Source organism: Tachyglossus aculeatus, chromosome X4, assembly GCF_015852505.1.
Source record: "Tachyglossus aculeatus isolate mTacAcu1 chromosome X4, mTacAcu1.pri, whole genome shotgun sequence".
In the NCBI taxonomy this organism is placed as follows: domain Eukaryota; kingdom Metazoa; phylum Chordata; class Mammalia; order Monotremata; family Tachyglossidae; genus Tachyglossus; species Tachyglossus aculeatus.
This window is the reverse complement of record NC_052098.1, coordinates 5,120,105-5,264,283: the sequence shown is the minus strand read 5'-3', so window position 1 is coordinate 5,264,283 and position 144,179 is coordinate 5,120,105. Positions and strand designations below refer to the sequence as shown.

The window sequence follows — 144,179 nt, the reverse complement described above, 5'->3', positions numbered from 1 at the left end:
ATGTCCAATCAGTGGGTGTGAATAATAATAATAATGATAATTAAAAAAGACACTTTGGGCATGCTAAATAATAGTAACAATAATCCTTTTTCCACCTAACGACCTTCATAGTGCCTTGGGGATTCATTTTAGTTAGCGTCACCAAAGCCCTTCGACGATCGAAAACATTCAGTAAATTGTGAGCTCTGCCATGGCGATGAGTTACGGCCACTTTCTATTTCCCGGCTCGAATGCATCAAAATTCACCACCATAACTCTGCATTAGCAGAGTTTTCGGCATTGACTATTTAAGTGAATGATAAGGGAAACTCAGTCACGGATTTCATTACAACCCAAGAGAAAGAGGAATTCATTTGGACTAATGACTCTTAATTTCTTCGAGTGTTTATTTGCAGGTCTAGCCAATTAAAACCATTTGGTATCTAGGGGTTCAGTGTGTGGAATGAAACACCCTGGCTGGTAACCCCAATATGAGGCAAGGACTCCGAGAAACATGACTGTGTTGTTAACTTTAGACTGTTATTTTACTAATCCTTAGGATCCAAATGACGTTTCCTTCATGTTCCATTGCACGGCAGGTGGGAGAGTGGATTTGTTAAGCTGGGTGGGTTTATCCTTCTTTTATGTGTTCATTCAATTTTATGTTCATTTACTTAGTGTAGACATATGGTGTTAGAAGCTGCTAAAGCAATAAGGCACAGAAGCAGATGTAAGAGTTCTGAGCTTTTCCTGCTTTTAAGTTTTATGATTAAAGACACATTCACTTGCTTTAAAATGAGGAGACCAATGGCACTCAGTCATTTCCAAAGAGGTCAGGAGATTTGGTTGCTCTGAGAAGGAATGAGGTCGGGAGAACTCAATGTATGCATTAAAAAATATATATATCCCTGTATCATCAGACCCATCGGGGCTTTAAAAAGATGCAATCAGGTTTCAAAATGATATGGGTGAAGAAAATCCCCATCAGAGAAGCAATGCATCATGGTTTTTGGTAGTGTGCGGATTGATTACATTGAAAAAGCGTCCACTGTACCTTGATCAGAATGGATTAAAGAAAAAGTGATTATGTTGGCTCACCTAAAATTATTAATCAAAAGAAGGCCAGGAGGGGAAGAAAAAAACACCCAGCAAAACCCATCACGTCTCGTAGTATTCTGATCACACTTGAGGGGAGAGGCTGACTTTTGTTTTCGGTCACCAAACCCTATCATGAACTACACATCATGAATAATTAAGGAAATAAATGGCATAACCACCCAGGGAAGGGGAAGTGTATGCTGCATTAGGGAAAGTATTTTAAGATTTTATTATTGCCGCTGACAAAAACTTCCCCTGGTACAGTATAAGGAGGGGAGGACATGGGAAAACTGTTTCGATCGAGATTGAGAAAAAAGTTTTAATTTCAGCCTCCTTGATACATTAGACCTTTAGAAAGGCTTCTGTTTCTTCCTCCTACAGGTCATTTGTTTCAATAGCATTGTCTACATTCCTCACAAAAATGCAGACATTTGTCCTTGCTCTAAATGCTGACATCCTGTGATAAGGAGAGAACTAAAAAGAAGCAAGATTGAAGGTCAGTATGTTTATTTTATTCCCGAGATACTTCGGAGGGGGTGGGAGGAAAAAATACTTTTCAGTGACTGCCTATTCATGACAATACTAAGTTTAGAGCTGCTGAGATGCATTACCATTCGTTTGGAATGGAAAGGAAACCTCATTGGCAAAGGCTTGTAGCTAAACATAGGGCAAGAATCAAAGGCTGTATTCTCTTCCTTCCCTTGTTCAAATTAATTGAAAATCTCAGTTCAATACAGAAAATCAACCCAACTGCCAATCACCTTCCATAGGTACAAATCAGCCACCAGTAAGGAAATGAAACATGCATCACATCACAACCGAAATGATCACATGCATTTGGGTTTGCTCTGCAATTAGAAACCAGAAGCAACCTCAATTTTTGCCCGAGAACTCAGAGGCATCTGGATGGAGCTGGCACCAAGTAGGTCCTGTCGGATCATTTGGTTCATTTGGCTTGTGTATTTAAAAAAAAAAAACATATATAGTGTCACAGGCTAGGACACAGACTGAGGACAAGTGACCAACTTTCTTCTCAGGCATCTTCACTTTGCACGTTCGGAATATCTGTCTTGTACCTTGTTTGGAGGAGGAGTTTCACAATCAGAGAAGAAGACCCTTGAGAGAATTAGACCCACTGTAAGGATGTAGTGGAATATTTGAGTGTCACCTGTGTGCTGAGTGAACCCTGAACTAGGTGTTGTAATGAATGTTAATGTCTGCCTCCCCAGGTAGACTGTAAGGTCCCTGAGGGCAAGGATAGTGACTGCTAATTTATTGGACTCTTTCAAGCCCTCAATACAGTGCTACTCTGCTCTCAATAAACTGTAAGCTCCTTGAGGGCAGAGATCACATCTACTATTGTACTCTCCCAAGTGCTCAGCACAGTGCTCTGCATAAGGTACTCTGTCAGCTCCTTGAGGGTAAAGATTGTGTCTACTAGCTCTATTGCCCTCTTCCAAGCACTTAGTTCAGTTCCCCGCACAGAGTCAATAATTAATCGATCAATCAATGGCATTTCATTCATTCAATTCATTCTTTCATTCATTTATTGAGCACTTTACTGTGTGGAGATCACTGGACTGAGTGCTTGGGAGAGGACAGTACAACAGAGTTGGTAGACATGTTCCCTGCTCACAAGGAGTGAATGACTGATTGACTGATCTATTGACTGAACAAAAGAAGTAAATACCTCTTCTTCTCCTCAATGTGTTTATTGTCTAATGGGAAAAAGAAGCAGACAAATAATAATAATAATAATAATGGTATTTGTTAAGCATTTACTATGCGCCAAGCACTGTTCTAAGCACTGGGGCTATACAAGGTGATCAGTTTGTCCCACGTGGGGCTCACAGTCTTAATCCCCATTTTACAGATGAGGGAACTGAGGCACAGAGAAGTTAAGTGATTTGCCCAAAGTCACACAGCAGACAATCCCAGCTCCATCAGCTGTGTGACTTTGGGCAAGTCACTTAACTTCTCTGTGCCTCAGTTACTTCATTTGTAAAATGGGGATTAAGACTGTGAGCCCCCCGTGGGACAACCTGATCACCTTGTAACCTCCCCAGTGCTTAGAACAGAGCTTTGCACAAAGTAAGTGCTTAATAAATGGCATTATTATTATTATTATAATTGGTGAAGCTGGGATTTGAACCCATGACCTCTGACTCCAAAGCCCATACTCTTTCCACTGAGCCATGCAATATGATTGCAGACTCTTTTAGGGGAGGGACTGTAACATTTCCTTCTCTTGAATGTTCCCGAACACCTAGTATGACTTTTTTAAGGTATTAAGTGCTTACTATGTGCCAGGCACTGTACTAAGTGCTGAGGTAGATACAAGATATTCAGATTGTACACAGTCCATGTTCCTCTTGAGGCTTACAGGCTTAATCCTCATTTGTCAGATGAAGTAACTGAGGCACAGAGAAATTTAGTGACTTGTCCAAGGTCACACAGAAGACATGTGGCTGAGCTGGATATAGAACCCAGGTCCTTGTGATTCCCAGGCCTGTGCTCTATCAATCAATCAATCAATCAATCTTATTTATTGAGCGCTTACTGTGTGCAGAGCACTGTACTAAGCACTTGGGAAGTACAAGTTGGCAACATATAGAGACAGTCCCTACCCAACAGTGGGCTCACAGTCTAAAAGGGGGAGACAGAGAACAAAACCAAACATACTAACAAAATAAAATAAATAGAATAGATATGTACAAGTAAAATAGAGTAATAAATATGTACAAACATATATACATATATACAGGTGCTGTAGGGAAGGGAAGGAGGTAAGATGGGGGGGATGGAGAGGGAGACGAGGGGGAGAGGAAGGAAGGGGCTCAGTCTGAGAAGGCCTCCTGGAGGAGGTGAGCTCTCAGTAGGGCCTTGAAGGGAGGAAGAGACCTAGCTTGGCCGATGGGCAGAGGGAGGGCATTCCAGGCCCGGGGGATGACGTGGGCCGGGGGTCGATGGCGGGACAGGCGAGAACGAGGCACGGTGAGGAGATTAGCAGCAGAGGAGCAGAGGGTGTGGGGTGGGCTGTAGAAGGAGAGAAGGGAGGTGAGGTAGAAGGGGGAGAGGTGATGGAGAGCCTTGAAGCCCAGGGTGAGGAGTTTCTGCCTGATGCGCAGATTGATTGGTAGCCACTGGAGATTTTTGAGGAGGGGAGTAACATGCCCAGAGCGTTTCTGGACAAAGACAATCTGGGCAGCAGCATGAAGTATGGATTGAAGTGGGGAGAGACACGAGGTTGGGAGATCAGAGAGAAGGCTGATGCAGTAGTCCAGACGGGATAGGATGAGAGCTTGAACGAGCAGGGTAGCGGTATGGATGGAGAGGAAAGGGCGGATCTTGGCAATGTTGCGGAGCTGAGACCAGCAGGTTTTGGTGACGGCTTGGATGTGGGGGGTGAATGAGAGAGTGGAGTCGAGGATGACACCAAGTTTGCGGGCTTGTGAGACGGGAAGGATGGTAGTGCCGTCAACAGAGATGGGAAAATCAGGGAGAGGGCAGGGTTTGGGAGGGAAGACAAGGAGTTCAGTCTTGGACATGTTGAGTTTTAGGTGGCGGGCAGACATCCAGATGGAGATGTCCGGAAGGCAGGAGGAGATGTGAGCCTGGAGAGAGGGGGAGAAAGCAGGGGCAGAGATGTAGATCTGGGTGTTATCAGCGTAGAGATGATAGTTGAAGCTGTGGGAGCGAATGAGGTCACCATGGGAGTGCATGTAGATCGAGAACAGAAGGGGACCAAGCACTGAACCTTGGGGAACCCCCACAGTGAGGGGATGGGAGGGGGAGGAGGAGCCTGCAAAAGAGACTGAGAATGAACGACCGGAGAGATAAGAGGAGAACCAGGAGAGGACGGAGTCTGTGAAGCCAAGGTCGGATAGCGTGTTGAGGAGAATGGGGTGGTCCACAGTGTCGAAGGCAGCTGAGAGGTCGAGGAGGATTAGGATAGAGTATGAGCCGTTGGATTTGGCAAGCAGGAGGTCATTGGTGACCTTTGAGAGGGCAGTTTCCGTGGAATGTAGGGGACGGAAGCCAGACTGGAGGGGTTCGAGGAGAGAGTTGGTGTTGAGGAATTCTAGGCAGCGCGTGTAGACAACTCGTTCAAGGAGTTTGGAAAAGAATGGTAGGAGGGATATGGGGCGATAACTAGAAGGTGAGGTGGGGTCAATCCATTAGGATGCCCTGCTTCTCTACAGTGTGGTAGAGAACAAATACAATGTTGTACACACAGGAGGACCTCAGTAAGTCCTGATAATACATGATGTTGATGATGATGATGATGACAAAGAAGTTGAGTGTACCATAATTAGAAGATTAAAAGAGTAGATACAATGAATAAAACAGGTGGGTGAATCCATTAACAGAATATACCAAGAAAAGAATGCATTAAATGTGATTGAGAATGTTGGGCGTGTTTAATACATGAGTGGTCAATAAATACCACTGACTGGTCAATTGAGTGGCCAAATTGGAGTAGCGCCCTCGAGCTGCTTACACTGAAGCATTGCAAAATGTTCCCAAAGACATTTTTTCATTGTGTGTTGACCTTGTCAGATTTCTCAAAATCTCAATAATGGTTTGATTCAGAGTCAATTTTCTGGTTCATTAGTGGAAGCTCAGCTCTGTTTGACTTTTCTTTGAATCTATTTGACTCTTCCTAGGCAAGCCCTATTCCTTTTCTAAACATTGACATAACATGGATGGTAACAAGTACAAGTAGTAGTTGTAACAGTATTTACTGAATGCCTACGGGGTTCCAAGCACTGTCCTCAGCAATGGGGAAGTACAAAGTACTAAACCTGTTTCAATATTTAGTGTGTTAGCTCCTGGTGGGCAGGAAACCTGCCTCTTCTTGATTTTATATCTCAAATCTCAATAGTTGGTCATCATTTTATTCTTCTGATGAGCTATATTGCTTTGTCAATACAATACCCCTTTTTTGGAAGTGGAGCTAGAAGATTGAAGAGTAGAGGAATTTTGAGTAGTAAATCCTTCCAAAGGAGACTCCATTTCCTACAAGGGAAATGACTTTTCTTGTACCTACACTGTGGTAAATACCTTGTCCTAAGCCCTGGGGTAGATACAGGATGATTGGGTTGATTACTGTCTCATATGAGGCTGACAGTCTAAGCTACTTCAATCAATCAATTGTATTTATTGAGCACTTACTGTGTGCAGAGCACTGTACTAAGCACTTGGGAAGTACAAGTTGGCAACACATAGAGATGGTCCCTACCCAACAGTGGGCTCACAGTCTAGAAAGGGGAGACAGAGAACAAAACAAAACATATTAACAAAATAAAATAGAATAGATATGTACAAGTAAAATAAAGTAATAGAGTAATAAATAAATAGAGTAATAAATAAATAGAGTAATAAATAAATGGAGTAATACTTCAGTACTTCAAAGCTATGGAGCCCAGAAACAGGAGCCATGGCAGAGGGAGACCAGCCTCTGCTTCCAGGTTCCACAGCTTGGAAGTAGCTTAGGCTATGAGCCTCATGTGAGACAGGAATCAAGTCCAACCTATCTTGTATCTACCTCAGGGCTTAGGACAGGGTATTTACCACAGTGCTTGATGCATAATAAGTACTTAACAAATACCACAGTTATTATTGTGAAGAAAAGGAGTAGAGAAGATGTCCTTTTGATTGAAGTCATGATCAATAATAATAACAATAATGGTATTTGTTAAGTGCTTACTATGTGCAAAGCACTGTTCTAAGCGCTGGGGTAGATACAAGGTGATCAGGTTGTCTGACGTGGGGCTCACAGTCTTCATCCCCATTTTACAGATGGGTAACTGAGGCCCATCAAGGCACAACTAGTGGTCATTGGGTCTCTTGCTTGGGTGTTAATGATGCCTATGCTGAGTGCATTAATGGCTTAAATGGGAATTGGTGGAAACTGCTTCCTTGTGGTTGAGATCAAACTCAACACTGTGTTTCTTTTAGAAACAAAGTACCTTGGGTTAATCAATCAGTCAATCAATCAAATTTACTGAGTGCTTACTGTGTGCAGGATACTGTACTATCAGGGAAACAGGAAGGGCCTAAGGATGTAGATTTCCACAGAGGGAAAGGGTAGGCTGAAGGACAAAAGGAGAAGTGATATTTTTAGAACTGTCACTTTGAAATCCACCTGCTCTTGCTTCAGTGCTGCTGTGTCACAGTACTGGTGGAGTGGAACCCTTTCCAAGCAGGCACAGCCATATTTTAAAATAAAAGGATTACGGAAAGCAACTTTAATCATGCTCTCCTTTGACTCAAGTGTGCGGAGGAGAACATGGGAAACAAAATGTGACCAGCAGAGATTGTTCACTGAATGTGTTTTCCAAAACTTTTCTAACTGGGAGAACTTGACCATCAGTGCACTTTTCCTGGAGGAGTATAGGCCGGAGAAAGCTCTGACACCAGAAGCAAGATTATCCTTGACCCAGTGGATTCAGTTCTGGAGGGGATAATCTAGGTTGTGGCTTGTGGTCTTGAGGCATCAGTATTAGAAGGTGTTTCAAATAATCAACTAGTAGTATTTATTGAGTGCCTACTGATTGAGAACCACTGTGCGAAGCACTTGGGAGAGGACAAGAGAAGCAAAGCACATATTGTTCCTTGTTCTCAAGGAGGTCACAATATAATGGGGGAAATACGGACAAAAATTATTCAGAGTGTGACTAGGAGGTATACCAGGAAATAGTTATTATTATTAATAATACTATTATTGTTATTATATTTGTTAAGCACTTTGCATCAAGCACTAGTCTAAGTGCTGAGATAAATACAAATTAATCAGGTGGGTCAGAGTCCCTGTCCACCATGGGGCTCACAGTCTAAATAGGATGGAGAATAGGCAAATTGAATCCCCATTTGACAAATGAGAAAACTGAGGCACAGAGAAGTGATCACAAAGCAGGCAACTAGCAAACCTGGGATTAGAAGCCAGGTCCTCTGACTCCCAAGCCCGAGCTCCTTTCATTAGGCCGTGCTGCTTCTCCATAATTCAACTATATAAGCATATCATTGGAGATTCCCCTCTTATTCTTATTCTTCTTATTCCCCTCTTATTAACTTCTCTGTGCCTCAGTTCCTTCATCTGTAAAATGGGGATGAAGACTGTGAGCCCCACGTGGGACAACCTGATCACCTGGTAACCTCCCCAGCACTTAGAACAGTGCTTTGGACATAGTAAGCGCTTAACAGATACCATCATTATCATTATTATTATTATATGTGAGAGATATATGAATCACCATCATCATAATACTTGTAAAGTGCTTACTAAGCTCACTGTGGGTCGGGAACGTGTCTACCAGTGCACTGTAGACACTCAGAAAATATGATTGACTAGTATGGGCCAAGCACTGTTCTAAGTGCTGAGATAGATACAAGACAATCAGGTTGCACACAGTCCCTGTCCCACATGGGGATCACAAGAGGGATCAAGTACTAATAATAATGATGTTATTTCTTAAGCGCTTACTATATGCAAAGCACTGTTCTAAGCACTGGGGGGATACAAGGTGATTAGGTTGTCCCACCTGGGGCTCACAATATCAATCCCCATTATACAGATGAGGTAACTGAGGCTTAGAGAAGTTAAGTGACTTAATAATAATAATAATGGCATTTGTTAAGCGCTTACTATGTGCAAAGCACTGTTCTAAGTGCTGGGGGGGATACAATGTGATCAGGTTGTCCCAAGTGGGGCGCACAGTCTCAATCCCCATTATACAGATGAGGTAACTGAGGCTTACAGAAGTTAAGTGACTTGCCCAAAGTCACACAGCCGGTAAATGGCGGAGCTGGGATTAGAATCCAGAAATGGTATATCCAGAGCAAGACTGAGAGAATTTCCATTTAAAAGGGTTTGGTCCTTGAAGTAGAAGAACATTTTTCCAGGGACCTCATTTGTTCAGGGAGGGTGGTGTGGTGGAGACAGACCATCACGGGATGTTTTTTAAAAATCACAGTTGCTGACAATAGCACCACACACCTTGCTACTGTTGTGATTTTTTTTATGGTATTTGTTAAGCGCTTACTTTGTGCCAGCACTGTATTAAGCACAGGGATAGACACAAGACAATCAGGTTGGACACCGTCCGTGTCCCATGTGGGGCTCACAGTCTTTATCCCCATTTTACAGATGAGGTAATTGAGGCCCAGAGAAGTTAAGTGGCTTGCCCAAGGTCACACAGCAGATAAGTGGCAGAGCTGGGATTAGAACCCAGAACCTCGGACTCCCAGTCCCATGTCCTTTCCACTAGGCCATGCTGCTTCTAGTGATTTCACCGTTTCCCTAGACTGTAAGCTCTTTGTGGACAGGAAATGTATCTACCAGCTCTGTTACATTGTCCTCTCCCAAGCACTTACTACAGGGCTCTGCCAATAATAAGTGCTCAGTAAATACCATTGATTGGTTGATTTTTTTTTTGACGGCATTTATTAAGCGCTTACTATGTGCAAAACACATTGAATTCCCTTTAGGCTGTGAGCTCCTTGTGGTCAGGGAAAATGTCTACCGACTCTCCCAAGCGCTTGGTCCAGTGGCCTGCACTCAGAAAGCATTCCATAAATACCATTATTCATTCATTCCGTCGTATTTATCAGGCGCTTACTGTGTGCAGAGCACTGTACTAAGCACTTGGGAAGTACAAATTGGCAACATATAGAGACTCTCTCTACCCAACAACAGGCTCACAGTCTAGAAGAATGATGGCATTTGTTAAGCGCTTACTATGTGCCAAGCACTGTTCTAAGCACTGGGGGGATACAAGGTAATCAGGTTGTCCCACATGGGGCTCACAGTCTTAATCCCCATTTTCCAGATGAGGGAACTGAGGCCCAGAGAAGTTAAAGGATTTGCCCAAAGTCACACAGCTGACAAGTGGCAGAGCCGGGATTAGAACCCACGACGTCTGACTCCCAAGCCCATGATCTTTCTTCTGAGTCATGCAGCTTGACTGATTGGTTAATTTGTATGGCAAAATAATACTAAAAACTTAAATGTAGAAAGCTGTGGCTGTAAACAAGTTCTTGACACTTTTCTTTGACAAGGATTAAACAGATATTTCTGGATGTACTAAATTTATTTCAAGTGGACTCTTTGGTCAAGCAGGAATTAGATCTGACAACAGCAACTGCTTTACAGGATAAAGGGACTTAATCTGTGGTGCTAGATTGGCTACTTCTCAAAAATCCTCGAGACGTGGAAAATGACACGGGAATCAATGGTTTTTTCATACATTGGCTAATCGGCTGCACCTTGCCTTGTTTAATTTGCAAAAAACACTTACTTTTTTATGAACAGCAATTGTTTTCCAGGAAATCAAAGGAATCACTCTCTGGAGAGTAGTTCACTTCTGTCGAAAAACGTATTTAAAAATGGTATTCCCCAGCAACCCAGGGTGTTAGCCGTGGAATTGCTCCTGGGTTGTTTATTCAAGTGCCTGATGATAGTTATAATGCTGATGACAGTAATAAACTAATAATAATTGTGGTATTTGTTAAGAGCAATTTATGTGCTAAGCACTGTACTACGTGTCTGGGTAGATACCAGATATTCACATCAGACACAGTCCCTGTCCCATATAGGGCTCACAGTCTAAGGTGGAGGGTGAACAGGTATTAAATCAATCAATCAATCAATCAATTGTATTTATTGAGCGCTTACTGTGTGCAGAGCACTGTACTAAGCGCTTGGGAAGTACAAGTTGGCAACATATAGAGACAGTCCCTACCCAACAGTGGGCTCACAGTCTAGAAGGGGGAGACAGAGAACAAAACAAAACATATTAACAAAATAAAATAAATAGAATAGATATGTACAAGTAACATAGAGTAATAAATATGTACAAACATATATATATATATATATATATATATATATATATATATATATACAGGTGCTGTGGGGAAGGGAAGGAGGTAAGACGGGGGGATGGAGAGGGGGACGAAGGGGAGAGGAAGGAGGGGGCTCAGTTTGGGAAGGCCTCCTGGAGGAGGTGAGCTCTCAGTAGGGCCTTGAAGGGAGGAAGAGAGCTAGCTTGGCGGATGGGCAGAGGGAGGGCATTCCAGGCCCGGGGGATGACGTGGGCCGGGGGTCGATGGCGGGACAGGCAAGAACGAGGCACGGTGTGGAGATTAGTGGCAGAGGAGTGGAGGGTGCGGGCTGGGCTGTAGAAGGAGAGAAGGGAGGTGAGGTAGAAGGGGGCGAGGTGATGGAGAGCCTTGAAGCCAAGGGTGAGGAGTTTCTGCCTGATGCGCAGATTGGTAGCCACTGGAAACTGAATCACAGAGGAGGGAAGTGACTTGGCCAAGGTCACACTGTAAGCCAGTGGCAGAGCAGGGATTGCCAGGGGGATAGATCCTTGGTAGGGTGGATACTGGGGTGGATAACAGCATTTGGAGGGGTCCCTGGCGTGATTTGTCTCTGATCTGACTTCAGTGTTACTCTGGAAGATAAGGAGAAGTAAGAAAGAAATACAAGAATCTCAAATACCTATTGGGAGACAGGGACCGTGTCTGTTTATTGTTGTGTTGTATTCTCCCAAGAGCTTAGTACAGTGCTCTGCACATAGTAACTGCTCAATGGATACGATTGACTGACTGAGTAGTCTGAGCCAGAATGAGAGAAAAAGAGAACCACATGATAGACAGTTGGCATCAAATTTCAGTAGATTTCAGATTTGCACGTGCTTCATTTTTTCAGAGTAAAATTGGTACAGCTATATGGATATCTGTAGTAGTGGTAAGAGGGGAAACTGTCAACAGAATATTTTTTTTGGGGGGGGGAGGTGATGATATATCTAGAAATAATTTTGAATTCTAAGTACTCTGGGACAGTTTTTCCTTCATTGGTTTGAAATAAATCCAGCTTGTTCAAATCTGCTTTGCAAGCAAGGGAAGCAGTGTGGCCTAATGGAAAGAACATGAGCCTGAAAATCAGAGAACCTAGGTTTCTGACCACTTGCTTGCTATGTGACTTTGGACAAGTCGCTTAACTTCTCTCTGCCTCAGTTTCCTCAAGTGTAAAATGGGGTTCTTTACCTGTTCTCCCTCCTACATAGACAGAGACTGTGTCTGATCTGATGGGTTTGTATCTACCCCATCATTTAGAACAGTGAGTGACACATAGTAAGCATTTAACAAATATCATAAAAAAGTACAAGCTTTAAGGAAGAATAAATTGAAATAATAATAATAATGGCACTTATTCAGCACTTACTATGTGCAAAGCACTGTTCTAAGTGCTGGGGAGGGTACAATGTGATCAGGTCATCCCACGTGGGGCTCACAGTCTTAATCCCCATTTTACAGATGAGGTAACTGATGCCCAAAGTCACACAGCTGACAAGTAGCGGAGCTGGGATTCCAACCCATGACCTCTGACTCCAAAGCCCATGCTCTTTCTACTGAGCCACGCTGCTTCTCTAATGGTATCTAATCATCTGAAAATCTTTAGTTGGTTGAAAAATGAGTTTGCATCTCTTTTGTCCATAGTCTACTGTCAAAATCTAGAGGGAATTAATATATTTATCTGTTTAGTCAGTCTTTTCTCTTTCCTCTTTATCTCTCTCTTTCTCTCTCTGTGAACCAGGTGAGTTTCAGAGTTGAGCTATCTATCGATCAATCGATCAGTAGTACTTTTTGAGTGTAAGAAGCAGCGTGGCTCAGTGGAAAGAGCATGGCAGAGTCAGAGGTCATGAGTTCAAACCCCAGCTCCACCTATTGTCAGCTGTGTGACTTTGGGCAAGTCACTTAACTTCTCTGTGCATCAGTTATCTCATCTGTAAAATGGGGATTAAGACTGTGAGCCCCCCGAGGGACAACATGATCACCTTGTAACCTCCCCAGTGCTTTGCACATAGTAAGTGCTTAATAAATGCCATTATTATTATTATTACTTACAGTAGCTCAATAAATATGAGTGCAAGCTGTTATGGGTAGGGAATGTGTCTACCAAATCCTTTGTATTGTACTCTCCCAAGTGCTTAGTACAGTGTTCTGCACACAGTAAGCATTCACTAACTGACTGATTCTGCCCCCTTCACTTCATAGAAACAGTCCACTCTAATGTAACAAATGACCTTCTTCTCGTCAAATTTGATGTCCCCTACTCCATTCTAATCCTCCTAGACCTCTCAGCTGCCTTTGACACTGTAGACCACCACTGGAGACACTGTGTACAGGGTTTAGCACTCAGTAGGCAAGATTAATAATAATTGTGATATTTGTTAAGTACTTTTTGTCAAGCACTGTGTTAATTAGCACTGATACCAGATAATCAGATTGGACACAGTCCCTGTCCCACATAGGGCTCAGAGTCTAAGGCAGAGGAAGAACAGGCATTGAATCCCCTTTTTACAGATGAGGGACCTGAGGCCCAGACAGGTAAATTGCCTTTCCCGAGGTCACACAGCAGGCAAGCGGCAAAGCCGGAGTTAGAACACAGGCCCTCTAACCCAGGCCCGTGCTCTTTCCACTAGGCAATGCTGCTCAATCAATACCATTAATTGATCGATTGATTGATTGCTTGATTTAAAGGGGTCTTGGGAGCACCCCAAAGGGTCAATTCTTCACAGTTTATGTAGTGCACAGTTAGTCGCCTGGCCTCTCACGAGAACCTAATTTTCAACCAAAATTTGGTAAGAGGCACCTTTTGACCAAAGACCCCAAGTTCACCCCATCACTCACCACACTAGCAGTGTTCAATGTTTGTCACCTGCCTGCTCACATAGGGAGAGACCCTGCCTTGCTTTCCAAAGGGTCAGAAAGAGGCCAGGACTCCACAGATCAAGAAATTTTATGGATTAGAATGTGAAACACAGATGTCTCCCATGCAGCATGCAAACAGCTGACTTCTCTGCTTTTATAAGGGATTTCTGCCATCAAACAATCAAAATGGGAAATCTTTTCTCACCTTGTAAAAGTCAAAGGCAGTTTCCGCATTTTCATTATTTTGTTGAAATCCAAATATTATTCTTCCATTCTCTAACTCTTTCTCATCACACCGTGATCAACTATTGCCAGAGAAGGAAAGGTTAGATTTATCAATCAAAGTTTGCTACCAGCACTCTAAATAATTGAACCCTCAGGAGAAACAAGCCTTATGTATTCTTTTTTTGTTGTTTCAATATCTTCATAAAAAGTCATTTCAATATGTGGCAGGTGGTTTTTATGAAGTGTTTTTCCTCCACATGGTTCCAGACAGCAGAGCTGAGATTTTTTTTGTGTGTGTGTGTGTGTGTGTGTGCGCACGCGTGCTCACATGCACACAGAAGGGGCTTTTTAACCATGGCTATGCCTGGAAAATGTTTTGTGAGGTAATTTCCAAGTTCTTGTCCAACAACCCACCTTTAAGATCAATATAGGAGGCAGTAGGTTTCAAGAGAGTTCTCTTCTAAATATACTGTGAGGTTCTGAATGAATGAATGAATAGGAGCTTTGGCTTAAAATGGAGGGAGATGGACAGTCATTAGAGATGGCCTAATGAAAAGAGCATGGGCCTGAGAGTCAGAGGATCAGGATTCTAGTCAGTTGCCTGCTGTGTGACCTTGGGCAAGTCTCTTAACTTCTCTGTGCCTCAGTTTCCTCATCTGTAAAACTAGAGATTCAATGCCTGTTCTCCTTCCTATTTAGACTCTGAGGCCCATTCATTCAATCATTATTTATTGAGCACTTACTCTGTGCAGAGCAATCAAGCAATCAATGAATGGTATTTTATTGAGCGCTATGTGCAGAGCACTGCAGTTAGTGCTCAGAAGGGTAAAATATAGCAATAAACAGGCACATTCCCCCCATGAGGGACATGGACTGTGCTCGACTTGATCAACCTGTATCTACCCCAGGGCTTAATACAGTGCTTGACACACAGTAAGCACTTAACAAACACCATAATTGTTATTATCATAGTCCCCCACGGTTGGCGTGGCTGTCAGTGCTCTTTCTTGCAAAAGGATTCACAGATTTGCCTTAAGGAAAGGGGGTGTTTTTGTGGGCCAAGTGTGAACTCAAAAAGGGTGATCTGCGTGCCCAGCCCTAAGTTATCTGGATAGTTTGGATAAAACGAAAAGCCGACCTGGATTATTCAGCCCACCAAATCCACTTTAATCAAATCCACTGGATAAATTCAGGACACTGTGTCGAACCTGGTTGATTTGTATCCTTCCCAGAGCTTAGAACAGTGTTTGACACATAGCAAGTGCTTAACAAATGCCACAAAAAATGCCTAGTCTCCATTTCCCCAAACTGGCTAGTCTTATTGACCAAATTTGTTTAATTTAGAGAACCGGAAGCATTTTAAATTTATTTAGGGTTTCCCTGAATGTTTCTCAATTGCATCTCCAAGATCAAAGATGCCTGGGGCTGGGTTTGGGTTTGAACTGTATAATTATATTCCCTGGATAACATACTGAAAGCCAACCAAATGGATGCCCCTTCAGCCCTGTCACCCCTGTCATGCTTTATATAAATGAAGGAACCGAGGAAGTGGGAGAGACATCTAGGTGACTGTGGGAAGCAAGAAGTGATTGAGGGAGGGATATAACAAAACCAAATTACCAAAAATATGAAGACACATTTGAAATCCTTTTGTTGCTTTGAGGAGAGAGGGACTGTGTCTGAAAAGCGGTGATAACAATGCCGACAGCCTTCTCTGAGATACTGCATGGAATAACCAACAAAAATAATCAGAAAGCACTTTGAAAATATTAACTGGTTTCAATTTTTCAGGGCCTGATTATCCAGTTTGGAGGCCAAAGTTTAGGGAATAGGGCAGGGAGAGTGCAGGACAACATGAGGTTTCATTTATCCACACTAAACTTACTCCCATTAGATGATGGCTGTGGAAAGTATTCTGTAAGTGATAAAGATTGATGAATCTGAGGTTGGAAACCAGTTTATCATTATTATTGCTATTATTATTATTATTATTATGGCATTTAAGCACTTACTATTTGTCAGTCATTGTTCTAAGCGCTGGGGTAGGTACAAGATAGTCAGGGCTTCCAGTCTTACTCCCCATTTTACAGATGAGGTAACTGAGGCCCAGAGAGGTGAAGTGATTTATCCCAAGTCACACAGCAGACAAGTGGCGGAACTCTATAGGCAAGGAAAAGACTCTTCACCAATGACCATAGATGACCTACTTTTTCATATCTGGCCATGCTAACTTCTTTTTTTTTATATTTACAATTATCCTCCTTTTGTCTGGCTCATCCTTAAACAAGTGAAGAAATGGAAAAACCATCAGTTTCAGTGATCTCATTGTAAGGATGAATATTTCTGCACTACACAAGTAATGTAGTCTCACTTTCAAACTATCCAGTCTAAAGAAACCCCAATGTTAAATCAGGCTTCACCAGACACATTGAACGACATCATTAGAAAACCTTATCGCTGACTTGAGTTGTGTAGTCTGTTAGTTACCTATAATTTTTAGAAACAAGTAGATTCATCCCAAAGCAGGGGATGGTGGTCCAGTTTGGTTGGGTGGAGGGCCAGATGCCTACTGTGTGAAAGAAGCAATCAATCAATCAAATAATCATACTTATTGAGTGCTTACAATGTACAGAGCACTGTACTAAGTGCTTGAAAGAGTACCATCCAACAGAATTAGCAGATGTGTTCCCTGTCCATAATGAGCTTACAGTCTAGAGGGGGAGACAGACATTAATATGAATAAATCCTTAATACTTCAATCATTCATTCATTCATTCAATCGTATTTATTGAGCACTTATGGTGTGCAGAGCACTGTCAGTAGTCAATCGCTCTACTAGGCTCTATAGGGAAGTCTGAAGGAAAGTGAAGGTCTCTGCAGAAGAATAGTAATAATAATAATAATAATCATAATTGTGGTATTTGTTATGCACTTAATAGAGAAGCAGAATGGTGTAGTGTATAGAGCACAGGCCTGAGAGTCAGAAAGTCATGGGTTAATAATGATGATAATAATTATGGTATTTTTTAAGCACTTACTATGTGCCAAGCACTGTTCTAAGCGCTGGGGTAGGTACAAGTTAGGTTGTCCCACGTGGGGCTCACAGTCTTAATCCTCATTTTATAGATGAGGTAACTGAAGGACAGAGAAGTTAAGTGTCTTGCCCAAAGTCACACAGCAAACAAGTGGCAGAGCTGGGATTGGAACCCACGTCCTCTGACTCCCAAACACGTGCTCTGTCCACTAAGCCATGCTGCTTCTCTAATCTGGCTCTGCTACTTGTCTGCTTGTGACCTTAGGTAAGTCACTTCACTTCTCTGTGCCTCAGTTACCTCATCTGTAAAAGGTTATTGAGACTGTGAGTCCCACGTGGGACAAGAGACCGTGTCCATCCTAATTTGCTTGTATCCACCCCAACACTTAGTACAGACCCTGGCACATAATAAGTGCTTAACAAATACTATTACTGTTATTATTATATTATTGTGTGCCTGGCACTGTACTAAGTGATGGGGTGATTACAAGCAAATTGGGTTGGGCACAGTCTCTGTCCCACGTGAGGCTCACATTCTCAATCCCCATTTTGCAGATGAGCTGACTGAGGCAGAGAAGTAAAGTGACTTGCCAAAGGTCACACAGCAGGCAAGTGGCGGAGGATTGTACAATTCTCCACTTAATTTGTTCCAGGCAGGTGGTCTGAGCGCTTAGAACAGTGCTTTGCACATAGTAAGTGCTTAACAAATACCATTATTTATTTTTTATGATCCACATTTTAGGACCTAGACATTCTGACTAGATTATCTACTGGGAGGAAATCAATTCTTTTCTTCATTTGAGCCGATTCAAGCTCATCTGAACTGTGTAAACATAATTACGGTCCCAGGACAGATGCAAATACGAAAGGAATCTTGACATACAAGATTCAGAAACACACAGACATACCCACAGATGGCATGAACATGCCATGGCTTCAGTTATGAAGCCCTACATAAATCCTGAAGGGTTTCTGGAGATGCCAGAGTAAGCAGAACCAGGTGGGGTAAATGAGGGAAACCTTCATTGAAGAGGTACGTTTAAAGGAAAGAAGAGCGATGCTATGGGGAGGTCAATTTCCGGGGCAGCAATTGAGGACAATTGAGATTGCTCAGTTCTCCTTAAACAGAAATCAGAACAGAAGAAATCCAATTCCCTTGTAATAATAATAACAATCATTGTGGCATTTGTCAAGTACTTTATTATGTACCAAGCACTGTTCTAAGTGCTCTGGTAGATACAAGGTATTCAGGTCTCACATGGAGCTCACAGACTATGTAGGAGAGACCACAGGTTTTGAATCCCCATTTGGCAAATGAGAGAACTGAGGTACTGAGAAGGTAAGTGACTTGCTCAAAGCCACACAGCAAGTAAGTGGTGGAGCCGAGAAGAGATCCTAAGTCGTCTGACTCCCAGCCCTGTTCCTTTTCCACTAGGCCGCGATGCTTCTCTTGACTGAAACTCCTTGTGAGCGGGGAACGTGTCTACCAACTCGAAGTGTACATTCCCAAGTGCTTAGTACAGCGCTCTGTACACAGTAAGTCCTCAATAAATGCCACCGATTGATTGATTGAAATAAAGAGGGGAGAATATGGAAGCGAAACAAACATAATAATGAGCCCAAGTCTTTGGTACTTTGCCTCTTCTTCCCCCAACTTATAGGCAGAATTTCTGAGTACATCATGTGTACTGAAGTTTGTTTGACTCATCCAGAATGAGAAAATAGTTTAATGCTTTTCTCTTGGAAGTGAAAAACACGCTACAACGAAGTAACACATCCTTGTATTTTTTTACCTCAGTGTTCTGCAGACTCACATCCCCAAACCTTCAACATGGGGAAATTGTTTCCATCTTTTGAGCTTCTTTCTATTGCTTTAATAATAAAAAGTCAGTCCTCTCTTTAATATCTAATGGAAAATGGAAAGAAAAAAAATTGGGTAAAAAGGCCTCCAGAGATGGAATTAAGGGAAGATGAGTCAGGCCTGTTATGAAAAAGAAATGGTTCAAAAGGTGTACTGGAAGCACAGTTAAGGAGCAGGTCTTAAGAACATTCATATTGTTTGAATAATAATACAGTATTAACACTTACTACTGGTATAGAGCTTTCAACTGCCTGATTATTACCTTACTTCAAAATTGTCTCCAAGTGAGTCTGTTTTGAAAAATGCCCTATCTGTGTTTTGAAAAATGCCCTGTGTTTTGAAAAATGCCTTATCTCTATTTTGAAAAATGCTTTGAAGAGTTTGCAGAATGGATCAGAATAAAATTGCTCTAAACCTTCACCCCCAAACCATAAACTGCATCAGAATCAAGTTTTGTTTTTTCTGCATAAAAACGTTTAATGACTATTTCATCTGTGAAGTTTAATATTTGGCCTATGTATTTTGCTATCGAACCATCCATTTCTCAGTAATTGTAAGTAGCAATATGGAAAGAGTGCACAAAACTAGCCATAGTCAGTCAATCATATTTATGGAGCGCTTACTGTGTGCAGAGCATTATACAAAGCGATTGGGAGACTACAATATAACAGATACGTTTCCTGTGTATGAGTTTACAGTCGAGAGGGCGACAGACATTAATATAAATAAAATTACAGATATATGTTCCTAACTATTGTGGGGCTGGAAGGGGGATGAATAAAGGGAGTAAATCAGGGTGACACAGAAGGGAGTGGGAGATGAGGAAATGAGAGCTTAGTCAGGGAAGGTCTTTTGGAGAAGATGTGTCTTCAGTAAGGCTTTGAAGCTTGAAAGAGTAGTAGTTTGTTGATTTGAGAAGGGAAGGCGTTTCAGGCCAGAGGGAGAATGTGGGCGAGAGGTCAGCAGCGAGATAGAAGTAAGGTAGACAAGATAGAGGTAAGATAGACGGAGGTAGCCTCAGGGGTAAGTTTCCCATAGTACTTATGTACACAACAGTGTACTCTATTGCTCACTCATATCAGTAATGTATTTTCCCTGCTGGATCGTAAGATCCTCCAGGTCAGAGATCGTGTCTACCAACTCTGTAGAACAGTGCTCTACACACAGTAGTTTGTAGGCTCCTTGAGGGCAGGGATCCTGTCTACTAAGCTATTGTACTCTCCCAGGTACAGTGCTCTGCACCCAAATTGCTCTAAACCTTCACCCCAAACCATAAACTACATCAGAATCAAGTTTTGTTTTTTCTGCATAAAAACGTTTAATGACTATTTCATCTGTAAAGTTTAATATTTGGCCTATGTATTTTGCTATCGAACGATCCATTTCTCAGTAATTCTAAGTAGCAATATGGAAAGAGTGCACAAAAGTAGCCACAGTCAGTCAATCATATTTATGGAGCGCTTACCGTGTGCAGAGCATTATATGAAGTGATTGGGAGACTACAATGTAACAGATACATTTACAATATACAGATACAGCTCCATAAATACTATTGTTTGATAGATTATAAATCCCATGAGGGCAGGGATCATGTCTACTATCATATTCTTCCAAATGCACAGTCCAGTGCTTGGCACCCAGTAGGAACTCAATAAATACTATTGGTAAATCGATAGACTGTAAGCTCCTCGAGGCCGGGGATCATGTCTACTAACTCTCTGGTACTCTCCCAAATGCTTAGTCCAGTGCTATGTATGCAGGAGATGCTCAAGAAATACCACTGGATTGATTGATCGACAGGGCTGGGTTGGGGCCCTCTGGGGTATTGGGTAATGATGGTTAAAGTGGAGCAGCTTTGGCTTACAGCCAGGTAGGAAAGTGGCAGTGCCGTGACCAACCGAGACTCTGGAGATGTCGAGCCCAGACAGGTGGCTGACATCTGGCCCTGGGCAGCCAAACATAACCAGGTGGTGACTCGAAAAAACACCATTCATTCAATCGTATTTATTGAGTGCTTACTGTGTGCAGAGCACTGTACTAAACGCTTACCACCTATCACACCTTTCTCCAACCTTACCTGGAAACTCTACTACTGTTCTCCATGCTGCTTTTGTTTTCTTTCCTTTTTAAGGTAGAGCTGCCAAAGGGAGAGAGATTCAGGGAACACGAGGCTTGAAGTTTCTGCCAAGATGTGCCTCTCCGCAGAGAGAGAGAGAGAGTATTCCAGTTATAGACATCCATTTCTTCCTTCTCCATGGACTCATAAACTGCTTAGATGTCCTCCAATTTCCATTTAGGACATTAGAGTGCCCCAGTGTGTTGTCGGCATTTGTGATTATCCATCATCCCCAAGGGGCTGGCAGTTTCAAACACCCACTCGGATTCTCTCTGCTGCATCAGAAGCACACCGCAATCAGCATTAAATTGATAGGTCAATGAGTTGCCAATTGGTGGTTTTTAAGTTTCTGGGTTTTAAATATGTTTCTCACAAATTGGAAAAAAAGGAAAGTAGTTTTGGAGAAAAAATGAACCCTGGTGCATTCATTCATTTAGCAGAGCAGATTTATTTTTAGTTTCTGAATTGAAGTAACCCTGGCTCTGTTGTCCTCTCTATTCCAGAGAAGCAAACAATGAAACACTAAAATGCATACCAAGGAGCCGAGAGGGAGACGCTAAGTATTACCCTTCTGGGTGAGAAAATGTGGCTCATCTGGGAGCTAACAGTTACAGAATTTGGTAGCTAATTTCCAATCTGCAGAGAGGAGTTTGAAGTCTGTGTACCGTTGGCTGAGGTGAGGAACTTAAATTTGATGCACTAAATCTTCTAGACGAGCATTTTAAAGGGTAAAGATGTGCTACCGTGGCCAAATTATCTCAAATAAAAAGAATGAATGCTTTTTATTATCTGACTCATAAACTTTCAGGTGAGTTTTCAGCTCCACAGGACATAGAGAACCCAAATAGCATAGACAAGAACCATTTTCTGGGCATTCTATGGGAGCTAATTTCAATTTTACAAAACTCATCAGAGATGAGCATAGTTGTTGTATCATCTGTTATTTCCTTGACAGAAGGAGCTAGTGGTTTGTCATAAGTAGCAATGCCATAAAGAGATGAATGAAATATTATTATAATATTTCTGATACCATTTTCTCAGAAAATGTCTTATTAAAAAGACAAGACAAACGCCAACAACTTTGGAGGCAAAATTGTCCTTTACCTCTCTCTCTTTCTCTCTTTTATGGTACTTGTTAAATGTTTACTAAATATCAAGCACTGTCCTAAACGCTGGGGTAGATACAGGATAGTCAGGCTAGACACAGTCCCTGTAACCCATGGGGCTCACAGTCCAAGTAGGAGGGAGACAAGATATTGAATCCCCATTTTGCAGTTGAAGAAACTGAGATACAGAGAAGTTAAGTGATTTGTCCAAGGTCACACGGCAGGTAAGTGGTCGAGCCAGGATTAGAACCGAGGTCCTTTGGTTGTCAGGCCTGTGCTTTATGCATTAGGCCATGCTGCTTCTCACATGGTGCTTGGCACAGAAGAAGCGCTTAACAAATGTCATCATCGTTATTATTATTTTACAGACGAGGTAACTGAGACACAGAGAAAGTAATCTTCAGTAAACCCTGTCTTTTAAATATTTCACCTACTTAGTGAAATATGCTATGTTTACACAACAAAAGGATCCACATTCCCTGCCACGCCCCCACCCCTGCCTCAAAAACAAATGAATTCTGGTTTACCACAGAGAGACAGTACCAAAATTCAGGCTTTGAAGAGTTCAGTTATGAGATATTCATCTGGAAGCTCTCTGGAGCCTAAAGAGCATGTGAATTAACAATGCTGATGATATTTCCCAATGTCCCTGGTTTAGCTTTCAAAGTATGATAAAAAAACGGAAGAAGAAGCCAAAAAGAAGCAGTGTTGCCTAGTGGAAAAAGCACTGTCCTGGGAGTCAGAGGACCTGACTAATCCCAGCTCCACCAGCTGTCTGCTGTATGACCTTCAGCAACTCACTTAACTTCTCTGTGTCTGAGTTGCCTCATCGGCAAATGGGAATTAAGACTGTGAGCCCCATGTGGGACATGAACTGTGTCTAACCTGATTAGCTTGTATCTACCCCAGCGCTTAGGACAGTGCCTGGCACATAGTAAGTGCTTAACAAATACCACTATAAAAACAAAGAAGGAGAAGAAAAAAACCTCAGAACCACCAAACTTCTCCATGTTCAAATGATGACTTGTCCAATGGATAGGATGAGCGCCCAGCAGGGTTTGCTGCTGAGCGGACCCTCAGAGATAGCTTGTGAAGACTCCAGTGTTTGCTCAGTACATGCGAGTGTTTCATTCAAGAAACAATTCTTCCCTTTGTATCCCTTGTTTGGGGCTCCAGCAAGTCGACTAGAGAGGGTAATTCTGAGTTCTCGCTGGGAGCCATACACAAAGGAGCTAATTGAAATCATCTCTTCTCCTAAGCAAGGGGTCCAACTTTGACTCAAGCTCTTAATCACGCTACAGACCACTTCATCTTTCTTTGGAAAGATTTCTTTTTAATTCTTTGCCTAAGTATCCTCGTATTTAGGTATTTTGATTACGTTCCCAAGCCTGTTTGTTTGATTGTGCTTTAACCTTGCAATTATTTTTCTTTCAGTGCTCTGCATGCAATAGCATCAAGAAAAGACTTTCTGAGTGTCAAGTGTTCCAGAAATATTTGGAGGTCAATGGCTCTCTAAAATCCAGCATGTGTAACGTTAATTGGCAGAAACGATGTGCTTTTGAAAAAAAAAAAATACCTTCGGTAGCAACAGCTTTTCAACTGAAAATAAGGATAAGAAAATCAGCTGCTCCTTCAAGCCCCTATGGTTGTTCCTCCATGCATAATAATAATAATAATAATAATGGCATTTATTAAGCACTTACTATGTGCCATGCACTGTTCTAAGCGCTGGGGAGGTTACAAGGTGATCAGGTTGTCCCACGGGGACTCACAGTCTTAATCCCCATTTTACAGATGAAGTAACTGAGGCACAGAGAAGTTAAGTGACTTGCCCAAAGTCACACAGCTGCCAAGTGGCAGAGCCGGGATTAGAACCCATGACCTCTGACTCCAAAGCCCGTGCTCTTTTCCACTGAGCTATGCTGCTTCTCCATCCTATGGAACTATCACTGGTGCCTTCTGCTCTCCTTTCTGGGTCTTGAGCTCCACGGCATCTCTATGTGTATGATTTCCAAATCTACATCTCGAACCCTGATCTCTGATAATAATAATAATAATAATAATGACAGCATTTATTAAGCACTTACTATGTGCAAAGCACTGTTCTAAGCGCTGGGGAGGTTACAAGGTGATCAGGTTGTCCCACGGGGGGCTCACAGTCTTAATCCCCATTTTACGGATGAGGGAACTGAGGCACAGAGAAGTTAAGTGGCTTTCCCAAAGTCACACAGCTGACAATTGGCAGAGCTGGGATTTGAACCCATGACCCCTGACTCCAAAGCCTGTGCTCTTTCCACTGAGCCATGCTGCTTCCCCAAGCACTTGTACTTCCCAAGTGCTTAGTACAGTGCTCTGCACACAGTAAGCGCTCAATAAATACAGTTGAATGAATGAATGAATGACATTAAGGTGCACAATCAGGTCTCCCTCTCCCACCTTACGACGCTCATCTCCCAATCCAACCCAGCCCTCACACTTTGCTCTTGTAATATCAACCTATTAACTGTACCTCAATATTTTCTCCCCTGCCCATCAGCCTCTTGCTCACATCCTCCCTCCTGTCTGAAACTCCCTCCAGCTTCATATCTAACATGTCTGTAATTTATTATATTGCCCGTCTCCCCCACTAGACTGTAAACTCCTTTAGGGCAGGGATCTTGAGCCCCATGTGGAACAGGGATTATGTCTAATCTGATTACCTTGTAACTACCCCAACAGTTAGAACAGTGCTCAGTGCCTAGTAAGCTCTTAACAGATACTATAATTATTACCAATTCTATTATAGTGTATTCTCCCAAGTGCTTAGTACAGTGCTCTACACACACTAAGCACTCAATAAATCCCACTGATTGATTGATTCCAGTGCTCTACACACAGTACACTGCAAGCTCTTTTTTGCACAGGTCCCAGGTCTATTGCATTGCACTCTCCCAAGGGCTTATCTCAGTGCTCTGTACACAGTAAGTGCTCAATAAATTGATTGATTAAATGATGTATTTTACTTCTGTTGTCCTCACCCAACCTACCCAGCATTACTATTATTATGGTACTTGTTAAGCACTTACTATACACCAAGCACTGTTCTTAGCAATCAATCAATCATATTTATTGAGCACTTACTGTGTGCAGACCACTGTACTAAGCGCTTGGGAAGTACAAGTTGGCAACATATAGAGACGGTCCCTAGCCAACAGTGGGCTCACAGTCTAGAAGGGGGAGACAGAGAACAAAACAAAACGTATTAACAAAATAAAACAAATAGAATATGTGCCAATAAAATCAATAGAGTAATAAATACGTACAAACATATATACAGGTGCTGTGGGGAGGGGAAGGAGCTAGGGCGGGGGGATGAGGGGGAGAAGAGGACAAAGGGGGCTCATTCTGGGAAGGCCTCTTGGAGGAAGTGAGCTCTGTCGAGGTGGGGGGCGGGTCTGGGAGGTCGGGGGCCTTCCTCCTCCTCACCGGGCCCCGGCGGCCGGGAACATCCCCCGGAGGGGGCCAAGAGGCCGGGCCGGGGACAAGCCGCCGGGAGGAGCCGCCACCGCCTCCCCCCGGGGCGTGAGCTTGAACCCGGACCGTCCTTCTGTCGGTCCGTCCGCCGCCTCCGGGAGGCCCGCGCGCAGCAGTAGCAGCAGCAGTAGCGGCAGCAGCAGGGGCGGCAGCGGCAGCGGGCGCTGGGGATCCGCCGCCGCACTTTCAATCAATCAATCAATCAAATCAATCGTATTTATTGAGCACTTACTGTGTGCAGAGCACTGTACTAAGCGCTTGGGAAGTACAAGTTGGCAACATATAGAGACGGTCCCCACCCAACAGTGGGCTCACAGTCTAGAAGGGGGAGACAGAGAACAAAACATATTAACAAAATAAAATAGAATAGCTATGTACAAGTAAAATAAATATTGTAGTAAATACGTACATACATATATACATATATACAGGTGCTGTGGGGAAGGGAAGGAGGTAAGGCCGGGGTGGGGGGACGGAGGAGGGGGAGAGGAAGGAGAGGGCTCAGTCTGGGAAGGCCTCCTGGAGGAGGTGAGCTCTCAGTAGGGCCTTGAAGGGAGGAAGAGAGCTAGCTTGGAGGATGTGGGGAGGGAGGGCATTCCAGGCCAGGGGGATGACGTGGGCCGGGGGTCGACCGCGGGACAGGTGAGAACGCGGCACGGTGAGGAGATTAGCGGCAGAGAAGCAGAGGGTGCGGGCTGGGCTGGGCTGTAGAAGGAGATAAGGGAGGTGAGGTAGGAGGTGGCGAGGTGATGGAAAGCCTTGAAGCCCAGGGTGAGGAGTTTCTGCCTGATGCGTAGGTTGATTGGTAGCCACTGGAGATTTTTGAGGAGGGGAGTAACATGCCCAGAGTGTTTCTGAGCAAAGACAATCCGGGCAGCTGCGTGAAGTATGGATTGAAGTGGGGAGAGACAAGAGGATGAGAGATTGGAAAGGAGGCTGATACAGTAGTCCAGACGGGATAGGATGAGAGCTTGAACGAGCAGGGTAGCGGTTTGGATGGAGAGGAAAGGGCGGATCTTGGCAATGTTGCGGAGCTGAGACCGGCAGGTTTTGGTGACAGCTTGGATGTGAGGGGTGAATGAGAGAGCGGAGTCGAGGATGACACCAAGGTTGCGGGCCTGTGAGACGGGAAGGACGGTAGCGCCGTCAACAGTGATGGGAAAGTCAGGGAGAGGGCAGGGTTTGGGAGGGAAGACAAGGAGTTCAGTCTTGGACATGTTGAGTTTTAGGTGGCGGGCAGACATCCAGATGGAGATGTCCTGAAGGCAGGAGAAGATGCGAGCCTGGAGGGAGGGGGAGAGAGCAGGGGCAGAGATGTAGATTTGGGTGTCATCAGCGTAGAGATGATAGTTGAAGCCATGGGAGCAAATGAGGTCACCAAGGGAGTGAGTGTAGATCGAGAACAGAAGGGGACCAAGAACTGAACCTTGAGGAATCCCCACAGTAAGGGGATGGGAGGGGAAGGAGGAGCCTGTAAAAGAGACTGAGAACGAACAGCAGGAGAGATAAGAGGAGAACTAGGAGAGGACGGAGTCAGTGAAGCCAAGGTTGGATAACACTGGAGTAGATTCAAGTTACGCAGGTTGGACACAGTTGCTGTCCCACATGGGGCGCACACTCTTCATCCCCAATTTACAGATGAGGTAACGGAGGCCCAGAGAAGTGAAGTGACTTGCCCAAGGTCACACAGCAGACATGTGCCTAGAGAAGCGGCATGGCTTAGTGAAAAGAGCGTGGGGTTGGAAGTCAGAGGTCATGAGTTCTAATCCCAGCTCCGCCACTTATCATTTGCGTGACTTTGGGCAAGTCACTTCATTTCTCTGGGTCTCAGTTACCTTATTTGTAAAATGGGGATTAAGACTGTGAGCCCCACGTGGGACAAACTGATTACCTTGTATCTATCCCAGTGCTTAGTACAGTGCTCTGCACACAGTAAGCGCTCAATAAATATGATTGAATGAATGAATAATTAGAACAGTGCTTGGCACACAGTAAGTGCTTAACAAATACCATTATTTATTATTATTGTTATTATTTGGCAGATCCGGATTAGAACCCAGCTCCTTTTAACTCCCAGGCTTTAACCACTAAGGCAGGCTGATTCTCATGATTTCAATTAATTTCAACCTCGCCCCTCTACGTGCTCTCGGCAGACTGAACTGCCTGCCCCCTTTGTGTTCTGTATAAAATCTGCTGTTGAGCCTCCTAGGCCCCTCTTCACTGCAGCCGAATGGACCATCCAGCAATCACAGCTTCATCTCCCTGCCCGCTCTTAGCCCTCTCACTGTGGCTGAGCTCTCCCTGTCTGTGGCCAGCATGCCCCTTGGTCTCCAGGCCAGGTAGCAAAGCCACAGCTGAGCCTCTTCGGCCCATCCCCACCTCTGAAGAGGAACGAAATTCTTCCCTGTAGGCCTGCGGCCCCTTTCCACCCAGAGCCATGTCAATTACCTTCCCTCCCCACTGTGCAAAGCTCCTGCCCCCCGGCCTGCTCTGTGCCCTAGCCACACCGCCTTCCTGAGAACCGCCTCCAGGGAGAGGAGATCCCACTGCGGCCCATCCTGCTTTCCACCGCCCTGGCAGGAAAGAGAACAGCACATGCAGCACGAGGCCTCATTCAACCTCAGGAAGGTTAGTGGGCAAGGTAGCCATTGCTATGGCTGTGACTACACTGTGGACTCTGACTCATGAAGAGCTTGAAATTCTGCTTCTCCAGCAGCTTTGGTTTGTGCTTTGTATAATGTGCACTTGTCCTTGTCTCTTAAGCCATTTTCCTGGCTTTAGCATTTTATTTTAGCCCCAGATGTGCTTGTCTCCAGTCCTCTCACCCACCTAGAGTCATGGAGTGTGAACTTCTTGAGGGACAGCGTCCATATCTTATTCCTATTTGTATAAGCTTTTCCAGCACTTAACAGAGTTCTGCACCCAGTAAGCATATACGAAATACTATTACTACTACAGTCAGTCAATCTTATTTATTATTGAGCGCTTAGTGTATGCAGAGCACTATACTAAGTGCTTGCGAGAGTATAATATAAGATACATTTCCTGCCCACAACGAGTTTACAGTCTAAATGGGGAGACATTAATATAAATGAATACAATTACAGATATGTACATAAGTGCTGTGGGGCTTGTGGGGGGAAGAATAAAGGGAGCAAGTCAGTGACACAGAAGTGAGTGGGAGAAGAGGAAAGGAGGAGATGTACCGTTAATAAGGCTTTGAAGGTGGGGAGAGTAATTGTCTGTCGGATGTTGAAGAGGGAGGGCGTTCCAGGCCAGAGGGAGGGTGTGGTCGAAAGGTTGGCCATGATTTGGGTACAGTGAGAGTAGGTGTTCAGTAAATGTCCTTGATTGATACTCTAGATTGGAAGCTCATTGTCGGCAGGGAATATGTCTCTTACACTGTTATATTGTACTCTCCCAAGTGCTTAGTGCAGCGCTCTGCACACAGTAAGTGCTCAATAAATATGATTGATTGATTGATTGGCAGAAACTCCTCACCCTGGGCTTCAAGGCTCTCCATCACCTCGCCCCCTCCTACCTCACCTCCCTTCTCTCCTTCTACAGCCCACCCCGCACCCTCCGCTCCTCTGCTGCTAATCTCCTCACCGTGCCTCGTTCTCGCCTGTCCCGCCATCGACCCCTGGCCCACGTCATCCCCCGGGCCTGGAATGCCCTCCCTCTGCCCATCCGCCAAGCTAGCTCTCTTCCTCCCTTCAAGGCCCGAGAGCTCACCTACTCCAGGAGGCCTTCCCAGACTGAGCCCCTTCCTTCCTCTCCCCCTCGTCCCCCTCTCCATCCCCCCATCTTACCTCCTTCCCTTCCCCACTGCACCTGTATATATGTATATATGTTTGTACATATTTGTTACTCTATTTATTTTACTTGTACATATCTATTCTATTTATTTTATTTTGTTAGTATGTTTGGTTTTGTTCTCTGTCTCCCCCTTTTAGACTATGAGCCCACTGTTGGGTAGGGACCGTCTCTATATGTTGCCAACTTGTACTTCCCAAGCGCTTAGTACAGTGCTCTGCACACAGTAAGCGCTCAATAAATACGATTGATGATGATGATTGATTATTTGATTGGTGCATCAGGGGTTGGTATGAAGACTTATACTAATGGTGATGGGCTTTGTAAGGAACAATAATAACCAGAAACTGGCTTTTGTTCTGCGGCCAAAGGATGTAACTAATAATGGCTGTGGTATTTCTTAAGTGCATATTATGTACTGTGCAGTCTTCTAAGCACTGCGGTAGATACCAGCTCATTAGGTCCCATAATAATAATGATAATGGCATTTGTTAAGTGCTTACTATGTGCAAAGCACTGTTTGATTAGGTTGTCCCATGTGGGGCTCACAGTCTTCATCCCCATTTTACAGATGAGGTAACTGAGGCACAAAGAAGTTAAGTGACTTGCCCAAGGTCACACAGCTGACAGTTGGCGGGGCCGGGATTTGAACCCATGACCTCTGACTCCCAAGCCCGCGCTCTTTCCATTGAGCCACGCTGCTTCTCACAAGGGGCTCACAGTCCAAGTATTTGGGAGAACAGGTACTGAATCCCCATTTTGCAGATGAGGGAACTGGGGCACAGAAAAGTAAAGTGACTTACCCAAGGTCACATAGGAGGTATGTCGTGGAGCTAGGATTAGGACCCAGGTCCTCTGATGCCCAGGCTCTTTCCACTAGGCAACTCTATTTCTCATGGCCTAGAGGAAAGAGTTAACTACCTAACACTTGTTGGACCTCTTGGAGATGCAGAGTAAATAATAATAATAATTCTGGTACTTGTTAAGCACTTACTATGTGCCAAGCACTGCTATTATTATTATTTTTATTATGGTATTTGTTAAGCACTTACTATGTGCTGAGCACTGTTCTAAGCACTGGGGTACTTACAAGGTAATTAGGTTGTCCCACATGGGGCTCACAGTCTTAATCCCCATTTTGCAGATGAGGTAACTGAGGCACAGAGAAGTGAAGTGGCTTGCCCAAGGTCACACAGCAAAGTGGCGGAGCTGTGATTAGAACCCACAACCTGTGACTCCCAAGCTCGTGATCTTGCCACTTAGCTGTTCTAAGTGCTAGGGTAGGTACAAAGTTAATCAGGTTGGACACAGTCCCTGTCCCATATGGGGCTCATGGTCTCAATCCCCATTTTACAGATGAGAGAACTGAGGCCAGAGAAGTGAAGTGACTTGCCTAAGGTCACCCAGCAGACATGTGGCAGAGCCAGGATTGGAACCCAGGTCTTCTGACTCCCAGGCCTGTGGTCTATCCACTAAACTATGCTGCTTCTCAGAATCAATTTGTGGCTCCATGCCCAGGGAAAGAAATCAGCCCTGGGAGTCTGAGGATGTGGGTTCTAATTCAGGCTCTGCCAATTGTCTGCTATGCGACCTGGGGTAAGTCACTTAATGTCTCTTTGCCTCAGTTTCTTCAACTCAAGCAGCATGACGTAGTGGATAGAGTAGGGGCCTGGGAGTCAGAAGGTTATGGGTTCTAATTCCGACTCTGACATGTGTCTGCTGTATGACCTTGAGCAAGTCACTTTACTTCTCCGGGCCTCAGTTCCCTCATCTGTAAAATGGGGCTTGAGAATGTGAGCCCCATATGGGACAGGGACTGTGTCCAACCCCATTTGATTGTATCTACCCCAGCACTTAGTACAATGCCTGGCACATAGTAAGCGCTTAACAAAAGCCATAATAATTATTATTATTCATTCACTCATTCAATCGTATTTATTGAGCGTTTACTGTGTGCAGAACACTGTACTAAGCACTTGGGAAGTACAAGTTGGCAACATATAGAGACAGTCCCTACCCAACAGCGGGCTCACAGTCTAGAAGGGGGAGATAGACAACAAAACATATTAACAAAATAAAATAAATAGAATAAATATGCACAAATAAATAGAGTAATAAATACATACAAACATATATACAGGAACATATATACATATACATAAGTATATGTATATACATATATACATAATATAATATATTATCAAAATGGAGTTCTCTTTCCCCCTAGATTGTGAGCCCCACGAGGGACAGGGTCATGTCTAATTCCCACTTGTACATTCTTTCCTAGTCCTTAGCCCAGGGTTTTGTACGTAGTAAGTGCTTAATTCATACCTCTACCACCATCAATACTACTACTACTACTACTACTATTATTATTACTTCTATTACTGTTTAAGGGCAGCCCAGTACTGCCCATTAAGTATCCCCTCAAGTCAGTGTTGTTCCTTTATTTGCAAATTCCCACAAACTTTCAAAGTAAAGGGATTTTTCTGCTCTGGGTGAACCATGGAGAAAACAGAAAACCGTCTTTTGCTGCCTTTTCAGAAGCAGCGTGGCTCAGTGGAAAGAGCATGGGCTTTGGAGTCAGAGGTCATGGGTTCAAATCCTGGCTCTGCCAACGGTCAGCTGTGTAACTTTGGGCAAGTCACTTAACTTCTCTGTGCCTCAGTTCCCTCATCTGTAAAATGGGGATTACCTCCTGTTCTCCCTCCTACTTCTGTGAGCCCCATGTTGGACGGGGACTGTACCTAACCTAATTAACCTATAATAAATAATCATAATAATGATGGCATTTGTTAAGTGCTTACTATGTGCAAAGCACTGAGACACAACATAATCAGGTTGTCCCACATAGGGCTCATAGTCTTAATAACCATTTTACAGATGAGGTAACTGAGGCACAGAGAAGTGAAGTGACTTGCCCAAAGTCACATAGCTGACAAGTGGCGGAGCCGGGATTAGAATCCATGACCTGTGACTCCCAAGCTCGGGCTCTTTCCATTGAGCCACGCTGCTTCTTGTACCTACCCCAGCGCTTAGAACAGTGTTTGACAAATAGTAAGCACTTATCAAAATACCATAAAAAAACCCTTCTGGAGGCAGAAGTGAGTCCCAGAAACCTGAACAGTAAAACGAATAACCTCTTTGGCTGGCATATAAAGTCAAGAGCAATCCAACTATTAAATATCAGTGAAAAGAGTAGTCTTAAAATGTTCCTCCTCTTCATTTTTGTAGAACACCATTCCACAGAACACATTCTAAAGAAAGATACTTGTGTATATTTAGCTTAATCAAACAGTTCATCAAATATCATCCAGTTTTTACTTCTGCTTCTACAATTTTCAGTAAAATCTGGCAGAGTAGCAGTTTAAAAAAAACCTCCGTTGATGTTTCAGAAATTGAGCACTACTGTCTTATACCTCAATTGAGCACCCAGTTGTTGTAGCCAAGCTCCAAAGGAAGGAAAAAATGAAGGACGTAAGACAGAATAGAATAAACTACTCAGTGCACATTCAGGCTAGAAAAGAAAATTGCCTTTTTTTTTTATTTCCACATGTTTCTGTTTCACCTCCCCATCACTTATTTTTAATCAGAAGGACCGCACCAACATTTGAATAATGCAGGTGGGAGGACTGGGGGAGGGGTAACAGTGCTTTGCACATAGTAAGTGCTTAACAAATGCCATTATTATTATTATTTAATTAAAAGGTGCAAGACAGAGTCTAAAATTTACCCTTTGTAGAAAAGTCTGTTTGACAGACCTGACTGATGAGCTCAGTTAATACAAATGAGCTTCACACAAAACTCTTACCAGTCTTGGTTCTTCTCTGCTCTAAGTTTCTTTTTCAGGTCTGAAGGTTCTTGGGTAAGCCAAAAATTGGGGTTTCGCAAATGCATGATTGCAGAATACAACTCTTTCTGCCTAGGTTTTTTTTCTTGCTTTAAGCTATTCTTCATCCTGCACTGTTGCTTTTGCTGCAGAAAAATGCTAAAGTGAATGTGTTAGTGGCAGACTTCTGGTGCTTGGTGAAGCTTGAGAGTCAGAGGTCATGGGTTCTAGTCCCGCCTTTGCCACTTGTCAGCTGTACGACTTTGGGCAAGTCATTTATCTTCTCTGTGCCTCAGTTCCCTCATCTGCAAAATGGGGATGAAGCCTGTGAGACCCACGTGGGACAACCTGATTACCTTGTATCTACCACAGTGCTCAGAACAGTGCTTGGCACAAAGTAAGCGCTTAACAAAATACCATCATTATTATTCCCTCTTGATTTTTGGCTTATCATTGCCACAGTCATCACTAGTCACATCATCATCAACATAATCATCACCACCACCATCCTCTGTCATTCCTAATTTATCCCCCAGTATTTGTACATATATGAGGTAATAATAATAATAATAGTGATGGTATTTGTTAAGCACTTAATATGTACAAAGCACTGTTCTAAGCGCTGGGGAGGTTACAAGGTGATTAGGTTGTCCCATGGGCGGTTCACAGTTTTAATCCCCATTTTACAGATCAGGGAACTGAGGCACAGAGAAGTTAAGTGACTTACCCAAAGTTACACAGCTGACCGTTGGCGGAGCCAGGATTTGAACCCATGACCTCTGACTCCAAAGCCCATGCTCTTTCCACTGAGCCACGCTGCTTCTGAAAAGGCAGCAAAAGACGGTTTTCTGTTTTCTCCATGGTTCACCCAGAGCAGAAAAATCCCTTTACTTTGAAAGTTTATGGGAATTTGCAAATAAAGGAACAACATTGACTTGAGGGGATACTTAATGGGCAGTACTGGGCTGCCCTTAAACAGTAATAGAAGAAGTAGTAGTAGTAGTAGTAGTAGTAGTAGCAGCAGCAGCAGTAGCAGCAGCAGCAGCAGCAGCAGCAGCAGCAGCAGTAGTATTGATGGTGGTAGAGGTATGAATTAAGCACTTACTACATGCAAAACCCTGGGTTAAGGACTAGGAAAGAATGTACAAGTGGGAATTAGACACGACCCTGTCCCTCGTGGGGCTCACAATCTAGGGGGAAAGAGGACTTGAGACAGACACATTGTGAGCAATGTAACAACAGAACAATAAAACAGCAAAAGAGACAAGGATAGGTACACAATACACTTAATAAAAGCAAAAGTCAGGAAGAGCCTGTGGCTGGAGCAGCAGAATTTCAGGCTCCACGTGATTCAGAGTTCAAAGCATTTCCCTAAGCCACAGCAATGGCTACCATGGCCACTAACCTTCCTGGGGTTGATTGAGGCCTCACTCTACAGGTGTTTTTCTCTTTCTCACTGGGGAGGTGGAAAGCTGATCAGTTTGGGGTCTCCCAGATGGTGCAGGGAGGAGCCTAGGTCTTGGGGAGGCAGTTTAGTGGTAGTAAACTACTACTAGTGGTAGTGGTATGAGAAGCAGCGTGGCTCAGTGGAAAGAGCCCGGGCTTTGGAGTCAGGGGTCATGGGTTCGAATCCTGGCTCTGCCAATTGTCAGCTGTGTGACTTTGGGCACGTCACTTCACTTCTCTGTGCCTCAGTTCCCTCATCTGTAAAATGGGGATTAATACTGTGAACCCCCTGTGGGACAACCTGATATCCTTGTAACCTCCCCAGTGCTTAGAACAGTGCTTTGCATGTAGTAAGCGCTTAATAAATGCCATCATTATTATTATTAGTAGTAGTAGTAGAGATCAGGCTGGGGGCAGGCAGAGCATTCCTTAGCCATGGTGGATGGGGGTTTAAGACAGCACATCTTGACCCAGAGGCCTTTCCTGATTAATTCCTCCCCCCCCGCCCACCCCACCAATCAATCAGTGGTATTTGTTGAGCCCTCCCTTACTCTGTGCAGAGAAGGTAGACATGTTCCCTGCCCACAAAGAGCTTACAGTCTATACACTTCAGCACATCTACATTATCTAGGCACTTGAGCATTCACCCCCCAACCTCTCCCCCTGACACTTATGTACATCCCTTTAAACTCTGTTGCTTCCGCTACCTGTAAGAGCATGGGCTTGGGAGTCAGAGGTCATGCATTTTAATCCCAGCTCCGCCACTTATCAGCTGTATGATTTTCGGGCAAGTCACTTCACTTCTCTGGGTCTCAGTTACCTCATCTGTAAAATGGGGATTAAGACTGTGAGATCCACATGGGACAACCTGATCTCCCCCAGGTTGTTTCTCCCCCAATGCTTAGAACAGGGCTTTGCACATAGTAAGTGCTCTACCAATATGATTATTACCATTATTATTATTAATAATTCATTTTAATGTCTGTCTCCCCCACTAAACTGTAAGGCTCCTCGAGGGCAGGGATCATGTCTCCTAGGTCTATTGTACTCTCATAAGTGCTCAGAACAATTCATTCATTCAATCGTATTTATTGAGCTCTTACTGTATGCAGAGCACTGTACTGAGCACTTGGAAAGTACAATTCAGCAACAGAAACAATCCCTATGGAACAACGGGCTCACAGTCTAGAAGACGGGCTCACGTTCTGCATGCAATCAGTCCTCCATAAATACGATTTTAACATATTTCTTTGTGTAAATATGGGAATTTAGTCTGGTAAGCAGATGGCTGTCATATGACCTCAGTGACAATAGATGGCAATTATTGACCATCCTTCCCCTAAATAATAATAAACCAGTGTCATCTCCATCACCAATACCTGCCGGTCTCACCTCCGCAACATTGCCAAGTTCCGCCCTTTCCTGTCCATCCAAACCACTACCTTGCTGGTTCAATCTCTCATCCTATCCCGACTGGATAACTGCATCAGCCTCCTTTCCGATCTCCAATCCTTCTGTCTCTTCCAGCTTCAGTCTATACTTCACTCTGCTGCCCGGATTATCTTTGTACAGAGACGCTCTGGACATGTCACTCCCCTCCTCAAAAATCTCCAGTGGTTGCCAGTCAACCTTCGAATCAAGCAAAAACTCCTCACTCTTGGCTTCAAAGCTCTCCATCACCACGCCCCCTCCTACCTCACCTCCCTTCTCTTCTTCTACAGCCCAGCCCTCACACTCTGCTCCTCTGCCTCTAACCTCCTCAATGTGCCTCGTTCTCGCCTGTCCCATGTCCTCCATCTGGCCTAGAATGCCCTCCCTCCATACATCCACCAAGCTAGCTCTCTTCTTCCCTTCAAAGCTCTACTGAGAGCTCACCTCCCCCAGGAGTCCTTCCCAGACTAAGCCCCCCTCCTTTTTCCTCTCCTCCTCCTCCTCGCCCCCCCCCACCCTACTCCTTTCCTCTCACCACAGCAGTTGTGTATATTTGTTCATATTTATTACTCCATTTTGTTAATGGTGTGCATATAGCTATAATTCTATTTATTCTGATGGTATTAACACCTGTTTACTTGTTTTGTTTTGTTGTCTGTCTCCCCCTTCTAGACTGTGCCTCTGTTGTTGGGTAGGGACCGTCTCTATATGTTGCCGATTTGTACTTCTCAAGCGCTTAGTACAGTGCTCTGCACACAGTAAGCACTCAATAAATATGATTGAATGAATGAATGAATGAAAACAAAATTATTAAGACATCTTTCAGCCTTTTATGCCTCAAGCTAAAGTATCCCAACTCCAGTTACTTTACTACACTATACATCCTGTGGTCCAACCTGTAAATCTGTAATGCTCTCAGTGAGAGAACTGAGGCATGGAGAAATTAAGTGACTTACCCGAGGTCACACAGCAGACAAAGCGCAGTATATTTCAGATGCTGCTTTTATTATGAGGCAACTCAAGAGAGTGGTGATAACTGCAGTAATCTAGGAGATTTCAGAATGCAAAGTGAGGGCAGGCCAGTACATGAAATGCTTTTTTGGATGACAAACATTTTTTATAAGTTTTCTTTGGGTTGAACTTGAATTTTCTCTCTGAAAAGTGCACAGCAGTTTTGTAGATATGAATTCTATTACTGCTATATTGTTTCTAATACATTTTTCAGCAGCAAAATGTCTTTGTATCACTAAACAACAGCTACTTGCAAGTGAAAAGGGAACAAAAGCTCATAAAACTGCAATAAAATATTTATTTGTCTTCAGCAATAGGATTAATTTTATCACTGTAGATTTATGACCCCAGAAATCCTTTGCTGGATATTTAATATATCAAAATAGCAGAACAAGGATCTTGTGTTAGGAAATGCGGAGTGAAACTTGTGATTTACTGGAGAGAATAGATTTCACTTTTTCATAGGACTTAATAAAACAGCCACAAAATTGAATTAGCCTGGCATAAAGTTTAATTGCCTGACCAAAATTTGATACTGCTATTGTGTTACTGTTTATGTACAACATATATCAGACTTTCTGGTATTGCGCCTGTTTCCATTGGACTAGGGGAGTGGTGAGGTGAGGTGAGAGCGATTGTGAATCTACTTTGTTTGACTCTTTTACTTTCCAAAGTGGAAGAGTTCGCTTGAAGGACCCCTTCTACAAAGCACAGCTTGACAACATTGCAGCTTCTCCCACCTCAGTCTCTTTGTGGAATGCTGGCCTCCTTCAGAACGCCTCAGCTTTGGAGTGTTATAGAACCTTGGCGATGAGGTGGCTTAATGATGTTCTGAGAGCTTTTTTATGACTGAGGTAATCTGATAGCAGAAAGCCATAAAAGAAACCAGTAAATCTACAATTTTCAATCTTTCTGTGTATTGAAGTCTTGCTACAGCAATGAATGACTTTCTTGCTGCCCACAGGAGGAGTTCTGTGGATAGAGCATTGACCTGGGAGTCAGAAGGACCTGGGTTCTAATCCCAGCTCCACCCCTTGTCTGCCCTGTGACCCTGGGCAAGTCACTTCACCTGTTCTATGGGAGGAGTGAATTAAGGGAGCAAATCAGGGTGACACAGAAGGGAGTGGGAAATGAGGTCTGACTGATTGACTGATTAATTGAGGCTGAAGAAGACTCCACTCTCATCCATAGGTTAACTATACCGTCAGTAATGTCCTCTTCAGTCAATCACTTAATCAATCATATTCATTGATTGAACCTCTTGAAAATCAAAAGACATGGATAGCGCTCTGAGACGGGAAGTCTCTGGCCTTCATGTTACCGCTGAGGCTTGTAGTCCAGGGAGCAAGTGGCCAGTGCCACACTGCAAATAGTAATCAGGATGGCATTTATCCTATTGTTCACCTAATTTCATTCCCCTGGGGAGTCTGTCACGTGGGCAGTAGAGATATTACAGATTTCTAGCCCACGTAATGCGCTGGGGATTCACTCTTCAGAAGACTTCAGTAATACTGCAGAAAAGAGAACCTGAATACTTCTAGCTGGAGAAAAAGATAATTCAGGCTCTCACCCTTTTTCGTGTGTGATTCAGTGCATTTGGGTGTCAGGGTCTCAGAAGCAATAGATTCTTCACAACATGTTTATTTGTTCTAATTCAGATAATTGGTACATTAAAATGAACAAATTAGAAACAGGCAACCAGGGGGTGCTGGATTAGCAGGAGCCTTAAAAGCTTTACAATTTCCTCATATAATTATTGAGGAGGCATGTTTAATGAGTATAAAATGCATTAGTAACAATTAAACAAAATTTGAGGTCAACAAATTAACCTTTTGAAATTTAAAATTGGCTTTTTAATTTTAGCAGGCTCTCAGCCTAGCAGAAAATGGTATCGGCTTTAAATGGAGTGTTCTTATATGGTTCGTTCATTCCTTCATTCATTCAATCATATTTATTGAGCACTTACTGTGTGCAGAGTACTGTACTAAGTGCTTGGTAAAGTACAATGCAGCAATAAACTGAGACATTCCCTGCCCACAACAAGCTTACAGTCTTGGGGGGGTGGGGGGGAGAGAAAGACATCAATATAAATAAATAAAATGACAGATAGGTACATACTTGCTGTGGGGCTGGAAGGGGGAAGAGCAAAGGGAGCAAGTCAGTGTGATGCAGCAGGGGAGTGGGAGATGAGGAAAACTGGGGCTTAGTCTAGGAAGGCCTCTTGGAGGAGATGTGCCTTCAATAAGGCTTGAAAATGGGGAGAGTAACTGTCTGTCGGATTTGGGTTAGGGGTCGGCAGCGAGACAGATGAGATTGAGAGAGTGAAAAGGTTAGCACTAGAAGAGCGAAGTGTGTGGGCTGGATTGTAGGAGAGAAGAGAGGTGAGGTGGGAGGGGGCAATGTGATGGAGTGCTTTAAAGCCAACAGTGAGGAGTTTTTGCTTTATACGGAGGTGGATGGGCAACCGCTGGAGTTTTTGAGGAGGAAGGGTGACATGTCCTGAATGTTTTTGTAGAAAAATGATGCGGGCAGCAAAGTGAAGTATGGACTGGAGTGGGGAGAGATGGGAAGCTGGGAAGTCAGCAAGGAGGCTGATGCAATAATGCAGGCGGAATAGGATGAGTGATTGTATTAACGTGGTAGCAGTTTGGATGGAGAGGAAAAGGCGGATTTATGGTTCTATTAATACAAGACTCAGAAAAAAGTCTTGGGTGAGCGGTCAAATTGTGACTTTCCAACTGTTCTGACCAGTCACACCAAGGTCCTTCTTAAAATTCCCCATGCTGGGAATTGAGGAGGGAAACAGGAATAACTTTCCTGTGCAGTTTTCCATCCTGTCTCCTTTTGCTCCATATCTGCTTTATGACATGGAATTTGAGTGGGCTCTGCTTGCTGGACTCTTTCAGAGATGAGGGAAAAATAGAATGAAGAGACTTAAATAGTTGCTCCATTTCCTAATCCCACATCTTATACCTCAATTGAAAGGGGTTAAGTGCCCATTAAATTCTCCTCTTGGTCCATAAGCTCCCTTTTCAGTCCCTTTCCTAGGTAGTGAAGAAAATTTCCTCCAGGTTAGCCATTTAAAATTACTGTGCTTGTGAAAAATCCTTGACTTACACCTTGAAACAGGGGGTCATTTTAATTATCTACAGATGAAAACTGGTTTTAGGAGTCTCTTATCATGTCTAACATCTACAGAAGTCCATAAAAGCCAAGTTTCTGGTTAAAATGTAAGAGGCTGTTGTGATTTCTTCAGCTCTTTTCTCTCTCTCTCTCTCTCTCTCTCTCTCTCTCTCTCTCTCTCTCTCTCTCTCTCTCTCTCGTGATTCCTTGTAACTAATTATGTCTGCTGCTGGAAATGTGGACTTCTGTTTCTATGGATGCTGGAATAGGAAGAATGCTGTAACGCTTCTGATTTGCAGTGGGTAAACAATTTTTTTTTTTATGTGAGATGTAAAAAAATGAAATGGGGGGAGGGGGTAAAGGAAGAAAGAGTGAGTTGAAAGCATTGTGTGGTCACTGGTCTCTCTGAAATGTTGTTGTTGTTTTTTTAATAGTATTTATATTAAGCACTTACTACGTGCCGGGCACTGAACTAAGTGCTGGGATGGATACAAGCAAATCAGGTTGGACACAGTCCCTGTCCCAAATGGGGCTCACAGTCTTAATCCCCATTTTATAGATGAGGGAACTGAGGAACAGAGAAGTAAAGTGACTTGCCCAAAGTCACACAGCAGACTGGAGGTGGGAATAATAATAACAATAATGATGGTATTTGTTAAGTGCTTACTATGTGTAAAGCACGGTTCCATGCCCTGGGGTGGATACAAGGTAATCAGGTTGTCCCACATGGGGATCACAGTTTTAATCCCCATTTTACAGACGAGGTAACTGAGGGACAGAGAAGTTAAGTGACTTGGCCAAGGTCACCCAGCAGACAAGTGGCAGAGCCGGAATTAGAACCCACGACCTCTGACTCCCAAACCCGTGCTCTTTTCAGGAAGGCACACCAACTGCTTATTGTGACAGATAAAACATCCATTTTCACTCCAACCTCTAGGTCCCTGGAATCTAGGAATACAAGACATGGATTTAAATACTCAGATTTGTATGTTTTTTCTTCCAAGGAAGCTGCATACCGATATTTGAGCTTCCATATTTTAGCCTATAGGGGGAGCAAGTCAAATGCGTTTTTTTTCTTTTTTGTTTGCTTGTTTGTTTGCTTTCATTGTACTTGCTGTATAATGTACTGGGGTAGATACAGGATAATCAGGTTGGACACAATCAATCAGTTGCATTTATTGAGCACTTACTATTTGCAGAACACTGTACTAAGTGCTTGGGAGAGTGCAATATACCAGAGTTGACAAATTCCCTGCTCACATTGAGCTTACAATTTGGAGGCGGAGACGGACATTAATGTCAGTGAACAAATTGTGGATATGTACATAAGTGCTGTGGGGCTGAGGAAGGGGTGAATAAAGGGTGCAATGAGATGTACCTTCAATAAGGTACACATAATAAATTATGTCCTGGGGTAGATAAAAGATCATCAGACTGGGACTCCATTCCTGACCCACACAGGGCTCACAGTCTGAGGAAATGGGTCCAAAACACACAGCACGCGAGTGGTTAGAACTGACACTAGAACCCAGGTCTGCTGACTCACAATCTGGACCTACATGGTTAATGGGAATTGTCTAGTGTTATCCTTGGTTCCAAAAGCTACTGAGAGCTCACCTCCTCCAAGAAGCCTTCCCAGACTGAGCCCCCCTTTTCCTCTCTTCCTCCCCATCCCCCCAGCCCTACCTCCTTCCCCTCCCCACAGCACTTGTACGTATATTTGTACAGATTTATTACTCTATTTTACTTGTTCATATTTACTATTCTATTTATTTTGTTAATGATGTGCATTTAGCTTTAATTCTATTTGTTCTGACGACTTTGACACCTGTCTACATGTTTTGTTTTGTTGTCTGTCTCCCCCTTCTAGACTGTGAGCCCATTGTTGGGTAGGGACCGTCTCTATATTTTCCCAACTTGTACCTCCCAATGACTTAGTACAGTGCTCTGCACACAGTAAGTGCTCAATAAATATGATTGGATGAATGAATGAATGAATAAGGCTTTGAAGTTGAGGAGAGTGATTGTCTCTCGGGTACCAAGGGGGAGGACATTCCAGGCCAGAGGCAGGAGTGGGTGAGTGGTTGACAGTGAGATAATTGAGATCAAGTTACACTGAGGAGGTTGGCATTGTAGGAGCGAAGTGTGCAGGTTGGGTTGTAGTAAGCAACCAGGTAAGATAATAATAATAATGATGCCATTTGTTAAGCGCTTACTATGTGCAAAGCACTGTTCTAAGCGCTGGGGGGGATACAGTGTGATCAAGTTGTCCCACGTGGGGCTCACAGTATTAATCCCCATTTTTACAGATGAGGTAACTGAGGCTCAGAGAAGTTAAGTGACTTGCCCAAGGTCACACAGCAGATTTGTGGTGGAGCCAGGATTCGAACCCATGACCTCTGACTCCAAAGCCCATGCTCTTTCCACTGAGCCACGCTGCTAGGACAGTGGGAGATTGACAATTTTGCCACACAATCCGTCTGTTTCACGAGACCTGGCTGCCCAAAATGTCTATAGCTGAGTAGAACCCTTTTATGGTCAGACCTTATACCCTGCTTTCCCTTCCTCCCGAAAACCTGGGTAGTCCCCTCATTGTCATCTCTTTCTAAGTGGAATCGAACAGCCCTTTGCCACCCCATCAGCATCATCATCTAGCAGCAGATGAGAGGTTGGCAAAATTCAGTAAACGTTGGGATAAGCACCGCAGTCCAAAGTGACTGGCTACAGAGCCCAAACAAATAATCCTACTGGAGGCCTACTGTCATCTCCAATATGAAACCGGGAAACAGAGGTGGCCCAATCAGGAATACAGATGAAAAAAGCAGGAGCTTCCAATCGGCAAAGGTACTGGGGATACTTGACCTGTCATTGCCCATGAAAGTCAAAGGCGCATTGGAGAGGCCTGAGTAGAGACCAGAAGAATGTCCAGGGAGAGTGGGCAAAGCCCACCGGGAGCTATCCCTAAATGTCCATATCATAACTGGACATGGGGCAGAAGTCGAATGGATTAAAAACTCTATGGGAAGGACCCTCCTCTTTCCCTATTTCTCAAACAGCACTGGGAAATTTCAACAGGCCCTAGATGTGACTGGCCGGGACAGTGGAAGAATGACAATTTGGTAGTCGACTAGTCTGTTTCATGAGACGTGGATGTCAAAAATGTCGACAGCTGACTGGACTCATCTCGGGTCAGACGTTGCAATCTGCTTTCCCTTTCTCCCATACAGCAGGATAGCCCCATCCTAGTCATCCCTCTCTAAGGGGCTCCAAACACCCTTTTGCCACCCCATCAGCATTATCATCTAGCAGGAGATGAGAGGTTGGCAGGTTGCACTAATGCTGGGGATCTGCACCCCAAGTCCAAAGTAACTGAAGACAGAGCCCAACCAAACCATATAATTGTGGCCTGCTTATGGCTGCAGTATGAAAGCAGAAAACAGAGGTGGCTGAATCTGGAAGAGCAATAATTAAGGCAGCAGGCTTCGGCCTACCAGGCTAAAGATGATGCTTGAATTTCTATTACCCATGAAAGTCAAAGTTACGTTGAAGAGGCCTGAATAGAAGACCAGAAGTATGCCCAGGTAGAGTGGGCAAAGCCCCCTGGATGCTTTCCCTAATTTTCCATATCATAACCGGTCATGGAGCAGAAGGAGAATGGATTAAAAACTGTACAGGAAGGGCCTTCCTCTTTTTCTGTTCCGAACAAAGCACTGGGAATTTCAAACGGGCCCTCCATGTGACTTGTTAGGACAGTGGGAGAATGACAATTTTGCCACTCAACCAGTCTGTTTCACGAGACCTGGATGCCCAAAATGTCTATAGCTGAGTAGAACCCTTTCCCTTCCTCCCATAAACCAGGGTAGCTCCATCTTTGGCAACTCTCTCTAAGTGGCATCGAACACCCCTTTGCCACCCCATCGGCATCATCACCTGCCAGAAGATGAGAGGTTGGCAGGTTGAACTAATGGTGGGGATCTGCACCCCAAGTCCAAAGTAACTGAAGACAGAGCCCAACCAAACTATATAACTGAGGCCTGCTTATGGCTGCAATATGAAAGTAGAAAACAGAGGTGGCTGAATCTGGAAGATTAATTATCAAGTCAGCAGGCTTCTGGCCTACCAGGCTAAAGGTGATACTTGACTTTCCATTACCCATGAAAGTTAAAGGTACATTGAAGAGGCCTGAGTGGAGACCAGAAGTATGCCCAGGTATAGCGGGCAAAGCCCTCTGGACGCTCTTGCTAATTATTCATATCATAAACAGTCATGGAGCAGAAGAAGAATAGATTAACAACTGTACAGGAAGGGCCTACCTCTTTCTCTGTTCCATACACAGCACTGGGAATATCAAACGGGCCCTCCATGTGACTTGTTAGGACAGTGGGAGAACGACAATTCTGCCACTGAACTGGTCTGTTTCACGAGACCTGGCTGCCCAAAATGTCTATAGCTGAGTAGAACCCTTTTATGGTCAGACCTTATACCCTACTTTCCCTTCCTCCCATAAACCAGGGTAGGCCCATCTTTGGCATCTGTCTCTAAGTGGCATTGACCACCCCTTTGCCACCCCGTCAGCATCATCATTTGGCAGCAGATGAGAGGTTGGCAGGTTGCACTAATGCTGGGGATCTGCACCCCAAGTCCAAAGTAACTGAAGACAGAGCCCAACCAAACCATATAATTGTGGCCTGCTTATGGCTGCAGTATGAAAGCAGAAAACAGAGGTGGCTGAATCTGGAAGAGCAATAATTAAGGCAGCAGGCTTCTGGCCTACCAGGCTAAAGTTGATGCTTGAATTTCCATTACCCATGAAAGTCAAAGTTACATTGAAGAGGCCTGAATAGAAGACCAGAAGCATGCCCAGGTAGAGTGGGCAAAGCCCCTGGATGCTCGCCCTCGCACATCCAAGCCGTCACCAAAAGCTGCCGGTCTCAGCTCCGCAACATTGCCAAGATCTGCCCTTTCCTCTCCATCCAAACTGCTACCCTGCTCGTTCAAGCTCTCATCCTATCCCGTCTGGACTACTGCATCAGCCTTCTCTCTGATCTCCCATCCTCGTGTCTCTCCCCACTTCAGTCCATATTTCATGCTGCTGCCCGGATTGTCTTTGTCCAGAAACGCTCTGGGCATGTTACTCCCCTCCTCAAAAATCTCCAGTGGCTACCAATCAATCTGCGCATCAGGCAGAAACTCCTCACCCTCGGCTTCAAGGCTCTCCATCACCTTGCCCCCTCCTACCTCACCCCCCTTCTCTCCTTTTACAGCCCAGCCCACACCCTCCACTCCTTTGCCGCTTATCTCCTCACCGTACCTCGTTCTCGCCTGTCCCGCCATCGACCCCCAGCCCACCTCATCCCCCTGGCCTGGAATGCCCTCCCTCTGCCCATCTGCCAAGCCAGCTCTCTTCCTCCCTTCAAGGCCCTACTGAGAGCTCACCTCCTCCAGGAGGCCTTCCCAGACTGAGCCCCCTCCTTCCTCTCCCCCTCATCCCCCTCGTCTTACCTCCTTCCCTTCCCCACAGCACCTGTATATGTGTATATATGTTTGTACATATTTATTACTCTATTTATTTATTTATTTATTTTACTTGTACATATCTATTCTATTTATTTTATTTTGTTAAGATGTTTGGTTTTGTTCTCTGTCTCCCCCTTCTAGACTGTGAGCCCACTGTTGGGTAGGGACTGTCCCTATATGTTGCCAACTTGTACTTCCCAAGCACTTAGTACGGTGCTCTGCACACAGTAAGCACTCAATAAATACGATTGATTGATTGATTGATTGTCCATATCATAAACAGATATGGAGCAGAAGGAGAATGGATTAAAAACTGTACAGGAAGGGCCTTCCTCTTTCTCTGTTCCATACACAGCACTGGGAATATCAAACGGGCCCTCCATGTGACTTGTCAGGACAGTGGGAGAACGACAATTTTGCCACTGATCTGGTCTGTTTCACAAGAACTGGCTGCCCAAAATGTCTGTAGCTGAGTAGAACCCTTTTATGGTCAGACCTTATACCCTGCTTTCCCTTCCTCCCATAAACCAGGGTATGCCCATCTTTGGCATCTCTCTCTAAGTGGCATCGACCACCCCTTTGCCACCCCATCAGCATCATCATCTGGCAGCAGAAGAGAGGTTGGCAGGTTGCACTAATGGTGGGGATCTGCACCCCAAGTCCAAAGTAACTGAAGACAGAGCCCAACCAAATCATATAATTGTGGCCTGCTTATGGCTGCAGTATGAAAGCAGAAAACAGAGGTGGCTGAATCTGGAAGAGTAATCATTAAGGCATCAGGCTTCTGGCCTACCACGCTTGACTTTCCATTACCCAAAAATGTCAAAGGTACATTGGACTGGCCTGAGTAGAAGATTGGAAGTATGCCCAGGTAGAGTGGGCAAAGTCCCCTGGATGCTCTCCCTAATTTTCCATGTCATGACCAGACATGGAGCAGAAGGAGAATGGATTAAAAACTGTACGGGAAGGGCTTTCCTCTTTCCCTCTTCTGAACACAGCACTGTGAATTTCAAACGGGCCCTCCATGTGTCTTCTCAGGACAGTGGGAGAATGACAATTTTGCCACTCAACCGGTCTGTTTCATGAGACCTGGCTGCCCAAGATGTCTATTGCTGAGTAGAACCCTTTAGGGTCAGACCTTATACCCTGTTTTCCCTTCCTCCCATAAACCAGGGTAACCTCATCTTTGTCATCTCTCTCTAAGTGGCGCCAACACCCCTTTGCCACCCCCATCAGCATCATCATCTAGCAGTGCATGAGAGGTTGGTAGGTTGCACTAATGGTGGGGATCTCCACCCAAGTCCATAGTAACTGGAGAAAGAGGCCAAGCAAACAATCCTAATGTAGGCCTGCTGCCACCTCCAACATGAAACTAGGAAATAGAGGTGGCTGAATCTGGAAGAGTGATTATCAAGGCAGCAGGCTTCTGATCTACCAGGTTAAAATGATGCTTGACCTTCCATTATCCATGAAAGTCCAAGGTGCTTTAGTGAGGACTGAGTAGAAACCAGAAGAGTAGAGACCAGGGTAACCCCATCTTTGTCATCTCTTTCTAAGTGGCTCTGAACACCTCTTTGCCACCCTATCAGCAGTGTCATCTAGCAAAAGATTAGAGGGTGGTAGATTGCACTAATGGTGGGTATCTGCACCCCAAGTCCAAAGATCCTGGAGGCAGAGCCCGATCAAGATAATGTAAATGAGGCATGCTATCACCTCCAACATGAAACCAGGAAATACAAGTGGCTGAATTTGGAAGGCTGTGTATCAATCCCGTAGGCTTCTAACCCTCCCAGGCTATGGGTGATACTTGATCTTCCATTGCCCATGAAAGTCAAAGGTGCATTAGCAAGGCCTGGGTAGAGACCAGAAGTACATTCAGGGAGAGAGGACAAAGCTCAACGGGTGCTATCCCTAAGTGTACATGTCCATGACATGCAGCAGAAGGAGAAGGGATTAAAAACTGATTGGGAGCCTTTTGTGTCAGACCTTGTAGCCTGCTTTCACTTCCTCCCATAAATGAGGGTACCCCCATCTTGGTCATCTCTCTATGCTGCTTCGAACACTGCTTGTCACCCCATCAGCATCATCATCTAGTAGCAAATGAGAGGTAAGTGGGGTCCATTACAGGCAGAGGTAAGCAACCCATGTCCAAAGTGACTGGTGACAGAGCTCAACCGAGCAATCCTAATTGATCACTACTCTCACCTCTAAAATGAAACCATTCATTCATTCATTCAATCGTATTTATTGAGCGCTTACTGTGTGCAGAGCACTGTACTAAGGGCTTGGGAAGTACAAGTTGGCAACATATAGAGACGGTCCCTACCCAACAGTGGGCTCACAGTCTAGAAGGGGGAGACAGAGAACAAAACATATTAACAAAATAAAATAAATAGAATAAATATGTACAAATAAAATAAATGAATAAATAGAGTAATAAATATGTACAAACATATATACATATATACAGGTGCAGTGGGGAGGGGAAGGAGGTAAGGCAGGGGGGATGGAGACGGGGTGGAGGGGGAAAGGAAGGAGGGGGCTCAGTCTGGGAAGGCCTCCTAACCAGGAAACAGAGGTAGCCCAATCAGGAAAACTGATTACAAATTCACAGGATTTCCTACCCCCAAGGCTTCATGTGATACTTGACCTTCCATTGACCATGAAAGTCAAAGGTGCATTGTTGAGGCTTGAGTAGCGACCAGAAGTAGGTCCAAGGAGGGTGGACAAACCAGGACATGGAGCTGAAGGAGAATGGATTAAACACTGAACAGGAAGGGTATTCTTCTTTCCATTTTACATACTCAGTACCAGGAATTTCAAGCAGGCCCTTGATGTGACTTGTCTGGACAGTGGGAGAGTGACAATTTTCCCCCTTGGCCGATCTGTTTCATGAGACCTGGATGCCAAAATAGTCGACAGCTGTGACCCTTTCAGGTCAGAACTTGAAGGCTACTTTTCCTTCCTCCCTTAAACAGGGGTAATCCCAAATTTGTCATATCTCTCTTTGCTGGTCTGAATATCCCTTTACCACCCCATCAGCTTCATAATCGAGCAGTAGATGAGGGATTGGTGGGGTGCACTGAAGGCAGGGATAAGCAACTCGAGTCCAAAGTGACTGTCTACAGAGCCGTATTAAACAATCCCGAGCCCAGCTCTTCCCTCCAGTGTGAAATATGGAAATAGAGGTGGATTAATCAGGAAAACTGATCATATAGGCAGGTGGCTTCTGAATCTCCAGGCTACTGGGGTTACTTGAACTTCCATTGCCCATGAAAGTCAAAGGTGCATTGTTGAGGTCTGAGTAGAGACCAGACGTACATCCAGGGAGAGTGGAAAAAACAGACATGGAGCAGAAGCCGAATGGGCTAAAAACTGTAGAAGAAGGCCATTCGTCTATCCCTATTCCACGATCAGCACTGGGAATTTCTAGAAGGACCTCGATGTGAACATTTGGGACAGTGGGAGAATGCCATTTTTGCCATACAATTGGTATCTTTCATGAGACCTGGGTGACAAACACCTCGACAGCTGACCGGGACCCTTTCGAGTCAGACCCTGTAGCCCACTTTCCCTTCCTGCCATAAACCAGAGTAACCCCATTTTTGTCATTTTTTCCCAGGCTGCTCCAAACACCCATCCCCCCCACCATCAGCATCATCATCTAGCAGTAGATGAGTGGTTGGGTTGCACTGATGTCGGGATCTGCTCCCCAAGTCCAAAGTCACTGTCGACAGAGCCCAACCAAACAATCCTAATTGAGCCCAGCTTTCCCCTCCAGTGTGAAGCCAGGAAATAGAGGTAGCTTAATCAGGAAAAAGGATCATAAAGGTAGGTAGCTTCTGAGTACTCAGGCTACTGGGGTTACTTGAACTTACATTGCCGATGAAAGTCAAAGATGCATTGTTGAGGTCCGACTAGAGACCAGAAGTATGTCCAGGGAGAGTGAACAAAACAGAAATGGAGCAGAAGGAGAATGGGCTAAAAACTATTCAGGAAGGCTCTTCTTCTTTCCCTGTTCCACAATCAGCACTGGGAATTTCAAGAAGGCCCTTGATGTGAATGTTTGGGATAGCGGGAGAATGCCATTTTTGCCATACAATTGGTATCTTGCATGAGCCCTAGGTGACAACCACCTCTACAGATGACTGGGACCCTTTCGAGTGAGACACTGTAGCCCACGTTCTCTTCCTCCCATAAACCAGAGTGACCCCATTTTGTCATCTTTTTCTAAGCTGCTCCAAACACCTGTTTCAGTCCCCATCATCATCATCCTCTAGCAGCACATGAGAGGGTGGGTTGCACTAATACTGGGGAACTGGACCACAAGTCTAAAGTCACTGTCATCAGAGTCCAACCAAACAATACTAATTGAGCAGAGCTTTCCACTCCTAAGTGAAACATGGAAATAGAGGTGTCTTAATCAGCAAACTGATCATGTAAGCATGTAGCTTCTGACTCCCCAGGCTACTGGGCTTACTTGAACTTCCATTGCCCATGAAAGTCAAAGGTGCAGTGTTGAGGTCTGACTAGAGACCAGAAGTATGTCTGGGGAGAGAGGACAAACCAGACAAGGAGGAGAAGGAGAATGGGCGAAAAGCTATTTAGGAAGGCTCTTCTTCTCTCCCTGTTCCACAATCAGCACTGGGAATTTCTAGAAGGCCCTCGATGTGAATATTTGGGACAGTGGGAGAATGCCATTTTTGCCATACAATTGGTACCTTTCATGAGACCTGGGTGACAAACACCTCGACAGCTGACAGGGACCCTTTCGAGTCAGACCCTGTAGCCCACTTTCCCTTCCTCCCATAAACCAGAGTAACCACATTTTTGTCATTTTTTCCCAGGCTGCTCCAAACACCCATTCCCCCCACCATTGGCATCATCATCTAGCAGCAGATGAGTGGTTGGGTTGCACTGATGTCGGGATCTGCTCCCAAGTCCAAAGTCACTGTTGACAGAACCCAACCAAACAATCCTAATTGAGCCCAGCTTTCCCCTCCAGTGTGAAGCCAGGAAATAGAGGTAGCTTAATCAGGAAAAAGGATCATAAAGGTAGGTAGCTTCTGAGTACTCAGGCTACTGGGGTTACTTGAACTTACATTGCCGATGAAAGTCAAAGATGCATTGTTGAGGTCCGACTAGAGACCAGAAGTATGTCCAGGGAGAGTGAACAAAACAGAAATGGAGCAGAAGGAGAATGGGCTAAAAACTATTCAGGAAGGCTCTTCTTCTTTCCCTGTTCCACAATCAGCACTGGGAATTTCAAGAAGGCCCTTGATGTGAATGTTTGGGATAGCGGGAGAATGCCATTTTTGCCATACAATTGGTATCTTGCATGAGCCCTAGGTGACAACCACCTCTACAGATGACTGGGACCCTCTCGAGTGAGACACTGTAGCCCACGTTCTCTTCCTCCCATAAACCAGAGTGACCTCATTTTGTCATCTTTTTCTAAGCGGCTCCAAACACCTGTTTCAGTCCCCATCATCATCATCATCCTCTAGCAGCACATGAGAGGGTGGGTTGCACTAATACTGGGGAACTGGACCACAAGTCTAAAGTCACTGTCATCAGAGTCCAACCAAACAATACTAATTGAGCAGAGCTTTCCACTCCTAAGTGAAACATGGAAATCGAGGTGTCTTAATCAGGCAAACTGATCATATAAGCATGTAGCTTCTGACTCCCCAAGCTACTGGGCTTACTTGAACTTCCATTGCCCATGAAAGTCAAAGGTGCAGTGTTGAGGTCTGACTAGAGACCAGAAGTATGTCCGGGGAGAGAGGACAAACCAGACAAGGAGGAGAAGGAGAATGGGCGAAAAGCTATTCAGGAAGGCTCTTCTTCTATCCCTGTTTCACAATCAGTGCTGGGAATTTCTAGAAGGCCCTCGATGTGAACATTTTTGACAGTGGGAGAATGCCATTTTTGCCATACAGTTGGTACCTTTCATGAGACCTGGGTGACAAACACCTCGACAGCTGACTGGGACCCTTTCGAGTCAGACCCTGTAGCCCACTTTCCCTTCCTCCCATAAACCAGAGTAACCCCATTTTTTCATTTTTTCCCAAGCTGCTCCAAACACCCATTCCCCCCACCATCAGCATCATCATCTAGCAGCAGATGAGTTGTTGTGTTGCACTGATGTCGGGATCTGCTCCCCAAGACCAAAGTCACTGTCGACAGAGCCCAACCAAACAATCCTAATTGAGCCCAGCTTTCCCCTCCAGTGTGAAGCCAGGAAATAGAGGTAGCTTAATCAGGAAAATGGATCATAAAGGCAGGTAGCTTCTGAGTACTCAGGCTACTGGGGCTACTTGAACTTCCATTGCCGATGAAAGTCAAAGATGCATTGTTGAGGTCTTACTAGAGACCAGAAGTATGCCCAGGGAGAGTGAATAAAACAGAAATGGAGCAGAAGGAGAATGGGCTAAAAACTATTCAGGAAGGCTCTTCTTCTTTCCCTGTTCCACAATCAGCACTGGGAATTTCAAGAAGGCCCTTGATGTGAATGTTTGGGATAGTGGGAGAGTGACAATTTTGCCATTCATCTGTTCTCTTTCATAAGACGAGGGTGTCAAACACCTCGAGCGCTGACTGGGTTTCTTTCGAGTCACACATTATAGCCCGCTTTCCCTTCCTCCCATAAACCACGGTAGCCCCATCTCTGTCATCTCTTTCTAGGCGACTACGAACACCAGTTTTAGACCCCGTCGGCATCATCATCTAGCAGCAGATGAGAGGTTGGGTGGCATTAATGCTGGGGATCTGCTCCCCAAGTCCAAAGTCACTGTCGTCAGAGCCCTACCAAACAATACTAATTGAGCAGAGCTTTGCGCTCCAGTGTGAAACCTGGAAATAGAGGTGGCTTATTCAGGAAAAAGGATCATATAGGCAAGTTGTTTCTGACTCCCCAGGCTATTGGGTTTACTTGAACTTCCACTGCCAATGAAAGTCAAAGGTGCATTGTTGAGGTCTGAGTAGAGACCAGAAGTATGTCCAGGGAGAGAGGACAAAAAAGATATGGAGCAGAGGGAGAATGGGCGAAAAACTATTCAGGAAGGCTCTTCTTCTTTCTCTGTTCCATAATTAGCACTGGGAATTTCATGAAGGCCCTCGATGTGAACGTTTGGGACAGTGGGAGAATGCCAATTTTTTCTTACGATTGGTCCCTTTTATGCTACTTGGGTGTCGAACAGCTGGACAGCTGAATGGCACCCTTTTGAGTCACACATTGTAGCCCACTTTCTCTTCCTCCCATAAACCAGGGTAACCCCGTTTTTGTCATCTTTTTCTAAGGTGCTCTAAACACCTGTTTCAACCCCCGTCAGCAGCATCATCTAGCAGCAGATGAGAGGTTGGGTTGCACTAATATTGGGGAACTGGTCCGCAAGTCCAAAGTCACTGTCGTCAGAGCCTAACTAAACAATACAAATTGAGCAGAGCTTTCCACTCCAGTATGAAACATGGAAATAGAGGTGTCTTAATCAGGCAAACTGATCATATAAGCATGTGGTTTCTGACTCCCCAGGCTACTGGGGTTACTTGAACTTCCATTGCCCATGAAAGTCAGAGGTGCATTGTTGAGGTCTGACTAGAGACCAGAAGTATGTCCGGGAAGAGAGGACAAACCAGACATGGAGCAGAAGGAGAATGGGCTAAAAGCTATTCAGGAAGGCTCTTCGTCTTTCCCTGTTCCACAATCAGCCCTGGGAATTTCAAGAAGGCCCTCGATGTGAACGTTTGGGACAATGGGAGAATACCGCTTTTGCCATGCAATTGGTCCATTTCATGCGACTTGAGTGTCGAACACCTCAACAGCTGACTGACACCCCTTTGAGTCACACATGGTAGCCCACTTTCCCTTCCTCCCATAATCCAGGGTATCCCCATTTTTGTCATCTTTTTCTAAGCTACTCCAAACACCTGTTTCAGCCCCCATCAGCATCATCGTCTAGTAGCAGATTTGAGGTTCTCTGAGTGCACCAAAAGTGGGGATCAGCATCCCAAGTCCAAAGTGACTTGTAGAAAGAGCCCAACCAAACAATCCTAACTGAGCCCTGTTGTCACCCCCAACCTGATTCTAGAAACAGGGGTGGATGGATCAGTAAAACTGCGTATAAAATCAGCAGGCTTCTGACCCACCTGGCTATAGGTGATCCTTGACCTTCCATTGCCCATTAATGTTAAAGGTGCATTGGTGAGGCCTGAGTAGAGACAAGAAGTATGTCATGGGTGAATGGACAAAGCCCACCAGGAGTTATTCCTCAGTTTCCATACCATAAATCAGATATGGTACAGAGAATAATTGTATGAAATCTATGCAGGAAGGGTTTGGGGTTTTTTTCATGGTAACCAATGTATGATTACTATGATCCTGGAACTGAACTAAGTGCTGGGTAAATTCAAGATAATAGGGTTGGACATATTCCCTGTCCCACATAGGACTCATAGTTAACACAGAAAGTTAAAAGAGGCATAAAGTAAAATGCCTTCCCAAAGGTCGTACATCAGACAACTGGCAGACCTGGGATTATAACCCTGTTCCTCTGACACCCAGCCCCAGTATCTTTCCACTAATAATAATAATAATGATGGCATTTGTTAAGTGCTTACTATGTGCAAAGCACTGTTCTAAGCTCTGGGGAGGATACAAGGTGATCAGGTTGTCTCACGTGGGGCTCACAGTCTTAATCCCCATTTTACAGATGAGGGAACAGGACCAGAGATGTGAAGCGACTTGCCCAAAGCTGACAATTGGCGAAGCCACGATTTGAATCCATGACCTCTGACTCCCAATTCCGTGCTCTTTCCACTGAGCCACGCTGCTTCGTTTCTTCCTCTTGACTGGGATTCCCTTGATTTAGATCTCATATCCTCCTTTTCCTTCTCCCCATATTCCATGTTTCCCACATCTTGGTCATCACTCTCTATTCCTCTGCAAACTTCCCATTTCCACCCAAACATCACCAACATCCAGCAGGAAATGAGATATCTGTGGGGTTGATCAATTTCTTCAGCCCACAAATCTGCTATAATTAGAGAAGCTAGTTTGTCTTTTCATTTTACCATTTTCCTAGCCCCTGTTTTACTGACGAATCCCCCAGCTAATGTAACAGTGTCCAAAAGTTCACAGTCTCCCTTCCAGCCTTGATAGGCTGTTTTAATCAAGTTTTAACCAAATTCTTTCCAGGAAGTTTGATTTCTAGATCCTTGGCTGAGCTATCACCTTTTGAGATACCAACACATTTGCAAACCTTCCTATGTTGAGCTCACGGTCAGTAAGAATCTGAGTTTCCAACTGATGTGGGTACAGTATTGATCAGGCAAAAAAGAAGTATCTTGTCAACTATCAGAAAACCCTAGCAGATAAAATGGTAATAATGACCAGATCATTTTGAGAAGAAAGTGAACAGTGGCTAATTTCTATTCATTCTGTTACTCTCTAGAGCGGTTCATGAAGCAATTTTAAAAACGTAATAATGCACTGTCAAAAAGATTTTAGAGTTTTTATTTTTTTTGGGGGGGGGACTTTTTCATTACATTCGGCTTTGCACAAGAGTTTTTGACAATACAAATATATAACAACTCAAAAAATAAAGACAAGTACAAATGGTTCCTTATAGAACTAATCAGGCTGAGAGATTCAAACTAATTTTTCAAAGCGGAGACATTCTCTCCTTAGGTCCAAGGGTCTACTATGAAAATTGAACTAAGAAGCTGGCAGTGTAGTGCAGTCACAAACAATTCTACTAATTGTTAGTTTAAATAAAGGAATGAGAGTCAAATCGCTCTCTTTTCTGAATGGAAATCACATTTTGCCTATGCTAAAATAAAAAACCACTCAAGGCCTTCACTTTTGTACTCTGCTTAGTCAACTTGGTTTTCCCACCACCTGCTATGTTTGAAAGCAGTCAGCATTGTCACAGTGATATTTTCTGTGGAATGTTACTATCAACTTTAACGTATTTGGGACCTTTACATCCCAAATCCCTTTTCTGGTATATCCATATGATGCATTATAGTTGTGGTATTTGTTAAGTGCTTACTATATGCCAAGCACTGTTCTAAGCACTGGGGTAGATATAGAGTAATCATTGCCTCCACTATGTTGTCCACAGTCTGTTCATAAAAATGAGTCATTTTGGCAGGCCTGGATATTCAGTGGGTTGGAGACAGATGTACTCAATGGGAAAGACTTGCATTTCTTAACCCAGTTTGTTCATCTCTGCTTTGGTTTGCAGTGTGCCAGGATTAGTGTCAGCAGCATTGATTGAGCACATAGAGGTGTCCTCATGAGTGCTAAATTGGCTGATGAGATGGCATGACTGGGAATGTAGCAGGCTCAATCAAGGAACACCTTCTGGAGGAGGAATATATTTATGTCTGGCTTTCCAAGCAGCCCAAATACCCTGATCTATATTCCCATTTTAATACTTTGAATTTTCAGAGCATTCAGACTTAGATGTGGTGCAGCAACAGCTTGCTGCAATCTCCAATCAGTCATATTTATTGAGCGCTTACTGTGTGCAGAGCACTGTACTAAGCGCTTGGGAAGTACAAGTTGGCAACATATAGAGACAGTCCCTACCCAACAGTGGGCTCACAGTCTAGAAGGGGGAGACAGAGAACAAAACACAGCAATCTCCAAAGCAATGGATTACATTATTTCCATACTGTTTTTTTGTGGTCACTCAACTAGTTTCATGGTTGTCAGAGTTTTTGAAAAATACTTTCTTCTTCTCGTGAATCTTCCTAAGTACTCTAAGCAATGCTACAACTCATCATAATGAAGCAAGAGTCTTGAGAGTCATCTTAAGAGCCAGAAGACCAATGAATATTGTTCAGAAGACCATTGCATGTAGCCTGAAATCAATGAGTTCTCCAGAAGACAACTGTTCTTTGTCTCAACCAGTTTTACTCTGAGGCAGTGTTACTATGCATATGGTAAGGCAGGGTGATGAGGGAGAAAGGCACAGACATGGCAAATCCCTTTTAAAACACAGGAATCTGTGGGTCACCCCTGGAACAATGGAAACTGAGATTTGATGGATACCAAATATGTGAATCTCAAAGATCCCCAAAAGCCACACACAGCAGAGAGAACAGATATGCAGGCTCAGTAGAATTGGTGAAAGAGTCTCAACTGAGACTCAGTCTCCAACTGAGGACAGGCAGGGCAGAAAAACTCTTGCTAGTTTCCTCAGCTTCCCCAGTGCGCCTGAAAGGTCCCACGATTAACGGCATCAGAAAGAAGCAGAGATCACACCCTCGTTTGTTCACACACTGCATTCGTTCTTCATCCTCAGCAAAATGTACTGTTCCTGGGTCAGGCATCTGAGTGGAATTTGTCTTAGAGTGTAAATGCAGCTGCATTTTTACAATCACCTTTGCAGTCTTTTAAAGTAAGAGGCCACTCCACTCATCCTTTCGCAGTGGGGAGGTTTTAAGCTACCTCCCAATATCAAAAGGAAAGTAGCTAGGTTTAAGTAGGAATGCCCATGTTTTGGGGAGCTAATTTAGACATTGAGATTGTTTAGGCAGCCGGCGGCTTGTTCCAGGCACCTGCACATCAGTTTCTATATCTAAGAAATAGGGTGGACAACATTTCCCCACTCGGCTAGGGGATATTGTGATTGGAAAACCTGCATGAGAAAGTCCTAACGATGACTACTAAGTGTTTTCCCTCGCAGGAATTCTCCCTAAATTTTTTCAACTTAGGTGAGGCAGATAAAAACTGTAGTCAGAAACATTAAAACTGAGTGCATCAACCTTAGCAATGTCTGTTCTTAAATGCAGCAATGCTTATATTTATTTCACTGTTAGGGCTCTGAATTCTGATGAGATGGGCTGGTGTAAAGCAGCTGCAAGACTCTGGAGTGTGCTTTTCTACCTCATATAGCAAGTGGACTCCTGCAATTTCCTTCACATACCCCTCATGAAACTCAGTTCCCGCCTCTCCATCTCTTTCCCTTATCCCCTCCCAAGGAGTCAATCTGGATCGCTCTGGAGAATAGTTTGATGAAGCACCAATCAATACTATTTATTGAGTGCTTACTTTATGCAAAGCTCTGTACTACAGTTGGCACTCAATAAATGCATTTGATGGATTGATCGATTAAGCACTTGAGAGAGTAGAATATAACCTAGTTGGTAGGCATGATGCCTCCCTCCTCACAAGGAGCTTATAGTCTAGAGGGGAGAATCATAGTAGCAGCACTAATAACAACAGTAGTAGTAAGGAGCAGGAGTAGTAATAACAACAGTAGCTGTAGCCATAGAGGTAATAGCAACAGTAGTGATAGCCATGGAAGTAATAATGGACAGTAGCACTAACTGTGGTGGAAATAACTATAAAGTACTTAGTAGTAGCAGCACCTGACATGAATATCAATTCTGCCTCCCCAACTCAGACTTGCCCAAAGTCTCCCTTCAAAATGATTCACCTTTCTTGATAGGTGAATACCAAGTTTCTTTTTTGCCCACTTTTGTCTCCCAGCAGCGTACAGTTAGGGCTGCTGAAGAAATCTTGTAGGGTTATGTTAAGTGTCATCATCTTCCACTCTGTTCCCTGGCCCCTTTTTGAAATTTTCCTTCCTCTCTCACTATTGCAGGTTTTCAAATTTTTTCCATATTTCCCTGCAGCTTCCCGGCCCCCCCGGAGCTAGTGACCGAAAGGAGGCCTTGTGTCCTAAAACCCAAACGAATGTGTCGTTAAACTGAAACTGTAAATTTCAAAACCTCACAAGTGCTGTTTATCTCAACTCCAAACATCTTAAGTCGAGGACAGCCTGACCAGAACGGACATTAAGGTGGATAGATCTGAAAACAACTGTCTCAAACTAAACCTTAGTTAGGTCCAAAGATAGCTTCATTCACTGTGAAGAGGACACCAAGCTAATTTGTTGAGATCATTTTTAACCCTGCCATCCTTGAGAATTTCTGAAGTAGACAAGCCAGGGGCTAGTTTGTTCATGGCCTCTGTCCTTCTCCTCCCTCATCTGTACCAAACAATCGATGGCAATTACTGGCTCACTACTGTGTTCAGAGCCTTGTGCTATGTGTTTCTGAGCAGTCAAAAGCTTTAGTAAGGAGACATTCCCTGCCTCCTAACAAATCAATATGGGCAGTGTTTCTTCTCTCCCTTTTGGGCTGAATCTTGAATATGACCTGATGAGGTAATCAATCGATGGTAATTACTGGCTAGCTACTGTGTTCAGAGCTCTGTGCTAAGAGTTTTCGAGATGTGGAGAGCTTTAATAAGAGCTATTCCCTGATTTTTTTTAAGAAATCAAAACAGGCATGGTTTCTTCTTCCTTCAGTCTGACCTGATGACACGAGCAAGGGGTTGTGCTTAGAGGAACTGTGTGGGTTCTCTAAACACTGCCATCCACAAGATGGCCAGAAAACTTGAAAAGTTGGATTTAAAAAGATGGCAAAAGCTGCATGAAGCTGAGCACTCGCTCAGAGTGAGAGAACCTGGAACAGAATGAAGAGTCTTTCTCTCCTCAGGGTTTTAACTGCCATCAACTGCCTCATTTGATGCCCTCAGAGTGGCTGCTGATTGGTTGTGGCAGGGACTGGCTGCTGATTGGCTGTGGCAGGCAATGGCTGCTGATTGGCTGTGAGGGTGACTATTGCCAGGTGTGCTCTTGATCCTTCTTGGGTTTGGTTATCTCCCTTGCCTGTGTATTTGCCACTGACCTCTCAATGATAATAATGGTATTTGTTAGGTGCTTACTATGTGCTAAGTCCTGGGGTAGATACAAGATAATTGGGTTGGACACAGTCCCTGTCCCACATGGGGCTCACAGTCTTAATTCCCATTATACAGATCAGGTCACTGAGGCCCAGAGAAGTGTAGTGACTTGCCCAAAGTCACAGGAGACAAGAGGCAGAGCCGGGATTAGAACCCATGTCGTGTGACTCCCAGGCCCATGCTCTTTCCACTAGGCCATGCTCACTTGCACTCTTTTTTGCTGTCTGCTATCCTTGCTTCTCTTGCGTGACTTTTTCTCCCTTCCAATGGGTATGAGGAGTCAGATCCATTTTTTCCTAGAGATGTGATCCCTCTGCCCCAAGGGAAAAAACAAAACACCCTGCAAATCTCCTTTTCATTTTAATTGTATAAATCATTGTTGTGTTTTCACATGGCATAGGAATAAAGGTAAATCTGTAGAATCCTGGGCACAATCTCACAAAATGGTAGAAAACAACAAAATGACAGGAAATTGATCATAAATTGGCCCTTTTGGCAATTTCCAAAATGACACATTTTTCTGTATTGCCTGGATTGCCTCTCTATTTTTACAGGCTTTCTAATCTCTTCAGCTGATCTGGGAATGTCCTTAAATAAAAGTTCATTTGGGATTTTTTAATTAACTCTGTTGCATTTTGGTGAAGTAGACACAGTGGAATGAATCCCTGTGCATCCTCGGAAAAACACAAAACAGCCAATGATTATGTCTGTGGAAAAAAAAACATCTTGAGATTCTAATGTGCTACCCAACATGAAGGTGTTTGCCAGGCTGTGGGAGTTCAAAGGGGTGGTGGTGGGGAATGGCCAGGAAGGGCTGGGAGGTATTAGCATTTATCTGAATCCTGAACCTTCCATTATTGGGGACTAATAAAAATGCCTGGGAATCAAAACAATTATTAGCGATAATCACTACCCAAGTGCTGCTTTGAAAAAAGTGAAGTCACAACAGTCACATATAAAAGGGAAAATTGGCTGCCTGGTACAGTGTAATCATAGCTTCTGTATACAGTGGGGGATGGACAATTTATCCTATCACTGGAACAACCCTCATTAGGTAGCATTGAAATTCCTAATGCAGCAACCTTTTCTGAGTAACCTGGAAGCAGAGAGGTGATGATTGCAGGGCCTTGGAATGAGAAGCCCATGTCATTGAAAGAGCACAGGCTTTGGAGTCAGTGGTCATGGGTTCAAATCCCAGCTCTGCCAATTGTCAGCTGTGTGACTTTGGGCAAGTCGCTTAACTTCTCTGTGCCTCAGTTACCTCATCTGTAAAATGGAGATTGACTCTGAGCTCCCCGTGGGACAACCTGATCACCTTGTAGCCTCCCAAGCACTTAGAACAGTGCTTTGCACATAGTAAGCACTTAACAAATGCCATTATTATTATTATTGCTCCCTAAATGGAGTTTTGGGATAACGTTATCAAAGTGTTCGGGGAATCCCTTAGAGAATTTCTGTCTGATGTCTGTTTGACAAACACTGGTAGTAATCAATCAATCAATGGTATTTATTGAGTGCTTACTAGGTGCAGAGCACTGAAGTTAAGTGCTTGGGAGAGTACAATATCAATCAATCATATTTATTGAGTGCCTTCTGTGTGCAGAGCACTGTACTAAGTGGTTGGGAGAGTACACCGTGGCTTAGTGGAAAGAGCCCGGGCTTGGGAGTCAGAGGTCATGGGTTCTAATTCCGCTCAGCCACTTGTCTGCTGTGTGACCTTGGGCAAGTCACTTAACTTCTCTAGGCCTCAGTTCCCTCATCTGTAAAATGGGGATGAAGACTGTGAGCCCCACGTGGGACAACCTGATTACCTTGTATCTACCCCAGTGTTTAGAACAGTGCTTGGCACATAGTAAGCGCTTAACAAATACCATTATTATTATTATTATTACAATATAACAATAGACGCATTTCCTGCCCACAGTGAGTTTACAGTCTAGAGTGGGAGACAGACATTAATATGAATAAATAAATTACAGACCTGTTAATAAGTTCTGTGGGGTTAATGGGCTGGTAAGTAAAAGGAGGAAGTCAGGGCAAGGTAGAAGGAAGTGGGAAAAGAGGAAATGAAGGGCTTAGTCAGGGAAGGCCTATTGGAGGAAATGTGCCTTCAATAAGACTTTGAAGGTGGGGAGAGTAATTGTCAGATATGAAGAGGGAGGGTATTCCAGGCCAGAGGCAGGATGTGGGCGAGAGGTCAGTGGGAGACAGATGAGATCAAGGTTCAGTGAGTAGATTGTAGGCTGTATATATAACAGAATTAATAATCATAATAATGATGGCATTTATTAAGTGCTTACTATGTGCAAAGCACTGTTCTAAGCTCTGGGGGGATACAAGGTGATCAGGTTGTCCCATGTGGGGCTCACAATCTTAATCCCCATTTTACAGATGAGGGAACTGAGGCCCAGAGAAATGAAGTGACTTGCCCAAAGTCACACAGCAGATAAGTGGTGGAGCCAGGATTAGAACCCATGACCTCTGACTCTCAAGCCCGGGCTCTTGCCACTAAGCCACACTGCTTCTCTTAGCAGACATGTTCTCTGCCCATGACATAACAAATTCGTGTCTATAAAAGAATTTGGCATCCAATAAGCATGGTGTAAGAAGGAATAGGTTCTAGGCTGTTCTGGCCTGGGTTATAGGTATACAATTTATGTCTGTCTGTCTCTCTGATTATCTTGGAAGCTCCCTGAGGCCAGGGACTGCATTTTTTACTTTTATTGTATTTTCCCAAATACCTAGTACAAGGCTCTGCACAGAGTAGGCACTCATTATGTACTACTGAATGAAAGAATAACATGTTGTACATTCCCTACTCTTAAAAACAAAACAAAGCAGTGGGTTTCTTCTTAAGAGTTCAGACTGAGAGGCAGTGTTGTCTGGTGGAAAGAGCACTGGCCTGGGAGCCAGGAGACCTTGATTCTAATGTAGACTCTGCCACTTGCCTGCTGTGGGACCTTGGGCAAGTCAGTTAACCTCTCTGTGCCTGTTTCCTCATCTGAAAAATGGGGATTAGATGTCTGTTCCCACTCTCCTTTAGACTGTGAGGCTCATGTCAGACAAGGAATGTGTCTGATCGGATTTTATGTCCCCCAGCATTTATCACAAGGCTAGTCACTTAGTGTTTAACAATTATTACCCCAACTATTATTGTAATAATCATTATTACCACAATTATGATTATGGCTAGTCTCTATGTCTCTTGTATCATCCTAGTCATCTTGAGACAGCTTTTCCTCAAACCTAAAATGTTTTTTGACTGTGAGGTAGGCCTTGTTGGAAATGTTTCAGACAGCCTGAGAACATGAAGAGCATCATGGCCTAGTGATAAAAGTATGGGTCTGGACGTTAGAGGACCTGGGTTCTAGTCCCGGGTCTTCCACATGTCTGCTGGGTGACCTCGAACAAGTCATTTAACTTCTCTGTGACTATTACCTCATCTGTAAAATGGGGATTAAGACGGTGAGCCCCACATGAGACATGGGCTGTTTCCAACCTGATAAGCTTGTATCTATCCCAATGTCTGGCACATAGTAAGCGCTTAACAAATACCATTGAAAAATCCCACAATAATAATAATAATAATGATGGTATTTGTTAAGTGCTTACTATGTGCCAAGCACTGTTCTAAGCACTGGGCTATGCTGGATTCAAAAGAAGCAGTGTGGCTTAATGGAAAGAGCATGGGCTTTGGAGTCAGAGGTCATAGTTTCTAATCCTTGCTCCTCCAATTGTCAGCTGTGTGACTTTGGACAAGTCACTTCACTTCTCTGTGCCTCAGTTACCTCATCTGTAAAATGGGGATTAAGACTCTGAGCCCCCCGTGGGACAACCTGATCACCTTGTAACCTCCCCAGCACTTAGAACAGTGCTTTGCACATAGTAAGTGCTTAATAAATGCCATTATTATTATTATTATATGACTTCTGTGATGCAGGCTGATACATCACTTCTGTGGCTTTTTTGTTTTAGATTTCCCTACAGCCCATAAAATAGCTAGTTGGATCTGTGAAGCCTGTATTCTTGTATCCTCCTCGACCTCTCAGCTGCCTTTGACACTGTGGACCACCCCCTTCTCCTCAACACGCTATCTGACCTTGGCTTCACAGACTCCGTCCTCTCCTGGTTCTCCTCTTATCTCTCCGGTCGTTCTTTCTCAGTCTCTTTTGCAGGCTCCTCCTCCCCCTCCCATCCTCTTACTGTGGGGGTTCCCCAAGGTTCAGTGCTTGGTCCCCTTCTGTTCTCAATCTACACTCACTCCCTTGGTGACCTCATTCGCTCCCACGGCTTCAACGATCATCTCTACGCTGATGACACCCAGATCTACATCTCTGCCCCTGCTCTCTCCCCCTCCCTCCAGGCTCACATTTCCTCCTGCCTTCAGGACATCTCCATCTGGATGTCTGCCCACCACCTAAAGCTCAACATGTCGAAGACTGAGCTCCCTGTCTTCCCTCCCAAACCTTGTCCTCTCCCTGACTTTCCCATCTCTGTTGACGGCACTACCATCCTTCCCATCTCACAAGCCCGCAACCTTGGTGTCATCCTCGACTCCGCTCTCTCATTCACCCCTCACATCCAAGCCGTCACCAAAACCTGCCGGTCTCAGCTCCGCAAAATTGCCAAGATCCGCCCTTTCCTCTCCATCCAAACCGCTACCCTGCTCATTCAAGCTCTCATCCTATCCTGTCTGGACTACTGCACCAGCCTTCTCTCTGATCTCCCATCCTCGTGTCTCTCTCCACGTCAATCCATACTTCATGCTGCTGCCCAGATTATCTTTGTCCAGAAACGCTCTGGGCATATTACTCCCCTCCTCAAAAACCTCCAATGGCTACCAATCAATCTGCGCATCAGGCAGAAACTCCTCACCCTGGGCTTCAAGGCTGTCCATCACCTCGCCCCCTACTACCTCACCTCCCTTCTCTCCTTCTACTGCCCAGCCCGCACCCTCCGCTCCTCCACCGCTAATCTCCTCACTGTACCTCGTTCTCGCCTGTCCCGCCATCGACCCCCGGCCCACGTCATCCCCCGGGCCTGGAATGCCCTCCCTCTGCCCCTCCGCCATGCTAGCTCTCTTCCTCCCTTCAAGGCCCTGCTGAGAGCTCACCTCCTCCAGGAGGCCTTCCCAGACTGAGCCCCTTCCTTCCTCTCCCCCTCGTCCCCCTCTCCATCCCCCCATCTTACCTCCTTCCCTTCCCCACAGCACCTGTATATATGTATATATGGTTGCACATATTTATTACTCTATTTATTTATTTATTTATTTTACTTGTACATTTCTATCCTATTTATTTTATTTTGTTGGTATGTTTGGTTTTGTTCTCTGTCTCCCCCTTTTAGACTGTGAGCCCACTGTTGGGTAGGGACTGTCTCTATGTGTTGCCAATTTGTACTTCCCAAGCACTTAGTACAGTGCTCTGCACATAGTAAGCGCTCAATAAATACGATTGATTGATTGATTGATTCTTGGGTGTGTCCCTCTACGGGGTGGCCATCTGCCTGTAAGCAGTTCTTGAATGATTGTCTCAAGGACTTGAGAAGTGGCGTGGCTGAGTGAATAGAGCACTGGCCTGGAAGTTAGAAGGACCTGGGTTCTAATAATGGCTCCACCGCTTGTCTGCCGTGTGACCATGGGCAAGTCGCTTAACCTCTCTGGGCCTGTGTTAATATGTTTTGCTTTGTTGTCTGTCTCCCCCTTCTAGACTGTGAGCCCACTGTTGGGTAGGGACCATATCTATATGTTGCCAACTTGTACTTCCCAAGCGCTTAGTACAGTGCTCTGCACACAGTAAGCACTCAATAAATACGATTGAATGAATGAATAAATGCCATTATTATTATTATTATTATTCAAAAATGGATGAATATTCTGAAGGAATTGACTAAATGTACCTTCCCTATCCCGATAGCTACACACAACCTCCCAAGGTCAGAGCATGGAAGACCTGCTCATTTCTCTCCTTTTCTCTCCCCCCCGGCCCATTTGCTGTGAGTGATTTAGCTCCCCAGAGAGCTTAATAGAACTCTTAGATGTGCTTGGAAAATCACCTCGGCACTGCCCCATGCAAGGCTGGGCCACATTTGAGGCTTTGGGTCCTGAGCTAAGCATGATGCCACCCAGTGCCAACTTGCTTGATAGTATGGGACAGCTGTCTCCCTCTGGGTATCCGCACCCCAGCCCATCAGTCAATCAATCAGTAGTATTTATTGAACTCTGGAACACTGGGCTAATCACTCTGTAGAGTACAGTGCAATACAACAACAAGTAGGTGCAATCTAAGCCCTCAAACTGTTTACCACTTAGTGGAGGAATTTACAACAGGAAAGTGGTTGAGCTGGGATTAGAACCCAGGTCTACTGATTTCCCAAGCATGGCTCAGTGGAAAGAGCCTGGGCTTTGGAGTCAGAGGTCATGGGTTCAAATCCCGGCTCTGCCAACTGTCAGCTGTGTGACTTTGGGCAAGTCACTTAACTTCTCTGTGCCTCAGTTACCTCATCTGTAAAATGGGATTAAAACTGTGAGCCCCCCCGGGATAACCTGATGACCTTGTAACCTCCCCAGCACTTAGAACAGTGCATTGCACATAGTAAGCACTTAACAAATACCATTATTTTTATTATTATCTTTCCACCAGGCCACACTGCCTTTGTTCTCCTCTATTTATTTGTGATTGATTGATTCACCAGGTTTTGTTATTTTTCTCCATTCTCCCTTTCTTTTCACTTTTCTTACCTTGCTTAATTCATTACACTTATATTCCAGGCAGACAATAAGGTCCTCTTTAGCAGGGATCACATCTTTTAGGTGTCCAGTGCCACGTTCTGCACATTTGTAGATGCTCAGGAAATATCATTAAGGTGGCATTACATTTAGATTGGTAGTCTGGTTTTTGAGACTCAGCTTGGGTATTTTTTAAAAGGATCTTAACACTGGAGGTGATCATCTCAATATCCCCATGAGAAATAGGACTTTTTTGTTATGGTATTTGTGAAGTGCTTTGAGAAGCAGCGTGGCCTAGTGGCGAGAGCACAGTCTTGGGAGTCAGAGGTTATGGGTTCTAATCCTGGCTCTGCCACTTGTCTGCTGTGTGACTTTGGCCATTTTACATAACTTCTCTATGCTTCAGTTACCTCATCTGTAAAATGGGGGTTAAGACTGTGAGTCCCATGTGGGACAACCTGATTACCTTGTATCTACCCCAGCACTTAGAAAAGTGCTTAGCACACAGTAAGTGCTTAACATATACCACTATTATTATTATTATTATTATTATTATTATTATTATTATGGGCCATGCACTGTGATAAGCACTGGGGTAGATACAAGTTGATCAGGTTTGACACAGTCCCTGTCCCACACAGGGATCACAGTCTTAATCCCCGTTTTACAGATGAGGTAACTGAGGCCCAGAGAAGTGAAATGACTTGCCCAAGATCACACAGCAGACAAATGGTGGAGCCGGAATTAGAACCCAGGTCCTCCTAACTCCCAGGTCCGTGCTCTAGCCACTAAGCCACACTGCATCTTGACTTCAAGACCTCCATTTTTACAGATGAGATTGAGGCACTAAGGAGCCAGGAATCTGCCCAGTGTCTCATTACGTGGCAGAGTTTGATGCAGGACTAAAGCTCAGGGATATAATGGAATGTCCAACTGAAATTGGTACATAGCAAAAGCATCTCACCAGAAAGACTAATCTTGTGGGATTTACAGCTTTGTTTTCATACCACAGACATTGGCTAAGCCTTAGATAATCATCTGAACTTTTGCATGCTTATCTGAACTGAACTTCTGAACTTTTTGAGGCTCCCTCATTGCTCTCTAAAATCTACTCCAGGTGCTTTGGGTTTTTGTGAGCACCCAGAAGTCTATTCAAGCTTTAACTCCCCCTCCACCCTTAAACTGTGAGCCCCATGGGGGACAGAGCCTGCATCTGATCTGATTATTTTGTATTTACTCCAACATTCTTCAACTGGTATCTCTATGAGGATGATTCCCAAATCGACATCTCCAGTCCTGATCTCTCTCCTTCTCTGCTGTCCCTCATTTCCTCCTGCCTTCAGGACATCTCTGCTTGGATGTCCCACGGACACCTCAAATTTAACATGGCTACAAGAGAATTCCTCATATTCCCACACAAACCTCGTCTACCCCCTTACTTTCTCATCACGGTAGACAACATCAGCTTCCTCCCTGTCTCGCAAACCCATAACCTTGGCATTATCCTAGACTTGTCTCTTTCATTCAACCCACATATTCAGTCTGTCACCAAATCCTGTTGGCTCAACCTTCACATCACTAAAATCTACCTTTCCCCTCCATCCTCACTGCTACCACGGTGCCTATCTACCTCAATATCAAACAGAAACTCCTTACCTCAGGTTTAAAAGTACTCAATCACCTTGTCCTCCTCCTACCTTACCTCACTAATTTCCTACTACAATCCAGCCTGCCCAACTCACTCTTCTAATGCCATCCTACTCACTGTACCTCAATATCATCTATCTTGCCACCAATCCCTCACCCACATCTGCCTCTGGCCTGGAACTCTCTCCCTCTTCATATCTGACAGATTCATTCATTCATTCAATCGTATTTATTGAGCACTTACTGTGTGCAGAGCACTGTACTAAGTGCTTGGGAAGTGCAAGTTATTCACTCTCCTCAGATTCAGAGCCTTATTAAAAGCACATCTTCTCCAAGAGGCCTTCCTTGACTAAGCCCTCCTTTCCTCTTCTCCCACTCCCTTCTATGGCACCCTTGCACTAGGATTTGCACTCTTTATTCACCCTTCCCTCAGTCCCACAGCACTTATGTACATATCTGCAATGTCTTTATTTATATTAATATCTGTCTCCTACTGTAGACTGTAAGCTCATTGTGGGCAATGCACGCCTCTATCAATTCTGTTATATTGTACTCTCCCAAGTGCTTAGTACAGTGTTCTGCCCATGAACACTAAATAAGTACAATTACAATAAGTACTGTGATAAGCACTGGGGTAGATACAAGTTGATCAGGTTTGACACAGTCCCTGTCCCACACAGGGATCACAGTCTTAATCCCCATTTTACAATTACAATAAGTACAATAAGTACTGAGCATATACTGGTGGGAATTAGACATGGTGCCTTTCCCTCAGAGGGCTCTCAAAGTTTCTGATCAACTCATGCCATTTAATTGGAGATGGCTGCCTTATAAGGCATGGCCTTGGACACAGGGAGGAATGACTTTTACAAATGAAATTGGCATATGGGCCCAATTAAAAACCCAGAGTTCAGTTTCAGAAATTTGACCGTGATATAGAAAGTCCAACGTCACAAGTGAAGACTTCAGGTTCACTGGGCTAATGGGCTATATGTTTCTTTTACCTAGTAATGATAATGGTATTTATTAAGCCTCAACTATAAGCTAAACCATCAGTCAATTAATGGTATTTTTGTTGAGCATTTACTGGATGCAGAGCATTGCACCAAGAGCATGGGAAACTACAATTCAGTAGAGTTGGTTGACACGATCCATGTCCCTAAGGCACTGTAATTAAGCACTGGGATAGATTTAAGATTAGCAGATCATCATCATCATCATCAATCGTATTTATTGAGCGCTTACTATGTGCAGAGCACTGTACTAAGCGCTTGGGAAGTACAAATTGGCAACATATAGAGACAGTCCCTACCCAACAGTGGGCTCACAGTCTAAAAGGGGGAGACAGAGAACAAAACCAAACATACTAACAAAATAAAATGAATAGGATAGATATGTACAAGTAAAATAAATAAATAGAGTAATAAATATGTACAAACATATATACATATATACAGGTGCTGTGGGGAAGGGAAGGAGGTAAAATGGGGGGGATGGAGAGGGGGACGAGGGGGAGAGGAAGGAAGGGGCTCAGTCTGGGAAGGCCTCCTGGAGGAGGTGAGCTCTCAGCAGGGCCTTGAAGGGAGGAAGAGAGCTAGCATGGCGGAGGGGCAGAGGGAGGGCATTCCAGGCCCGGGGGATGACGTGGGCCGGGGGTCGATGGCGGGACAGGTGAGAACGAGGTACGGTGAGGAGATTAGCGGCGGAGGAGCGGAGGGTGCGGGCTAGGCTGTAGAAGGAGAGAAGGGAGTTGAGGTAGTAGGGGGCGAGGTGATGGACAGCCTTGAAGCCCAGGGTGAGGAGTTTCTGCCTGATGCGCAGATTGATTGGTAGCCACTGGAGATTTTTGAGGAGGGGAGTAATATGCCCAGAGCGTTTCTGGACAAAGATAATCCGGGCAGCAGCATGAAGTATGGATTGAAGTGGAGAGAGACACGAGGATGGGAGATCAGAGAGAAGGCTGGTGCAGTAGTCCAGACGGGATAGGATGAGAGCTTGAATGAGCAGGGTAGCGGTTTGGATGGAGAGGAAAGGGCGGATCTTGGCAATTTTGCGGAGCTGAGACCAGCAGGTTTTGGTGACGGCTTGGATGTGAGGGGTGAATGAGAGAGCGGAGTCGAGGATGACACCAAGGTTGCGGGCTTGTGAGACGGGAAGGATGGTAGTGCCGTCAACAGAGATGGGAAAGTCAGGGAGAGGACAAGGTTTGGGAGGGAAGACAAGGAGTTCAGTCTTCGACATGTTGAGCTTTAGGTGGCGGGCAGACATCCAGATGGAGATGTCCTGAAGGCAGGAAGAGATGCGAGCCTGGAGAGACGGGGAGAGAGCAGGGGCAGAGATGTAGATCTGGGTGTCATCAGCGTAGAGATGATAGTTGAAGCCGTGGGAACGAATGAGGTCACCAAGGGAGTGCATGTAGATTGAGAACAGAAGGGGACCAAGCACTGAACCTTGGGGAACCCCCACAGTAAGAGGATGGGAGGGGGAGGAGGAGCCTGCAAAAGAGACTGAGAAAGAACGACCGGAGAGATAAGAGGAGAACCAGGAGAAGACGGAGTCTGTGAAGCCAAGGTCAGATAGCGTGTTGAGGAGAAGGGGGTGGTCCACAGTGTCAAAGGCAGCTGAGAGGTCGAGGAGGATTAGGACAGAGTATGAGCCGTTGGATTTGGCAAGCAGGAGGTCATTGGTGACCTTTGAGAGGGCAGTTTCCGTGGAATGAAGGGGACGGAAGCCAGACTGTAGGGAGTCGAGGAGAGAGTTGTTGTTGAGGAATTCTAGGCAGCGCGTGTAGACAACTCGTTCAAGGAGCAGATGAAACACAATCCCTGTCCTACAAGGAGTTCATAGTCTAAAAGAGAGATAGAAAAGACATTTCATCCCCAATTCACAGATGAGAAAACTGAGCCATAGAGAAAAGTTAGGGGACTTGCCCAAGGTCAACCAGTAAGCAAATGGCAGAAACAGGATGAGAACCCAAATCTCCTAAATCCCAGTCTTGTGTTCTTCCCACCAGGCCAGGTTGTTTCTCTTTTACCTCCTTTGGAGGGAGGCTTAAGAATATCAGGTATCATTATGAGGGAGGTCTTTTATTTTTATTATTTGCTAGACTCTCATTGTTTGTCTATGTTGTTGAAGGAGCTGCCGATTTCAGTGAGGGCAGGGGGGCTGGTTTGAAAACATTTTCCTGGCTCTTCCCAGTTTCAGAGATGACGCCTTTGTCAGTTCACTATTTTTGTCTCTGATTGGTATTTTGCTTTCTCTATTTGCCTAGCACTTACTACTGCTCTACAAGATGGAGCACCTGAAATTATCCAGCTGTGAGGAGGTAAATACTGCAGGCTAAGGTGGAGATCTCCGCACCAGTCATTGAGACTCTCCTTCCCATTCGGAGTTCGGCAAATTAACTCTAAAGAAGGCAAATGATATCCTTACATCGACTGTCAGAAGGAGAGCACTGGCTGAGAAAGACAGGGTAGGAAGTGAGCCTCGCATATAATTTTCAAAAATGATGAAACTAATGAAAACTTGATTTGGTCTGTAAAATTTGCAATGAACCCACCCTCATTTGTAGGTGTAGTCCGCCAACCCTGTCTAAGACATCCAATCATTTAATCAATGATCAATGAGAGGGAGGGAAAGGGAAAGGGAGCAAGGGGGAGAGAGAGGGAGAGAGGAAGATGGGGAAGGAGAGGAAGAAAGAAAGGGGGAAGAGGGAAGGGGAGAGAGGAAGAGAGAGACGGAGCAAGGAAGAGGGAGAGGGAAAGAGAGAGAGGGAGAGGGAGAGGGAGAGGGAGAGGGAGAGGGAGAGGGAGAGGGAGAGAGAGAGAGAGAGAGAGAGAGAGAGAGGGAGAGAGAGAGAGAGAGAGAGATTTTCCACATTGCCTGGTCATCCTTCCTCTGGTCCCAGGGCTCCCCAAGAAACAGCTAATGAGACTCGGCCTCTGCCCAAAGGAAACACAGAGTTCCACCATCAACACAGATTCTCATGAAAACCAAACCTAAAGGAAGAGGCAGAGCATATTCAATTCCTTTTAGGCAGACTGCCTGATTTCCGTTCGGTCCACTGTAATTGCTTCAGACCCCCAGGCATGGGGGAATATGAATATTTTTCTAACTTCTGTAGGTCCCTTGTAATCAGCAGAACTCAAAGGCAAAAAAAAAAAAAACCTACCAAGCAAGCCAAAGCTCTCCAAACATCTTGTGAAACAAAATCTACCCCTCCCAACCTTGGATGGAGGCATGCACTCTCTTTATCCTAAATGCCAGGCAATGAGACAGCATCGAATAAGGCCGAAGGGTCACTGAAACCACTTCCTAAGCTGAAGGCAAAACTGAAGGAGGAATGATTGTGCTCTAAAATATTGCCTCTGTGGCCTTGCTGGGGGGCTGGGAGAGAGAGAGAGAGCAAGAGAGCAGTAGTGGAATATTATATTGTAATTATTAAGATTATGATTATGATCTTGGTTATGGTCATCTTTTCACCTTCCTTGATCTAAATTTATCTTACATGAGATTTCTTTGACACATCATAAGTATGTCTTCGTTAAATTCATCAGGGAAAAAACATCTTTCAATACTAAACACAGACAAATGAGTCAGAAATGAGAAAAATCTTCACTTTTATTCAGTTCTGTTTAAAAGGGAAGTTCACCTTTTGCATTCCCACCAGAGTAAAAGACTAAATAAATCTTATTCCGTTATCTTGAGACAACAAATTTTGGGCTCCAGAAAACCACCCCTTTGTGGACTTTGTTATTTTCTGTGTAGATCACTGTTTACAAACTTTCCAGCTCCTGTAAAACACCATTGTTCAAAGACAGATGCAGTGTTGAGAATGGTGAGACATCAGTCTGGGACCTAAAGTTGCCTGCAACTATTAACATTTCTGGAATGGCTGAACTGTAGTTTCATTAACCACCAGTAAAATGCCATTTCATCTAGTATCACCCTCTATTTTTGATACCCTAGGGTGATTCTCTTCATCGATTGTGTTTAATTCATTTGTCCAGTGGATCCAAAGAGTAAATCTGGATGAGATGAAAGGAAAAACAGAACTCAAATCTTCCCTCCCAAATCCTGTCCTCCCTTGCTTTTTCCCATCACTTGTAGACAGTACCACTATCCTCCCTAGCTCACGAGCCCGTAATCTTGGTATTGTCCTTAACTCATCTCTCTCATTTGACTGGCATATTGAGTCTGTTACCAGATCATGTCCATTCTACCTTCACAACATTGCTAAAATCTGCCCTTTCCTCTCCATCCAAACTGCTACTGTGCTGATCTAAACACTTATCCTATCCCACTTTGACTACTGCATCAACCCCTTTGCTGACCTCCCTGCCTTCTGTCTCTCCCCACTCTAGTCCATACTTCACTCTGTTGCAAGATTCATTTTCCAAAAAAAAAAAAAAAGTTCAGTTCATATCTCCTCGCTCCTCAAGAATATCCAATGATTGCCCATCCATCTCCTCATCAAACAGAAATCCCTTACTATAGGCTTTAAAGCACTCACTGATCTCCTACTACAGCCCAGCCTCCACATTTCACTCCTCTAGCACCAGTTTACTCATCATACCCCAATCTTGCCTATCTCGCCACCCACCCTTTTTCCACATCCACACCCAGGCTGGAACTCCCTCCTCTGCTACTCTCCCCTCCTTCCAAGCCTCATTAAGGTCACATTTCCTCCAAGAGGCTTTCCCCAATTAAACCCTTTTTTCCCCAGCTCCCTCTCCCTTCTGTGTCACCTATCCCCTTGCATCTGTGACCTTTGGACATTTGACGTTCACCCTCCTCAACCGCTCAGCACTTATGTACGTATCTTTAAATTACATATTATAAATTACTTATTTATATTAATGTCTGTCTCTCCCTCTGGACCGTAAGCTCGTTGTTAGCAGGGAACATTCCCGCCAACTCTGTTGTATTCTTCCAAGTGCTTAGCACGTAGTAAGTGGTGGATAAATACTATCGATGATGATGATGATAACAATGATGATGAAGATATTGGCCAGTTTCGAGGCCAGTACCGGGATCCACTACCAGAATGATTGCCGATGGAGAGAGGGGCGTTCTGGGAGAGATGTGTCCGTGGTGTCGCTATGGGTCGGAAACGACTCGATGGCATAAGACGAGACAAGACCTGGACAACTTCCTTGTTCATCTTTTCTAAAATCTGCATCACGCCCAAGTTGAAGGTGTTTGGAGGACACAGGACTCCCTCAAATCTTCTCCTCATTTCGCTTTGCCACATGTAATATACTCCAAAGAAACAGGTCAAAATGATGGAAGAAACATCTACTCCCAGAAGACATTTCTTGCCAGCTTTTGGTTCTGAAATACTAATACAGATGGGTCAATCTGAGCCTTAGATAGTTCTGGGAGTTGGAGATTTTAATAGAAGAAACACAAAAATAACTAGCAAAGTCAGCAAACATTATTAATGCCTTCAGAGATAGAAAATACACATTCTTGCTCTGCTTTGGTATTCTCTACTTTGACATTTTTTTCTTTCTTTCCCCTTTGACGAAAGCATAAAGAATATTAAGCCCTCTCAAGTTTCACTGTTGAGTGCTGGAATTCAGATAGTGAAACACTCAGTTCTCCTGCCATGTGAGGACTGTGTTCTTACAAAACCCCATGTTTGAAGTTTGTGCTGAAGCACTTCCCATTCTGTCACCACCCCAGGCACACAAACTGTTTCTTCAAGGATTGTCACACACTGTAGCCATACAGGCCGGCGTTGTCAGAAAAACAGTGGAAAGATACCTTGCGGAGGAAATGGATGCATTTCTTTTGTGAAATAGATATGTGTGCAATTAATTTTGCCTCTCTTGCCCTTCAGTAATTGGCAGATGTCTTCAGCATCCAAACGCTCCCCACCCCTCGCACCCTTCCCCCTCCCTCCCCTCCCTCGACAGCTACTGCCAAGAGTGGCCTCTGGAACCCCCACTCCATTTTAAGTAAGATCCCTTTCATCCTGGACCTATTCCTTTCCAGCTCTCTACTCCTCCTAGTCCTAACTGAAACATGGTTGTCTCCGGACAACACGGTCTCTTCTGCTGCTCTCTCCAGTGGAGGCCTCTTCTTCTCCCACTCCCCCAGACTCACCGGAAAAGGAGGTGTCAGTTTCCTTCTCACCCCGCAATGTCGCTTTCGCACTATCCCCCCTCCCCCTTCCCTTTCCTTCCTTTGAAGCCCACATTATTCGCCTCTACCACCCCCTCCAGATTCTTGTAGCCGTCATCTACCGCCCCCCCCCCCCCGGCCCCACCTCCAACTTCTTTAACGATTTTGACCCCTTCCTCACCTTCCTTCTCTCCTTTTCCATGCCCACTCTGATCCTCGGAGACTTCAACATCCACATGGATATCCCTGATGACTCCTCTGCCGCCCGCCTTCTATCTCTCCTTGATGCTGCCAACCTCTTGCTCCACCCCACCTCACCCACTCACCAACTTGGTCATACCCTCGACCTCATCATCTCCTACCGCTGCACTGTGTCCACCCTCATCAACTCTGAAATCCCTCTCTCTGATTATAATCTTCTCACCTGCCTCCTCACTCACAATTCTTTCCCCTGTAAATCCATATTACTCCCTCACAGAGATCTCCACTCTCTTGACCTCATCCATCTTTCTGAGCGCCTCATACCCCACCTCACTTCCCTCTCCTCTCTATCCAATCTTGATGATCAGATTACTGTGCTCAACTCTACCCCTTCTACTCAGCTAGACTCACTCGCTCCCCTTTCCCTTCACCGCTCTCATACCACTAACCCACAGCCCTGGATCACTGCCACTGTCCGCCTCCTTCGCTCTTATGCTCGAGCTGCCGAATGCTGCTGGTGAAAGTCTAAACACCATGCCAACCTCGTTCACTTCAAGTTTATCCTTTCCTGCCTTAACTCAGCCCTCTCCTCTGCCAGACAAAACTATTTCTCCTCCCTTATTGACACCCATGCCTATCATCCCTGTCAGCTCTTCCGTACATTCAACTCCCTTCTCAGGCCCCCGGTTCCTCCCCCTCCTCCTTCCCTCACCCCCAACGATCTGGCCTCCTACTTCATTAATAAAATTAAATCCATCAGGTCTGACCTCTCCAAAGTCACTCCCCCCCCCCTTCTCCAACACCCCAGCTCTCAACACTCTCTGCTACTCTCCCATCCGTCCCAGCCACATCCTCAGAGGAGCTCTCCTCCCTCCTCTCAAGTGCTACTCCGGCCACCTGTGCTTCTGACCCCATTCCCTCTCATCTCATGAAATCTCTCACTCCGTCCCTTCTCCCCTCCTTAACTTCCATCTTCAACCGCTCACTCTCCACTGGTTCCTTCCCCTCTGCCTTCAAACATGCCCATGTCTCTCCCATCCTAAAAAAACCCTCTCTTGACCCCAGCTCACCTTCTAGTTATTGCCCCATCTCCCTCATACCATTCCTTTCCAAACTCCTTGAATGAGTCGTCTACACGTGCTGCCTCGAATTCCTCAACACCAACTCTCTCCTCGACCCCCTCCAGTCTGGCTTCTGTCCCCTACATTCCACGGAAACTGCCCTCTCAAAGGTCACCAATGACCTCCTGCTTGCCAAATCCAATGGCTCATACTCTGTCCTAATCCTCCTCGACCTCTCAGCTGCCTTCGACACTGTGGACCACCCCATTCTCCTCAACACACTATCCAACCTTGGCTTCACAGACTCTGTACTCTCCTGGTTCTCCTCATCTCTCCGGTCATTCATTCTCAGTCTCTTTTGCAGGCTCCTCCTCCCCCTCCCATCCCCTTACTGTGGGGGTTCCCCAAGGTTCAGTTCTCGGTCCCCTTCTGTTCTCGATCTACACTCACTCCCTTGGTGACCTCATTTGCTCCCACGGCTTCAACTATCATCTCTACGCTGATGATACCCAGATCTACATCTCTGGCCCTGCTCTCATCCTATCCCGTCTGGACTACTGCATCAGCCTCCTCTCTGATCTCCTACCCTCGTGTCTCTCCCCACTTCAATCCATACTTCACGCCGCTGCCCAGATTGTCTTTGTCCAGAAACGCTCTGGGCATGTTACTCCCCTCCTCAAAAATCTCCAGTGGCTACCAATCAATCTGCGCATCAGACAGAAACTCCTCACCCTCGGCTTCAAGGATCTCCATCACCTCGCCCCCTCCTACCTCACCTCCCTTCTCTCCTTCTACAGCCCACCCTGCACCCTCTGCTCCTTTGTCACTAATCTCCTCACCATGCCTCGTTCTCGCCTATCCCGCCGTCGACCCCCGGCCCATGTCATCCCCCTGGCCTGGAATGCCCTCCCTCCCAACATCCGTCAAGCTAGCTCTCTTCCTCCCATCAAGGCCCTACTGAGAGCTCACCTCCACCAGGAGGCCTTCCCAGACTGAGCCCCTTCCTTCCTCTTCCCCTCATGCCCCTCTCCATCCCCCCTATCTTACCTCCTTCCCTTCCCCACAGCACCTGTATATACGTATATGTTTGTACATATTTATTACTCTATTTTACTTGTACATTTCTATTCTATTTATTTTATTTTGTTAGTATGTTTGGTTTTGTTCTCTGTCTCCCCCTTTTAGACTGTGAGCCCACTGTTGGGTAGGGACTGTCTCTATATGTTGCCAACTTGTACTTCCCAAGCGCTTAGTACAGTGCTCTGCACACAGTAAGCGCTCAATAAATACGATTGATGATGATGATGGTTCCCGGCTACTATCTATCATCTGCCTATCTATCAGTATCTACTGTCAAATCCATAAAGTTCCATGGGCCAGGGGTGTTCTGGTGTGATAATGGTGTTCTGGGTATGGTTCGGGCATTTAGTGCCAACAATGAGAAGCAGTGTGGCCTAGTGGAAAGAGCCTGAGGCCTGGGAATCGGGGGACCTGGGCTCTAATCCCAGCTCTGCCACCGGTCTACTGTGTGACCTTGGGAAAGTCACTTAATTTCTCTGTGCCTCAGTTACCTCATCTGTAAAATGGGATTAAGACCGTGAGTCCCATGTGGGACATGGACTATGTCCAACCTGATTCGCTTGTATCTACCCCAAAACTTAGTACAGTGCCTGGAACATAGTAAGCGCTAAACAAATAACATTACTGTATAAGACAAAGATGTAAGCACCCTTACTGCTATATGACCCAGCAATTGAAATTCAGTAGACAAATGAGATAAATGAGAAAAGGAAGAAGGTATACTAGAGGAGGATCAGCTGCAGAGTTCAAATGAAAGATTTGGCCTGTACCCATGTGTGATGTTTCTGGGGTGTCCCAACCCTAACACACACACGTATGTATATGTGTCTGTTATATTGTTGTTTTATTATATAAACTTGTTAAGGGCTTATTATGCTCCAGGCACTAGACTAAGCAGTGGGTGGGATAGATATAAGGTAATCAGGTTGGACACAGGAAGTGTCCCAGATGGGACTCACAATCTGAATTGGAGGGAGGAGGATTTAATCATAGTTTAATAGATGATAGAGGCATAGATGAAATAAGTGACTTGCCCAAGGTCACGCAGCAGATAAGTGCAGAGCCAGAATTAGAATCCAGGTCCTCTGACTCCTAGGCGCCTGCTCTTTCCACTAAGCCATGCTGCTTCCCCGAAATCACAGCTGAAACAGTCCACAGAGTCATTTTGGAATAAACCAATCAGTTACATTTATTGAGCACTTACTGTGCACAGAGAACTGTACTAAGTACTTGACAACACTATAACAGACACATTCCCTGCCCCCAACAAGCTTACAGTCTGGAGGGGGAGACAGACATCAATATAAATAAATAAATTACAGATATGTACATAAGTGCTGTGGGGCCAGGGATGCGGTATTGAGTAAAGGGAGCAAGTTAGGGTGATGCAGAAGGAAGTGGGAAAAGAGGAAATGAGGGCTTAGTCAGGGAAGGCCTCTTGGAGGAATTGTGCCTTTCCTAAGGCTCTGAAGGAGGGGAGAGTAGTTTTCTCTCAGACATGAAGAGGGAGGATGTTCCAAGCCAGAGGCAGGATGTGGTCGAGAGATCAGCAGCCAGATCTATGAGACCGAGCTACAGTGAGAAGGTTGGCATTAGAAGAACAAAGTGTGCGTCCTGGGTTGTAGTAGGAGAGCAGTGAGTGAGGTAGGAGCGGGCAAGGTGATTAAGGGCTTTAAATCCAATGATAAGGAGTTTGTGTTTGATGTGTAGGTAGATGGGCAACCGCTTCAGGAGTGGGGAAGCATGGACTGAACGTTTTTGTAGAAAAATGATCTGGGCAGCAGAGTGAAGCCTGGAGTGGGGAGAGACAGGAGGCAGGGAGGTCAGCAAGGAGGTTGGTACAGTAACCAAAGCAGGACAGGATCAAGGCTTGGATTAATGTGGTAGCAGTTTGGATGGAGAGGAAAGGGCCGGTTTTAGCAAAGTTGTGGAAGTCAAACCAACAGGATTTAGTGATAGACTGAATATGTGGGTGGAATGAGAGTGCCCGGAATGCCGGGATCCCTGCTAGCCTTCACTGGGTCCTAAAACCCTCTCATTCTTCCCACCCAATTAAGTGCTTGATCCATCAATCCAAGGGTGTGATGTCATAGAGTTCTCAGTCAGTTAGCAAGCACAGGTGTGATACAGCCGGGCAGATCACCTGTCTACTTGTTTTGTTGTCTGCCTCCCCCTTCTAGACTGTGAGCCCATTGTTGGGTAGAGACTGTCTCTGTTGCTGAACTGTACTTTCCAAGTGTTTAATACAGTGCTCTGCACACAATAAGCTCTCAATAAATATGATTAAATGAATGAATGAATGAATTTGCTGCTACAAGATAAGACCAACAAGAAAATACAGTTCTGCCCTCAATTGCTGATGTCAGGGTTGAAAGTGCTATGGTAGGCTGATATAATAATATCAATTCATTTAATAAAACTAAGTAAATAGAAAATAAATGTATATAAATAATATGTAATAATAATGACGGTATTTGTTAAGTGCTTACTATGTGCCAGCCACTGTACTAAGTGCTGGAGTAATACAAGCAGAGTGGGTTGGACATAATCCCTGTCCCACGTTGGGATCACAGTCTCAATCCCCATTTTACAGATGAGGGAACTAAGGCACAGAGAAATGAAGTGACTTGCCCAAGGTCATACAGTAGACAAGTGGCAGAGCCAGGATTAGAACCCATGACCTTCTGACTCCCAGGCCCATGTTCTAGCCACTATGCCATGCCATGTCCTACCTCTGGCCTGAAATGCCCTCCCTCCATACATCCGTCAAACTAGCTCTCTTCCTCCCTTCAAAGCCTTATTGAGAGCTCTCCTCCTCCAGGAGGCCTTCCCAGACTGAGCCCCCCCTTTTCCTCTCCTCCTCCTCTCCCCAACCCACCGCTCTTCCCCTTTCCCCTCCTCACAGCACTTGTGTATATTTGTACATATTTATTACTCTATTTTATTAATGATCTGTATATAGGTATAATTCTATTTATTCTGTTGGTATTAGTAATAATAATGGCATTTGACACCTGTCTACTTGTTTTGGTTTTTTTGGTCTGTGTCCCCCTTCTAGACTGTTAGCCCGTTGTTGGGTAGGGACCATCTCTATATGTTGCCAATTTGTACTTCCCAAGCACTTAGTACAGTACTCTGCACACAGTAAGCACTCAATAAATACGACTGAATGAATGAATGTATTTATATTAGTGTCTGTCTCCTCCTCTAGACTATAAGATCACTGTGGGTAGGGAACATCTCTACCAACTCTGTGTGTGTGCTTTTTTTTATGGTATTTGTGAAACGCTTACTGTGGGCCAGGCATTGTATTGAGTCCTGGAATAGATACAAGCTAATCAGGTTGCACACAGTTCACATACCACATGGGGCTCACAGTCTTAATCCCCATTTCACAGATGAGGTAATTGAGGTACAGAGAAATGACTTGTCCAAGGTCACACAGCAGATGAGTGGTAAAGTCGGGGTTAGAACCTAGGTCCTCTGACTCCCAGGCCCGTGCTCTATCCACTGGGCAATGCTGCTTGTATTGTACTCTCCCAAGCATTTAGTACAGTACTCTGCACACAGTAAGCACTCAATGCATATCATTGATTGAGTGATTGATTCATAACATGGAAAAATCAATGAATCAGTGATATGTATGGAGCATTTACTATGTGAGAGCTCTATATTAAGAAATTGAGTAAGTTCATAATTTAACATGGGCACTAGCTCTGGGAGACTGCTCGAGCCATGAATTGCCTGAAACACACCATTGTAATTTATTTTAATGCCTCTGCCCTGCTAAATTGTAAGGTTATCGAAGGAAGTGTTATTGTTGTTTCTGTACTCTCCCAAACACTTAGCACAGTGCTCTTTCAGCACTCCCTAGGTGATGATGATGATGATAAAGATTCACTGCGTGTTCTCTGGGTGCTTTGCAGACTGAGAATAATTTGTCAACCTGATTTACTTGGATATATCCCAGTGTTTCGAACAGTGCTTGGCACATAGGAAGCACTTAACATATACCATACTTGTAAACACACTATACAGCCGGGAGGGTATCTTACTTGCTGGTTTAGCCAAGAAATGCCAACAAGAAAACTCAGCTCTGCTCTCAGGTGCTGGTGAAGGAGTTTCAAAGTGCAATGGTAGGATCTTAGTTTAATATTAAGTAGAAAACCAAGTAAATTTGTAATTTAATGGTGGCTCTACCTCCGGAAGACTACTTGAGTAATCAATTACCTGGAACTCACCATAAAAGTTGAATCAATATGAAACCTCGTTATTATTTCTCCTAAGGGGTGATTGATAGCAGAGAGCCTTTGGTCTCATTCTTATGTTAAGCAGCAGTATGACCTGGTGGGAACAGCATGAGCCTGGGAGGCTGAGGACCTGGGTTCCCATCCCCACCCTGCCTCTTGTCTGCTGCATGACCTTGGACAAGTAATTTAACTTCTCTGTGTCTCAGTTCCCTCACCTGCAAAATAGTTAATCAATATCAGTTTACCCTCTTACATATACTGTGAGCCCCACGTGGGACCTGATTATCTTATATCTACCCCATTGCTTCATACAGTGCTTGGCATAGAGAAGAGCCTTGGCTGAATGGGAGGACCTGTGTTCTAATCCTGACTGCCACACATCTGTTGTGTGACTTTGGACAGGTGGCTTCACTTCTCTGGGCCTCCATTACCTCATCGGGGAAATGGAGGTTAAGATTGTGAGCCCTAGGTAGGACAGAGACTGGGTCAAACCCAAATACCTTGTATTTACCCCAGTGCTTAATAATGATGGCATTTGTTAAGTGCTTACTATGTGCAAAGCACTGTTCTAAGCGCTGGGGTAGATACAAGATAATCAGGTTGTCCCACATGGGGCTCACAGTCTTAATCCCCATTTTACAGATGAGGTAACTGACAGTTGACAAGTGGCAGAGCGGGGATTAAAACCCATGACCTCTGACTCCCAAGCCCGTGCTCTTTCCACTGAGCCACACTTCTTCTCAGTGCCTGGTATACAGTGAGTGCTTAAATGCCACAATTATTATTATTGCTATTATCAAATATCACACATTACTTTTTTCTAGGATTCAAACAAGTGCATCTCTTCCTGTCAACATTATGATGAATTGGGTAACAGCTTCAACAATGTGAATAATAATAATAATGATACTGATAGCATTTATTAAGCACTTACTGTGTACAAAGCACTGTTCTAAGCACTGGGGAGGTTACAAGGTGATGAAGTTGTCCCATGGGGGGCTTACAGTCTTAATCCCCATTTTACAGATGAGGGAACTGAGGCCCAGAGAAGTTAAGTGACTTGCCCAAAGTCACACAGCTGACAAGTGGCGGAGTCAGGATTTGAACCAATGACCTCTGACTCCAAAGGCCATGCTCTTTCCACTGAGCCACGCTGCTTCAACACTGAACTTTCCCAAGCCCTACTGGAGTTATTGCCTTCGTCTGTGTACAGAGCCCTGCTTTTGCCTCTAACATTATACCATATAGCACTGCAGCTCAGCCAGAAAATCCTGGGCCAGAGCCTCAACTGAGGTTTCTGACCTAATCTGCCATTTTCTCATCTATATTACCCCAATAAGGCTTGGTATGGTAAAATGTAAGCAAAGAAATCCATGCAGGCTTTGCACCTTAGCTGGTTTATTGAACTTGGCAAGTGATAATGGGAATAAGGATAGCAGGGGAGGACACTTACTAGGTAGGCGCTTCCTATGTACAGACTGGTGCTATTTGTAGGTCCATTCATTTGGAGTACAGCGTAGGGGGTAAGAGTTGCTAATTCGCATCTTCTTATGTCCTGTTACAGGGTTTAAGAACTTCAGAGGGTGAGAGTAAAGCCAACGACTTGCATGGAACAAAGCTAGGAATGAACTCAAAAGCCACATGCCACACAATTCAGCCTATCAGCATGATTACAACATCAGAAAAGCCCCATCTGTGGGCAACTGTTCCTTCAGAATTAGAACTCCCAAGAGGAAGCTAAGAAGTTTCAGCAAACCCCACCCAGTGCATGTCAGCAACATTTCTGCAACTCTCATAAGAACTACCATCTGAGCAACAGTGAGGAATCAGAAGTGAACATCAAGCTGCACTCTGAGCACCTAACAAACATCGCAGGAATTTTCAAAGCTCTTTAAAAAAAAATGCAAGAAGGAAACCCATCTCGATGCAATTTACCATATATGACTGCTTAACTTGGCCAACATCATTAAAATAAGCCAATCTCAATGCCGCAATTTCAGCAAAAGCCTAGTGTGGTTTTTTTCCAATAATGAAAACAATTTTTTTTTTTACTTCTGCAGGTTGAAGGTTATCACTACTCCTGAGAGCTCTATCTGGCTGAGAATCTTTCCCTTACCTCAGTTCTATATGGTTATCGCCGCTGCATCCAAGTTAATGGATGGCAGAGTACCAAACAAATTTAAAAACATCAGGTGTGCAGCTTTGGCCACTCAATGGGCTCTTTAAGAACACTGCACTTAGATTATTTTTGTCCATGTCAAGGGAAGATTAAAAAGGGCATCTTCTACCAGTCTTCTCCTGTGAGTCTTTCACTTTCAGACAACATCAGGTTCACACAGATACGGTCAAATAGGAACACAACAGATAGGTACACAGGCGCCACCTTCTACGTACAGCCATATGGAGCTCACGGCTAGATTGTAAACTCCTTGAGGGCAGGGATCATGTCTACCTCCTCGGTTGTACTTTCCCAAGTGCTTAGTACAGTGGTTTGTGTAGTAAGCACTCAATACATACCAATGATTGATAGGTTGATCTGTGTGCTTCCTTCCACTTTCCCGTTCAGTTTAGGTCATCTAGTCTTCTCACATGTCTCACCCATAGAAGTTGTGTGCCGGTGAACATTGCTTCAGTTCCAGTTGTGATGTTTCCAGGGATTCTCAGCTCTAAATCCTGGCCAAATGAGCCCCCAGAGTCATCTCAGGAACACCTGGGCCACTGTTAGCCGCCGCTGGGCCCTAAAGACCTCCAGCTCTTTCTTTCATTCATTCATTCATTCAATCGTATTTATTGAGCGCTTACTGTGTGCTGAGCACTGTACTAAGCGCTTGGGAAGTACAAGTTGGCAACATATAGAGATGGTCCCTACCCAACAACGGGCTCACAGTCTAGAAGGGGGAGACAGACAACAAAACAAAACATGTGGACGTGTGTCAAGTCATCAAAATAGAAATAAAGCTAGATGCACATCATTAACAAGATAAATAGAATAGTAAATATGTACAAGTAAAATAAATAGAGTAATAAATCTGTACATATATACAGTGTGGCTCAGTGGAAAGAGCCCGGGCTTTGGAGTCAGAGGTCATGGGTTCAAACCCCGGCCCCGCCAATTGTCAGCTGTGTGACTTTGGGAAAGTTAATCAACTTCTCGGTGCCTCAGTTACCTTATCTGCAAAATGGGGATTAAGACTGAGCCCCCCCCGTGGGACAACCTGATCACTTTGCAACCTCCCCAGTGCTTAGAACAGTGCCTTGCACAGAGTCAGATAGCTCACCCCAAATCCTTGCATCACTATCGCTGCCACTACAGCGGGTTTCTAGCCTCGACATCTCCCCAAAGACAAGGGCATCACTCGGTGACTCACTTACCACCCTCTCCCGGGGCTGGCTCCAGGAAGCTCGCAGAGAGATGACTCTCTCTGTGTCCCTCGACTTGTCAAGACCATACTTCCCCCTGCCACCTGTAGCTTCAATGCCACTGATTGATCGATTGAACCAGTTTCATCTTCTGAAAAATGGAGATAAGATTGATTGTGATCCCCAAGTGCGACAGGGACTGTGATAATAATAATGATGGCATTTGTTAATAATAATGATGGCATTTATTGAGTGCTTACTATGTGCAAAGCACTGTTCTAAGCACTGGGGAGGTTATAAGGTGATCAGGTTGTCCCACGGGGGGCTCACAGTCTTCATCCCCATTTTACAGATGAGGTAACTGAGGCACAGAGAAGTCAAGTGACTTGCCCAAAGTCACACAGCTGACAAGTGGCGGAGCTGGGATTAGAACCCATGACCTCTGACTCCCAAGCCTGGGCTCTTTCCACTGAGCCACACTGCTTCAAGTGACTTGCCCAAGGTCACATAGCAGACAAGAATATCATCACTAGATGATTGTATCAGCTTTCTCCTTGCTCATCTCCCATCTTCCAGCCTCTCCACCCTCCAGAGTGTACAAGACACTTCTAAATTCAATACCTTTTGAAGTATTGCTCAGCTCACATCACTCTTTTCCTCAAAATCCCTTCACTAGCTTCCTGTGTCTCTCCACATGAAACCAAAGCTTCTCACTTTCTGCTTCAAGCTTCTCCACCACCTGGCCTCTCCTTACCTATCTGATCGCTTTATCCACTATTTCCCAACCTGCTTCCTTTGTTCCACCCAAGCCAACCTTCCAGCTGAACCTCATTCTCAATTCTCCTGCCTCTTTCCTCTTGTTCACCCTGTTCCTCTGGCTTGGAACTTCCTCCCTCCCAACATCCGACAGATGCCAGCTCTCCCGACATGCTCCCCATCTCCTCTAGCAAGCCTTTACTAATTATTTCCCAACACCCCAAGTTACATAAAACCTCCAGGCATCTTTAACCCTTATGGCCTTATTTCTACCCCTCCTCAGCATATTTGTATGTGTGTTTTACAGTTACCTTCTCAGGGTCGCACCTGGAGAGTTTCCAGTCTTGACTATGGGAGGGAGAGTCAAACAGAGGCCTACCCATTCCATTCCTAGCTTGGCCAGTGGCTAGCGAGTGGAAGGCAATCTGATACAAGTCAAGACTCATCTGTGCTGGGCAACAGCATCTTGGGAGAGAGTTGACTCAAGTTTACTGTGTGGATGGAGGCAATGGTAAACCACTTCCATATTTTAACCCAGAAAACTTTATGGATACACTACCAGAACAATTGCAGATGGAGGTGGGGCATTCTGGGAGGGATGTGTTCATGGTGTCACTATGTGTCAGAGACAACTAAACAGCGTAAGACAAGACAATTTTACAGTTGCACGTTCACATATTTACTGTGGTGACTGTCTATATTTTTATATCTGTCTCTGCCAATAGATTGCAATCTCTTTGTGGGCAGGGAATATGTCACTTCTTTGTTTTGCTCTTCCTAAGTGCTTAGCACAGTGCATTGCACACAGTAGGTACTCAATGAATACGATCACTGCAACCAATGTAATGAGTAAAGACAAGAAATATTGCTGTGTTAGAAAAGCATTAGATGGTCATGGCTGCTAGGGCTCAGCAAGATTCTAAGCTCGTTGTGGGCAGGGAATGTGTCTACCAACTCTGACTGTACTCTGCCAAGTGCTTAGTGCAGTGCTCTGCACACTTTAAGGATACGATTGATTGATTGATCAATAATGTAAATTATTTACACCCACACACCCACACACACTTACATTTACACTGAAAGCTCCCTGTGAGCAGAGAACATGTCTTCCAATTGTTATATTGTACTCTTCCAAGCAATTATTAGTACATTGCTCCACATACAGTAAACAATAAATATGATTGATTGATTGATTGAACTTTCGCTGTCCTTTCTCCTGAAAGATGCTGCTGCTGAGATTGAGGTGTTATCAAATCAAATTATGAGTCTTTGCTATAAAGACTAAGGTAAGACCACACCCACAAGAAAACCGCCCTTTGGTTTTGCGGTTGGAGCTATTGTTTGCGAACTTTATGGTTACCTGCTATTGTCTACTTGCTTCTGAGACTTCTCAAGGTCTTTGATGAAATGAGTCCAGTCGACCCCTCTCTGACAGTTGTTTGCCAGGTTGTCTGTGTGCTGCTGGGGTTTTTTTTGCATTAACTGACTATCTTTCCTTGAAGGTGTGGTCAGTTTGTTCTTGTATCTAAGGTTTTCACTGGCATCTCAGAGCTGAATGCTGTCACCTAATGCTGCTACCTAGGTGGCATACTCTCCAACGATGTTCAGAGAGGCACAGAAGTTGACAATCAAATCAAGAGGACCAGCATGTCCTTTAGGAGACTGCCAGACAGAACAGGGGAAGCATCCAAGTTCTTCCAAGCTGTATCATTTTCCCACTTTCTAGTACCAAAGGTTACTACAAAATTATTCATTCATTCAATCATATTTATTGAGTGCTTGCTGTGTGCAGAGCACTCTACTAAGCGCTTGGGAAATACAAGTTGGCATAATGGTATTTGTTAAGCACTTACTATGTGCAAAGCACTGTTCTAAGCACTGGGGAGGTTACAAGGTGATCAGGTTGTCCCACGGCAGACTCACAGTCTTAATCCCCATTTTGCAGATGAGGGAACTGAGGCCCAGAGAAATTAAGTGACTTGCCCAAAGTCACACAGCTGACAGCTGGCAGAGTCAGGATTTGAACCCAGGACTTCTAACTCCAGAGCCCGTGCTTTTTACCTGAGCCACACTGCTTTGAGGTCCTGGAGCTTGTTTGGCTCAACAGGCTTGAGGAAAACCTGACAATAATAACAATAATGATGATAATAATGATAGTAATAACAATAATTGAGAGTATTTGTTTAGCACTTCCTATGCTAAACAAATAGTAAAATAGCAACTAGAGAAGCAGCGTGGCTCAGTGGCAAGAGCCCGGGCTTGGGAGTCAGAGATCATGGGTTCTAATCCCGGCACCACCACTTGTCTGCTGTGTGACTTTGGGCAAGTCACTTAACTTCTCTGAGCCTCAGTTACCTCATCTGTATAATAGGGATTAAGACTGTGAGCCCCACAGGGGACAACCTGATCACTTTGTATCCCACTCAGCGCTTAGAACAGTACTTCGCACATAGTAATCTCTTAACAAATGCGGTCATTATGTGCCAAATGCTGTATAAAGTGCTGGGCTAGATATAAGATAATCAGGTCCCACATGGGGCTCACAGTCTAAGTTGGAGGGAGAACAGCTATTGAGTCCCCATTTTGCAGATGAGGGAACTGAGGCACAGAGAAGTTAAGTGACTTGCCTAAGGTCACACAGCAGGCAAGTGGCAGAACTGGGATTAGAACCCAGGTCCTCTCCCAAGCTCATGCTTTTTTCCACTAGTCCACACTGCTTTTGCCATACAACTCACTGCCATACAGCTCACTGGGCCACCTGGAAACAGGGAGGGCAAAACAAAAATATTTTTAAGACAGAGTGAAGCCCAGTCTCAATTGGTGAACAGACCCCTGAGAAAACAGCAGCAGAGAGACACGCACATACACACCCATACACACTCAGACTAGGCTAGCATGGAGTTGGCAATCAAGAGCAGGGGCTTTGGGACCATTGAGAAAGCCTGAGGAGATTTGAAAACAGTGGCAGAAGTTGCATGTAACACCCAATTAGCATGGCAAAGGCCAATTATGTTCTCACTTCCAGTGCCACCATCTTCAAATGTGCGCTGGCCTTAAGTGATAAACCTAGCCTCCAGGACTCAGAGAAAAACTAGGAGGAATATGTTTTCTTTCAGGGTAACTGGAAGCATGACTTGGGGCATGTTTTGGAAATCGGAATGCTCAATGAAAATGAAGGAAATGTCACCAATTTGGTTTGATGAATCACTTGACAGTAGCAACACTAATGATGATGATGATAATAATAATAATAATAACAACAATAATGGTGTTTGTTAAGTGCCTACTATGTGGCAAGCACTATTCTAACCACTGGGGGAGATGCAAGTTAATAAGGTCAGGCAAGGTCCCTTGTCCCAGTCTGATTAGGAAGGAAAACAGGTATTGAATCTCCATTTTACAGATAAGAAGATTGAGGTCCAGGGAAATTAAGGGATTTACCCAAGGTCACATAGCAGGCAATTGGCAGAGCCGGGATTAGAACCCAGGTCTCCTGACTCCCAAGCCCGGGCTCTCTAGGGCTCCACTAGGCCACAGTAAATGGAACAAGAGGTGTGGCTCCTGGGGTGACCCAAACACACCTACACACACTTACATGAAAGCCCCAGAGACACACGCTCCCTTACGTGCTTTTTCATTACCGAATACCAGATCCCCCATTCAATTATTAAAGAGCATCCGATTGTATTTTGTCATCAAGGTGGCTGGTATTGCTACCGACTGTCAAATTTCAGTTTCCTGTTGTTGATTTTCATGTATGAGAAACACACAGCCCTTGGATCCGTGCCAGAGCCCCATCAATCTCTCCGGGCTGCTCCAACCTCGGGATACGGAAGAGTAGAGGATAAATTGGAAGATCAATGACTTGTCCCTCCTGCCGTGCCAGCTGCTATTGAGAAATTAATATGAGGATCACTATAAATAAAAGATAAAAGACGATAGGGTTCACGGTGTAAAATATTAAGGCTGGACACAATGTGCAGGAAGAATCTCAACCAAAATGTAAGCAAATTAACCCTGCACCTTTTGACAGTTTTGCTCAATATTAACACTGAGCAGCCCCACTACATTGTAAGCTCCTGGAGGGCAGGGATCATGTCAACCAACTCCATTTTCCTCTCCCAAAGGCTCAGTTCCATTCTCTGCCAACAGTAGACCGGAAGCTCCTCGAAGGCAAGGATCATATCTACTAACTATTCTGTACTCTCCCAAGCACTTAGTACAGTGTTCTGTTCACAGCAGACTAAAAGCTCCTTGAAGGCAGGGATCATGCCTACTAAATCTGCTATACTCTCCCATGAAATACCGTCGATTGATTGATTGATCTTGTGGCCACTGTCAGAGAGAGGATGCTGGGCTAATGGAACATTGGAACAAATCAATAATTATGCTGCTCCTGCTTCTCTGTTTGGAAAATAACAATAATGATAATTAAGGTAATTAATGATAATAATAACACTAATCAATCAATCAATCACATATTGAGCACTTACTGTGTGCTTAGCATTGTACTAGGCTCTTGAGAGAGTACAACAGAGTTGGTAAGCATTTTCCCTGTCCACAACAAGCTTAGGGGGAGGCAGATACTAATATAAAATAAGTTACGGATGTATACTTAAGTGCTGTGGGGCTGGGGGAGGTGGTGAATGAAGGGAGCAGATCAGGGTGATACAGAAAGGTGTGGGAAAAGAGGAAATGAGGGGCTCAGTCAGAGAAGGCCTCTTGCAGGATATGTGCCTTCAATTTGAAGGTGGTGAGAGTAATTGTCTGTCAGATATGGGAAGGGAGAGCATTCCAGGCCAGAGGCAGGATGTTGGCGAGAGGTCAGTGGTGAGATAAATGAGCTCGAGGTACAATGAGTAGGTTGGTATTAGATTCATTCACTTGTTCATTCAATCGTATTTATTGAGCACTTACTGTGTGTCAAACACTGCACTGAGCACTTGGGGAAGTACAATGTAACAATGAACAGACATATTCCCTGCCCACAACGAGCTTACGGTCTAGAGAGGGAGATAGGCATAAATATAAATAAATGAATTACAGATATGTACATAAGTGCTGTAGGGTTGAGAGGGGAGGATGAAGGAGGAGCAAAGTATGCGAGCTGGGTTGTAGTAAGGGAGCAAGGTGAGATGGGTGGGGGCAAGGGGATTGAGTGCTTTAAAGACAATGGTAAGGAGTTTCTGTTTGATGCAGAGGTGGATGGAAACCCATTGGAGGTTCTTGAGGAATGGGGAAACATGGACTGGACATTTATGTGGGCAGCAGCAGACTGAAGCAGAGCCAGGCAGTAAAGTGAAGTATGGACTGGACTGGGGAGAGACAGGAGGCAAGGAGTTCGACAAGGATAATTGTCATATTAAGTGCTTATTATGTGTCAAACACTGTACTAAGTGCTAGGGTAGAAACAAGTTGATCAGGTGGGATACGGTCGCTGTCCCACATGGGGCTCACAGTCTAACCTTCTTGCCCTGGCCTTAGGCATTTCTAACGAGTACAAGATAAGTTGCAACTCGTAATCATGCCAAAGGCAATAACCTCTGATGGGTTGCCTTAATTCCCCCTCATAACATAAGGATCACATCAGTACATTATAATAATAGAGTGATATCGTCCTTACAGGGCCCCTTTTGTTCCGAAGAATCTGAACATGCACTCCCTCTAAGCCTCTTGGGAATTAGAGGGGGGAGAATGAGTTCAGAGAACTTAGGGGAGTCTGGGTGGTGTGATTCCAGTTCAGAAGGGGAAGAAGGAGAAGAGGTAGGGGTTCAAAGGGAAAAGAGGCCCTTCAAGTTTCCAATAAGCACCCAGGTCTTTGGGGGTTCTACCCATGTCTGAAACTTTCACGGTCATCCCGTCTTTAACTGGCATGGAATTCCTTCTCCCCGCCCCATGCCTAATGCCCCTCAATTCTTGTCCCCCACCTCTGACCTCTCCATTTGCTCCACACACCCCTATTGGCCATTGCTTGGGCACGGTGGCGGAAGATTTAAGTTCCTTAAATGGCAGCTACTGACTGTGCGCTTGCTTCCTCCAGTCCATAGGCTCTCTAAGCTTGCATTCAACCCCCAACCCCTTCTTTCTCTGTTTCTCTGGTATCAGGATTCAGTTCGTGTGAAACACACAGCTTCCTTTCCCTCTTGATGATAAATAGACAAATATACCTTTTTTTAAAGATTATTTTCCTCATTTGCAGCCAAATCACCTGCTGGGGGACAAAGGCTGATTTGTTCTCCAGCATCTCATGAAGGATTCCCTAAACTATGTTTTTTGTTTTGTTTTGTTTTTTCTTTTTTTCTTCCCTCCATCTGTGCTGCTTCTGAAGGACGAGAAAGGAAAAAAAATGGAGATCAATGGCCCTTCTCCCTGCCGTGCCTGCCTTGGCTGAGAAATGAATATGAAGATCACTATAAATAAAAGATAAAAGATGATATGGCTTTTGGAGTAAAATATTAACGCCTGTCACAATGTGATGTATCAAAGTCTAACCAAATTAACCCCCTGGGATAAACACAGGCCATGTTTATGGGCCATTTGAAAAATGGACCAGGGGGAAAAAAAAATTGAACTTACACATAGAGAGAGAGCCAGGGGCTCAGAAAAAATTCAGCATTTCCTGCCTTGCAGGACTTCTGTAGTTAGCTCTATCCGGAGGTTTGGTGATTGCTCCCCTTTCGGCATATTCAGGCAGCACAATCACTCACCGTTCTGTGCGGCATGCTAACTTGTTTTCTTATAGACCGGCCCTGTGGCCAGAAGCTAGTCTTTTTTTTTTTTCCAATCAAAGCTACCTAGAAAAATATGTTTTCCATTAGGATTTACACCGATCATTTTTCTCACTTATCCTTCATTAAATTAATGTTGGTGTAAGGCTTTGGTGGAAACCATATGTATGTTGGGCACAGTTCCAGGAATGCATTATATAACTAAAGGGGTTTCCATTCGTAATAGCAAACGTTTCCAAATTGGGGCTTTAAAGCAGGTTAAGCAAACAGTCTGAGCTGCTGAAGATTTCTTTTCCAACTCATCTCATCCCCTCTCCCCAGCCTGACCTTTTCCAGTGTATGGGGAGAAAAGTGTAAACTCTTTCATTGGTCTTGACAATGTCATTTTTTCTGATCTTATGGCAACTCTGAGGAGGGGAAACTGGTTTCTCTCTCTCTTTTGTTTCCAGTCCTCCTCCCCAATCAGGAAAGAAAATCCAGAGAACAATCAATCAGTCAATAATAATAATAATGATGATGGCATTTGTTAAGCACTTACTATGTGCAAAGCACTGTTCTAAGCACTGGGGAAGATACAAGGTGATCAGGTTGTCCCACATGTAGCTCAAAGTCTTAACCCCATTTTACAGATGAGGGAACTGAGGCACAGAGAAGTTAAGTGATTTACCCAAAGTCACACAGCTGACAATTGGTGGAGCTGGGATTTGAACCCATGACCTCTGACTCCCAAGCCCACGCTCTTTCCATTGAGCCACACCGCTTCTCTGTCAGTGGTGGTTACTGAGCACTTCTCATGTGCTAGCACTGTACTAAATGCTTGGGAGAGTAGAATATAGTGGAGTTCATAGGCACGTTCCCCGCCCGCAAGGAGCTCACAGTCTAGAGGGGGGAGACAGACATTAATATAAATAAATCATTTATATGTAATTTATAGATCTATATATGTATGTCAAGAGATGTGCTACTCTTCATAGCAGGCAGTCTTGGTTATGTTGTGGGAGACACCTTTGGCTCTCTTTACCAGTTTTTTTTAATGATATTATTTAGAACAGTGCTTTGCACATAGTAAGCACTTAATGCCATCATTATTATTATTATTTGTGGTGCTGGATTATGGCTGGTCTTTGGAAAGATTTGTTCATAACATTCAAATGATTCTACTGAAGGTTGTCAGCAGGGGAACTGTAGGTAAGGAAAGAAAAAACTTCATTTCTCAGGAAGCAGAGGAACTAACTCATGACCTCTTTGCACCCTAATCCTAATCACAATCGTGGTATTTGTTAAGCATTTACTACGTGCCATGCACTGTACAAAGCACTGGAGTAGATCCATGATCATCAGGTTGCACACAGTACCCGTCGCTCTGGAATTTCTCAATGCCTCTGAGATAAAGTAGTATAGCTTCACTGAAACATAATCCATTTCTTGCCTTGATTGATTCCGATGGACTATCTGTACAACACCAGTCAGCAGATAATAATAATGAATAATAATGGTTGTATCAGTTAAATACATACTATGTACAAAGCACTATGCTATGTGCTGGGATAAATATAGTAAAATCAGATGAGAACTACTCCCTTACCCAGATGGGACTCACACTCTAAGGGAAAGAGAGCCTAGGTATAATAACAATAATAATAATGATGATGGTATTTGTTAAGTGCTTACTATGTGCAAAGCACTGGTCTTTAGATCTCTGTTTTGCAAATGAGGTGCCTGAGGCACAGAGAAGTTTAGTGACTTGGCCAAGGTCACATAACAAGTGAGTAGCAGAACCAGGATTAGAACCCAGGTCCTCTGGCTCCCAGGTCCATGCTCTTTCCACTAGGCCACATAGGGGGTGGACCTGGATGGATCCAAGCCCCTAAGAGTTTTTGAGGCTGGGGAGAAAGAGCTCACATGCTCTCCAGATGCTGACCTGTGAAGAGCTGGCCCATCAGCTTTATTTTGGATATGGAGTTATGCACGTGGAACCAGCTCTGAAGAGGGTAAACCCATTTTCTGGTACTAATCTGATGGGAAAGCAGGCCAAAGAAGTTAGGGTTGATGTTCTAAATTGGGGCTTTTCTTCTGCAGAACCTAATTTGGGATTTTTAAATCTCTACTGGAATTTACTCGCTTGTATTCTTTCCAATTGTGTCTCCAATTAAAGTAGTACATATGAGTCGGTGGGCAACGAGAGTTTAAGAGTTCTTTCATTCATTCATTCAATCGTATTTATTGAGCACTTACTGTGTGCAGAGCACTGTGCTAAGTGCTTGGAAAGTACAAGTTGGCAACATATAGAGACGGTCCCTACCCAACAACGGGCTCACAGTCTAGAAGGGGGAGCTTCTTCAAAATACTAAGGCAGAGTTCCTTTCATTTCTGGTCAGATTCCACATCTTTTATTCCTTTTCTATGCCTGGTCTGATGAAGGGCAAAAAATGCTTCCAGTTCTCAGTATTTTAACAAGGTGACTATAATAATCTAACAGTTATTTATTAAGTGCTCATTACTTACTAAATTCTGGAAGAGACACAAGACTATCAGATTGGACAGATCTGTCTTTCAAGAGCCACACAACCAATTTTTTTTTTCCATTTTACAGTCAAAGAATCTCTGAGCCAGAGAAGTGGGTTGCCCAAGGTCATACAGCAGGCCAGAGAGGGAGACAGGATTAGAACCCAAGTCTCCTGACTACCAATCCCATGCTCTTTTCACTGGGTCATGCCCAGGGTTGGCAGAGTTCAGACATGGACGTGGAGGAAGTCAATCACTTGTGAATACCTAAAGCAGAGGCAAAGAATCGGCTTGAACTAGAGAACATACGGTATAGGTTCAGAATCTAATTTTCAAAGATGTCTGTTTTAATAATGAAGACTAGTTCTGGACACAGTTCCTGGCACACTCCGAGATCCACCTGCGTGCCCGGTATATCAAAAGAACCACAGAAGTGTGCTGAAAATTGCTTAAATTAGAGGCATAAACACAACTACAGATGAACAGACAGGAAATCAAGCCTTTTAACTGCTGGACTGCTGGCAAGCCATGACGGAGCACTCCAGCCTCAGCCAGGTTTCAATTGTGATCCATCCAAGTTCCCACTGTAGACCTGCTAGGATCTGGACTTCACGGCTCATTTCTCTATGAGGATATTACCAACGCCTATTAAATGTCTGAATTTGATCCCCAAAGCTTAATATGTGAAAATGGATGACCACTGAGAGGGCTCATCACCTTATCAAATATCTCAGCCCAAATTTTCTCCACAGGAGCAAAAATGTGATTTTCTTTTTGATATGCCCCAAGGCCCTCTCCCCTCCAGGAGGCTATTTATACTCAGTGAGAAGCAAAAGGTTCAAGTGGAATTCTTTGAAAGAAAATCATCATAACATCTGGGCAAAAATCTCCTGTCTCTTTTCCCACATTAGCTGCAAAACTGACTAGGATTGCAAAGGGAACGCTGGCCTTCTTTAAGCCAGTTTGCCCCCAGATCCGTGTTTCCCAACAGCATATAAGATGTGAAGAACAAATAGCTTTAATAACTTTGAGATGAAGCCACACCCACACGTTTGATCTGAAGTTACTTCAGAAAGAAAGCCCCAAGTGTCTTCCTTTGTGGGAAACCTGAAATGATTTACTGGAAAAAGGAAAACAGACAAACAAAAAAGCTTGTATCACAAAGTGCTCACTGTTAGCAGAATGGTCTGATAGAAAAAACACAACTGGGAGTCAGGAGACCTGGGTTTTAGTCTCAGCTCTGCTACTGCTCTCCTTGGTTTCTTCAGACAAGCCACGTAACTGCTCTGTGCTTCAGTTTCTTTACCTGTAAAATGGGGCTAGTGAGACCTCTGCTTCTCCATACACCAGAGGCACACTGTGAGGATAAATGAGTTAACTGATGTGAAAGCTCTTGGGAAATTTGATGCACGAATGGTTTATTAGATTGTGAGCCCCGTGTGGGACAGGGTCTGTCTCTCATCTGATTATGTTGCATCTACCTGAATGTTTAGGACAGTGCTTGGCACACAGTAAGCACTCAACAATACCACTTATTATTAGTTCTAAGATTTAGCAGTCCATCTCGATCATTCCTCATGTTTCCACTCTCCCTGGGCACATTTGGAGCAGAAATCTACAGCCCTGTCAGCCCGTTTTTGGACTGTGAGCTCGTTGTTGGGTAGGGACCGTCTCTATATGTTGCCAACTTGTACTTCCCAAGCACTTAGTACAGTGCTCTGCACACAGTAAGTGCTCAATAAATATGACTGACTGACTGAATGAATGAATCTACAGCCCTGCAGAGGCAAATAACCAAGGAGCACTGTGGCCTAGTGCAAAGCCTAGGAGTCAGAGGACCTGGGTTCTAATCTTGTCTCTTCCACTTGTCTGCTGTGTGACTTTGGGCAAGTCACTTCAATTCTCTGTGCCTCCGTTACCTCATCTGTAAAATGGTAAATAAGACTGTGAACCCCATGTGGGACAAGGACTATGTCCAACTTGATTTACTTGTGTCAATTCCAGGACTTAGTACAGTGTCTGGCACATTGTAAGCACTTAAATACTATTAAAAAAGGGCGGGGCAGTGGCCTGCTATAGTCCCATGCCTAAATTGATCCAGGACTGGCCCTGGTTCCTGGAGACGGAGCACTAAACTGGCCCAGAAGTGAAACTGGACCAAACTCGAAATGGGTCCAAGTTAACCCTGGCAAAGTCAAAGAGTTACTGAAGATTGTACTGCACCTGTGCCGTTGTCACCTAAGGATGTTGGGAGTTATACTCATAATAGGCCAAGGGCCAATAGTGCATCACAGGCTGGAAACATCTAAAATAGGAGTGTGAGGGAGTCTGCAGGGGGCAGATGACCAAGCCTAACCCTTAATCAAATGTTCTTTAATGTCACTTTATCCCCACCACAACTTTCTCTCCTCTTCTGAAGACAAAATAGCCACATACGGAAGCAGAAGGAAAAAAGATCCAGTTGTCAGTGTTTCAGTGCTGCTCTGCAGGATGTGTGTGGGTATGTCTATGTTGCTGGGGGCAAGGGCAGGGGGCGAGGGGTGGAGCACTGTTGTTGCATGAGATCTTCTCTAGAGTGTATGTGAGTGTGTATGAGTGGGAGAGAGAGATTTTATGAGGAGTGTTTACAACAGTCTCTTGCTCTCTTTAGCTGGTTGCTCTCCATGTCTTCGTTTCTCAGGAAGCCTGTCTCTGCCTCTGTTACTTGCCTCTCTCTTTTCTGCCATCTTTTCCCTCAAAATCTTGTCTCTTTAAGAATATAGTTCTAGTCACAATTTGGAGGCCTTTGGGTTGCACTGAATAACCCTGTACACAGCTTCTACTAATGGCAAGAAACACTGCTCAGTAGCTGGTGGCTCTTTCGAATGGCAGCCTATGTACTGCTACATGTCTGGAGAGACAGACAGGGAAACAAAAGAGAAAACATTGCCAGTTACTGCAAGCATTCACTCACTCTATCTTATGTACTGAGTGCTTACTGTGTGCAGAGCACTGTACTAAGCGCTTGGGAAGTACAAGTTGGCAACATATAGAGATGGTCCCTACCCAACAGTGGGCTCACAGTCTAGAAGGGGGAGACAGACAACAAAACAAAACATATTAACAAAATAAAATAAATAGAACAAATATGTACAAATAAAATAGAGTATCCAAACATATATACATATATACAGGTGCTGTGGGGAGGGGAAGGAGGTAACGCGGGGGGATGGGGAGGGGGAGGAGGGGGAGAGGAAGGAGGGGGCTCAGTCTGGGAAGGCCTCCTGGAGGAGGTGATCTCTCAGTAGGGCTTTGAAGGGACAAACCTACCAGCACAGCAAGAAATAATATTTATTCCCACATGATTCAGATCCCATCATCATTGGTGGCATATTCAAACAGAAAGGGCATGTGTGTGAACATATGTCTGCTTCTGTGTGTGGGCAGCAGTTACCCTTTTTCAAAAATGTAAAATACAGGATTCAGTGAAACCATAAATGATCACAATGTAGAGAACACCAGGGGTCAGACTTTTCCTGGGGGTGGAAATCACTTCTTTGTTGAAGCACTCTGGAAAATTGGCGGGAGATCTGTTGGATACATTTTGATTTGTTGTTTAAATGTGAATGCATAATTCTACACCATCAAAAATGATTCTGGATCACTCATCACATAGCAGCAGGTAAGCTTTTGAAGCAACATGGCCTAAAGGAAAGAGTACAGGCCTGGGAGAGAGAGCACGTGGGTTCTGCTCCTGACTCCACCACATACCTGCTGTGTGACCTTGGGCAAGTCACTTCTATATGTCTCAGTTCCATCATCTGAAAAATGGGAATTCAATATCTGTTCTCCCTCCTACTTAGACTGTAGACCCCCTATGGGACCTGATTGTCTTTTATCTACCGCAAAGTTTAGTACCGTTCCTGGCGTATAGTAAATGCTTAACAAATACCAAAATTATTTTTATTATATAATCATTAGACTATCCACAAGTTGGGTAAATGATCCTCCCATTCTGTTTTTTAAGGACCAGGTCCCAAAATGGCCAAATGCCCTGGTGAAAGCGATATTCTGTCTGAAAGGGAGAGGAGTTTGAAATTACCTTATGGGTCATTTTCTTCCTACAACCTGTGCAAGTAACGGTGAGCAAGTTCACTTGTTTTCCTAGAAAGAAGAATACATGAGAAGCAGCATGGCCTAATGGAAAGAGCATGGCCCTGGAAGTCAGGTGACCTGGGTTCTCATCCCACCTCTGCCAACTGCTTGCTGTGTGACTTTGAGCAAGTCACTAAATTTCTCTGTGCCTCAGTTTCCTCAGCTGCAGAATGGGAATTAAATTCATTCATTCAATCACATTTATTGAGTGCTTACTGTGCACAGAGCTCTGTACTAAGCACTTGGAAAGTACAATTTGGCAACAGATAGAGACAATCCCTACCCAACAATAGGCTCACAGTCTAGAAATCCTACATCCTCCTACTTACACTGTGAGCCCCATGTGGAACAGGGACCACATCCAACCTTATAAACTTGTATCTATTCCAGCACTTAGAACAGTAAGCTCTTAGAACACACAGTAAGCTCTTAACAAATACCATAAAACAAAGAAACAAACGATTGGACACAGCTTTTATTTACTTGTTATTTGGGCCTTAGTTTCCTCATCTGCAAAATGGAGATGAAATACCAGTTCTCCCTCCCCGCTAGACTGTGAGCCCAAGCGGGATGGGGGCTGTGTCCAACCTGATGATCTGGTATCTATGGCAGTGCTTAGTATACTGCTTCACACATAGTAAGTGTTGAATCAATCAATCCATCGATCAGTCAATTAATAGTATTTCTCGAGTACTTACTCTTGTGCAGGGCACTGTGCTAAATGCTTGGGAAAGTATAATACAATCGAGTAGGTAGAATAGTGAGTATTCAATACAGCTACTTGGCAAGGGGCAGCCTTTTTGTGTGCCCAGTGAGGCCAAGACTGTGGATCTGTCATGGACCTCTTCAGCCACCCACACTTACAGATGAACTTTACTATCAGCAGTATTTTCTTCCAATACAAAGAACAATGCTATATGTATAACCGTATAATGCAGGCCCTCCACTGGAATAATAATAATATCCATGGTGTTCATTAAGCACTTACTATGTGCCAGGCACTGTAGTAAGCATTGGGGTGGATACAAGCAAATCGGGTTGGACACGGTCCCTGTTCCACATGGGGCTCACAGCATCAATCCCCATTTTACAGATGCGGTAACTGAGGCACAGAGAAGTGAAGTGACTTGCCCAAGGTCACACAGCAGACAAGAGGTGGAGCCGGGATTGGAACCCATGACCTTCTGACTCCCAAGCCCGTGCTCTGTCTACTTCGCCATGCTGCTTCTCTTAACTCTGAGGTGTGGCCACCAAAAGCGATCACGTGCTTAATGCAAGAAAGGAAGAGTACTAACATATCCCACTATCAAGCTCATACGATAAAACTCTAGGCTGTTTCCACGCTCAGAACCCTTCCCCTGACTTCTTTTGTTCCATCGGACATGCCTTCTTAAGGATAGGTCAAAGCACTGAAGCGGTGATTGCTCAGCTGACATCTTTTTGGATGCACAAACCACCATCTGTGCAAGGTAGTTTTAGTATTGCATTGGGCCTGAATCTTTGGCCTCCAGTACAACTCTATAGGACTATTGCCTCACATCTGTTCCTGAATCTGGGAGAGGAGGAGGAGAAACAATGACTTGGTTTCAGCATTCAAGTCAAAACATGCTCCAGGTACCACACAGTATGAGAGGCTTGGACTGGCATTCTTTCCTGGAAAGCTGGAGGAGCATAAGATACCTGTGTGTCTTTGGCAAGAGGAATCCTGCCAGACGAGGCAGATGTACTTCACCAGTAAAGGGATAGGCCAGGTAGATGACATATATCTATCAACAGCTAGACTTCAGGAAGTCATCTGATTCCACCGGACCTGCCGTCTTCATTGCCCAACTGGGATAATAATAATAATAATAATAATGATGATAACATTTATTAAGCGTTTACTATGTGCAAAGCACTATTCTAAGTGCTGGGGAGGTTACAAGGTGATCAGGTTGTCCCACAGGGGGCTCACAGTCAATCCCCATTTTACAGATGAGGGAACTGAGGCACAGAGAAGTGAAGTGACTTCCCCAAGGTCACACAGCTGACAATTGGCGGAGCTGGGATTTGAACCCATGACCTCTGACTCCCAAGCCCGGGCTCTTTTCACTGAGCCACACTGCTTCTCCAATAGAATGGATAAAATGAAGGAATCAAGAGGCTGTGCATCAAACTTGAAGCTGATATTAAAGTGGGCAGAGTGGATCAAGTACAGTGCTCTGCACACAGTAAGTGCTCAATAAATATGATTGAATGAATGAATGAATGAATCTAAAGAAGCAGCGTCGCTTAGTGGAAAGAGCCCTGACTTGGGAGTCAGAGACCGTGGGTTCTAATTCCACCTCTGCAACTTGTCAGCTGTGTGACTTTGGGCAAGTCACTCAACTTCTCTGTGCCTCCGTTACCTCATCTGTAAAATGGCAATGAAGCCTGTGAGCCCCACGTGAGACAACCTGATTACCTTATATCTACTCCAGTGCTTAGAACAGTGCTTGGCACATAGTATGCGCTTAAATACCATTATTATTATTACTATTATTATTATTATCTTACTATAGATAACCATTATGGAAGCAGTGTTGCCTAGTAGAAAGCACATAGGCCTGGGAGTCAGAGGACCTGGGTTCTAATCCTGCCTCTGCCACTTACCTGCTGTGTAATAATAATAATAATAATTTTGGTATTTGTTAAGCGCTTACTATGTGCAAATCACTGTTCTAAGCACTGGGGAGGATACCAAGTGACCAGGTTGTCCCATGTGGGGCTCACAACCTTAATCCCCATTTTACAGATGAGGGAACTGAGGCACAGAGAAGTGAAGTGACATCCCCAAAGTCACACAGCTGACAATTGGCGGAGCTGGGATTTGAACCCCTGATCTCTGACTCCAAAGCCCGGGCTCTTTCCACTGAGCCACGCTGCTTGACCTGGGGCAAGTCCCACATTTGCAAAATGGGGATTCATTACCTATGCTCCTTCCTACCCAGACTATGAGCCCCATGAGGGACCCGATTATCTTGTCTCTTCCCTAGTGCTTAATACAGTGCTTGGAAAACAGTAAGTGCTTAACAAAAACTGTAATTATTATAATAATTGTTATTATTATTACCAGAATGAAAGTCACAGTCCTCGAGTCTGTAAGCTCACTGTGGGCAGGGAATGTATCTTATGTTGTTATATTGTACTCTCCCAAGTGCTTAGTACAGTGCTCTGCACACAGTAAGCACTCAGTAAATACGATTGAGACACACACACACACACACACACACACACACTGAAATGACATTTTTACAAAGGTAAGATGGAATTATTTCTCTCTTCTACCCATTCCCCCTCCCACTTTCTCTCCTTTTCTCTTTTTCTATCGCTCACTCTCTCCTCTCTCTCTCTCTCTCTCTCTCCATCTCTCACTCTCTCTCTCCTCTCTCTCTCTCTCTCTCTCCATCTCTCACTCTCTCTCTCCTCTTTCTATCTCTCTCTCTCTCATTGTGATGTTTTCAGGGGTTCTCAGCCCTAAATCCTGACCAAAGGAGTCCCCAGAGTCACTTGTGGACTCCTCCTTCCCCTCCTTCCCCTCTCCATCCCCCCCAACTTACCTCCTTCCCTTCCCCACAGCACCTGTATATATGTATAAATGTTTGTACATATTTATTACTCTATTTTACTTGTACATATCTATTCTATTTATTTTATTTTTTTTTCTAATATGTTTTGTTTTGTTCTCTGTCTCCCCCTTCTAGACTGTGAGCCCACTGTTGGGTAGGGACCATCTCTATATGTTGCCTACTTGTACTTCCCAAGCACTTAGAACAGTGCTCTGCACACAGTAAGCACTCAATAAGTACGATTCATTGATTGATTGATTGTGGAGTAACCGGCCTCCTGCTAGCTTCCATTTAGGACTTAAACTTTATTCAGCTCTTCCCTTCCTGGAACAGTTAGATTTGGAAATTCCAGCCTAACACAGGCCAAATCCCTCCACCTTACACTTTTATTGCTGCCACTACACCAGATATCTCCCCAAAGGCAAGGGTATTACTCAAGGATTTGCTGCCACCCTCTCCCATGGCTGGCTCCAGGAAGGTCACAGAGAGACAACTCCCTCCTCCCCACCTCTACAATCAATCAATGATATTTACTGAGTACTTACTGTGTATAGAGCACTGTATTAAGCACTTGGGAGAGTACAGTACAGCAGAGTTGGTAGATACATTCTACCGAATGAGAAGCAACGTGGCTCAGTGGAAAGAGTCCGGGCTTGGGAGTCAGATGTCGTGGGTTCTAATCCTGGCTCCGCCACTTGTCAGCTGTGTGACTTTGGGCAAGTCACTTCACTTCTCTGTGCCTCAGTAACCTCAACTGTAAAATGGGGATGAAGACTGTGAGCCCCACGTGGGACAACCTGATCACCTTGTATCCCCCCAGCGCTTAGAACAGTGCTTCGCACATAGTAAGTGCTTAACAAATACCATCATCATCATCATCATACATTCCCTGCCCACCAGGAGCTTGAAGACTAGAGGGATAGACAGACATTAAAATACATTACGGATGTGTGCATAAGTGCTGTGGGGCTGAGGGTGGGATGACTGTCAATAATAATAATGATGACATTTATTAAGCACTTACTATGTGCAAAGCACTGTTCTAAGCACTGGGGAGGTTACAAGGTGATCAGGTTGTCCCACGGGGGGCTCAGAGTCTTCATCCCCATTTTACAGATGAGGGAACTGAGGCACAGAGAAGTTAAGTGACTTACCCAAAGTCACACAGCTGGCAATTGGCGGAGCCAGGATTTGAACCCATGACCTCTGACTCCAAAGCCTGGGCTCTTTTCCACTGAGCCACGCTGCTTGTCAAGTGCTTAAAGGGGACAGATCCAAGTGCGTAGGTCAATAGAAGAGAGAGGGAGGAGAGGAAATGAGGGCTTAGCTGGTGAAGGCCTCTTGGAGCAGATGTGATTTTAATAAGGCTTTGAAGGTGGGGAGAGTGGTGGTCTGTCAGATATGAAAGGAGAGGAAATTTCAGACCAGAGGGAGAACGTGGGCAAGAGTTGGTGGTGAGATACACTAGATGGAGGTACAGTGGAGGTTGGCATTGGAAGAGCGAAGTGTGCAGACTGGGTTATAGTAGGAAGTTAATGAGGTAAGATACGAGGTTACTATAGCAGTGCTTTAGAGCTGATAGTAATGAGTTTTGGTTAGATCCAGTCCAGACATGAATGAACAGCCATTGGAGGTTTTTGAGAAGTGGGGAGATGTGAACTGATTGTGTTTTTAGAACAATTATCCTGAAGTAAGGACTGGAGAGGGGAGAGACAGAAGGCAGGGAGGTCCGTGAGGAGGGTGATTCAATAGTTAAGGCGGGATATGATAAGTGCTGGAATAAGCGTAGCAACAGTATGATAGAGAGGAAAGGGTGTATTTTAGCAGTGGGACACCAGGAATTCCTCCAGTCTTACCTCAGGCAGACACCAGAATAAAAGATCCCAATATGTTTTAATAAACATCTAATTAGAGCATTAATAATCAGGTAATAAGCAAATAAAATTCTGGTCCAAACTGCCTTTGATTAGATCTACTACTCTCCCACACCCAACCTACCCCTGGACCTTCTTTCCTTCCTCGAGAAATTATTTGTTTGTATTAAGTCTGTCTCCCCTTCTAGACTGTAAGGTCACTGTGGGCAGGGAATGTGTCTGTTATACTGTATTCTTCCAAGCGCTTAGTACAGTGTTCTGCATACAGTAAGTGCTCAATAAATACGATTGACTGACCAATTTGGGTAGATGCAAGTTCATCAGGGCTCTTTTATTTGGAGGTTTGTGTCAGCAGCGGGCACTGCACTCTAGGCCAAACCACAATCCTGTGAAAGAGTGAATATAATAACAATAATAATTATTATGGTATTTGTTAAGCACTTACTGTGTGCCAGGCACTGTACTAAGTGCTGGGGTAGATACAAGCAAATCAGGTTAGACACAGTCCCTGTCCCATCTGGGGCTCACAGTCTTAATCTCCATTTTATAGATGAGGGAACTGAAGCACAGAGAATAAAGTGACTTGCCCAAAGTCACACAGCAGACAAGTGGCAGAGCTGGGATTAGAACCCATGACCTTCTGACTCCCAGGCCAGTGTTCTATATGGTTGCAATTCTGCAGCCTCAGAATGATAGGAAAACACCTCATTCACTTCTAATTGTGAATATATGCTTTGAATTACTTGAATACACATTAAACAAGAGTTCAGTGTCCTTTTGTTATTATAGTATATTTAGCATGTAAAGGAACTGTATGCCATTTTTCTAGAGGTTCTGGAATGGATCCTAATTTACAACACATAAGTCTATGGAAAACATACCTCAAGTTCCAATTACATTACTTTCCATTCCAAACCCAGCACTAACGGAAATAATAATAATAATGGCATTTGTTAAGTGCTTACTATGTGCCAAGCACTGTTCTAAGTGCTGGGGGGCATACAAGGTAATCAGTTTGTCCCACATGAGGCTCACAGTCTTAATCCCCATTTTACAGATGAGGGAGCTGAGGCACAGAGAAGTTGTCACATAGTTGACAAGTGGCAGAGCCGGGATTAGAACCCATGACCTCTGACTCCCAAGCCCATACTCTTTCCACTGAGCCATGCTGCTTCACAAGGGGAAAGTCAAAGGGGAAAATATTTGCCCAGACAACTGAGGGTTGGAAACCTATAACGTGTAAACCTCCAAACTGTAAGCTCATCATGGGCAGGGAATGTGTTTAACAACTCTTTTGTATTGTAGTCTCCCAAGTGCCTAGTGCAGTGCACTGCACACAGTAAGCACTCAATAAATACCATTGATTGATTATAAAGATCCACAAACATGTAGGTAAAAGCATTTCATATTGTGGAAGTGGGCAGGGGTCATGGTTGTTGTCCTCTCCCAACTCTCAGTCCCATCCTTGCCACAGAATAAACACTCAGTAAGTACCACTGATTGATCAATGGGTGCTTCCAGCCTTTTAGGAGTGCCCATATCCCTACCTGTATCACTGAGGCTGGTGTTTTCGGCATCCAAAACTTTAGAACTTTTGCACCAACACAAGTTTCCTACTCAGCCAGTACCACTATCATCCTTAAAGGCAGGTATTTAATGAATTAACAAATTTGAATGAAGTGACTCCCAAGGATTTCCATGAGGTTTTTTGTTTTGATTAAGCCCTGTGTTAGGCACCAGAGGGAATTACAAAGAGAGACCCACAGCCCTAATCGCCAAGAAGCTTACCACCTAAATAATGCATTTCATCCTCAAAGAACTCCTATGGACTTCAACAACAGCTAGAAAGATGACATGCCCTGGATCAGTATTCTCACCACTGACAGGCAGCCACCCTCGGAGTGGAACCCAGCAGCTGCTTGCCGGCAAATTAAATAGCAGTTTAGGACAGGAAGTGGAGGATAATGATGCATGCAGCTGAAACGGCAGGAGGAATTCAGTAAGCAGATTGCAATTACTAAAGCTGTGTGAAACTTTCCCAGGCGCACCCCCGAAATGGTTTCCACAAAGCATTGGTCTCACACCCATATGGCCCTGTTTTGAGTTTTGATGTCACTGGAAGCTTCAAGGGTTCATGGATTGCTCGAAAAGTTGATTAGAAGCAGTGTGGCCTAGAGGAAAGACCACAGGCCCAGGAGTAAGGGCACCTGAATTCCAATCCCAGCACCTGCACTTTTCTGTGGTGTGGATTTGGGCGAATCACTTAACTTCTCCGTGCCTCAGTTTTCTTATCTGTAAAATGGGAATTTTTAATAATAATAATGGTATTTGGTAAGCACTTGCTATGTGCCAAACACTGTTCTAAGCACTGGGGAGACACAAGGTAATCAGGTTGTCTCATGTGGGGCTCACGGTCTTAATCCCCGTTTTACAGATGAGGTAACTGAGGCACACCTCTAACTTAGACCGTGAGCCCTGTGTGAGACAGGGCTTTACAAATACCATTACAAATATCTGAACAGTTTCCTACACGTTTGGCTGATCCATTTCTAAAGGGAAATGTTCACCGGGCATCAACCCTTGGTTAGGGATCATGATAGATCCTCTCAATGTCTGTCTCCGAAACCTGACCCCTTGCATCTTCAGAGCATCAGTAGAGTCACCCACAGTCCTTTTGAACAGTTCCCCAAGCAGTTCTCTCTCTAAGAGCCCGGGTTTGGGAGTCAGAGGTCATGGGTTCAAATCCCAGCTCCACCACTTGTCAGCTGTGTGACTTTGGGCAAGTCACTTAACTTCTCTGGGCCTCAGTTACCTCATCTGTAAAATGGGGATTAAGACTGTGAGCCCCACATGGGACAACCTGATCACGTATCCTCCCCAGTACTTAGAACAGTGCTTCACACATAGTAAGCACTTAACAAATGCCATTATTATTATCATTATTATTTTCTCACCCCTGAAGTTGCAAATTTACCTCACTAACATGAGCCAGTGGAGAACCTGTGTAGTCTAGGGGAATGAGCACAGGACTGAGAGTCAGAAAATGTGGGTTCTAATCCTGGTTCTGCCAATTGCCTGCTGTGTGACCTGGGGCAAGTTCCTTAACCCTTCTGGGCCTAGGTTTTCATGTCTGTAAAATGGGGAAAATAATGCCCACTTCTCCCAACCTCCCCTGGATGTTGTGAGGACAAAATGAGATCTTTGATGTGAAAGAGCTTGGTAAAAATGAACACATAGCACAAACAACAAGGTGTTGGTCTTACTATGCTTTATACAAACCAGCTGGTCAGGAGCAAAGGGTAGCTATGGAAACTTGAGGAATTAGCATCCAGAGACCCACTGCAAAACCCCTCTGAAGAGACTCTGTTCTTCAGGGTGGGCGAAATTCATTCTGTGCCATGAGTTTATGTTCATGGGGCACCTCTCCACAGTGGTGGTAGAAGCTCTTATCAATGGCACCGTCATCAGGACCAATGGGATGTTTGAGGGATCAGTTTGTCCAGAGAAATTAGGCATTTCTTGTAAGGCTATTTTCCTTGGAAAGAAGGTGGGGGAGGGAGGTATCGAATGACAGCAATGGGGTTGGACTGGGAAAGGGCAAACCTGCAATTCACTGTTTTCCTGGTGATTTTCTAGCTAAGCCTTATGTAGTCCAGCAGCCAGCCCCTTATAAAAAGATGTCCGGGAAATGAAGAGAAATGCCACACATCCTTTTGATGTTTCATTAACTTTAGGCAAATTAAAGTACACACCACACACACAAAAAGAAAAAGGCAACTCTGTCCCCTGAGATCAGGAGCACTAATGTTCTGTATTTGCAACATCTGTTTCTATTGCAGTAAACAAGGAGCAAGGCTTGACTTCATAGATTAAGCTCAGTGTTTTATCCAGTGACATACTCGTCCCCTTGAGACAATCACTTATTTCAGTCATTGGAAACATTGTTCCTTAGTGTACTCTCTATTTCAAAGTCAGAGAGTAAACTCATTTTTACCTGTTTGTCCCCGTAGATAGAGCCCTTCATGGCCCATTCACTTTCAGCAACCTTTCCAGTCCAGTCAAAATACTTTTTCTTCTAACAGATTTTGGGGGTGAGGCTTGCTTCATGGATTATGCATATACTATTGCACTGGGCTTACTTCTCAGCAGATCCTGGGTTTCCAACCAGGGCATCTGCCCAAAGCCAGTCTGCCTGATGTTCCAACCCTGGGCTTGTCAACAAATTAGTCAGAACCAGCACGATGAAAGAGGAGATAATGATAATAATAATAATAATTCTGGTACTTGTTAAAGTGCTTACTATGTGCCAGGCACGGTTCTAAGTGCTGGGGTGGATACAAGCAAATCGAGTTGGACACAGTCCCTGTCCCACATGGGGCTCACAGTCCCGATCCCCATTTTACAGGTGAGGTAACTCAGGCACAGAGAAGTGAAGTGACTTGCCCAAGGTCGCACAACAGACAAGTGGCAGGGCCAGGATTAGAACTCATGACCTTCTGATTCCCAGGTCCGTGCTCTATCCACTGCACCACGCTGCTTCTCACACCTCCTTGCCTTGTAATAATAATAATAATAATAATGATAACATTTATTAAGCGTTTACTATGTTCAAAGCACTGTTCTAAGCACTGGGGAGGTTACAAGGAGGTCAGGTTGTCCCATGGGGGGCTCACAGTCTTAATCCCCATTTTACAAATGAGGTAACTGAGGCACAGAGTAGTTAAATGACTTGCCCAAAGTCACACAGCTGACGATTGGCAGAGCCGGGATTTGAACCCATGACCCCTGACTCCAAAGCCCATGTTCTTTCTACTGAGCCACGCTGCTTCTTGTACATTACTTTGTGGGGCAGAGTGCTCCCCATCCTGCTCTAAGGACTTGACTGAGCATGCTCGGGGCAAACTCTAGAGAGAATTTTTGGCTGAGCTCCCATGAAGGCTGATTGACAATATCAATGCAGGCGATCGACCTCATAGCAAACACGTATGGTTCTTACTTCTGCCTGCCTGCACTCTGATAATAGGCAGTGACAGACTCCGAGTTACCTGGGTGGGATCATTTTCCACTATGTGTGGCACAACTGGGCTGGGGGACATATGATATATCTTGCTGAGCCTTTCTGTTCTTCTTTCCGCCAAACAAACTTAAGGCTATCTCTCTGGAACAATGCACTCTGGGGCTTGCTTCTACCCAGAGCACAGCCAATGCATACGCCACCTGTTAAGGACCATTCACAGTTTAATGACTTGTGTTCCCAGACCATAGAGATGGACAAGGGTAAATAGGTTTCCTTTTGGCTTCACATTTAATCAACGTGAGGTAGTCCAAACTGATCCGGGTGCTGTAATGTGCCAGGTGCTGTAATGATAATAATAATGATGGGATTTGTTAAGCGCTTACAATGTGCAAAGCACTGTTCTAAACGCTGGGGGGGATACAAGGTGATCAGGTTGTCCCACATGAGGCTCACAGTCAACCCCATTTTACAGATGAGGGAACTGAGGCCCAGACAAGTGAAGTGACTTGCTGAAAGTCACACAGCTGACAAGCGGTGGAGCCGGGATTAGAACCCAATCCCTAAGTGCTAAATTGTAAGTACTAAGTCTAAGTACTAAGTGCTGGGGTTGATATGGGCCAACTGGGTTGGACACAATCCCTGTCCTGCATGGGGCTCACAGTATTAATCCCCCTTTTACAGATGAGGTAACTGAGACACAAAAAAGTCAACTGACTAGCCCAAGGTCACACAGCAGACAGGTGTTGAAGCAGGGATCAGAACCCAGATCCTCTGACTCCCAGGGCCATGCTCTATCCACTAGGCCATGCTGTTTCTCCATTGGTCGATTGATATGATTGGTTGACTGACTGGTCATGAATAACACAGGGATGCTCACGTCATCATTACTAAATTTGGGGTTAACTAGTAATATTTGTATTTATTGAGCATTGACTTGGTGTTGCACTCCGTATTAGGTGCTTGGGAGGGTCAGAATTAAGAAGGGATATGTTCCCTGGCCACATGGAACTTATGCTCAAATGGGGGAGACAAACCACAAAAAAGATAATAATAATAATGATGATGATGGTACTTGTTAAGTGCTTGCTATGTGCCAAGCATTGTTCTAAGTACTCGGGGGGATACAAGGTAATCAGACTGTCCCATGTGGGGCTCATAGTCTTCATCCCCATTTTATAGATGAGGTAACTGAGGCCCAGGGAAGTTAAGTGACTTGCCCAAAGTCACACAGCAGACAAGTGGCGGAGCGGGGATTAGAACCCACAACCTCTGACTCCCAAGCCCGGGCTCTTTCCACTGAGCCACACTGCTTCTCTGAAGATACTTAGAGTAGTCAAAATAAATTATGGTAGGTACAATTGAATAGACAAATATACAAGAGTGTTGAGGATGAGTATAAGCTTATACATGATAGCGTTGGCTCATGGCTTTCGGCATAGGGTTCTGGGAAATTAATCAGGGAAGGCTTATTGGAGGAGGTAGGGTTTTAGATGGACTGTGAATGTAGGGAGAGCTGGGGTCTGTCAAATTTGGGAAGGGAGGAAGTTCCAAGCCAGGGTAACAGTATGAGTGAGGGAGCAAAGGCAGACGAATGGAGAGGAAGGAAAAATTGGTTGGTTGGCTTGAGAGGAACAAAGACAGCGGGTTGGGGAGTAGCAGGTGAAGGTAGAAGATAGGTAAACCTCGGAGAGTTGATGAAGGCCTACTGGCATAATCCTTACTTACAAAGAGCTAATATTATCACATGGTAATGTCAAAATGTGATAGGAAGAACCTATTTGAATAGGTTGTATTTCCTGGGGTAATGCTTTGTCAACGGCACGGAAGAATTTGTCTGAATAGGAGCCTTCCTCTTTTTTTTTCCTAAAACATCTTCTATCAGGTGAAATCTTCTGAATTCTTCTCTTCATAAGGGTCTTCTTCTTTCATATGTATAAGTTCAGATGCTTTCTTGACAATTGAGGGAAGAATTTTAATATGAAGGTTTTAGTTGGTGAAGAAACCATAGCATTCTCTTCATTCATTGCTATTTATTATGCCCCTACCTTGTGTAGAACACCATACTAAATGTTGGGGAGGAATACAATGGGGAGGACTACAATAAATGCAATAAATAAAAAATGCAAGTGTTGGAGAATACAATCAATCAATCATTCAATTCATGATATTTACTGAGTGCTTGGTGCAGAGCACTGTATATAGCACTTGGGAGAGTAAATAGAGTTAGTAGACACGATCCCTGCTCTCAAGGAGTTTACAGTTCAGTGAGAGAGACCAACAATAAAATACCTCTCAATGTAGAACTCGGTCCCCGGCTTTCAGGGGGCTGATTCATTCATTCAATTCAATCATATTTATTGAGCTCACAGTCTAAATGATAGGGCTAGGGGCAATGGGCTCATCAATCCATCAATCAATGGTACTTATTAAGTGCTTACTCTGTGCAGACCACTGTACTAAGAGCTTGGAAGGGTATGATACAGCAGAATTAGCAGACGTTCCCTGCCCATAATGAGGTTACATTCTAGAGGGGGATAACGTTGTGCTTTGGGCAAGTCACTTAACTTCTTAATGTCTCAGTTGACTCGTGTAAAATGGGGCTTCAATATCAGGTGTACATCCGGGGAGGTTTGTCATCATTTTGAACCACAAATCATGGAAAGTACTCCAAGATAATTACATAAACTGCAGCAGTATCATGGCACCTCATCCACTGTCTATGTAGCTTAAACTCCACTAGCTGCTGGTGCAGTGACAGTGGGTGGAGCCTGAAAAGAGGGAGGTGGAACATTCTGGTAAGCACCGCTCTTCCAATCAATTAATCCATAGTTTTTATTGAGCATTTACTGTGAAAGCAGCATGACGTAGCTGATAGAGCCCAGTGCTGGGAGTCAGAAGGTCATGGGTTCTAATCCTGGCTCTCCCACTTGTCTGCTGTGTGACCTTGGGCAAGCCACTTTACTTCTCTGTGCCTCAGTCACTTCATCTGTAAAATGGGGATTAAGACTGTGAGCCCCAAGTGGGACCACCAGATTACCTTGTATCTACCCAGCACTAAGAACAGTGATTGGCACATAACAAACGCTTAACAAATACCATTTCTTTGCTTTCGTTTTGCAGAGCACTGTACCAAGACTTCTCTCCCCTTTAGGCTGGGAGCACCATGGGAGACATGGACTGTGTCTGACCTGATTACCTTGTATCGACCCCAGCATTTAGTAAGATGCTTGGCACATGGTAAGCACTTGTATACTATTATTGTTATTGTTGTTATTACAATACAACAGTTGGTAGACATGCTCTCTGCCCACAAGAAGCTTACAATCTAGAGGGGTAGCCAGACTTTGAAATAAATTACAGATATGTACGTAACTGTTATGGGGCTGAAGGTGGGGGTGAATAAAGGGTACAAATCCAAATACAAGGGTGATGCCTAAAGCAGAGGGAGTAGAAGAAATTAAGGCTTAGTCAGGGAAGGCCTCTTGGAGGAGATGTGATTGGAATAAATCTTTGAAGGTGGGAAGAGTGACTGTCTGGCAGATATGAAGGGGAAGGGTATTCCAAGCCAGAGTCAGGATGTAGGTGAGGGTTTGGGGGTGAGAGATAGATGAGCTGAAGGTTCAGTGAGTAGGTTGGCAGTAGAAGAGCAAAGCAAGTGTGCCAGGTTGTAGAAGGAAATGAGGGAGGTAAGCTAGGAGGGGGCAAGGTGATTGAGTGCTTTAAAGCTTATGGTAAGAAGTTTTCTTTGATGTGGAGATGGATGAGCAGCCACTAGAGATTCTTAAGGAGTGGGGTTACATGGACTGAATGGTTTTCTAGAAAAGTGACCTGGACAGCAGAGTGAAGAATGGACCGGGGTTGGGGAGAGATAGGAAGCAGGGTGTCAATGAGGAGCCTAATTGGAAGCTGATGCAGTAGTCAAGGCAGGTTATAAAAAGTGCTGGGATCAGTATGGTAGAAGTTTGGATGGAGAGGAAAGGGTGGATTTTAATGATGTCGTGGAGGTAGAACTGACAGGATTTAGGTGACAGATTGAATATGTGGGTTGAATGAGAGAGATGAATTAAGGATAATGCTGACGTTTGGGCTTGTGGGACAGGGAGGATGATGGTGCTGTCTATGGTGACGGGAGAGTCAGGGGAAGGGCAGGGTTTGGGTGGCAAGAGTAGCTCTGTTTTGGATGTGCTAAATTTGAGGCATCAGTGGGACATCTAAGTAGCAGTGTTCTGAAGGCAGGAGGAAATGTGGGACTGGAGGGATCAGAGCTGGAGATGTAGATTTGGAAATCATCCACATAGAGATAGTAGTTGCAGCCATAGGAGTAAATGAGTTCTCCAAGGGACCTAGAATTGAGACTTGAGCAACTCTCACAATTAGCGGGTGAGAGGCGGAAAAGGCGGAGTCTGAGAAAAGATTGAGAATGAGTGGCCATAGAGCTAAGAGGCAAAGAATGAAGAGAGGTCAGTGAAACCAAGGCTAGATTATGTTTCCAGGAGAAAGGGGTGGTCCACAGTGTCAAAGGCAGCAGAAAGGTCAAGGAGGATTAGGATGGACTAGAAGCCACTGGATTTGTCAAGAAGAAGATCACTGGTGACCTTTGAGAGAGCAGTTTTTGTGCGGTGAAGGGGGCAGAAGACATATTCTAGACTGTCAAGACTTCTAGACTGTGAGCCTGTTGTTGGGTAGGGACCATCTCTATATGCTGCCGACCTGTACTTCCCAAGCTCTTACTTAGTACAGTGCTCTGCACACAGTAAGCACTCAATAAACATGATTGAATGAATGAATGAATGAATATTGGAAGGGTCAAGGAGGAGAGGAAGTGGAGACAGCGGGGGTAGACAGCTCGCTCAAGGAGTTGAAGAGGAATGGTAGGAAGGAGATGAGGCGATACCTGGAGGGAACTGTGGGGTCAAGGGAGGGTTTTTTTTTTTGATAGAGGATACCTAAGCATGTTTGAAAGTACATAATAATAATAATTGTATATGTTAAGTGCTTATTATGTGCCAAGCACTGTACTAAACACTGGGGTAAATACAAGATAATCAGGTTGGACACAGTCCCTGACCCACATAGGGCTCACGGCCTCTAAGTGTGAGAGAGAACTAGTATTGAATCCCCATTTTACAGATGAGGCAAGTCAGGCATAGAAAAGTGGGGAGACTTGCCCAGGTCCTCTGACCTTCAGGCCAGGTTCTTTCCACAAGTCCACACTGCTTTTCCATTTGTGCTAGGCACACAGAAGATGCTTAACAAATGCCACTACTTACCATCATTATCATCATTATTATTCCCATTATTGTTCCTAATTCTATATTAATGTGAATATGAAGTTCTCTTTCCTGTTCTGCTTCAATTTCCAATAAATAAGGAGCTGTGGTAGGGAGAGCAGCTAGTACCCTGTGAGTGAAAATGGAATCCAAAATAAATAAGGCCTAGCATCTACCTCGTTATTTTCGGTTGAATAGGCAATACCTGTGATTGAAGGTCACCAGCCATGAAAAGAATCAACTGATGGGCCAGTTCTTACTTAGGAAGTATAGGATGACTGAGGCCAAATGGTAAGTTCACGTACATGCTTCTCTATGGCCAGAAGTCACAATTTTGTGCCCTCCAGTTTCGGAGGCTCAAGTATAGAGCACTGCGCTCTCACCAGGAACATCTTTGTGATGATTTTCTTTCTTAGTGTGACCCTTAACTATTACCCTTCTTGTTTTAATGTACTTGAACACAGAGATAGTGCACACTAAAAGTTTTGCTTAAATAGCAAACTAACATTTTAGATGAATACTCATAAATTAAAAACAGGAGAGTAATATAGTGTAAATTCAAGAAAAATCTCTGATGATTCACCTTTCCTACACTATCTCTAATTAAAATAAAATACCTTGAGGAAAACCTTTTGAGTCATTTCATTCAGTTTCATTAATTCTGGCTACTGAAGTCAATTTATATTCAGTCTTGCGAAGTGAAGCATCAGCCATTTTCCTTAGTTAACACAAGTCAAAGGGAACTGCTTGCTGTCACCTGTCAGTTAGTAAACAATAAGAAGGCAAATAGCAGAAGCCCATAAAGTTATTTATACTCCTCACTAGGAATAAAGTTGTTAGTCAAAGGTAGAAGTAGTGGTGTCTTGGTGCATTTCATCTGTAAGTTGAGTTTCCCAATCACATGTCATGAGAAATAACTTTGTTCGTCTTCAGGGAAGGATCTGTTAGTTTCCCTGTGCTTCTTCAGAGGGCCCTAAAATGGACCTAGGAGGGAGGAGACGTGGGTTCTAATTCCAGCTCTGCCACTGGCCTGCTGGGTGACCCTGGACAAGCCCCTGGCCCTCTAGGTGTCCCCACCTCATAGATTGTGAACCCCATGTGAAACATCATCTATCTGATGATATTGCATCTAACCCAGTGCTTAGGACACTGCTTGGCAGTGCCTGGCTTGGGAAAGCAACTTGTGCACAGGCCTGGGAGTCAATAGGACATGGGTTCTAATCTCAGCTCCCCCACGTGCCTGCTATGTAACCTCGGGCAAGTCACTTCACTTCTCTGGGCCTCAGTGACCTCATCTGTAAAGTGAGGATTAAGACTGGGAGCCCCATGTAGGACCGGGATTGGGTTCAACCCGATTAGGTTGAATCATCCCCAGAGCTTAGAACAGTGCTTGACACATAGTAAGAACTTAACAAATACCATCATCGTCATCATCATCATCATCAGTGTTTAACAAAGACCACAATCAACTAATCGGTCAACGCTTATTGAGTGCTTACTGTGTGCAGAGCACTGTACTAAGCACTTGGGAGAATACAATACAACAGAGTTTCTAGATACAGTCTCTGCTCAAAAGGATTTTATAGTTTAGAGGGAGACAGACATTAAAATAAATTATGGATATGTACACAAGTGCTTTGGGGCTGCGGGTGGGGTGAATAAAGGGTAATAATAATAGAGAAAAGCAGTGTGGCTCAGTGGAAAGAGCACGGGCTTTGGAGTGAGAGGTCATGGGTTCCAATCCCGGCTCCGCCACATGTCAGCTGTGTGACTTTGGGCAAGTCACTTAACTTCTCTGTGCCTCAGTTACCTCATCTGTAAAATGGGGATTAAGACTGTGAGCCCCCGTGGGACAACCTGATCACCTTGTAACCTCCCCAGCACTTAGAAAAGTGCTTTGCACATAATAAGCACTTAATAAATGCCATTATTATTATTATTATTATTAATAACAATAATAACTGTGGTATTTGTTAAACGCTTACTATGTGTCAGGCACTGTACTAAGCGCTGGGGTGGATACAAGCATATCAGGTTGGCCACAGTCCCTGTCCCTCATGGGGCTCACAGTTTTAATCCCCATTTTATATTTGAGGTAACTGAGGCCCAGAGAAGTGAAGTGACCTGCCCAAGTCCAGACAGCATGACTTCTGACTCCCAGGCCAATGCTCTATCCACTCCGCCATGCTACTTCCCTTTGATTTGGGTACAGACTCAAGTGTAAGGGCAATGCAGAAGGGTAAGGATAAGGGAGTAGGGGAAATGAGGGCCTAATCAGGGGCAGCCTCTTAGAGGGGATATGATTTTAAGAAGGCTTTAAAAGTGGGGAGTTAAACACCCATCCCCCAACCCCAGGCAGTTTAGAGTAAAAACCACTTGTGGCTGAATGATGATGTCCCTGTTTTACAATGTCCGGAGCATCACAAGTGCCAGCTTCAGACCCCAAAAGACAGGGTTTCTGACTTCAGCTCTGACAATTGATTCCCAATGGGACCTTGGACCCTATATATAATGCAAGTCCCTTGATTTTTATCAATCAATCAATCAAATCAATCAATCAGTGGTATTTATTGAGCACATACTGTCTGCAGAATACTGCATTCAGTGCTTGGGAGAATATAATATGATAAAATTGGTAGACATAATCCATGTCCACAAGAAGCTTACAGTGTAGAGGGGGAGACAGACATACAAATAAATCACCAGTAGGGTAGAATTGCAGAATATGAATATATGTACATACATACTGTGGGGTTGGGTGAATTTCTAGTGCTGTCATTTCCAAAGGGCTCTCAGATTACTTATCTCATATTGGTCCTCATAGCATCACTGTGAAATAGGGAAAGGCAGGTACTATCATCCTCATTTTACAGGTGGGGAAGTGAGGCATGAATAACCTAAGTGATTTGCCCAAGGTCACACAGAAAGCCATTGGCAAAGCTGAGAGAAGCACCCAGGTCCTCTGACTTTCCACTTTCCACCGTGCTCTTTCCACTATACCACCCTGATTAACTTCTCACCCCCTAAGAGGTCAGAAGTATGAAGGGACCTGGATGAGAGGGAGAAAATCAATTTTAAAATTTAAAGATGTTTTTACATTTTTTAAAAATAAAGCATTTGGACTTCACCTTTTCTACAATTCCCCTCTCTATAAAGAGGATAGACCCAGAAGAGAGCAGTACTGACTGTTTAACGAATCACTGAAAATAAAACAAAAAGTTCAATTTTCACTACATCAACTGTCATTCACCGACAGTCAGATCATCAAAAAAAATCACCAATCCCAAAGAGACTTTTTTTTTCTGCTTGAGATTATCCATAGGTTGATTTTGATTCTCAGAATACTAACAATTGGAATTTTTTTAACAACTTGACTTTAAGAGAGTGGCTTTAGGTGAATTGATGTTCCTCCTACAGTGACCCACAATGGAATTATCAACTTGTTTTTCTTTGACACTGTGGGCTTTTAAGGGGCAGAGTTTTCAATAACCTAAAATAATTTTTTGAATGTTCGCTATTACAGTTACAACTAATGTTCCCGTTATTCAAATTCACTATATGGTAGATTATCCATCAATCAAGCATATTACTCTACTTATGTCTTTAGAAGAGTACAAAAGAATTAAACAATACAATCTCTGCCTTCAAGGAGATTACAAAGTTATGGGGATTACAATCAATCAACCGATGGTATTTATTGAGCACTTTGGGCAGAGCACTGTACTAAGTGCTTGGGAGAGGACAACAGAGATAGCAGACATGATCCCTTGCCCTCAAGGCATTTACAGTCTACTGGGTGCAGAGCATTGTACTGAGCACTTGAGAAAGAACAATGGAGATAGTAAATATTATCCCTGCCCTCAAGGAGCTTCCAGTCTACTGTGTGCAGAGCACTGTACTAAGCACTTAGGAGAGGACAGTAGAGTTAGTAGACTGATCCCTCATTTGGTGCCCCAAATGATCATCTCCATCCTGTTTGGGAAGAATACAGGTCAAGCACATCTAGAACATGAGCTTTTATAACTAGTTAAAATCAATGACCCCAAAGCATTAATGAGTCAGAAATGGAATCAACCACACAAACCAAAAAAACTCATATCTCTTAGCAACGAGTCAGATATTTCAGATATGAGCTGTTTCCTAACCCAGATGGGAAGCAGAGATCAATGTATTGTGGATCAAAGCCAACCAAAATGATGATGTCTATATCAGAACAGTTCCCTTTTTCCCCAGGGAATTCAGGGGACAGGGAACAGTGGGGCAGAGAAATCCACCTGACTAGGTAGTGCTTCTCCAAAGGCAGGTCAAGTTCAGCACAAGAACAAGTATTTGAGAGCTTTCACAACTAGTTAAAACACAAGACCGATAATACTGCCGCTCTCAAATCAGTTCTGAAATCCAACAGAAGGTTGTTAATATTGATATGGTTAATATACATCAAACAGGATTCCTTTAATTTTTTGAATCGAAAGATTCTCCACAGTGTTGACATTTCCTTACCGAACTCTCAGGAGTGTTTGGTTTCTGAGGCTGTAGGGCCCAAGACGCATTTTGTTTTAAATAATCCTTCATAAAAAATTCAGCTTTCGGTCTAATATGATTGAAACTCAGCTTGAGTGTGTTTTATAATGCATTGAACTGGAAAGACTATAGTTGTTGAATTATTCAAAACATGATAGGGAAAAGAGAGCTATATGTGTGTGCATAAAGGGAGGGGTGATCAAAGAAATCAGGGAGACTTGATATGTCTTGTTATCTCATTTTATTTACTTTTCAGAAGTCCTCCAAATATTAGAGAAAAAATCAATATCAATTTTCACCTCTGTCACGTTCTACACTTCAATTATTAATGAATGTCAAATTTGACCACATTTCTCTGTACCACCTGCTCTGCAATAATATTTCTGAGCCTTTATTAAAAATGTAAAATTGTCATTGAATTTCCAAATATGATTCTCCGGTGGCTAATTCAGCTTGTTTTATTAATAAGCAGGTTCTGATGAGTAATACTAATTTAATACGCCAGCATGTAAGATTAAACCATAAATTATTCCTGCTGAAGGTGATGAGATTTGACTGCTGTGGTTGTTAGGCAATAACCCTCCTGAATTAACCCCATAAGCACTCCAACCCGAGAAGGAATCACTTCAAGATGAGCAAAGCAGTAATGCACTTACACTAAAGCTGGGTTTTTTTTTCACGGGCATACCCAATCACTCAATATACTCATACCTTCACCACCCAACATACACAAATGCCCCCAGATGAAAAATGATCACCATTAATTTACACTAGGATTTGCATAGCTTCATTAATGCTACCTGCGTTAGAACACTTCACAATGGCATTTACCATTCTCATTGCCTAAATAAAGCTTTCAATTTTGAGTTAATGCCGAAAAATAAATAGAAATAATGATTAGGGTACAGGATCATTAAAGCCTCTCTATAGCTGATCAAGAGCTATGTGAATGCAGCCAAATTTTCCCAGGTGATATGCGAAGACCCGAGGGAAGTATTTTCGTTTTCGGAAGCTCCACTTCATTTGAGCGTTCATCCAGTCGGTAGAGTGAGCTTCAGGGTGTACTTTGAATGGATTCAGAGCTTTCGTTTGTTTTCTATGCTGTGCTACCAATTCTCTACCCCTCCTCCAGCACTGAATTTTCCAAAGGTGCAAATTGCCTGGAAATTGGACAAGTTGGTTTCCGATAGTATTTGAGAGGTAACCGGGATAGACTATGCCCTGATGAAATTCTCTCCGGAGCTTTCACTGGATGCCACCAATGCTGCTGACCAAGGAATAAAAACTGTAATACTAATTACAAATAGCTCTTTAAGGCAGCCCCAGTTTGAGCAATGGGTTGACTCTGGTACCCAGCAAGAGATTTGGCTTGATTGTCTATTCCATTCCAGATTGGGTCCCACCCAGGAAGATAAACTGCTAGAAAATCGATTCCTTGAGGGCAGGGATCATGTCTACTGACTGCACTGGAGTCAACCATGTGCTTAAAATAGTGCTCTGCCCACAGTAGACTGAAGGTATTTTGAAGGCAGTGACTGTGTCTGCTAACCACGTGGTTAGTATAATGTTCCACACCCAGGAAACCGTGAGCTCACTGAGGGCAGGGATCGTAATAATTGTGATATTTGTTAAGCTCTTACTATATGTCAAGCAATGTACAGAGCACTAGTATAGATACAAGATAATCAGGTCCCACATGGGGCTCACGATCTACTTAGGAGGGGGAACAGGTTTTGAATCTCCATTTTGCAGATGCGGTAACTGATGCACAGGGAAGTGAAGTGACTTGTCAAGGCCACACAGCAAGTTTGTGGTGGAGCCAGGATTAGAACCTAGTTCCTCTGACTCCCGGGCCTGTGTTCTTTCCACTAGGCCATACTGCTTCCCATGTCTATTAACTGTACTGTACTCTCCCAAGGGCTTATTAGAGTACTCTGCACAAAGTAGACTATAAGCTCTTCGAAGGCAGGGATCATGTCTACTAACTGTAGTGTCATCTCCCAAGTGCTTAGGACAGTGCTCCACTCAGAGAAAGTGCTCAGTCAATGCTGTGGATTAAGCCCAGTTTGAGATTGGAGGATGTTCCACCCCACTGACTGGTGGAATACTTCTCCTCCAGGGTCAAATGAAGTGTGGTCAAAATCATTTCCCCAAGTCTATATAAAGTGGATATCTCTAGTATCCTAACTTTGACTGAAGACAGACCTAGTTGGTGTTCAGTATTCAGGAATGAGCTTTCTCATGGCAAACAAAGACATCGGGAAACCTTTGAGGTTAACGGGCGAAACTTTCAAACAGCTGCTGCCTGACTGCCAAGGGACAGTCTTCACACATACACTGCGTTGAAAGGACAACTGATCTCTTTAGACACAGTCACACACCTGGTCATCAATCTATAAACAGTATCCTTTTTATACATGAAGCACAGAACGCACATGTCCAGTCAAACAAAAACTCAACACAAAGCCTTATGAAGTGGATGAAATAAACACGTCTAGACTTTATGGTAACATTTACGTTTCAAAGTACCATGACATCAGTCAATCGTGGATATGTCTAGAAGGTAAACTTCTGCAGGTCAGGGGTCGTGTCTAACAACTGAATTGTACTCTCCCAGGCACTTAGTACAGTGCTCTGCCCACGGAAATGCTCAGTAAATACCACTGACTGATTTGAACTGTTTAGAGGCCCATCAAAAGAAGACATAAGGTAGTCAAAAGCCTTTCCACATGGCCTATATTTCCAAAATTTTTGATTAGTTGATCTGATTGGGAAGCTGCATGGCCTAGTGGAAAGAGCATGGGCCCGGGAGTCAGAGGACCTGGGTTCTAATTCCTGGTCTGCTGCGTAACCTGGGGCAAGTAACTTAACTTTTCTAACCCTCACTTTCCTCCTTTGTAAAATGGGCATTAAACCCTACTTGCTCCTACTTGGCCAGTGAGCCCCATCCATGTAGGATAGGAACTGTGTCCAAACTGATTATCTTGTATCTACCCCAGCTCATAGTACAGTGCTTGGCAAATAGTAAGCACTCATCAAATCTCATAATAATAATGATTACTAGAGTATGGATTAATGATCGGTCCATTAACAGTATGTATTGAACGTTCACTTTTCCGGATCATTCATGTATGGCTAAATGTGTAGGGAGGGAGAGCATATTAGCTATACCTTATATTTAAAAATGACATCATGAACAGAAAGATCCTAACCAAGACCCATTTGCAATTCACAATCCATTTCACACTGTTATCTCTGATCCTGCTGATGCGTCTGCCACCTGAAGTGCATGATGATTCCTAATATCATATTAACATCTTGGAATCCCGATATTCTCAAAACCTCCGTTCAGGATGAGAGATTCATTTCCTGATTGTCTCCTGCCAGGGAGCTCTGGCTGTTTTGTCCCAACATTCAACAGTCATGCCACATTGTCTGATTCACTGAATCCTTCAAGGTTGTTTTGCATTGAGCTTCGCCTCTATACTGGCAAACTAGTACTGAAGGTATTTAGTAAGTGGCTACTGGGTGCAAGTCATTGAATTAAATGCCCCACTCCTCAAAGTACTCCCTCCAATCCTCAGGGGCCTCCAATGGTTGCCCATCCACTTCCACATCAAACAGAAACTCTTTAATTAAAAGGAGTTAATTTTTACTTCGAGGGCCTTGAAGCACTCAATCATCTTGCCCCCTCCTACCTCACTTTGCTACCACCCTACTCCAGCCCGGCCTGCACACTTGGCTCGTCTAATGCCAACCTACTCACATACCTCCATCTCGTCTATCTCATGCCTGACCCCTTCCCCACATCCTGCCTCTGGCCTGGAACTCCCTCCCGCTACACGTGACAGACAATCACTCTCCACACCTTCAAAGTCTTATTAAAAGCACATCTCCTCCAAGAGGCCTTCCCTAACTAAACCCTCATTTCCTTTATCCCACTCAATTCTACATTGCTTTGCCCTTGGATTTGCATCCTTTAATCACCCCACAGCACTTGTGTACAATATCCATAATGTATTTATTTATATTAATGTCTGTCTCCCCCTCTAGACTCTAAGCTCCTTGTGGGCAGGGAATGTGCCTATCAACTCTGTTATATTGTACTCTCCTAAGCGCTCAGTACAATGCTCTGCACAGAGTAAGTGCTCAACACATATGACTGATTGATCTTTTTGATTTGTTTGTTTTATGGTACTTGTTAAGTGCTTACTATGTGTCAAATACTGTTCTAAGTGATGGGTAGGTACAGGTCAAATAGGTCAGACACAGTCCCTCTCCCATATGGGGCTCACAGTCTCTACTTCTACTGCTTCATGCATGCAGGGTATTCTGCCTAGGCTACAGAATGTGGTCACTGGTAAATACTCTCTGCTTCAATGAGCATCTTAGAGTCAGTCCATTCACAATAACCATGACAATAAGGAATGGTCTCTGAGCTGTCCTTGAAAACCTGTGAGTGTTGTTTTCATCTCTTCGGGAACCGCTACGTTTCTGGGATGAAAGTGGAGCTGATTAATATATGTCAGTGGTACCATAGGCATGTTTATGGGGCCACACAGCCTTCTGTTCTGTGGTGAGAAAAAGTCTTGGGTTGGAGGCAGTCGGACAACATAGCACTGGATTTCTTTGACCTCAGTAATCTATTCTAGGTTGTCTATATACTTTAGGTTGACCTGAAGTACTTGAACCAGTAATGAAAATAATAATAATACTTATGGTACCGAACGTACGATATCCGAGCACTGTGTTAAGCACTGGGGCAGATATAAGACAGTCAGGTTGGATATAATCCCTGTCCCTCACAAGGGACCCCTTCTGAGGGGAAGAGAGAACATATATTCAATCCCCATTTTACAGATGAGGAAACTGGGAAGGAGAGAAGTTAAATGATTTTTCCAAAGTCACACAACAGACAAGTGATGGAGCCAGGATTAGAACCCAGGTTCCCTGACTCTGAGGTTCATGATCTTTCCACTAGGCCCTGCTGCTTCAAATTTAAGTATGTGAATATTGGACTTAGTCCCTGACCAATCTGGGGCTTACAATCTAATCAATCAATCAATGCTATTTATTGAAGGAGAACTGGTCCACGGGAATTCACAATGTAAATGCTGTGGGGGGAGATCGTCATTAGAGGTTCTGGTGGGCTTGATTCCTGCGTTATCCTAACTATGGGGTCTGTTCCTGGAACAGAAACAATTGCTGAACATCATATTAGCATAGCAGTTGGACAGGGCCCAGAAGGGCAGGGAAATATGGATGCACAGGGCGTAGTAAGAGAGCTGGCAGCTGAGTGACAATACTGGCAACAGCTACTAAACACATCAGTGGTCAATCTCTCTGTCGAGCGCGACACAGAAAAATGTGTTCCAAATGAGCAGGAAAAATTCAATCACGCAGGGGACCTAAAGGAAATGAAATCATTTTGAATAAAAGAAAAGAGCAGATTGAGTAGAAAAGGAGAATGAGAGTTAGAACGAGACAAATATGCCTCCTCTATCAATTTTGTTTTGAGAGTCTCACAGATTCTTGCTCCTCTTTCCCACTGTCTTCCTGTTTCACTAGGTAGCCTGGGAGGAGGACATCTGTGTATAAAGTGCTCTGTGATGCTGGAATATGACACTGACAATGTCCTCTCTTGGTTCTCCTCCTATCTCTATGTCTTTTACTTCTCAGTCTCTTTCATGGCCTCCTCCCCTGCCTCTCACCCTCTGACACTGGGGGTTCCTCAAGACTCAGTTCTGGCTCCCCTTCTATTCTCCATCTACACACACCCCCTTGGAGAACTCATTCACTCCCTTGGCTTCTATTACTGTTTCTATGCCAATTCATTCATTCATTCAATCGTATTTATTGAGCGCTTACTGTGTGCAGAGCACTGTACTAAGCGCTTGGGAAGTACAAGTTGGCAACATATAGAGACGGTCCCTACCCAACAGTGGGCTCACAGTCTAGAAGGGGATCTGTGTTAGGCCGACCCCTGTGGCCTTGGTAAAACTTGGGATCCAGCCTGCCCAACACTAGGGTCTTTTCTGAAGAGGCCGTTGTGGCTGAGGCAGCATGGCTGACTTCAGCCTCCATACAAAACAGGGACCTGCAAATGTATGTAACTGCCAGCCTAGTGGCTCTTTCCTCATCCCAACACACACACACACACACACACACACACACACACACTCTCTCTCTCTCTCTCTCCCTCTCTCTCTCTCTCTCTGTCTCTCTCTCTCTCACTGGAGCAGTCTCTAGGCACCACCGTTTTAAGGATTTGTTCATTCAACCTAAGCATGAGGGATTTGTCTATCAAAGTCCTAACTACCTCTACCTGTACAGTCAAGTCCCCGAGCTCTTCAGTCTTAATAATAATAATGATGGCATTTGTTAAGCGCTTACTGTGTGCAAAGCACTGTTCTAAGCGCTGGAATCCCTCCCCCTCCATATATGCCACACCACCACTCCCCCCACCTTCAACACCTTATTAAGGTCACATCTCCTCCAAGAGGCCTTCTCCGATTAAGCCCCCCTTTTCTCTGACTCCCTCTCCCTTCTGTGCTGTCTATGCATTTGGATCTGTGACCTTTGGGCATTTAATATTCGCCCCACCCTCAGCCCCTCAGCACTTAGGTACATATCTATAAATTATATATTATAAATGATTTATTTTATACATTAGGGTCTGTCTCCCCTTCTAGACTGTAAGCTCGTTGTGAGCCGGAAATGTCTCTACCAACTCTGTTTTATGGATATCTCCCACGCACTTAAAACAGTGCTCTGCACACAGTAAGCGCTCAATACCATTATTAAATCGACTGCTTCTCCATCGAACTAGTAACACCAAGGTTCTTTCTTCCTCTGAAACGTTCTGTGCCTAGTAAAGCACTGAAATCTTGCCCTCAGTTAATACTTTTGACAGATTCTGGCAATAGTTCCCTTTCAGATCAGTCTTAACCATTACACTCAGCCCTCTTCCTCCCTCCTTCCACATGGACCAGATAGTTGAGGAGAAAGGAAAGTATGGTCCATTGATGTCTAAACCACACTGAAGCCTATAGAAATATGATTCCCAAATCTCCACCTCCAGCCCTGATCTCTCCTTTTCTGCAGCCTCACATTTCCTCCTGCCTTCAGGGCATCTCTACCAGGATGTCCCACTGACACCTAAAACTAAACACATCCAAAACAGAACTCCTTATCTTCTCACCCAAACCCTGTCCTCCCCCTTTCTTTCCCATCACTGTAGAGAATACCATTATCCTCCCGAGCTCACAAGCCCGTAACCTTGGTGTTGTCAGTGACTCATCTCTCTCATTCAACTTACATATTCAAACTGTCACCAGCTCATATCCATTCTACCTTTACAACATTGCTAAAATCTGCCCTTTCTTCTCCATCCAAACTGCTACCATGCTGATCCAAACACTTATCCTATCCCATCTTGACTACTGCATCAGCCTCCTTGCTGACCTCCCTGCCTCCTTTCTCTCCCAGCTCTAGTCCATACTTTCCTCTGCTGTAAGGATCATTTTTCTAAAAAACACTTTCAGTCCATGTCTCCCCACTTCTCGAGAATGTCCACTGGTTGCCCATCCACTTCCACATCACACAGAAACTCCTTACCATAGTCTTTAAACCACTCATTGAGGTTACCCCTTCCACCTCACCTCACTGATCTTCTATTACAGCCCAGACTGCACACTTGGCTCCTCTAGTGCCTTCTCACTCATCGTGCCCCAATCTCATCTATCTCGCCACTGATCCCTTTTCCACATCCTCCCCCCAGTTTGGAACTCCCACCCCCTCCATATTCACCAGACCACTACTCTCCCGCATTTCAAAGGCTTATTAAGGTCACACCTCCTCCAAGAAGCCTTCCACGATTAAGCCCACTTTTCCCTGGCTCCCTTGCTCTTCTGTGTTGTTTACACACTTGGATCTGTGACCTTTGGGTATTTGATATTTGCCCCACCCTCAACCCCACAACACTTTTATATACAAAAATACATATATAAAATTATATATTGTAAATTATTTATTTACATGAATGCCTACCTACCCCTTTTGACTCTAAGCTCATTATGGGCAGTGAATGTGTCTACCAACTCGGTTGTATTGTAGTTTCCAAAGCACTTAGGATAGTGCTCTGCACGTAGTAAGCATTCAATAAATACCACTGGTGGTGATGATAATGATGATGATATGAGGCATTATGAAAGCAGAAAAGATTCTTACAATACTGTTCTCAGTCCTAGGAGAAGTCAAGGACGAAAGGGGCAAAAGATGGAGGAAGGAGGAAATGAAAACCATGCAGTCCTGTAGTTTTGGGGATAAAGTTGAAGATACTCAGGCGATCTGTGACATTTCTAGGAAAAGGTTGAGCGAGAAGGAGGAGAAGTCACAGGGGATTAGACTCCTGCCATACTCTTGGAAGCATGGGCCAAGCTAAATCGTGGCTTGTGACCTATTTAACAAATGAAAATGCAAATCAGAAAAGAGACTCCAGGGTCAGGAGTTATGCACATTTCTTTGCAGAGAATATTTTTAATGTTGCGAGTGAGAAAATAAATAGCTTTTACATAGGGGAATTTCCTTGGATTCCCCTGGGCTATAAATCACAGACTCAAATGGAGAGTCGGCTTTCCTGAAACTGCTAAATAAAGGGCAGTAAGCTGGAGACCTGATTCTGTTTTGAAATGGAACACAACACTTGATTAAACCTTGAAACCCACTTGGCTTTAGACATTCACGTGGTTGAACTTAGCAGTTCCTCTGGGATTCACACTGGCCCTTTCTTTGTGTGCAGGCACTTTGGGAACTCCTATGTAACTTTATCTCTTTCCCAGTTTTCTATCCACCGGAGAGATGAGGAAAGGGGCTCCCACTTTACTGTAAAACTATTTGAGAAGTCTGTGCAGTGAAAAATGGGGAAAAAAAACCCTCAGGAGGAATCCCAAGTGGAAAATCCTAAACAGAAAAATGTGCTAACAGTTTTAGCAAACTGGACAGCTAGGAGATAGAAGGATATGGGATGCAAATGACGATTTGATAATAATTGTGGGAATATGTTAAGCACTTATTATGTGCCAAGCACTGGGCTAGATACCATTATAAGCAGATCAGACATAGTCCCTTACCCACATGGGTCTCACAGACTAAAGGAGGAGAGCAGGCATTGATTTCTCATTTTACAGGTGAGGAAACTGAGGCCTAGAGAAATAGAGTTGATAGGGTCAAACTGTGGGCAAGTTGTACAGCTGGGATTTGAACCCAGTTCTCCTGCCTCCAGGGCCCTGCCTCTGTCCAATAGACCACACTGCTTCTTAATGGTAGTCAGGATTTCTGGGTGAGTTTCCTAACAGTACAATTATTTTAATATATGAACTTGAACACTCATTTCCCCTTAATTTCCTTACCCCAGCAATAATTCATTTATTAGCTAGGACCTGTAAAATGCTCTGGCCTCTTCTGTTCCCCTTGTCATGCATTCTTTCTCAGGCTCTTCAGATTTCTCCAGAAACCCTCTTGATCTCTGACAAGGCTCTATAAACTAGAGGTGCCACCCCCACTTTGAGGAGGATGAACAGATGTCAAAGCCAGGTCTCCATCTGTGTCAAAACCAGAACAGAAATTAGAAACAGAAAGAGAACAAATGTTATGATTTTTCTAAATAATGAAAGATGAATGGGAAGGTCTTAAATTTTATCAAAAGCAATGATTTTATAAAAAATCATTTCCCACCGAAGATTTGGATTCTTCCAAAACCAATGAAACCCAATTAAGGCACGAAGCTGGTAATTGAATCAGAGTAACTCGGGCCTTGAATTGAGTGTATAAACACACACACAAGACACACACACACACACACGAGCAAATGCACGTGGAGATGAAAACTTCCAAGTAAAATTGCTATTCACTTTCCTGTGATCCAAATCATTCATCCTTGTCTACAGACAAATTTAGGATGAGAAAGCATCCTATATCAATGGACAGGGTTTTTGTCTACACAGTGTGGAAGGGATTGGCTCCTTTAGTTTCTCAGCCAATCTCAAGTCTGTAGACAGCAGAGTCTTTTCCTGGGGGCATTCCTGCCATGGTCCCCTCAACCTAGAAATAATGGTATTTATTGAGCACCTACTAAGACAACACACTGGATGAAGTGCTTAGGAGAAGAAAACAGAGTAGAACATTCCCTACCTGCCTTCAGCCCTCTAGACAGTTAGCTCATTGTGAGCAGGGAATGTGTCTATCATTATAATGTACTCTCCCAAGCACTTAGTACAGCACTCTGCGTATAGTAAGTGCACAATAAATAGGACTGAATAAATGAATGAGCTGTGTCTCTACTCAGCTGTGTCTGTCCCTCCTCAACCCCACTTTCCAGCTCCCTGTTCCTGGTCTCCTTCATCTTTGTACCTGATTTATTTACCGTTCTTGCTCCTGTATCCCCCATTGTCCAGCCCTCTCAGCTTCGGGGTGACAATTAGAGCACTCGACACTGAACCAGACAAAATGAACTGCTAGACTTCCCTGAGATAGGCAAGGTATACTGATAATAAAGCATAATAATCCCACCTCAGCTCCCCTTCCCTTCCGCATCACCACGACTCGCTCCCTTTGCTCTCTGTGCCACACAGCACTATGTATATATGTATATATCTATAAGTTTACTTGTTTTGATGTCTGTCTCCACCCCTCTAGACTGTAAGCCCATTGTGGGCAGGGATTGTCTTTCATTATTGCTGTATTGTAATTTCCAAGCACTTAGCACAGTGCTCTGCACACAGTAAGTGCTTAATAAATATGATTGAGTGAATGAATAGGTTTATAAAGCTATAGTGGTGCACAACCTAATGATCATTGTGGTATTTGTTAAGCCTTTACTATGTGCTGAGCACTGTGTTTAGCACCGGGGAGGATACAGTAAATCAGGTTGGACATAGTCCCTATCCCACATGGGGCTCACCAGCCTAAGGGGATGGCAGAAGAGGATTTGAATCTCCACTTAGCATATGAGGAAACCAAGATACAGAGAAGTAATAATAATAATTTTTTTTATGGTATTTGTTAAGTGCTTACTATGTGCCAAGCACTGATCTAAACTCTGGGGTAGTTACAAGTTAATCATGTCCCTTGTGGGGCTCACAGTCTTAATCTCCATTTTACAGATGAGGTAACTGAGGCCCAGAGAAGTTAAGTGGCTTACCCAAGGTCACACAGCAGACAAGTGGGAGAGCCAGGATTAGAACCCATGACCTTCTTACTCCCAGGCCCGTGCTCTTTCCACTAAGCCATGCTGCTTCCCTGTAACTCTGTAAGTAATTTAACTGAGGTCACTCAGCAGGCAAGTGGCAGAGCCGGGATTAGACCCTCCTATATGATGTGAACAGGGACGGTCTAGCTATCAGGAATTACGGGAAGGTCTCTGTGGGCCAGTGCCCATGCTGAGTGGATTACTTTCACTGCCATGGAGGACAAATTGGTGATGAGAGCAACTGGAAGGCTTCAGACAGCAACATGGCTTTGCTGGGTGGGTCACGAGAGGAGAATGGATGACAATAGGATACCCAAACAGTCGTTGGATGATGGTCTGAATGGGGGCACATGCAAGCAGGTAGGGCAGAATAAACGAACTCATCTCACGGAAAAGCCCAATTTCCCACAGCATGATGAAATAGGGGATTGCCATGAGACCACTACAGCAGACAGACCAGCGTGGCTTTCATTCATTCATTCAATAACATTTATTGAGCACTTACTGTGTACTCAGCACATGGGAGAGTACAACAATCAATAGACACATTTCCATCCCATGATGAGCTTACAGTCTAGAGGGGGAGACAGACATTAATAGAAATAAATAAATTACAGCTTTGTACATAAGTGGTGTGGGACTGGGACAGGGGGACAAATGAAGGGAGCAAGTCAGGGCAATGCAGGAGGGAGAGGGGTTGGGTTCCTTCAGTAGAGGATTCTCGAATATTGGGATATCAAAAGCGATATGCTTTTAAACAGACACAGGCCTTATATTCATTCATTCATTCACTCAATCATATTTATTGAACGCTTACTGTGTGCAGAGCACTGTACTAAGCGCTTGGGAAGTACAAGTTGGCAACATATAGAGACGGTCCCTACCCAACAGTGGGCTCACAGTCTAGAAGGGGGAGACAGACAACAAAACAAAACATATTAACAAAATAAAATAAATAGAATAAATATGTACAAATAAAATAAATAGATTATACAAACATATATACATATATACAGGTGCTGTGGGGAGGGGAAGGAGGTAATGTGGGGGGATGGGGAGAGGGAGGAGAGGGAGAGGAAGGAGGGGGCTGAGTCTGGGAAGGCCTCCTGGAGGAGGTGATCTCTCAGTAGGGCTTTGAAGGGACAAACCTACCAGCACAGCAAGAAATAATATTTATTCCCACATGATTCAGATCCCATCATCATTGGTGGCATATTCAAACAGAAAGGGCATGTGTGTGAACATATGTCTGCTTCTGTGTGTGGGCAGCAGTTACCCTTTTTCAAAAATGTAAAATACAGGATTGAATGAAACCATAAATGATCACAATGTAGAGAACACCAGGGGTCAGACTTTTCCTGGGGGTGGAAATCACTTTTTTGTTGAAGCACTCTGGAAAATTGGCGGGAGACCTGTTGGATACATTTTGATTTGTTGTTTAAATGTGAATGCATAATTCTACACCATCAAAAATGATTCTGGATCACTCATCACATAGCAGCAGGTAAACTTTTGAAGCAACAAGGCCTAAAAGAAAGAGTACGGGCCTGGGAGAGAGAGCACGTGGGTTCTGCTCCTGACTCCACCACATACCTGCTGTGTGACCTTGGGCAAGTCACTTCTATATGTCTCAGTTCCATCATCTGAAAAATGGGAATTCAATATCTGTTCTCCCTCCTACTTAGACTGTAGACCCCCTATGGGACCTGATTGTCTTTTATCTACCGCAAAGTTTAGTACCGTTCCTGGCGTATAGTAAATGCTTAACAAATACCAAAATTATTTTTATTATATAATCATTAGACTATCCACAAGTTGGGTAAATGATCCTCCCATTCTGTTTTTTAAGGACCAGGTCCCAAAATGGCCAAATGCCCTGGTGAAAGCGATATTCTGTCTGAAAGGGAGAGGAGTTTGAAATTACCTTATGGGTCATTTTCTTCCTACAACCTGTGCAAGTAACGGTGAGCAAGTTCACTTGTTTTCCTAGAAAGAAGAATACATGAGAAGCAGCATGGCCTAATGGAAAGAGCATGGCCCTGGAAGTCAGGTGACCTGGGTTCTCATCCCACCTCTGCCAACTGCTTGCTGTGTGACTTTGAGCAAGTCACTAAATTTCTCTGTGCCTCAGTTTCCTCAGCTGCAGAATGGGAATTAAATTCATTCATTCAATCACATTTATTGAGTGCTTACTGTGCACAGAGCTCTGTACTAAGCACTTGGAAAGTACAATTTGGCAACAGATAGAGACAATCCCTACCCAACAATAGGCTCACAGTCTAGAAATCCTACATCCTCCTACTTACACTGTGAGCCCCATGTGGAACAGGGACCACATCCAACCTTATAAACTTGTATCTATTCCAGCACTTAGAACAGTAAGCTCTTAGAACACACAGTAAGCTCTTAACAAATACCATAAAACAAAGAAACAAACGATTGGACACAGCTTTTATTTACTTGTTATTTGGGCCTTAGTTTCCTCATCTGCAAAATGGAGATGAAATACCAGTTCTCCCTCCCCGCTAGACTGTGAGCCCAAGCGGGATGGGGGCTGTGTCCAACCTGATGATCTGGTATCTATGGCAGTGCTTAGTATACTGCTTCACACATAGTAAGTGTTGAGTCAATCAATCCATCGATCAGTCAATTAATAGCATTTCTTGAGTGCTTACTCGTGCAGGGCACTGTGCTAAATGCTTGGGAAAGTATAATACAATCGAGTAGGTAGACGTCATCCTTGACCTCAAGGAGCTTACATCTACAGGGTGAGATAGAGATTAAAATGAATGACAGATAGGAGAAATAGTATAATAGGCTACATACCTAAGTTCTGTGGGGCTGGGGTGAGTATCAGTGTCACAATTTTTTTAATGGTACTTGTTAAGCATTTACTATATGCCATGTACTATACTAAGTACTGGGGTAGAGTCAAGATAATCAGGTTGAATGTAGTTCCTGTTCCCCACAAGGCTCACAGTCTAAGCAGGAGGGAGTAGGACTTAACCCCCCATTTTAGAGCTAACTGAAGCACAGAGTAATTAAATGACTTCCTCAAAGTCTCACAGCAGACCAGTGGCAGAACAAGGATTAGAACCCAGGTCCTCTGTCTCCCAGGCCCAGCCTTTTTCCAGTAGGCTACACTGTTTATTATTATTATTGTTGTTATTGTTATTATTATCACTAGTTGGACATGAGTGGTAGGAGAAAATGGAAACATGGGTCTTTCTGTGGATTTTCTGTGGATTTTCTTCTTCATCCAAAGGACTCAGAAGGGGGTTGGGATGGCAGGGTGAAGCAAGAGATCCCCAAGGGAAGAAAATGGTCATTTCCTCATGTGTGGCCGAATTATATTATCTCTCACAATAATTTACTATTGATAATGGAATAAACAGTAGATTAATTCCCATTTCTGAAGAACCCTCTCATTATCCTGGATGTTCTATTATGTACTTAAATGATCAGGATCGGTTGGCTACGTTAACCATTGTAATTTAAGCACCACACTGATCTCCATTACCGTCTTCCTCACCCTCATCATCTCTGAGCCATCCTTCACCTCAAATGAGAAAAGGGCACCTTCGGGCATAATGTTAAAAGGAATAAAAAAGCATTCAAGCAACCTCGCTCAACCCCACGGCCAGTTCTCTTGCTGTGAAAGTCATTGATGCTTGAAATGTATTGGAGTCTGGCAAAAGGGTCCTTTCTTCATTAAAAAAAAATCAGTGCAATTGCTTTGGGAGTATGAATTTCACACTGCTATTAAAGGTCTTCAAACTGATTATGCTTAGGCCTCACTTAGTATATTGTTAGCAGACATGTTTCATGACAGCATCTCTTATGTAATTACCAATTGAGTTTGGTTGAAATTAGCCATAAGTTTATTTCATTCCTTCATAAATATAATAGGAACAATGAAAAATCTCTCTCTCTCTCTCTCTCTCTCTCTCTCTCTCTCTCCCTCTCTCTCTCTCTCTCCCTCTCTCTCTCTCCCCCCCCCTTTCTGTGGCTGACCTAAAATATCGAGGAAAAAAAACCAACTAAATCTAAGAATCTAATCTCAAAGAAAAGATTGGTCTCTTTTTCCAGCATAATAAAGGCTGTTTCAGTGTGCAGTGAAGCTGAGACAGTGTTACAGTGTTAAAGTCGGGGACATTATCTCACTGGGAAAGTCTTGAATGCATTCAAATAAAAGGAAATCTCCACCAAAATCCTCTGAAATTTAGCATCCTCTTAGCAAGTGTTCCCACATGAGGGCACAGGCATAATATGATTTCCATGGCATGATGGATTTACATGCAAATGGAATGTGCCGTGACATACACCAACTTGTGGCTCCGCAGTGGCTAATGTGGGTGTCTACGTGGGAGGCTGCCCCCACGGCCTTTGGTGTCAACGTCCACATATGCTCATGGTTTGGGGGAAGGTGGATGCTTCCTATTTTACCGATAGTTGAATTAGCACATAAGTGCAGATACGCCATCTCAAAAATGCAGCAGTAGCTGCACTGAAATCCAACACTGCACCTAGATTTCCAGGACAGAATGAAAAGAGGAAGACATGACAGGAGAATGGTGGAGATGATGCCTTTTGATACCCTGGAGGGTGTTTGATGAAGAATTATTAAAACCAAACAGTCAGTTAAATTCCCCAGCTTCCTTTGACTTGTGACCCTCTCTTCTATCTTAGAAAATTCCTCTAATGTGGATAATTATACTCGTGGCTGGCCTGAGAAAATAGGCCACAGAAGTAGGCTTTGTGTGATTCCGTTAATTGCTCCTGTAGACAACCAGCCTGGCCTTTTATTCATGCCTTGAAAACCTTTCATCAAATGAGGAGATTATTTCTAATGCATATTAGATAGGATGAACTCATCTCGGAGAAGCAAAAAAGGGGGTGTTAATATCTAGGGTCCATTTGGGTTTTTTTAAATAGACTTGTTTTAAATCTTACAGCTCAAGAGTCTAGTTAGCTTTGCTAGTGGTGTGTTCTAGCATTCCTAGCTTGACTGCTAACAGCCAAGTAGCAAAACAATTTACTGGTTTACTGGTTCTGATTCTATGCTAGTTGCAGCGGCACTATGTCAAACAAAAAATAATTACAAACATGGCAGCCAATACCCAAATCTGACCGAGGCATTGCTAAACAGGAACCGTGCCAGTTGCTTCTGGAATCGGATGCAGAGAACAGATGCATAAAACACTGGACGTTCACCTGTGGGGGTCAAGGTTGAAATCATAAATTCAGAACACGGAAGGGTGTCTTAAAACCCAGGCACAAAACTGCAACCTTTCCTGGCTCTGGGGAGGATCGAGCAAGCGTGGCGATGAAATTACCTCATGCCCTCCCCAGAAAGAGAAGTATGTTTTGGATGATTTGTGTGACTAACAAAGAGGACCTGATGGTAATGAAGATAGCAGCAGAGGCTGAATGGGTTTCAGATAGTTATGCTGACGGACTGATTTTCTCCGCTGGATTTGGCCAGCATCCATAAGAGATGCGCTTCCTGTTGTTTCTTCACCCCACACCCGTCACCCAGGACTGCAGGGACCAGGGCGCTGTTAGAATTAGAGCTCAACTTCTGTGTTCGCCCTCTGTAACGGGACCCGACTCTCGAAGGTTCCCCGTCAATAAATACACGGTGAAGAATGATAATACTTGTGGCATTGAAGTGCTTACTATGTGCCCAACACTGAAAGAGAATCGAATGCCAGAAAGGTGAATAATAAGCCCTTAATTAGTAGCAGCATGGCCTAGTGGAAAGATCAAGGGCCTGGTGAGAAAGAGTTTAATGTATTCAACTGTTGGAAGAAAAAGCTGTTGGACTGTGGGATGGGGCAGTGAAAACAGCTCAAAAAGGCAACCACTGATTTGAGGATGGAGGCAAGGCATGGGGGAGGCTAAGCAGCAGAGAGGGCAAAGATAGTACCACAGCAAGCTGTAAAAATATTGGGCATTGGTGTCAACCACAGATTCTCAGGATGGGACGGTTTTCATCTGCAGTCGGACCCAACGGGGAATGACACAGTCGGAAGCATAGCCCCTGAAGACACAGGACAACCATGGATAGTGAGAGCAAGAAGCAGCCTCCATTTAAAAATGGAAATCGAAACGAACCTCCGGTCCTGGAGTGGAAACCAAAAGGAACATCTTGCAGTGTTGTCTGTCTTGGAAGGATTGCCGACATGGAGGAAAACGTTAAAGCAGCTATCTCAATACTTAGATAATAATAATAATAATAACAATAATAATAATAATGGCATTTATTAAGTGCTTAACAGGGCTTGGCACATAGTAAGTGCTTAACAAATACCATAATAATCATCATCATGGAGGGGCGGGGAAGGAAAGGGCAGCGTGGCTCTGTGGAAAGAGTAGGGGCTTGGGAGCCAGAGGTCATGGGTTCTAATTCCGGCTCTGCCACTTAATAATGATGGCATTTATTACGTGCTTACTATGTGCAAAGCACTGTTCTAAGTGCTGGGGAGGTTACAAGGTGATCAGGTTGTCCCACGAGGGGCTCACAGTCTTAATCTCCATTTTACAGATGAGGTAACTGAGGCCCAGAGAAGTTAAGTGACTTGCCCAAAGTCACACAGTTGACAATTGGTGGAGCCGGGATTTGAACCCATGACCTCTGACTCCAAAGCCTGTGCTCTTTCCACTGAGCCACGCTGCTTCTCTAGATGCTCACGAATGATTCGACTTAAGGACTGTTTAATTTATTATCTTCTCTGGGCAAGGTTCGCCCTACTGCTCCTCCCAACAGATACAGCATGAAAAGCTTTCAGTATTGTACAACATAATTTTCCCTCAGTGCCCACTGTTTTAGACTAACGACTTGAATTCAAAAAAGGAAACAGTCCCCCTGAATAGAGACCTGCTGGCTATAGAGACTAGGGTTGCCAACTGCAAGGTGCAGTCCACAAACGTAGCTTGAAGAAGGGAGGCAGAAAGCGATAACTGAGATCCTCTCCGGGAATAGCTTCCAGGCCACAGGGGTGGTTATGTTAGCCCATTACTGCTCAGCGCACAAAACGATGCCCTGGAGGCCTGACAGAAAAAATGCATTGCCCAGAATGTCTAATTTGCTACCAGGGAGCAGCATTCTTGCTGGAAAGATCTAGCTGAATATTCAGAAAAGGTGCATTCAGTCAATGCCAATGGTGGGATAAAGAGAAACTGCAGTCTGTTCTCCCTCTGAACTCTCAGAAAAAGCATTGATGAAGCCCTGTGCCACTTCACACCTGGCCTAGCCTGGATTCACTGGGCCTCAGGCCTGGCTGAAGGGGAGGAAGAGCTGACCGGAGATGCTTTCTTATGCTGCTCTGTAAGGGTCTGAGCACCTACTGGAGTGGATTATACTGCAGCTACTGCACAGGTGCAAAATCTGCTGCATGTTTCCAGCTGCCAGTCCTGCCCCTTATTATTGGGAAGTCGTGTAGTTTGGTATAAAGAGCCAGGGCCTGGGAGCCAGAGGGCCTGGGTTCTAATCCTGCTTCTTTTACTTACCTGCTGCGTGACCTTGGACCAGTCAGTTCACTTCTCCAGGCCTCGGTTTTCTCATCTGTCAAATGGGGATTCAATACCTGTTCTATCTCCCCCTTGGACTGTGAAGCCCAATTGGGATGGAGTCTGTGTCTGACCAGATTGTAGTGTATCGAACCCAGTGCTTGGCACATACTACTACTACTACTACTACTACTACTACTACTACTACTACTAATAATAATAATAATAATAATGGCATTTGTTAAGCGATTACTATGTGCAAAGCACTGTTCTAAGTGCCTGGGAGGTTACAAGGTGAACAGGTTGTCCTACGGGGAGCTCACAGTCTTCATCCCCATTTGACAGATGAGGTAACTGAGGCACAGAGAAGTTAAGTGACTTGTCCCAGGTCACACAGCTGGCGGAGCTGGGATTTGAACATATGACCTCTGACTCCAAAGCCTGTGCTCTTTCCACTGAGCCATGCTGCTTCTACTATGCTTCTAGCATAGTAAGGGCTTAACAAATCCCATTATTGTTATTGTTACTATCATTTATTTCACACATTTTCCATTCTAGCGCAGAGCAGAAAGGATCGTTCCTGAGTGCGCACCTCTCTTGCAGAACCCTAGAAGTTGTGGGTAAGGGATGAGTTAACCTCCCTTTTAGCCTGCCTTCTGCTGAGACACTCCTCCACGGAAGGGAGTTCATCTCCCCGCTCAAAAAGGCATCACCCAGGCTTTTCACTGGCATTGTGATCTCTGCAGACAGTTTGTTTGGAGTGAAGAATACAGCTCAAAAAGGTAAGCATAGTTGTCTTTCTTCCATGTTGATGCGCTACCTTGTGGTTTTTGTCATATTTAGTACTTAGTAACTTACTGGCTCTACAATCCACATGTAGCAACTTTTGTATGATGCCCTAGGACTTTCTTTGGTGGTTAGAGCTCTTTGAGTTGGGAGAGTTTCTCAGGAGACGAGAAGTGGATTCACTACTATGCTTCACATCCCTTGTGGCATAGCTGTGTAGAAGACACTGAATGGGACTTCTTTATCCCATTGATGAGAGCGAATGAATCAGGCGGGACACCTCCAGCTCTAGCCCGACAAAGCAATACATTTCTCTGAGGAGCCAAATTTCCTAATCAATTTCTGGAGTCTGGATATATTGGTCAGTAATATTTATTGAATGCTTATTTTTGTGCAGGGCACTGTACTCAGAGCTTCGTAGAGCATGATGGAAGGAGTGGACAGGATCCCTTCCCTCCAAGGGTTCACAATCTAGTGGGGAGAGAGACACTAAAATACATTCCAGATAAGAGGAAGAAGGAAAAGATAATACGCTTATGAGTCAATCCTTAAGTGACAGGAACTGGTGACAGACTGAATAGAGGGATGGAAAGACAGGGAGGTGTCAAATGTTCTAATAAGGCATAGGAAAACTCTGTAGAAATCTTGGGGATACTCCCTAAACATCTCTTTCATGTAGCCGACAAAGATCATGCCACAAAGTATGGTCTTTAGCCATACTGTGATTCAGGGAGTGGAAGGATAGTAATCAGTCTGGAAGGCCTTTGACTGGAATCTGGCCAGCAGAGCAGAGCTGGGAGATGTACGATAGTCAATCGTTCACCTTCCTTCTTGAAAACGGTGACAATGGCGGCATCTTTGAGATCCTGGGTCCTCTCTGTGTTTCAAGTGTTAAACCAAAGCCTGTGTATGTGTTAAGACAGCATTTTTCTTCTATGCTTGTTGATCTCAGCATGTCCAGGTGCTTGGCCATTTTTCATGGCCCTGATTGTTTGGGCGTGCAGAGATGGGACAAGCACTGTGTTGGTTTCCTAAGCTTCATAGGGCTTCATCTTTGATTGGAGGAAGTGGTAATCAGGAGACTATTGAATAGCTATTTCCTTCCCCTTGGGACTCCACTGTCTTGGGAGAGATTGGAGATGGGAGCTGTTTTCACTATTCAGAGGTGCCATGAAGTTTTAAAGCCCTCACGAACTTTAGCGTTCAGGGTGGGGGGTAGGGGGGAATCAATCAATAGCATTTATTGAGCATTTACGGTAAGCAGAGCACTATACTAAGTACTTAGGAGAGGCAACACAACAATATTAAAAAAAACCCTCAAACTTATGATCTGTATCATCACCACTTTGAATGCAGATTTCTGGGTCATATGGGAATATAACAGTTTTATAAAGAGAGGTAGTTTATATAAATTGGCCCTACTTTGGGGCACTTGCAGCAGTGTGGGAGCCAGACCTCTATGGGGCAACAAACATATTCTCTCTCTCTCTCTCTCTCTCTCTCACACACACACACACACACACACACACACACACACACACGCACATATTACACAGGTAAGCATGATCACATAGGGTTACCAGAAAATCTCCTTCTTGAAAATGATTCTGTATTACCAAATCTGACAGGCTATTGACCCTCAAATAGGTCTTAGGAGGAAAATGAACAATTTCACCAAACCCAAGCACTCAAATACTTATGTGAAATGAATGAAATGCAAAAAACATCAAGGAGGATCGTGCTACTCTGACAATGAGAAAATGAAAAAATACGCTAAGGAGCTCCATGTGTCCTTCTTCAAAAGCTTTCAAAATCCCCAATGCCTCTAAACGACCATTACTTAGAATTTATTTAGTATCAACAGCATGCCAGAGCTTGCATAGAACCAGGAGGTCAACATGGTTCCTCCCCAGGTGGATTCGCAATCTTAACCGTCGCAAGCCAAATTCTCTAATTTTATGCCCAATTGACATCTGGTTAAACTAGTCAAGTTTACAAAACGTTACCCCAAAAAGATGAATCGTGAGACTCATTTCAACATAACTTGGAATCTTTCAGATTTGGGACGTTTCCTAAGATGAAAGACATTCGTTTTCAGCCTAGTTTGCATCCGCCAACAGGGCCCCTGCTGGGAAGTATCATTACAGTGGCAATCCCCACTGAGAAGAACACCAGTTCCATTTCCTGAATGGTGAGATTGAATTAAAGGCAGCCATTCCTGCAAAGTGCTTTGAAAATTTATTATTTTTTAATATGCAGTGTGCCTATTCCTTTTTAATTAATATTTATTTAGCTACTAAGATATTACATAACCTATCACTCAAATTTTCCTTTAAGACCCAAAACAAACTTGCGAAGTACAAACTTGCTAATCTCTCTCTACGAATATTTCGATATTAACACAGAAAAAAATGAGCATTCAACCTAACTTTTCAACCCAGAGTAATAAAGCAAAACCTTCTTAAATAAACTCCTAAAGGACCAAAGTTGGAGAATTTTCAGAAGTCATTAAAAAATGTAGTAGGTTCCCATGGCCCATGCTCAGTTGATACTGCCATCAGTCCTCGGTATGATCTTAGGTACAACTTCTCTAGGACTCAGTTACTTCATCTGTAAAATGGGAATGACAATACTACCTACCTCTCTCTACCTCAGAGAGATTTTGTGGGGATGAAAAATAAGGTCACTGTTGTAAAAGTACCTTGGAGAATAGAAAGGGGTATTCAAACTCATATTATTACCAATGTTAGTATTAATCCAACTGCCCCACCAAATAATAGCATACTATAAGGTAACATTGTAAATTCAATTTGATTTCCTTTGAAGTACAAAAGTGCTCGATGCCATTTCTACCCAGAGGTCTTCAGTAAATTGGTAGCTCTGCAGATGAGTTGATGATATCGTCTCCAACTGTTGGATTTGGAATCTCAAATCCTGTACAGTTCATTCAAAGCCCCACTGGAAGAACAACCAAAGCGCATAGTACAGTTTTCTGCACACAGTAAGTGCTCAATAAATACGATTGAATGAATCAGGGGAACACCTTTGGTATTAGAAGGGAAAAAGTTTGAGCTCATCGGTCTGGAAAGATACAGGTTGGGATCATCAAAACTCATGAAGGGTGTGGACAGGGAGGAGACAGAAGTGTATGCCAAAATTGACCCAACATCATATTTGAGAAGACACACATCCTTTTATGCTTGAGGGTAGGAGTTTCAAAACAAGACAACTATCAATCTAGAAATCAATCATGTTTATTGAGTGCTAACTGTGTGCATGAAGAAGAGACTACAATATAACAGAGTACTTGGGAGAGTACAACATAACAGAGTTGGTAGACACATTTCTGAATGAATGAATTTCCTTCCCACAACAAGCTCACAGTCGGCAGGGATTGTCTATATTGCTGAATGTACTTTCCAAGCGCTTAGTACAGTGCTCTGCACCCAGCAAGAGCTCAATAAATACGATTAAATGAATGAATGAATACAGGGGGAGACAGACAGTAATGTAAATAAATGAATTATGAATATGTCCATGAGTGCTGTGGGGATGAGGGAGGGGTGAATAAATTAAGTAAATCCAGGTGATGCAGAAGGGCGTGGGAAAAGAGGAAATGAAGGCTTAGTCAGTGAAGACTTCTTGGAGGAGACATGCCTTCAATAAGGGCTTTGAAGCTGGAGAGAATAATTGTCTGTCAGATATGAAGAGGGAGGGCATTCCAGGCCAGAGGCAGGACATATGAGAGAGGTTGGTGGTGAGGTAAGACAAGATCAAGGTACAGTCAGTAGGTTGGCATTAGAGTGAAGTGTGCAGGCTTGGTTGTAATAGGAGGGCAGCAAGGTGATTGAGTGTTTCAAAATTTATGGCAGGGAGTTTCTGTTGGATGTGGAAGTGGTTGGGCAACAACCAGAAGTTCTTGAAGAATGAGGAAACATGGACTGTGTCCAGAGTGAAGTATGGACTGGAGTGGGGAGAGACAGGATGCAGGGAAGTCAGCCAGGAGGTTGAAACCATAATCAAGGTGGGATAGGGTAAGTGCTTGGATTAACGTGACAGCAGTTTGGATGGAGAGGAAAGAGCAGATTTTAGAGACGTTGCGACATTTGATTTAACTGGATTTAGTGATGGATTGAATATGTGGGTTGAATAAGAGAGATGAGTCAAGGGTACCACCAAGGTTATTGGGGAGGGGAGGATCTGGGTGGGAAGATAAGGAATTCTGTTTTGAACATGTTAACTTTAAGAGGTCAGTGGGAAATCCAAATAGAGATATCTTGAAGGCAGGAGGAAATGTAAGACTGCAGATTGGGCAAGAGATTAGGGCTGGAAAGGTAGATTTGGAAACCATCCACATAGAGTTGGTAGTTGAAGCCACAGGACTGAATGAGTTCTCCAAGGGAGTGTTTGTAGATGAAGAATAGAATCAGACCCAGAAGTGAGCCTTGAGGGATTCCCACAGTTAGAGGACGGGAAGCAGAGGAGGAGCCTGCAAAAGAGATTGAGCATGAATGGCTTGAGAGGTAAGAGGAGAAGAACCAAGAGGATAGTGTCAGTGAAACCGAGGTAGGACAATTTTCCTGGAGAAGGAGGTGGTCAACAGTGTCAAAGGCAGCTGAGAGGTGGAGGAGGATTAGGATGGAGTAGAGGCTATTGGATTTGGCAAGAAGAAGATCATCATTTTGACCTATCACTAAGCTTAGGATTTCTAGGACAACAGGAAATTGTGGAGGTAGAAAATAGCAAAAGGTGTCGGAGATTTGGATAGATTACTGAACAAGTGGCCTATGATTGCATTTTACTCTCCCAAGGTCTTAGTTCAGTGTTCTGCTCATAGTAAGCATTCAGTAAATACCATTGATTGATCGATTGGTGGATGATTAGTGGCTAAAGGGGAAGTGAGGGGCCTAGAGGGGAAATTCTTGGGATGCTAAGTGTTTCAACTTTCAACTTAAACAAGTATCCTGTTGCCATCGTCTGAGGCAGAATTCTGGGATAGATGGTCCATTGGTCTTCCTAGTGACACTGCATATGCCCTAATGTCAATTTCACAACCAGGAATGAAGAGGCAGAAGCAATCATGGGTGCAAGGCTAAGCCACACGGCTTATTCATGATTTGATTTATTCTCTGAAGAAAGGGATATGTATGCTTATTTAAATGCACTGTGTGGTGCCAGAACGAAAGATCTCGTGAAATGT

General features: G+C 44.2%; 1 long non-coding RNA gene across 1 annotated transcript; it reads left to right on the top strand.

Moving 5' to 3' along the window:
* Window positions 1–40,515: 40,515 nt before the first annotated feature.
* Window positions 40,516–83,667, top strand: LOC119948148. The gene is made up of 3 exons (XR_005456624.1): window positions 40,516–40,606; window positions 71,233–71,433; window positions 83,246–83,667. It is a non-coding gene; the product is annotated as an uncharacterized LOC119948148 (long non-coding RNA).
* Window positions 83,668–144,179: the final 60,512 nt, after the last annotated feature.